General features: G+C 41.4%; 3 protein-coding genes across 3 annotated transcripts; 1 reads left to right on the plus strand and 2 right to left on the minus strand.

The window, feature by feature from the left end:
* Nucleotides 1–1,250: 1,250 nt before the first annotated feature.
* Nucleotides 1,251–80,874, minus strand: Adam9 (ADAM metallopeptidase domain 9). Its single transcript, XM_048330931.1, has 22 exons — nucleotides 80,623–80,874; nucleotides 67,149–67,246; nucleotides 62,225–62,283; nucleotides 59,698–59,776; nucleotides 56,480–56,556; nucleotides 54,776–54,968; nucleotides 52,932–52,997; nucleotides 50,095–50,166; nucleotides 47,876–48,045; nucleotides 45,369–45,450; nucleotides 44,293–44,426; nucleotides 38,072–38,243; nucleotides 32,496–32,588; nucleotides 29,952–30,147; nucleotides 22,284–22,389; nucleotides 17,967–18,150; nucleotides 13,078–13,158; nucleotides 12,567–12,672; nucleotides 10,211–10,352; nucleotides 8,557–8,644; nucleotides 6,278–6,345; nucleotides 1,251–2,600 (listed from the first exon to the last, which is right to left on the minus strand). The coding sequence occupies exons 1-22, from the start codon at nucleotides 80,717–80,719 to the stop codon at nucleotides 2,507–2,509; spliced, it is 2,457 nt and encodes an 818-aa protein (XP_048186888.1). The 5' UTR covers nucleotides 80,720–80,874; the 3' UTR covers nucleotides 1,251–2,506.
* Nucleotides 80,875–81,204: 330 nt separating this feature from the next.
* Nucleotides 81,205–85,791, plus strand: Tm2d2 (TM2 domain containing 2). Its single transcript, XM_048330938.1, has 4 exons — nucleotides 81,205–81,497; nucleotides 82,017–82,104; nucleotides 82,761–82,876; nucleotides 85,066–85,791. The coding sequence occupies exons 1-4, from the start codon at nucleotides 81,277–81,279 to the stop codon at nucleotides 85,277–85,279; spliced, it is 639 nt and encodes a 212-aa protein (XP_048186895.1). The 5' UTR covers nucleotides 81,205–81,276; the 3' UTR covers nucleotides 85,280–85,791.
* A 4,057-nt stretch (nucleotides 85,792–89,848) lies between these two features.
* On the minus strand, nucleotides 89,849–103,236 carry Htra4 (HtrA serine peptidase 4). Its single transcript, XM_048330934.1, is given in 10 exon segments — nucleotides 89,849–90,217; nucleotides 95,214–95,309; nucleotides 95,751–95,808; nucleotides 96,243–96,357; nucleotides 98,152–98,184; nucleotides 99,015–99,209; nucleotides 101,098–101,302; nucleotides 102,132–102,231; nucleotides 102,767–102,920; nucleotides 102,922–103,236. Coding segments are annotated over 10 exon segments (1,440 nt in total). The 3' UTR covers nucleotides 89,849–90,048.
* Between the last annotated feature and the right edge of the window lie 1,711 nt (nucleotides 103,237–104,947).

Here is a 104,947-nt window from a genome sequence, read left to right on the forward strand (position 1 = left end):
CTAAATTGTGCTTAACTTCCTATTTAGAGAACCAGACTACCAAGAAGGGCAAAATATAATCCTCTGAACAATGTTGATGTCAAGCAAGCCAAATTTATATATTAGTTATCCTTGATTATTTGAAAAGTGCAGTTTCTTGCTATGTATGCTAGTAAGTATGGAAATCTTAAATGACTTTGACATCTGGTATATCAAAACTCAGAATAGTTCAAGAACAAACCTAAGTGAAAACATGTACAAAATGTTTTAAAGCAAAATCACCTCAGGTCAAATAGCCTTTCAGAAAACCTTTCTAACTAGTCAAAGATCCCAGGACTCATCTAATTCAAAGAATACTGTTAAGTTCCACAATTGCTACACCTCTAACTGCAAACTGTCAAGTGACACACAGTTCAACTACAAATTGTGAGGCTACACACATAAAAGGCAGAAATGTTTCAGTCATATATGAGTCCATTCAGATACTTAAATCAAAATGAAAAACCATCTTTTGGAATGGCATATTCTCTTAATATTACCTGATTGTTAAAATAATGTGCTCTCTTCAGAGAACTACTGTCGGGAGCCTAGCTAGCAGCTAAGCTCATCCTGACCTCTGGCTGTGCAGATGTCGCCAAGATGACGGGAGCCAGACCTGCAGATAGGGAGCCAGACCTGCAGCTAGGTAAATTATCACCTCTGGCTGTGCTGTTACCGCCAGGATATGCTAAAGGCAAGGACATTTGTTCACAGCTACTGTCCGGAATTGCTTTGCTATGTCCCCACCTTGCTATGTCCGCTGGAGTAGATTCCTATGTTAATCAACCTTGTCCTGTGTTTACTGTAATCAAATGTTGCAAACTTCAAAGACTCTTTATGTTCTGGAATGTTAACAATCCTATGCTATTCCCTGGTTCCAAAACTGCATATAAGCTGGGAGTTGGAATAAACTTGGCTGCAGTCTTGAGGTTCAACCTTACGGCTGTAGACCTCCCGTACCCCATCTTTGTCTCTTGTCTTTTTTCTCTTGCTTTATTTTTCCTTTTCCGTATCCCTGCCGCCCCTCAGTCAGGATTTCTGTTCCCCTGCCGGCTGGCCCGGCAGGAACTACAATTTCCATTTCTTCAAAGATAATCTGTTTTCCTTTCGTCATGAAGCTATTGTGCACAATTTGGCAAAAGTTTGACTAGGACTTTTTTCCCCAAAATGGTAAGTTTTAAGGTTATAAGATTACAAATAGTTACACAAACAAGAATTTCAAGTATTTTTAATGTAAATATTTGTATTTATATACATACACAAACCAAAATATTATTTAAAAACTAATGAATTCAGTTAATAGACCTATTATTAAACTTTATTATGAAAGGTTATGAAAAAATCTTTTAAGTGTTTAAAATTTCATTGCTCATAACATTTCTTCCATAGTAAAAATTCATTTTTAACACAGTTGAGATAATAATTCATAGATACCACATTAAAATTGTACTTAAGAAACCCTTTCCTTTCTTTCACCAGTCTAATTTCTATGAAAATATTATAGTCAAAGAGACATGATCCAGCACACCTTAGTAAATGTAAACATTCTAAATGATTTAATATCAAGCTTTGAAGACTCAGATTTTAGACTTAAAGTGCTCATGAAATTCTCAAGTGGTTTTATAATAGCTCAACTGATTGAAGATATTATAATTGCTCCTGCTTTATTATAGCTGTGACTCAACATCCATCTTGATTAGAACTATTAAAAACTTCGTACCTGAAAGCTTATACTTTAATTAAAATAATGCTATTGTAAAACAATACCATGCCTTAACATGATGCATAAGAGAAATTCTAGTATTAAATTAAAATTTCTAAGTCATTTATCATTGAAAAATCATTAAAATGGAAGCTAACAATCGTGTGTGAATCTACTCAGCATATTTTTCATTTTCAAAACAATATAGGTGACATCCTAATTGTGGTTCTTGTGTGTTCTTCTGAAGACAGAATATTTGCTTATTTGTGTAGCAAACAAGAGACAAGATTTTAGTGTACAATGGTTAGTAATCCGTGCAAGATGAAAAATATTAGCTATTATTGGTAGCTAATTAGTCAGTTTTCATAGGTATCAGATTATCACATGTTCAACCAGAAACTACATAAATAGTTATGGTCAAAAATATAGGATTACATTTAAGCACATGATGACAAACCTTACACTAACAGAACACTTAGTTTGAGAATCATTACAACACCACCTTCAAAATGCTTAATCCATGGTAAAAATGTAACGTCGCAGAAGACAGATTAAGACATTCAGTGATGGAAATGGAAATCATGCTCTCTGAATTCCTGTGGCTCCACCGCATTTCCTTCTGCTTCTCAACTGAATGATTGGTTTCTGCTTTTCGTAGCTAAGTTGTTTTGTAGTGTTTTGTTTTCATTCATAGTTGCAGGAGGAAGAAAAGCTTTTCAAGAAAATATCAGGAAAAAAAAAAAAGTTCAGTTCCCTGAAGACATCTGCAAAGACCAAAGTCCCGGGTCAAGTGAGGGAGCTATACAAAGGAGGGGCGGGGGCGGGACGGGCAGGAACTAAGTTTCCCTGAGATGATATTTTTGGATGTGGTGGAGGGGGCCTGTGAGAAGAAAAAACAAAACAAAACAGTTAATAGTGTGTGGACTGAATACAATAATACTGTACTCATGATAAGCTTACATAATACCATTCTCAACTTGATAACAGATCAAAAAAGACACCATAGACTTTTAGATTATTTTAGATAACAGTTTAAAATCTAAAGGAATTGCTAGCTTGTATTACCATTATTCCATAACTGAGACTGTAGGAAGGTTATTACATGCAATTGTAAAATCAAATTGTAAAAGACAAAGGATACTAAGTGGATGAAGTGCTTTTCTTGTGCTGATGGAATTCACAATCAGCAAATTTCTGTTGAGTGTAAAACTAGCCATACGCACAAAGCCTATGGGCCTCAGATCATATACAATAATCTTTACTGAACTGATCTCCAGCAAATGGAAACAAGAGGTTCTTTTCTTTGTTGTTTTGCTTTGCTTTCCATCTTGTTCATCATACTTGTATGTCTTTGGGAAGGAAAGAAGGGGCACAGAAATGGTGGGACAAAGGGTGAACAAAGGCAGCAGTGGTACTCACTGGGCACTATGTTGAAAATGAACTGTACAACTTGTGAGTGGGGACAGAAGGGAAAAACTGGGAGAGAGCAAGCGAATGGGTAACACTGTCCCAAAAGAAATTGAAATAGTAACCCCTGTGTACAACACCTTTAACAACAACAAACAAAATTATACTAAAAGAAAAAAGTAGCTGACCTTTCAGCTCCCTTCAACAGCATTCTCTCAATTAAACATGCAGCTGTCTCCGCCTGCCTTTCTCAATCTTCACACTTCAACTCCTGGACACCTCTCCTTACCGGTGGATCCATTCCTAGTAGTTCTCCAATACCACACTAGATTACTTCCCACTGGGCACCTGGCTCTCAGCTTATCTACCTTTCATCTTAAATTGAATTTCAGTGTACTCTTAATGGGAGGACCACTTCAATGCTGAAATGCAGCTGGAATTTGAAGGACTCTGCAAGGTAGGTAGGCTCAGATGTATTCTATATGATGTAAAATATAATAAGTGAATTATGCCTTCTTACATCTAAAGTCTGTCTCCTGGGTGTTTAGTTCCTGTGCTTTGAAGCTGTAGAACCTGCATTTATTCTTTCCCTTTTTAAGTTTCTAGTTTTGTGCTGAAATTGTCTATCTTGACTTTTAATCACATGACAATCATCATACTTGTTTATTTAGTTAGTTAGTTTTGGTGCCAGTACTGGTTCTTGGACTCAGAGCTTGTGGCTATCCTTCAGCTTTTTCACTGAAAGCTGCTGTACCACAATGTGAGCCACAGCTCCACTTCTGGCTTTTTGGTGGTTAATGGAAATAAGAGTCTAACAGACTTCTCTGCCTGGGCTGGCTCTGAACTGCAATCCTCAGATCCCAGCCTCCTGAGTAGCTAGGATTACAGGTGTGAGCCACCAGCACCCGGCTATCACACTTGTTTCAAAACCTATGTGGTTTTATTTTGTAATTTATTAAACAAAATTTTTTTGACAAGGTGTTGTGCAAAAAGGGTACAGTTACATAGTAGGGCAGTGTGTACATTTCTTGTGATATCTTACACCCTGTTTTTCTTTCCCTTCCCTAGGTCAGGTAGACATATATACAATACACAATGTACCAAGAACATGTACAGTAGCCACGTGGCCTGCGCCCAAGAAAATTCGCCTAGGGCTTTAAATGTAATGTCGATATTAGATAATATGTCGACAATAGTCTTATATGAACGTACATACATAGCTTTTGAGCTATTGTATTCCACTGAGAGGTCAATTTTTGACCTTTATATGTTGAGTAGTTGTTTGGTTTTAGTTACATAATGTTGGGTCACTGCCCCAATCCTGTGGGAAATACCATTTGACAAGAAGTTTTTGGTTTCATAGACCTGGTCTCTACTGTCTCCCCATCACCCCTTCTTAACAGTCATATATCAGGGAGATCATCCTCCTTTGTTTTCTGTGTTCTAGGCGTGTCTCGCTCAACATTATTTGTTCGAGTTCTGACCATTTCCCTGCGAGTAACAATATTTCACCATTCCTAATCGCTATGTAGTATATTCCACTGTGTATAGGTACCATATTTTTTGGATCCATTCATCTGTGGAGGGGCATCTGGGTTGATTCCATATTTTGGCTATTGTGAATTGTGCAGCGATAAACATGGAAGTGCAGATGTCTTTTTGATATCTTGGGACCTGCTGTTCAGGATAGATGCCTAGGAGTGGTATGGCTGGGTCATAGGGTAGAGAAACCTCCATACTGTTCTCCAAAATGGTTGTACTGGTTTGCACTCCCACCAACAATGGAGAAGGGTTCCTCTTTCCCTGCACCCCCTCCAGCACTTGGTGTTGCCTGAGTTCAGAGTATAGGCCATTCGAACTGGAGTGAGGTGGTATCTCAGGGTGAGGTGGTATCTTTCCTTTACTACTAGGGATGTTGAACATTTCCTCATGTTTCTTTGCCATTTTTATCTCTTCTCTTGTGAAGTCTCTCTTTAGCTCCTTTGCCCATTTCCTAATTGGTTTACTGGGCTTGGAGGGGCTTAGTTCTTTGAGTTCTCTGTAGATGACAGATATTAGGCCTTTGTCTGTTGTTGTGCTGGTAAAGATCCTTTCCCACATGGTTGGCTGTCTTTCTATTTTGGTGGCTATGTCCTTAGCTGTGCAGAAGCTTTTTAATTTGTAGTAGTCCCATTTGTTGAGTCTCTCCCCTATTTGTTGTGCCCCTGGGACTATATTCAGGAAGTTCCTTCCTGTGCCTATAAGTTCTAGCGTCTTTCCTACTCTGTCCTTCCATAGTAAAACCTATGTTTGATGACTGTGAAGTAGATATTCTGAGTATTAAAGATTTTAGTCTCATTTTCTTTTATTCTATGCCTGGCTTTTTTTTTCAGGGTGGGGGGCACTGTCCCTGAGCTTCTTTGGCTCAAGGTTAGCACTCTACCAAGTGAGCCACAGCACCACTTCCAGCTTTATTTTTTGTGAGGGGGGGAGTAATTTATTGGACATAAGAGTCTCATGGACTTTTCCACATGGTCTGGCTTTGAAGCATGATCCTCAGATTTCAGCCTCCTGAATAGCTGGGATTTCTTTTTTTAAATGGGGCAAATTAAACATCAATGGGGGGCATAGTGCTCCCTTGCTCCCTGACCCCCAGGGTCCCACACAGAGCCTAGCTGATGGCTGGCGGCCCTTCTTCTCCTTGAAAGATCTCTGTTTCTTATCCCCTCTGCCCAGCCTCTCACATTCCACCTGCAGAAGGGTAGAAGCACCTGCAACAGCCAAGGGTCTCACAGCTGGTCATCTCTCGAATTCCTCCTGCTCTTGGCCCTTGTCCCCACAATCTGTTGCACTTCCTTAGTCTCCACGTATTTCTCACATCCCTAGATTCTCCAGCTGTGCTCAATGGAAGGCCCTTCTGGTTTCTATCACTGGCGATCGCAAAAGCCCTAGCTCTTTCTCTTCTATACACTAAAGGCTTTGGCAGCAGTTCATTTTGAGTTATCACTTCCTTTTGACACTCCACTAATAGGGCAAAGTTCTTTAAAAAGCATTCTGCAATTCTGTTCTATCTAAACTTCTAAATTAAGTTGCTTTAAAAAATACTTTGCCCCACGTCGAATTAAATACAAAAGAAACTCTAGCCTTTGTTCTGCGCAATTCACTGCTGACCTTGATGGGAACTGTGGCGGCTGCCTGGCTGCGTAGGTGGGCGCTGGAAATCTGTTTGCCTGGGCAGGCTAAAAAGAAAAAAATAATAATAACATCATCAGAAATGTATTTGTGTATGATTTTTTTATTTTATATAACAGCAAGTGATATGCTTATATAGACAGACTACTTGTAATGCTGACATTTAAAAATCTTTTGCTTAAGTGAGATCAGGATACAGCTCATTAGTAGTACTTGGCGAGCATTCATGAGACCCTGGGTTTTTGCTCTCCATCTACCATCAAAACATAAATATTGCTTACTTTAAAAAATCCTTACCACGATCACTTCTATTTACACTTCCCATGATAACTGGGATGACAGGTGCATGCCATTATGTCTCGCTTTTCCTGTTGAGATGAGGACTCTGGAATTTAAGGCTTCCCATTCTCACTTGGCTTTTGCACTCAGGGCTGGTGCTCTATAATTTGAGCCATACCTCTTTCTACTTGTGGCTTTCTGGTAATTAGTTGGTGGTAAGAGTTTCACAAACTTGCCTGCCTGGGCCGGCTCTGAACCTCCATCCTCAGATCTCACTCTCCTGAATAGCTAGGATTCAAGGCCTGAGCCTCCAGCACCTGGCTTTTTGTATATATACTTATACAAATACAAAAACATGATAGAAGGACATCTACCCATTTCAGCTCTATGTAGTAGGGAAGAATTTCAAAGACTGATAACACCAAGTATTGGCATACATAGATATAAACCACCACTGATGCTCATATAATTATTTTACGGTACAAACTCTTAAAAAAAAACATTTGGAATTTCTAGAAAAGATTTAACTATTCAGAGATTTAATTCCTATGTGCCTCGAATCAGTGCTCTCCCATAGCATCTTAGGCAATGATGGAAATGTCTCTGTGTTCACAGACCCCTCACAGACAGCAGCCACCCTCGGGTGATTTACTGAGGGTGGCTGGTGTAAGTGAGGAACGGAGTTCTTAATGGGGTACAACTGAATATGAAATGTGCATTGTGTATTCAAGGCAGGAGGGCTTTCAGATTGGAGCCAACGGTTGCCCACTAGTGCTCCAATAAAGACTCCACATTCAGAGAAGCGGTGGCTTCTCTGTTCTTGCAACTGGATCTATCTACCATACAATAAGTGGATAGTAACCACCCAGCAGAGTCACTGAGCACACAACACGAACGAGAAGCCATCTACAGCATGTCCTTCCCAGCCCGCTTCCCCATATGCAGCACTGGATCTGCTCTCAGAAACTGCGCGCAGGCTGTTCATGGACTAGTTCAGCAGTGAGATGTTGGAGCACAGCTCCATGGAAAAGGGATAGATCACGAAGTAATGTTAAATGCAAAGCACTCAAAACAGGTTTTTTATTTGGGTTGTTGTTTTTGCCAGTCCTGGTGCTTGGAATTCAGGGTCTGAGCACTGTCCCTGGGGCTTCTTTTTGCTCAAGGCTAGCACTCTACCACTTGCGCCACAGCGCCACTTCTAGCTTTTTCTGTTTATGTGGTGCTGAGGAATCAAATCCAGGGCTTCATGCACTCAAGGCAAGCACTCTACCACTAAGCCATATTTCCAGCCCTGTAACAAGTTTTAAAGTATATAAAATAACACTATCGATTGCTCAAACATATTGATATAAGTTTATCAGTACAAAGACACCCTATACCAGTAACTGTAATACACTTGCAGCAAAGGTGACTGTGGTCCTGCGGCCCCATTACAAGGACAATTAGGATTCTCTAGTTGTTCAGCATGGGGTGGAGGTGGGGGTCTTTGGAAAGCCAGACAATGAAAACAGACAGGGGGTGGAAACAGCTTGATAACACACACCAGCTCCTTTCTCAACCTTCCTGTGGAGGGTGACATTCTGAATCCCAGGTATCTCCTCTCACCTCCTCAGCCATGTACTTTGCTACTGTGCCTTTAACTTGTCCCTCCCCCCACAAGACTCTCACAGTCCTATGAAGGTTTTATTTATACCTACATAACCATTTTTAATCTTTTTTTTATGATACTAAAATGGAAGCTAGAGCCTCGTGCAAGCTAGGCAAGCACTTGACCAGTGATATAAATGTAGATATATAGATTAGATGTAGATTTATTAATATATATGTTATAAATATATATGTGTGTGAATGTATCTATATTTCTATATCTAGATACGGATCTTATATGGATATAGACATATATCTAGTTCCTTTCTTAAGTCTTTAAACATGCAATACTTTAACATAGTAAAGAAAAAAATATTTAATTTTAAACTTACAGCTTGTCTGGAAGGAGCCCCTGGAGAAATATGGCGAGGAACATTTGCTGGCTGTCTAGAAACACTGGATGGATTTTTACCATCTGACCTGAAAGACACAATGACTTTGAGGTTAAGGTGAAACCATTTCTACAGAACATATCACACACAGCTTCGTTTTCCCTGCTATGGAATCATAAAGGTAGTGATGGTGATACCAGGAGACATGAAGTCTTCTGGCATTTTTAACAGCTTTCACACATTTTTAACCATATGTTAATAGGAAGAGTTATTAACCACATTTTATAATTCAATAGTCTGAAATGGTAAGAAATGATCAAACTCAGTCCATAAGGCCTATGTTCACTTTTCTCCTCAAATTTTCCTAAAATCAGAGATAGGTAAAAACAAATTCTTACACTACATAGGCAATATTGGAAGCAGTCATGAAAAATGATAAAGTCCAGAGTTAGGAAACAGGTGGGCTGGCCTGTCAGCTGCGGCGGGACGCGCAGGGCGACGGCTGGGGCAGCAGGATGCGTGTGGAATGAAAACTTAAATGCCGACTGGCCGACTCTCTATGGGGACTGGCCAGACAGAGAATGAAAGCATGAGAAAGCACAGGAAGGCAGTTCTACTTTAGAATCCTTTAATGGTTGAATCTAACCTCAGCACACGCTGGGAACATCAGCACTAAGGAAGGCACTAAGGCACAAATGAGTAATCAAGGCTGCGTAGAGGTATTTAGAAGCCATTATTATAACAACTAGCTCCTAGGTAAGGAGAATACGTAGCAATGTGCAGCAAGCTTTGTTAGTATTTCCTCATTTTACCTTTAAAGCAACCCTAAAAAAAAAAACAAAAACGGTAATATTATGATTCCTCCGTTTAGGAAGCAAGCCAAGGCTCCAGAAGTCTTATTTGTGGTCTCAGTTTATAATTTTATAACAAATGACTGATGTGGAATTTGGATTCAAGTGTGATAACGAGGTCCAGGCTATGTACACTACACTCTGTACACACAAATCGGAACTGTTACTTTGCTCTATTACTTCTGAAAATCTGTCTTTGAAACTGAAAAGTGAAAATTCTTCCTCTTTTATAAGAACTGATAGAAGAAATGAAAGTCATGGAAGAAATGAAAGTCATGGAAGAAATACTTTCAACATCTACATGGTTTATTGTTACTCCATTTGTTAATCTCTAAAATTAGAGAAGCTAGTAAGATCCAATGGTATAACCAAAAACTCGGCTCCACTATTAGAAATCAATGCTCAGCCCACATGAGACCTAAGGACACAAACTGGTCACACTGATTCTATCCATTTTTGCTGTAAGAGATGACTTAGCCACCAATACACCTAACATATCCCCTTTTTTCCTTCCTCTCAGATAGATCTCTCTATGCATTCGAGGCTGGCTTCAAACTCACACTCCAGCCTCTACCTCCCATGTTCTAGAAGCAAAGGTATATGCCACAGCACTTGGCTCATTCTACCTTTTAACCCTTATTTTTAATAAGAATGGTGATACCATAAAAGTCTTTATATCCTACAAAGGATATCCTACATATATCTTACATAAAATCCTATAAAGGATTGCTAACCTTCCCAGTAATTACTACCATCATGACGAACATTGTTTAGAACAGATTAAACATAAAATGTCTAAGTACTCATATGTCTGTGATCTCTTCTTTCTGCAGAAGCATTTCCGGAGTTCGTTCCTCTTGATGAAGAGAAAAGCAGCAAAGCCAACGAGGGGCACAATCAGGAAGAAGAACACGAGCAGCCCATCCCTCAGGGCAGTGCTCTTTTCTAGAGAGATTAAATTGACAGAAATGGTCATTCAATCAGGTTACTTCAACCTCCCCACAACACACCAGGTGACTGATGGCTCACCAATCTTACAGTGTTTCTTCACACAAATACAAGCAAGGACTGAATGTTTTTATTATTCTTCACCTACCAATATATAAAAGGTAGCTTATAATAAACTATTTGGTAGGCTGCTTTTTTTTCACTTTCTTTTTTGCTTTTTGTAAACTTCATTTACATTTATTTGTTTGTTTGTTTGTTTGTACTCAAGGCCTGAGCACTGTCCCTGGCTTCTTTTTTGCTCAAGGCTAGCACTCTACCACTTGAGCCACAGAGCCACTTCCAGCTTTTTCTATTTATGTGGTGTTGAGAAATTGAACCCAGAGCTTCGTGCATGCTAGGCAAGCATTCTACCACTAAGCCACATTCCCAGCCCCTATATTTATTTCTTTTTATGCCAGTACCATGGCTTGAACTTTGGGCCTGCACACCTACTCAGCTTGTTTGCTCCCAACTGTCACTTGACCACTTGAATCATGCCTTCAAAATGGCTTTTTGCTGGTTATTTTAGGGCTAAGAATCTTACTTTTCTGTCAAAGATGGCCTCAAACAACCATGACCCTCCAGATCTCAAACTCCTGAGTAGTTAGGATTATAGGCGTGAGATCCTGGTACCCGACTAAGTTATAGTTTTTTGTTTTTTGTGTTTTTTTTTGGCCAGTCCTGGGGCCTTGGACTCAGGGCCTGAGCACTGTCCCTGGCTTCTTCCCGCTCAAGGCTAGCACTCTGCCACTTGAGCCACAGTGCCCCTTCTGGCCATTTTCTATATATGTGGTGCTGGGGAGTTGAACTCAGGGCCTCATGTATATGAGGCAAGCACTCTTGCCACTAGGCCATATACCCAGCCTCCCTAAGTTATAGTTTTTAGTTTCTAAGTTGAAACTTGTTGCTGCTAAAGAAAAAAGACATATTTCTTCTTTATGATCATTACTTTCTATTGATCTTTGGGATTTTTTTTCTCAGTTTCTTAAAGCTTTTTATATTTGAGACAGACATTAACCTTATCTGTGATAAAAGACAGAAATATGCCCATTTTATCATTTGTCAATGACATTACTTCAGATGACCCTGGATTATCGGGCCATGGTAAGTGTTCAGACTTGTGATCACAAGGAACATAAGTGGTTGAAGATGAAACCGCAGACAAGATAGGAGGTATGGTAGCTGTAACCACTTTGGGAAACAGCTTGGCAGACTCTGAGAAAGCTAAACTAACACCTCATACTTGAGTGTGGGCTTGCTCTATCTCAGGTTTACTGAAAGTCCATGTTCTCACTAGAAAGCTACTGCAAACAGGAGCCCATGGTCTTTGAGGAGATGAAAATCAGTACAATAGAGATGAGAGCAAAGGGAAGACAGTTAGGAAAACTTGAAGTCTGAATAGCAATTAGCCACGTTCCAAGAATGTGACCACAACAAGGCCTTCAGGTTCAGAAGTAAGAGTGGCTTAGTAAAGGGAATCAAAGATCTATGGTCTGTCTTGGGCACAGTAATCAGGCTAGAAAGCTCAACTATCATATAGGGCATTTACATTGTATTATGGACTTGTGCCTTTAATTCTTTTTTTTTATTTTTTGGCCAGTCCTGGGCCTCAGACTCAGGGCCTGAGCACTGTCCCTGGCTTCTTCCCGCTCAAGGCTAGCACTCTGCCACTTGAGCCACAGTGCCACTTCTGGCTGTTTTCTGTATATGTGGAGCTGAGGAATCGAACCCAGGGCCTCATGTATACAAGGCAAGCACTCTTGCCACTAGGCCATATCCCCAGCCCCTTGTGCCTTTAATTCTAATATCAATGGAGCAGTACTGAATTAAAAGTAGGGCACAGACAAAACCAAAGCTGAATTCTCAAAGGAAAATACTAATATCCTATAATGTAATGTGAAACATAGGTCATAACAATATGGGAATGGGAACCATGTAAGTGTAGGTAAGAAGAAGAAAGAAGAGGGAAGGCGGAGGAAGGAAGAAGGAGGTGAAAATAGAAACAGTCCCAAAGCACCCAGGAGGGAGAATCCACACATTGAATATTGAGCACGTGCGTGTGCACACGCCCACACACACGCACACCCCGCCATGGGGCAGGAAAAGGCAGAAGATGCCACCCTCAGGGCATGGCCTCTAGGTGGCCACACTGGTTTTCTGAACTTTACTTGCCATTATAGGTAGGTCCACTGTCCACACTTCCTCCATATCCTTTCGCCTCACAATTTGGGGGGGCCCAGTTGCTATCACAGTGACAGTTCTTATTATTATTACACACCTTTGAAATAATCAGAAGAAGAACTTCTATTAATTGTGAATGCTGCTCTGTATCGACTCCAGAATGGAAGCCAAAAGAAAGAACTAAATGCAAACATATGCATATTATCTTTAAGATTAAAAAAGTTCACAAGCATCAACAAATCCTCCAACATCTAGGGATATTGGAGATTCTCATCTCAGCCTCCCTGGCAATCTTGGGGATTCTCATCTCATCCTCCCTGGGAATCTCAGGGATTCTCATCTCAGCCTCCCTGGGAATCTCAGGGATTCTCATCTCAGCCTTCCTGGGAATCTCGGGGATTCTCATCTCAGCCTCCCTGGGAATCTTGGGGATTCTCATCTCAGCCTCCCTGGGAACATCAATCTTCAGTATCACTTTCACGACAGAGAATACAGCACCTACCCCATGTCCATGGCACTTTTCCTGAACATCACAGTCATAATTCAGAACAGAAACATTTACACACTGGAAGTTTCTACAGATCTGTAAGATAAATATAAAGAACTAAGTGAAGCAAAGCCAAACTGAACACATTAATAATACAGAAGTATTCAGAGAGAAAAAAAGAACTCGGTACAGATTATATCCTAGGATAATGCTTCTCAAACATTCAAGGTATGGTTAATTCCAACATTATGTTTTTGAAAATGTAGAAAAATAAATGAATTGACATAGAAATAGTGATGGAAGAAGATAAGGCAAAAACAAAACTACAGTCTATCATTCCATATGAATACATACAGAAAAAATATTCACAGGGAACCTAAAATAACCACATGGTTTATCCCAAGACTACAGGGAGTTTCAATGATACCTACTACAATACCACACAAAAGGGTGTGTGTGTGTGTGTGTGTGTGTGTGTGTATGGGCGCACGCGCACCCATGCCAGTCCTGGGGCTTGTACTCAAGGATTGGGCACTGTCCCAAGTGTTTGCTCAAAGCTAACACCCTGCCACTTGAGCCACAGCTCCATAGACAGCTTCTTAGTGATTACCTGGAGACAAGAATCTCAGACTCTATTGCCCAGGCTGGCTTTGAACTGCGGTCCTCAGATCCCAGATTCTTGGGTAGCTAGGATTGCAGGCATGAGCTACCAGCACCCAGCTTTCATAAGCTGTTAATATTATTAAACAAGCAGCAAAAGGAAAGCTGATAAAACTTGCAGCACTCTGTTGTTTTATTCTTTCAACAATAAAAATAAAAGAATATTTTGTTGACAAAACAAAGCCTCTCTCCCAGTATTGTGGTTACTGATGAATTAATAGAGGTATCAATGTGAAAAGCATTATGGGAAACAAACCATTATCATCTCACAAGGTTCTAGAAATTCTAGTTTATGCAATGAGACATGAAATAGATATATTCCTATTATGAAAGTTGAAATTTAAAAGTATATCAGAAAAATAAGCTAAATACCTAAAGAATCAGCCAAATATTTCCTAAAACCTTTTCTGCTTTCTGGAAAACTATCACCTTTATGAAAAACTATCACCTATGAAACTATCACCTTTATGTTGTTTAGTAGTAAGATAGAGGGGAGAAAATAAAGATCAAACATTTTTGTTGTCATTGTTGCTAAGTAACAAACTCCACAAGACCATAATGTTTAAATGTGTTAATGGAATAAAAGACCATTTGAGAACATATATCATAAGAGAAATAACAAGTTACTATTGCTCATTATCACAGGCTTGAACAGAACTATACCTAGAGGATCTCTAAATATTGTTTTCCCCAACAATTGTCAGTTATTTTTTAAATGAGAAATATATGCATATGAATAAAAACAAAGAAGCATATTTGACTCTACAGTAAAAAGTCATCCCTCCACTGAACACTGTTGAAAATGAATGATAAAACTTCTGAGAAGAAATGGGAGGGTGGGGCTGGGAATATGGCCTAGTGGCAAGAGTGCTTGCCTCCTATACATGAAGCCCTGGGTTCGATTCCTCAGCACCACATTTATAGAAAATGGTCAGAAGTGGCGCTGTGGCTCAAGTGGTAGAATGCTAGCCTTGAGCGGGAAGAAGCCAGGGACAGTGCTCAGGCCCTAACTGTAAGGCCCAGGACTGGCGGAGAAAATACACACACACACACACACACACAACTGTTATCTTAGAATTTCTGCTGTTAGAATTTATTTTGTTTCTTTCATTAAAAATTTTTCTTTCTGCTTAAATTCCACATTCTCTGGTACATTACAATTACCTAAGAAAGTATGAATAATCAATAAATGTACTGAGTATCTAAATATCTCTCTGAGATGTTTGTATAGTGTCCACTCGATAAATAATTGAGTGATGAATGGAATGATTTGGGGGATACCTATAATAACCAATATAAACATATAGATGTTTTTATTTATGTTTATTGTTTGTGTTTATATTATAAAATGCATTCAAAAATATAATGGAACAAATGAGAAATATAAGAGAAAAGGGGCTTATTTGTGACAGGAATAAAAATACAGAATATCTAGAAATAAAGCTAATTAAAAAAACAGCATGAACTTTTGTGCTTAAATCATTAAAAGACCCCAAAATGAAAATACACGGTCTTCTGAGAGACTCAATAATGTAAAGTTATTGGTCCCCATGATGAATGTAGAAAGTTAATTGTTATTCCAACCAAAGTTCCAAAGTGCCTTTTAAAATTTTTTTGCACTTTGACAAAATGATTTCAAGTTCATCTGAAATAAATGGAAATATCCAAGAAAACTATGAAAAAAGAATACATTTTTTATATTATTGGATATTATAAACATACAAATTAAAATGAACAGTCAGCTCAATAGAAATAAAGAGAAAAAATAGAAATTGAACCTAAATATGCAAAAAAATCAATTAGTAATTTGAAATTATCTCTAATGAAAACAGATTATAATTGGGATTAGGTCAACTGATAAACCAGTCCCAAAAAAAACAGCCTCAGAACTCAGTCAACAGCAGTAATGTCTGAATGAGTAAATGCAGCAAGAAAAGAGAATGAATCACAATATCAGATGACATAAACACAGAAGTATTCTGTCGAATTAAGAAATAAGTATTAAAATTAAAATATGAAACAAAACCCCTAGAAAATATTTAACAATAGCTCTTACATAATACTAAAAAAAAGCCTTTATAAACATGTAAATAAAACTAAAACCATAAAGGAAAAGAGTGACCAACATGAGTGCACAAAAATGTACACATGGAAGAAATGACTAAGACAAAAAGGAAGAAGCAAGAAACAAAAGATACACATCACGGGGCTGGGAATATGGCCTAGTGGCAAGAGTGCTTGCCTCGTATACATGAGGCCCTGGGTTCGATTCCTCAGCACCACATATACAGAAAATGGCCAGAAGTGGCGCTGCGGCTCAAGTGGCAGAGTGCTAGCCTTGAGCAAAAAAGAAGCCAGGGACAATGCTCAGGCCCTGAGTTCACCGCCTAGGACTGGCCAAAAAAAAAAAAAAGATACACATCACACACACACACACACACACACACATACACACACACACGACAAAAGCAAAAGTTCCTTAAAATCTTTAAATATACAAGAAATAGCAGGTAATTCAGGAAATAAATTAATTTTTAAGCAAAATATTCAACATTACTACTAATGAAGAAAAAGTATAATGAAAGCTAGGAATGTGGCTCCGTGGTAGAGCACTAGCCAAAGATGTACAAGGTCCTAGGTTTCGTTCTAAGAAAGGAGAGGAGGAAGGAGGAGGAAAAAAGGAGGAGGGGTATAAGGAAGGTGAGGAAGAGAAGCAGAAAGAGAACGGAGGGCAAGGGAAGGGGAGGGAAAGAGAGAAAGGTGAGGAGGAAGTTATCAATGAAAGCTTTAAAATTATAACTAGTAATACTGACTATAGTAAGAGCAACTTAAAACACATACAATTGATAGGAACATAAACTAACAAATGCTTTCCCAAAGAGAAATTTGGTAAAACTATAACCTCTTAAATCTACACACTGTTATCAAAGTCTAACCTTAGAAAAGTATCAGATTTTTTTTTCTGGTTTGTTTTGGGGGTTTTTGTTTGTTTGTTTGTGTTTTTGCCAGTCCTGGGGCTTGAACTCAGGGCCTGAACACTGTCCCTGAGCTCCTTTTTGCTCGAGGCTAGCACTCTACCACAGTGCCACTTCTGGCTTTTTTCTATATATAATGTGCTGAGGAATCGAACTCAGGGCTTCATGTATGCGAGGCAAGCACTCTACCACTAGGCCATATTCCCAGCCCGAAAATTATCAGGTTTATCTTGAATTTTTAATTCAGCCATTGACCTCAGCATTATTTAGAATAGCTACAACAGCCAAACCTATGTATTGTGTTTTTGGAGACATGCATGTTTTTGGAGACATGCATGCTTGCAATCCCAGCTGCAAGGAAGGCCACGGAGGAGAGGATAGCAATCCAAAGTCAGCCTCAGCAAAAGCAAGACACTTGATCTAAAAACCAAACGAAAGCAAGAAGACCTGGGGCGTGACTTGAGTGGAAGACTACCTGCCTAAGAAACTCTAGATCCTGATGCCAAGAAGGGAAGAGAGAAAGGAGGAAAAGGAGGGGAGGGGAGAAGAGGAGGAAGCCAACACCCCCAGGTGACCCTGAGAAGTATTAGTGAGTATCTCACATAACCCCCTGTTCAGATCCTAGATGGTGTGGGCTGCCTGCCTGCCTGTCTCACTCTCTCTTCCCCCTTCCTCCCTTCCTCCCTCCCCTCTTCCTTCCTGCTCTACATGAGTTTGCTTCTTCAACTCACTCATCCTGCTCCCTCTTCTCTCACACACACGGCCCTCGTGGCCCAGCTCCTACTTCACGGCACTGTCCAAAGAATCCTTAGAGAATTGTTAATTACTTTCTTAATCATGTCCTCACACAGAACCACTGGTAGCTAGTCACAGGCTGCATCTGATGCAAACAGCTATGGTCAAGGAACAGGGCACTGCATGCAACACTTCCGGTGGAACAGCACGTAAGACACATGCCAGGTCCTAGAAGTCACCTACATGTCCCAATCCAGCAAACTGGCTAACCATGTACACCACATCAACAGAAGGAAATGCATGCGGTGAATAAACTGCAATGCGGAAAACGCATGCCAGATGACCACAGTGAAGAAACACACATGGTAGATTGATAGTTCTTAAGTTTCTTTTTGATGTCTTTTCAGTGTCTAAAATTTCTAAACTAAACCCAAAATTTATTTTATAACCAGAAGAGAACAGGTACTTATTCTATGTAATGATTGCTGTGATTATTTTCTCTTTACTTTGTAAATAATGAAATACTTCGATTACCTTTCCAGCATCACATTTTGTGCCTTCATTCACCATCCCTGGGTCTGGAACATCTGAGCCCAGGTGGAAGTCCACACCCCAGCAATAGGTGCCTCGACTAGGTGTCTTAATAATAGATGGTACAATTCCAAACACAGGCATGTCGTGTACATTCTCACACTGAAGCTTTCCACACAAGGCATTCCTACAAAGCAAGAGAAACAGGGCCAACATAAACACGCCTATGTATATAGAAAAGAAAAAGCAAACGTTTATATGTAGACACCATTGCCATTATTTGGCTGAAAGGAGGGAAACTCAGAGTGCAAGTGTTTGAGAGCAATAGCATCGCTATTTAAACATGGAAGAGAGAGGAGGAGAGAGGAGAGAGGGAAGAGGAGGGGAGGACACTACGATGCAAATTATTAGGTAGAGTACCAAGGGGCCCTAATGCTCCTATTCCCACTCCACGTCTCTTCTCTAAGGCTCAAAAGACTCCAACTAGTAAAGTTGTCTACTACTATGTGAGTCTATAAATGTGACTACACAAGAAGTAGTATTAGTAATACAAACACAATCATCTTTCAAGCAAAAGGAAGTTTCCTTCTAAATATGCTCCAGAGGCTGGGAAGGGAACTCAGTGGTAGTGCACTGACTAGCATGCACAAGGGTTCCCTCTCACGTGGTGTGCCCCACATTCAATCATGGCTTTTTACAAAGCTACACTCAGGTGATAAATTTTGCAAAATACAAAGGAAGGTCTATACTCTTCTTTGCCTGGCTAACTCACAGTTTATTTAATGATATAATGCATTAATTTCATAAATATTCTAATTCAATATCGGAATTCCACGAGGGCTGCCCTGGCTACAGCTTGTATTACTACAACTCACTTACTCCTAAGCATTTCTAACATCCTATTGAAATGTCCTATTCCATTAACGATCATTGGATCCAAACACCTACCTTAAGCTTGACTCTTCTATGAACCAGTGCCACATCACAAGTGTTTTCCCCCACCACCTCTAACCCATCCCCTCCTCAAACTTCCTATTCCGACTACCACAACACTGTCTGACTCGGTGAGCTAAAATCTACTTCTCCCTAACCCTTCTCCACTGTCCCAAGAGACCACACAAATAAGGCCTTTCCCTTCTTTTGCATGGTAGCTCTTTTAGGACAATGATTATGGTCCCTGTACCAGGGAAAGAGCCTACGGTCATTTTCCAGGTGGCAAGGAGGTTCCTTTAATACTTTGCAGGTTATTCACTGCCTCTTGAGGCATCATCCTCAGCACCTCAGTGATAGCTTGATAAGCAAAGACATGAAAACCTCAGAACGATGTATGTAGAGCATAAAGCAGACTTCAGTTAACATCGTTTAGATTCACCAAAATTAAGAATTAAGGAAAAGTGAGCTTCATTTCTTCTTTTCTTTGCTTATCAAGCTATCTCCGACGTTCTGAGTACGATGCCTCAAGAGGCAAAGTGAAGGAGGATATTTTAGATTTCAAATGACTCTATGACAGGACAACCAGTGCAATGTGTAATCCCTGACTGAATCCTCTGTGAACAGAGGTTAGCTGTGAAAGGTAAGTTGAGGTCAGTGTGGGAAATATGAACAGATTAGGTATTGGTGATATTTAGACCTGATAACTCTGTTAGAAATGACAAAGTCGATTTTTAAATTTCCTATGATGGGATGGGAAGGCAGTGATGATAGCAATTACAAAGATCATAGGACTAAGCAGGTGCTTCTCTCAGTACCAACAGCCACCAACTCACTCCATCTTCAAAACAACACTCAGAAGAAACCAAGATTGTCCCTATTTTAAAAAAGAAAACAATGAGGTGTGTAGGTAAAATAATTTATCCAGCTTCTCAGAGGTTAAGTGGCTAAACCAGGATTCAAACCCAAGGCGCCAAATCTCAAATGTATATTTTCACATAACTACATGAACCTTATGTTACTATTATAAAATGCTTCTCATATGAGTTACAAAGAAGCTGGGCCAGGTGCCAGTGTCTCATGCTTGCAATTCTAACTACTCATGAGGCTGAAAAACGAGGACCATGGTTCAAAGCTAGCCCAGGTAGGTATTCAGGGTCTTATCTCTAAGAGGTGTGGCCAAGTGGTAAAGCATCAGCCATAAGCAATAAAGTTAAAACACAAGGCTCCATCCAGAGTTTAAGCCCCAGTACCAGCACACACAAGAAAAGAGCTATTAGTAACTTATAAGTTAGACAAGTGAAGTTTCTATGTCTTTTTGTAGTTATAAAATTACATGGTTACGGGCTGGGAATGTGGCTTAGAGGTAGAGTGCTTGCCCGGCATACATGAAGCCCTGGGTTGGATTCCTCAGCACCACACGAACAGAAAAAGCTAGAAGTGGTGCTGTGGCTCGAGTGGTAGAATCCTAACCTTGAGCAGAAACAAGCCAGGGACAGTGCTCAGGCCCTGAGTCCAAGCCCCAGGACTGGCTAAATAAATAAAATAATAATAATAGTAATAAATAAAATAAATTGTAAAATAATGAAAGCAAAAAGGGCTGGAAATAAAGAAGTGGGCCAGGCACGATGGTACAAATCTGTAATCAGTGCCCAGGAGGCAGAGGTTAGAGGTTCTCAAGTTTGAGGCCAGCTTGGACCACAGTAAGATCATGCTTCAAAAACAGACAAACAAGCATAGACAAAAGGATGCAGTCTATGTACCTAGGCTTCAAGTGTGTCCTAACCTACTTACCCTTAGTTCTTTGCTCAGTTCCTTCCTCCACTCACTCATTCTAACTCAGACTAGCTGTATCTTCATTCACTCTTTCATAAAACCAACATTTAAGAGGCATTATGCCCCAGGTATTACTCTAAGGTCTCACAGTTCAGTGAGGGAAAGTGGTAAGTAGTCAAATAAAGAAATGACGCTGTGGCGAATACTACAGAATATTCAAGAGATAACTAAGAAAAAAGGATCAATTAATCAAGAAGACTTCTTAAATGTGGCTACACCAAAAATTCAAAACACATGCTGCAAAAATTTGCAGGATTTAAAAGAAAATTCACGAAAATCACTGGAGTTTAACTCACCTCTACAAAATGGAAAGAGCAAACCGGTAACCATTTCCTCCCTAAGAGATATGGCAAACTGAATAACACTATCAATCAAGTTGGCATTTCCAGAACTGCACATCCACTACTGAAGAATACTGTTCTTCAACTGCACATGGAACATTGACCCCAGGCAATAACACACATCTCAGGAGACTCCAAAGAGGGAAAAATATGCAGATTATGTTCTGAATAAAATTAAACTCCAACTCAAAATCAATAGTCAGACTATTACCAACTATTTGGAAGTTAAGCAATATAGCTTTAATAGCTCCAGTCAAACAAGAAATCTTCCTTGAGGAAATCCTATTTGACCTGAGATTTGGACATGAGCAGAATTAACCAATCCAAGAAGGAACCCTGTGTGCAGCGGCCCTGTGGTAGAAGGGAGAAGGCCCAGGGTAGGCAGGTATGGCCTATAGATGGTCTCTAACTGGTAAATGAAACCACAGAAGTAAATAAAACCACCTGTGTGTGGGTATGGCAGGAAGATGATAAAGAAGGGCTTTCTAGACAAAGCCAAGGAAAGAAGTTTCTTCAAAAAAACAAAAAAGAAATAGTCACTGTGTATGGTCAAGCAGCATGAAGACCTAAAATGTCAATGGTTAATGCTCTGTCTCCTCACTGGCGAGCACTGGCTCGCTACAGCGGCTTACTCTGCCTGATGGTTGAGGAGGCAGAGCGGGTAGAAGCAATGTGCAGCCATACAGAATAATTCCCACAGTGCAAAATACTGGTGCAAGTATCCGCAGTGCAGACTCCAAAAGGGAGACAATGCACTCCAGTTACTAAACACACACAGATTCAAATAAGGGATGACTGTGCTCATCTTTCCAATTTTCATATTGCTAAACTTTTTATATGAGTAAATGCTAATTATAAAAATAACAAAGCTTTAAGTCATTTTATAGAGCTGGCATAATGTTATTCTGCATTAATTCTGCTGTACCCTTTTTCTTTTATTGAAAGGAAAATGACAAGTTATTTAGTTGGGAGTCTTATTAGAAATCAGGGATAAACAAAGTAGGATTCTAAAGCTCAGATTTGTGAGAGCCGACAAGTAAAGGGATGAACTATCTTCCTAGTTTTGTCCTCACACAGTCTTGTGTAGAAAAATGTCAAGTTTACAGTTGTGTATCTGGATGAAGAGTGAGCCAGCAGGCCCAAAGAGCACAGAGAAACGGGCCATGGTTGGCACAGCCATCTCTCAGCCCTGCACAACCTCGTCTCCACTTACCCAGTGGCACACTTCTTGTATTCATTGTCAGAGAAACCACAATTGCCAAATCTGTCACCTTTAGAGTTCACGTCAATGAAACAATCTCTTGGAGCAGCCTTGGCTTCTGTAACATTTAAAAGAGGGGGAAAAAAAGGTTATGGCAATTTATAACTAAGAAGTATTCCTTATGACATTCCATACACCTGGACAAACTACTTCTACTCCTCTGAAAATCTCTCTGGCTTGATCCATACAATAGTTCAAAAGAAAAGGAGAGATAAAGGCAGGCAGGGGAGAGGAGGAGAGGCAGGCAGGCAGGCAGGAAAGGGGGAGAAGGGAGGGAAAGGGAAAGAAAAGGAAGGGAAGGGAGGGAAGGAAGGGAAAGAGAAGGAAAAGGAAAGAAAAAGAAAAGAAAAAGCTTTAGATTGCATAAAAAGCCTGGTCTCCCACACATTTCAATAAGCGGTTCCCAGCAGAACCCCCAATGTGGTGTGGTGCTGTTGTTGTCAGCATCACCCCCAATGTTGTTAAGTTCCCCCTGCTGCACAACTGGCTACATCAGGCTGGAGACGCGAATCTTCAGCTCTCTTGCTTTTCACTCACTGTGTGTGGATGCTTGTTTAGACATCCCTACTAAGTCAGTGGACTGATTTAGAAAAACAAACAAACACCTATGACAGGAGACAAACTGTCCATCCACTCCTGGCTTTTTGAAAAGCAACTTCTCCCGAGCAGCAGCCAATCACCTGCAGCTGTGTTGAAGGCAGGCTGTCACCATGGGAACCCAAGGCACCCAGGTGTAATGAAAGCAGAGCTCAGTGCAGGTGCTGCCCAGCCTTCATGTCAACTCTCCACGACTCCTCACCAGAATGACAACACAGCAACTACCCAGCACCCCCCTCGGCTGCTGAAAACTCCTCTCCACATAGAACTGGAGAGATGCCACCTCAGCATGGAATTTCTACACTTAAAATCCATGGTTCTTACTATCCAGGGCAGAAAACACATCTGAAATCCATGACTTTTCTTTGGAACCTTTTCACCCTGTAGTGCAAGGGGCTTACTCCTCCCTTTGAGATCTGAGGGAAATTAACCCCTTACTGCCTCCTGAGGCGCTGCTATGCCATACACATCAAGCTAACTCTACCTCCAAGCCCAGGCAGTACCTTAAAGGTGAGCTACACTCACTATACTCCAAGGACATGACTCACTACCCTCTAAAAGGATTGCCTGAGTTTCTAATTAATACAGACAGAAATCCAAGACACAGGTATGAAAGCAGATCTTAAGAGTCAGGGGAAAACGGTGGAAGAAATAATGGTAGATTAGGCTAAGTTTACTGGCCAAGGCTCACAAAGCAAAGATTCTGCATTTACTACTGCCCCTTGAGGAGTTAGAGAGGATCTACCGCTTTGTCTGAAACAAAGCACAAGGAGATACAAAAAATAGGAGGCCACAGATCGCAGCCTGACTTGAGATAGTTTATAGGAACAGTGCTGTTTAAATAAAGAGAAAACCAATCTCATTAGGAAATACCCAGTGAAGTCCCCAAAATGTATCCAATTAATCATTAGCCCAGCCATACCTAAAGGATCCGTGGCCTTTACTAGATGAATTATGTATTATATACTGAATGGCTGAACAGTCCAAAATCTAGGCTGAATCCTTAAGCCCCAATGGGATGCAATTTTGAATAGGTCTTTTAGGAGTTAGATGAGATCATGAGAGCAGGGTCCTCTTTACAAGATCAGTGGGCTAAAAAGAACAGAAACAAATTTCTCTGTTCCACAAACACACGAGGACAGAGGTGGAAAGGGAGGAACAGAGCTGCACCAGGAACCAAAGGAGCAGGAACCTTGACCTTGGCCTTCATGACCTCCAGGTCTAGGAGAAGTAAATATCTGTGCTGAAGCTGACTGCATTGTTAGCATGTTACAGCACCTGCTTCCATCTGAATGTTTATTCCATCCAAGTCAGGCTAAAATGGAATTGTCTCTGTAACAGTATTTTTCAAAGGGGAGGCATGTACAAGTTGAGTAGGCCCTGAGGGCTCTCCCCATTAATTGTCCCCTAGAATTAATATCATTAGAAAAGGGTACAATTTCCTCCTGTTTATCTTCTGTCCTTCGGCCTCCCACCATGTGATAATGACCCAGAACGGAAACCTAAGCGGATCCTAACACCTCAATCTTGGGTGTCCCTGCCTCCTAACCTGTGAACCAATAATCCTGTCCCCTATAAATTACCCAGGCTGTGGTACGTTGCTGGAGAAACATATTAAGATTTGGACAGAGTCAGTCAGACCAAGATGGTCGGCACTGGGTTAAAAAATAAAAAGATCGCTGGGGATATGGCCTAGTGGCAAGAGTGCTTGCCTAGTATCCATGAGGCCCTGGGTTCAATTCCCCAGCACCACATATACAGAAAATGGCCAGAAGTGGCACTGTGGCTCAAGTGGCAGAGTGCTAGCCTTGAGCAAAAAGAAGCCAGGGACAATGCTCAGGCCCTGAGTCCAAGCCCCAGGACTGGCCAAAAAAAACAAACAAACAAAAAAACAAACACAACTTTAGGGGCTGGGGATATAGCCTAGTGGCAAGAGTGCCTGCCTCGGATACACGAGGCCCTAGGTTCGATTCCCCAGCACCACATATACAGAAAACGGCCAGAAGCGGCGCTGTGGCTCAAGAGGCAGAGTGCTAGCCTTGAGTGGGAAGAAGCCAGGGATAGTGCTCAGGCCCTGAGTCCAAGGCCCAGGACTGGCCAAAAAAATAAAATAAAATAAAATAAATAAAAAAAAATAAAAAGATCAGGGTTGGGAGGGATGGAGGAGAACAATGAAAAGGATGAGTGGCATGGATCCAAATTCACTGTACTCATAAATACTATTTTTGTTGAATGGCAATTCGCTGAACAACTTCTTAATGATAAAAATGAAATTTGTAAAATAAAAAAGTCAATCCTCTTGACAACATGGGAGATTTGCAGCAGATCCAGAATGTCACTGAGGCCCAGAGCTCATGGAGGTCTGATAATAAATAGTTTTAAGTTCCCTTTTTAGGTTCCTCACATAATAGGAACAGTGACTCCCCCAGACCTATCTTGTACATGTGCTTTTCTCATAGCTCCAGAACGTGGAACTGTAACACACTTTTGGAGTGACTGCTAGTACCTTCCTTTGCTTCCCTGATCTGTAAAGATGATCATGTGGGAAGGTCAGGTGGAAGAAGACACTGGAGTTTTGCTACCTGTGAGATAGAGTCCCCAGAGCAATACCACATTTCTGGAGGTGATGGCAGAGACTAGCGTGACTATCAGGGCAGGAAACACTCAGGAGCAGTGACTTGCATCCTATTTCCATTCAATTCACTTATCTGCTGAAGAAGAGAGGTTCTTAGAGAATGGAAATGGATCACCACAAGCCTAACCAAGGTGATGATTACAACTGCAAGAGGCTGCACCAGATGTGGCTCATTACTTGAGCAAAGTCATATGTCCTCTGATACATGGCTGAGCTGTGATCTCCCCACACTTGTCTACATGGCTAACGAGAAGCAAGTGCTTTCGGTCAGTCAAGGTCAGCCATATGCCTTCCTTGTTACTTCACAACTATGTCAACTCCAACCCAAGGTCACAATTTCAGAGCTCTTGACTGCTGATTACTTCCCCAAAATATCCTACCAGTCCACTAAGCTGAAAATATGTTTATTGGATCTAGTGATTTAAGGAGCAAGCACTGTAAGCATTGGAAGACATTTACATGACAGAGGATAATAAATCCAAGAAACACTCAGGGATCTTCTATCTCAGTGATATTCTACAGTGTGAGATACTATAATAAGACATTCAGTCTATGGTGAACAGTAAGGTATTATTTCTAGCCACCCCATAACCAGAAAGTGCCTAACACCTACTGGCCTCATTAAAGGTTAAAGGCAATATAGATTCAGGCCACATAATTGTATTTCAAAATCAGATTTCATGTACAATGATAGTCACAAAAGATTATATCACCTAGTGATGTAGCAGTCATCTTAGTTTGTATTAATACACCTAGTACAATGATGTATTTTTAGGGAGTCCATTTCTCAGAATATATCCCCATCATTAACCAATGTATGACTGTATTCTTTGTTTGGTTGTGTCACTCTGGACCATTTACCTAGTGATCTAAAACAGCTGCTAGTTTGGGGTAGGACCCAACACAGAGGAAGGCTCAGCAACAGGTCCAGAATGCCATGTAAGTAAGATCCTCTGCCACTTAGCCACTTGATTCAAATAGTACTTGAAGTTAGGGTAAAAATGCTATGTGGAGCCTTCAGCAGTTTTTGACAGACAAATCACAGCATAGACCTTTAGTATTTTGGAGCAAAGCACTGTGATTCTCTGTGGATAACTACTCTCCTTTTCAGAAACAGCTCTTGGTCTGCTACTGGCAGTTAGTAGAAATTGAACGTTTAGCCATGGGCCCCCAAGTTACTGTTGAGCATGAGCTGCCCAACATAAGCTGGGGTGTCATCTGACCTACTAAGCCACGAAGTTGGCATAGGCAACACTGTAAAATGGAAATGGTATATACATTATCAGAAACAAGCTGGCCTCAAAGAACCAGGTCAATTATACGAAGAAGGAGCCCAACTGCCCACAATCGCCATCCTACTATACAGAACTTTCTCTTCTAGCCAGCACCTACTAGTGCAACAGGAATTCTCTACCATGAGTTGAGAAAAAGAATGATGATGAGATTATAAAAGGTTCTTCAAACATGCAGGCACTACCCAAAACTGGAATCTATAACACTATAGCTATTCTCTAGGACATCCATAAAGTGTACCTGATTCTTTATTTTGCTTGGAAGAATAGGTAGACAAATATGTAATTGCATAACCATAGACTTACTGTGGCCAATGGCTTTAATAATCAAGCAGATCCATTCTGTAAACTGTAGGCAGCCACCCCTTTCATTACTCATAAGGCTCATAAACAAAGTACCCATAGTGGGAGAGTTAGTGGTTATTCATGAGCTCAGAAATAGCAGCTGACTTGGCTATAGTCACTGCTAAGAGCCAAATCCAGTGGCAGCAGAGAACTTAATTGGTAACATTTCCTAGAGAGATCAGCCCAAAGAACCTGGAGGCAGGGAGATTCTGCCCTTCCCTTTCCAGGAAGGAAGAAACATTGTTAACTCTTACTGAAATAGATACTCTGGATATGTATTTGCGAATGTCCCTACAAACAAGCTTCTGCAAAACTAGCATCTGTGGATCTACCAAATCCCTGATCCACCATCATGACACCCCATACAGCTTTGCTCAGGTTTAAGGAACCCTCTTCAGAACAAGTGATGGGAGGCAACAAAGCTGTGCTGAATGGAATTCACTGTGTTAGCTAGCGTGTTCCAAATGATCTCAAAGTAGCTGTCTTATTAGAATGGTTAGAAATACCATTCAGCAGTGGCAATACTTAGAATGGCTTCAAAAAGATATATATGCCCTGAATATTTATGCTGATTTTTCCCAAAACAGATTCAGCATATAGGAATACAGGGGTAGAAGTAGAACTGGCAAAACTCACTGTTACCTCTCTAGTAACCCACTAGCAAAGCTATGCTTCTTATTGCACGACTTTATGCTCTGCTTGGCTTAGGGGTCTTCATTTCAAAGGAAAACAGTCTTCTGCCAGAAGTTACCAGAAGGATTCCAATGAACTGGGAATTAAGGTAAAGCATCCAACCATGATGAGTTCCTCATATTTCAGGAAACGAAGGAGTTTACTATTCTGGACACCTGGTCCTGACTGCCAGACCACCAAAGGAAAACTTGACTGCTGTCCTACCACGGGGGTGAAGAACAGCAAGTCTGAAATACTAGAGAGCCCACACAATGTATATTAATTGTCCATTCCAACTCTCTACAATCAAAACCCCTAAGTATCTAGACCCTTCAGTAATGAAGGGTGAGCCACTACACCAGGTTAAAAATCACAACCAGCTGAAATACTTGGGGTAGTCAAAGGGAATATGGAGTGGGTAGATTTTTAACCACATGAACCACCACAGAATGAGAGCAGTAATTGTCACTAATATTTCTCTATCTTGGTACAAATATAATTGTGATAAAAATGTACTTATTTGGGGCTGGGAAGGTGGCTTAGTGGTAAAGTGCTTGCCTTGCATGCATGAAACCCTGGGTTCGATTCCTCAGCACCACATAAACAGAAAAGGCCAGAAGTGGTGCCATGGTTCAAGTGGCAGAGTGCTAGCCTTGAGCAAAAAAGAAGCCAGGGACAGTGCTCAGGCCCTGAGTCCAAGCCCCAGGACTGGCAAAAAAAAAAAAAAAAGTCCTTATTTTCTTCCCCTCTTATCTCTTTATTTATAACATATACCTTTCTGTCTGTAGGACAATTTGGGCTGAGGTTAGCTTTAAGTCAGTGGAGTTATTATTAAAGCAGATTATCCTTGTGAGTAAGTCTCATTCAAACTGATACATCAACTTTTTTTTTCTGCCAGTGGAACTGAGCTCTTCCTGGCTCACAAGCTGGAGCCACTTCACTGGCTCCACTGATTGTGAAGCACTTAGACTCAGCCTGGAATGCTGACCACACTGCACTCCGGTACTGACCAGCCTCTGTAACTGGGTGAGTCAATTAAGTGAGAGGTGTTCATCTGTGTGTGTGTTGACATCTGTGAGTGTGGACATGTACATGCCTTCATAGTCAATTCAGTGAGAGGTGTCCACCTGCATGTGTGTTGACATCTGTGAGTATGGACATGTACATGCATTCCTAGTCTATTGCTTCTGCTTGCTGAAGAGCTGACTAGTGCAGGGGACTACCAGACAACACTGAAAAGGAATAGGTCTTCTCTTCAGACTCCTTCACACAAATTGAAATGAGCAGAACACCGATGCCTGCGATCACCTCAAGGCAGGACCAAGATGGAAGCCAAGCTCTTTCAGTGGTAAATACATACAAAAGTAACCAAATGAGAAAGCAGAGGAACCATTAATTCTAGAAAAAACAAATGGCAGAAAAGCAACTGTAACTTACTACACAGGTCAGCTGTGGATAGCATTAACATGTTTACTACACAACAAATAGTCAACACTGAGCTAAAACTACAATGAATCCATACTGAGAAAAAGCAGGATGAAAATGAACACAGACATGGATAAGAGTTCAGGACTGAAAACAGAAAAGGAAGGAAAACTAATTTTCATCCCTCATAAAAATAAAAAAAGCAGCATTACCAAGAGATTATCTAAAGATCTAGAGCAAATAACAACAAAAAAGTCAGATGAAAAAATAACAATAAAACTTGTTACCTCAAAGGATGGGGGAGCTGTGTGGAAATAAGATTTAATTTTCAAAATAAACACTATGCAGTATCCCCTACCATTCCTTATCATATACCTTTGATAAAAATGAAATCTTTATCCCAACACTGCACACACAAAAATCTAGAAAACAATATTACGTATGCATATATATGTATATACTTTAAATGAGAGAAAGTGAAAAAAAAATCAACCAAATTTAGACATGAGAATTCATGACTATGACTCACTGGAAAAAAGAAGGGAGAGATAGTAGGGGAGGGATAAAGTACCATCAGCAACATTTGTTCTCCCCTTTTTTAAACTCTGAAAGAAAAATAGATAAAATCAAAGCGATCAGCTGTGAGTATCTTACTTGAACCGAAGATGACTTGGCACTGTGCATCGTAGTTCTGGCACATGCCATCATAACAGTAGGCTTTGTTATTCTGGCATGGATATCCATTCTGAATAAAGACATCTGGCTGGCAGAACTGAGAAGAGCCATTGCAATACTCTGGAAGATCACACTCACTGGCTTTTCCCCGGCACAAAGAGCCTCCCGGAAGGAACTAGGGTAAGAAGATTCAAATGAAAATTCCTGATCAGAACCATCACCACCAGTTAGTCAAATACTGCAGTATTTTTACATCTTAGAAGGGTTCTAACTATAAAAGACTCCATAACCCAAGAGAAAAATGAACAAAGGCCAAGAATGGGCAATTCATAAACATATCAAATGAAAATAAAAAGCAACTAAAATGCAGAGTAAATAAAAACACAGGAAAACTGTATCCTATTACATCAACTCAGATTATAGTACTTGCTAGTAATCACTGCTACACCTTAGAGAAAACTGATTGCTAACCCTGTTGCCAGAAGCAAAGACTAGCACACTTGTGGAAGACATACAAAACACAGATTAAAACTTTTAAGGCGCATATTCTAGCCCCATTATTCCTCTTATATGAAATAACTGGAAGAAATCTCAATGTCCACTAAGGAATGACAGAGTTGCCATCTTGAGAAAGGTTTTCCGGGGGCACAGGATTAAGAAGCAGTCGCAGCTAAACACCCCACAGGTCACTTTGCCATAGAACTGGAGTTTAAATCAGTTATAAGAGGTGTGGGAGGGGAGGGCAGAGCAGCTGGCAGGGAACAGCAGAGGTTTAAGATTCAACAAGCTAGACAGCCAGGAAGCCAGAGGCTGCAGGAGCCAGTGCACCACCACACAGGAAGACAGAGATACGCCACCAAGCTATGGCAGCTCAAACAAGTGCAGCACAGCCTACGATTACATAAAGGCAGCGTGCCACCTCTGGCCCTAAGCAGCCCTGGGGCTCCCTACTAAGCCAACAATAGAGAATCGGCCATCAGCTTGAACTCTGAAGGCCTTCTGAGGGAGCAAACCCTCACCCCTAGACACAAAATGGCTTTCTGCAATCTACAGAGACATTTGTGTATTAATATATATACAAGGGAAAATATATTTGTTTATTTGTGTATGAATGTTTATACTTTTGTTTATATAAATAAATATACATATACATATAAACGTAGAAAGACAAAGAAAATAAAAACATCATGTGTTGTATATAAGCCTATTTGTCTGATTCAAGTGTTTTGTATCTGATTCAAGTTTTTGTCTGACTCAAGTTCTGTATCTATCTAACTATATGGTTTTTATCTTCTGTAACTCAGACAAACACCACTAACCTTATAATTCCTATATTCTAACACTTAATCTTTTTGTTGTTGTTGTCAGTCATTGGGCTTGAGCTCTGGGCCTGGGTGCTGTCCTTGAGCTCTTCAGCTCAAGACTAGAGCTCTACCACTTGAGCCACAGTGCCACTTCCTGTTTTTTAGTGGTTAATTGGAGATAAGAGTCTCATGGACTTTCCTGCCTGGGCTGTGATCCTCAGACCTCAGCCTACTGAGTAGCTAGGATTACAGGTGTAAGCCACCACACCTGCTCTAGCATTTAATCTTGTATTTTCCTTCTCCCTCTTCCTTTTATTTAAAAGCATCCTATCTGAAGCTTACTATCTGTTTTTTGGTATTCTCTGTGGATCATAACTTCACCTCCTACCCATAACACTCCCTATCTGTACCCTCCTTATATCAAGAAGTAGAACTCTCCTCTTACTCCTACTCTCTCTGACTTCTGCTTCACTAAATCTTCCTTATTACCTACTAACTACATTAGTTGAACATTATTTCTTCTGTTTTTTCATTTTTTGCTTTCTGTTTTTGTTTTATGTTAACTTTTCTTTTCTTCTCCACGATCATTGGTTTTATGTATGTATGCCTATATATCTACTCATCTCTCCTTACATGTCCCCAGATCCCTAATTCATACAACATTAACTAATTTTTTTCTGTTTACCTTACTTTCCATCTATTATCTTCTTTCTTGAAGCTTAGCTCCCACTCTTTCCACTACATATAACCAAATGGCAACATTATTCCGGTGGCTCTGTCCTCTCTCTGTTTCCCACTACCACCTGGTAAAAGAAAGGCTTTCTAGAGCACTAAGACACACCCTGGATCCTCTATTCATCTAAAAGATAAAAGTAGCAGTGATGACGCGTCTTCATTAGAACCTAACAAATGCCCACGGCTTACGACCTGCAATAGCCTATGAAATTAGCTTCCTCAGAACGAGTGGAGATGAGTCCCCACACACCCAGTGTCTTAAATTGGAAGGACAGACCAACCCTTCTGACCCAGACACCACCTCCCAGGCCTTACTCCATCTTAATGAAGCTACAAAGAAACCAGCAAGTGAGAAGGAATAGACAAGAGATCAAAACCTCCCCAAATCCTGAACCCAGATGCATAAATCCCAATGAAAGATTGCCAAAGTCATGGCATTTTTTTTTTTCTATTCTTTTCTTCCTAACAGGAAGGAAGTCCGTACCCGGCAGTCCTTGCAGCAGTCACCGTAGGCACATTCAGCAAATGATTTCAGCTTACACGTGCTTCCTTCACAGCACGGGTCCAGCTCACACTCCTGGGAACAGAAAAGGGAAACGAGTTATTAGATCACTCATAAGTCCTTTTTCTTTTATTAAGATCTGCTTTATTCTAACCATAAACAACTCCCCAACTAGACTTTTAGATTAATCAGCCTCTGTAGCTACAAGTATTTTGGTCTCAACCTATTTTAGAAGACTGAGGTCAGCATGTATTCCTTAGTCTGATCAGAGTGCTATCACAGAGTGCCAAATACTGGGAAGATTCATCAACAGAAATCTATTCTCTCCTATATTAATGTAGCAGAATCAGTCATCTGATTCTCACTATGTGCTACATCCTTATGAGATATCACCACTGGAGAAAAGTGACTTAAAAGAGTATATGAGTCTACTATTGTTCCAACTTCCTGTCTGCTTACAAGTATTTCCTAATAACATGTATTAATAAACTTCATTTTTCTTTTTCATTAACATATAATAATTGTACATATGTATGGGTCAGTGTGGTATTTCAACACAACTATTCAATGTACACTGATCAAATTGGAGTGATTAGCATTTCCGTCTGAGAGTAAAAACAGTAAAACAAATGAACTGTAATGAACTTGCAACACACCAAAAACAAGTCAACATAGAAAATGAACATAAATGGAACATTTAGAGCCACTGTAGTGACACACACCTGTAGTGCCAGAAATCCAAGAGGCAGAGCTCAAAAAGACTAGGGTTTGCAGACAGCCAAGGGAAAACTGTTAGCAAAGACCCAGCCTCAACTAAGAATCCACACATTACGATTCACACCGTGAATCCCAGCTACACAGAAGACACAGGTAGGAAAATCAGGACATGAAGCTACCATGAGCAAAAATTCAACACCCTATCTAAAAAACAACTAAAGCAAAAAAGAAAAAAAAAAAGGCTGGAAGAATAGAATACCTGCCTAGCAAGCATAAGGCTCTGAGTTCAAACCCCAATAACGCAAAAGAATAAAACTATGAAACTGCAGCAAGTTGAGAGCAGGCAAAGAGCTTTTACATCAAAAATCAAAAACACAATCCATACAAGCACGCATAGTAAATCAAAATGTACACATTCTGATCTGTAAGACACCGTTAAAATGAACTGGGGACAGGGGGAAAAAATTGGGAGAGAACAAGGGAAGGAGTGACACTGTCCAAAAAGAAATGTACTCATTGTCCGACTTATGTAACTGTAACCGCTCTTTACATCACCTTTATAATAACAAAAAAATTAAAATTAAAGATACTGTTAACTAAGAATAAGGAACAATTTAGACACAATGTGCACAAATTAAATATATGACGAAGGATATATATCAGAATATTGAAGATATTCTCAAAACTAATAACATTTAGCCAAGTTCCTAAAACGAGGTAAACAAGTTGAACTGACAGAGCACCGTAAGAGACACAGATGTCAAATATAGACATGAAAACACACAATTGGCTTGAGAACTAGGGAAGTACAACTGCAATGAGGCTTCCCCTCCCAGCTGGCAGGCCCCTCAGGCATGAGGTCCTGGTAAGGGGTGGCAGCACAGAACGGTCTGCCCCCCAGTAGGAATGGACACTGCGCACACACACACACACACACACACACACACACACACACACAACACAGCTCCCTAAGACCAAGTCATCCCACGCCTGGTGGGTTGCCCAAGAGAGATAAAAACCTAAAGTCCACATAAAAATTATGAGGTGACTAGCCACAGAGCTTTATTTGTAACACACACACACACACACACACACACACTCACACACACACACACACACACACACACACACACACACTGGAAACCACTCAACTAGTCCCCAACAGATGGATCCACAAAGCTGCAAATAGGAAATGGGGCGGGGGCTAGGGTGGTAGAAGAACTGTTGGCCAAACTACACATTAACCATTCTCAAAAATGATGCTGGGCTGGGGATATAGCCTAGTGGCAAGAGTGCCTGCCTCGGATACATGAGGCCCTAGGTTCGGTTCCCCAGCACCACATATACAGAAAACGGCCAGAAGCGGCGCTGTGGCTCAAGTGGCAGAGTGCTAGCCTTGAGCGGGAAGAAGCCAGGGACAGTGCTCAGGCCCTGAGTCCAAGGCCCAGGACTGGCCAAAAAAAAAAAAAAAAAATGATGCTGACTTTGTAAAGGATTTTTGCCCCTGAACATAATCACATATTAAGTCAATGACGCTGTAACCTGCACTATTTGCATTGTATCAACTTTTTTAGGGAATTAAAACAGGCCCTGCTTGTTTTAAAAGGATATCAAGTACAAACACAGTATTGGATGGATTTATACAATGCATGTTTTCATACGTGGCACTTTTATGTGTTATATTGGATTATTGTTCTAGATTGAACTGTTAAATACTATATTTGAGGCTGGGTTATCATTTTTATAACTGTCTTTGTATTTTCTCGCCATTATTTATTCCTCTTGATATACAGAATGATCTGCATGCATTTATAACAGAGCAATAAGACAAAGTATTTAATGTGCCTTGTTTTTAACTGAATAAGAACTGAACACATGAATCAATAAAACTGATTAAAATGGTCCCCCAAAAAATGATGCTGAGTAGAAAAACCAAGATACAAAAAGCCATTCCACAATACAGAGTGATAAGGATTTAGCTAACAAAACACAAACTATTAAGGCTTAACCTCTAAGTACCATAATAGAAAATTGTGACTACTCTGTACTTAATAGAATTAAAACATAAGGTAGGCCACAAGGCAAAAAGAAAAAAAACCAAAAAGCCATTCCATATCTATAAAATCCTACAAAATGCATGCTACTGTATATACAGTGAGATAAAGTCAGAAACAGACCAGGAAAAATTGGGGGTATAAAGGGACTAGAGTGCTAGCCTTGAGCAAAAAAGCTCAGGGACAGCACCCAGGCCCTGAGTTCAAGCCTCAGGACTGGCCAAAAGCAAGGGGAAGGGGTGGGGGGGATTGTGGAATAGGTGATTACCAAGTGGGCATAAGGAACTTTTGGGTTCTTTTTTTTGTCAGTCACAGGACTTGAACTTAGGGCCTGGGCGCTGTCCTGAGCTCTTATGCTCAAAGCTAGCACTCTACCACTTTGCGCCATAGGGCCACTTCCAGTTTTCTAGTAGTCAATTGGATATAAGAATATCACAAACTTTCCTGACTGGGTTCGCTTTGAACTGCAATCTTCAGATCTTAGCATCCTGAATAGCTAGGACTACAGGCGTGAGCCACCAGCACTCATTGTCCATAAGGAACTTTTTAAAAAAGTGATGCTAGGTTCATTAGCTTGATGATGGTAATGACAGTTTTTAATTAGGTATACATGTGTCAAAATTTACCTACCGTACTCATTAAATATGTACAATTTCTGTAGACTCAGTGCACACAACGATTCATGACCCACATTTAGTCATGTTTTCCTCTTGTCTGTGAGACTTCACACACTGCTTTAACCTCACAACCATCCAAAGGTAACACACACACAGCCCTCTTCCCGCCGGCATCTGGAGCGCTCCCTGGAGGCCCGTCTTAGGCCACTGCGGCTGCAGCATTCAGTAATCATGTGTCCTCTAACCTCATCGATGAACTTTACTGATTGAGAGCTGATTAATGGACTACTCAGAGGAGGGGCACAGTTGACAAAAATAGGACACCAGGGGAATGATTCCGTTCATCCTCACCTCAGGCCAAAAGCAATACAGTCAGATCAGTTTGGAACAAAACCTCTAAATCCTGAGCCAAAATAAACCTTTCCTCTTTTCTGGTAACTTCCCTCGGAACCTCGCACAGTGACAGAATGCTGGCTTCTTCCTGCAAACCAGGTGCCCACGGCTGGCGCTTTCTTATCAGCCCTTCACAGACCCTTTCCCGGACTTCTCCAGCGGCGGCTGCCCATCTGTGCTCTCCCTTCAAGACAAAAACCTATTTCTGATTGATTTTGAGATGCTTGAAAACTGAGATGAGCAATCTCTCCTCGTTCTAACAGTCTTTCTTATACATTCAGGTTTTCTCTACGTAAATCTTAAGTTTTTAGTGACATACCCAATTATACTTTGATAAAAGTAGCAATTTTGTTGTTCAAAAATGCTGGGCACGACAGACTCAGTTTTATAAAAGAATAGAGAATTGGGAAAGAAACAATGTGTACATATAGTTTAGGATAAAAAGACTATTTTAAATGGTTTCCTAACAACTTCTAATAGTGTGTAAATTAAATTCATTAAGTAGTAGGATAAAGAAACAACAAGCAAACAAAAAAAAAACCCAGCTCATTTCTATATACTAACACTGAACTACATGAAAATAAAACTGAGAAAAAAAATCACAGTTACAACAGCATCAAAAATAATAATTTAGTTAATGAAGTGAAAAGACTGTACACTAGAAACTATAAATACTGAAAAGCAATCAGGAACAGCACCCAGGCTCTCAGTTCAACCGCCAGAACCTACTTTTAATTCAGGGATGGAGGGTATACATGTGGACCTCTCTCCTCCTCCTCTCTCTCTCTCTCTCTCTCTCTCTCTCTCTGTCTCTCTCTGTCTCTCTCTCTCTGTCTCTCTGTCTCTCTCTCTCTCTCTCTCTCTCTCTCTCTCTCTGTCACACACACACACTGAAATATAGACCTGAAATAGTAAAACATCTAGGGAGAAGAAAGACATAGAGCAAGGACTTCAGGATACTGGTCTTTACAATGGTTCTGAAATACAGGTCATGGGACTGTAGCAATATGAAGTTTCTATACAGCAAAAGAAGCAGTGATCATGCAAATATCAATTGAAATATCAATCCAAAGCACAACTAATGTTGCTTTTTCACATCTGTTAAGATCACTGTTGTAAAGCAAAGACATAAGGTACTGGCAAGGATGTGGAGAAATGGAAACCCTTGAATTCTGTGGGTGAGTGCAAAATGCCACTAAGGAACAGCATAGCAGCTCCTCAAAAGATTTAAAATCCAACTAACCTATGATCCAAAAATCTCACTTCTGCTATTTATCTAAAACAAGAATCTCAAGCAGACATTTGTATTCTCATTTCACTGAAGTGTTATTCACAGTATCCAAGATGTGCAAACCATCTAAGATGCTCAATGACAGATGAATGAAGAATACAAACACACACACGAAATACTATTCAACCTTTTAAAAGATGTTATCATTTGCAAATAATCTAATCCAGTGTCCCTGAGTACAGTGTGCTGACATAAACTACTCACAGAGGACATATATAAATTACTTCGCTTTTGTCAGGTATGTAAAATAAATAAAATAGAATACTACATTTTTCTTGGGTTTCCAAACAGATGCACCATTATAGCTATATTCTGGAAAGCAGAAGGTAACAAACCCCAGGAACACATCCACTCTGACAAAACAACGATCGCTCCTTGCCACGAAGGTTTCTATGAGCCACTAGGCCACAGCTGGCCAAAACCAACCATTTGATTGTTGCAAATCTCATGATAATTTCCTAAGGCAAAATGAAAATGAAAGCTGACCTTCGGTGAGCCACAGTCACATTCTTCCCCAGGGTCCACCAATCTGTTGCCACAGGATGGGGCACTGTAGGCTTCGTCAGGCTTTGGGATATTAAGAAGGCAGCTTCCTCCTTTATTTAAAGTTAACTTCTCAAAGTCATCAGCACTGCAGCTGCTGAAGTTCCTGGAACCTCTACAATAAATAGAAAAAAAAAGATTTTGTTATGGAGATTGCAAATTTTGAATTGTGTGTGTGTGTGTGTGTGTGTGTGTGTGTGTGTGTGTGTGTGTATGAGAGAGAGAGATTAGATATATTGGCATTTAAGTCAAGGCCTCATACTCGCTCAGCTTTCTTGCTCAGTGGTACTCCACCAACTCCAGCCTCCCGTCTGGCTTTTTGCTGGTTATACTGGAGAATGAATCTCATGGACTTTTCTGCCTGGAGTGGTTCCGAACCATGACCTCCTTGAAGGGCTAGGATTACAGGCATGAGTCACTGATTCCTGGCTCATTTTGAAATTTTTAAGTCATATCTTTAACCAATATTATAATCAATGGGGAAACACAAAACAACCCCACACTTGCTCAGTCATATCTTAACAAGAAAAGAAGAGATAAGACTAAGCAAGGGTTGTGAAGAAAGAGAACACTATATTCTATTGGGAATGCAGGCTGGCACAGCCAGCATGGCAAACAGTGAGACTGAGACTTCTGAAGAAGTTAACAACAGAACGATGTATCACTTAACAATCTCTCCTCTGGACACTGACCCAGGGAAATGAATCACCACCTCACAAAGGCTTCTGTGTTCTCTGTTCAGCATTATTCATAATTATCAAGACATGGAAACAACCTCAGTATCCACCAATGGGAAGATGGAGTGTGTGTGTGTGTGTGTGTGTGTGTGTTCCATTATATTATATATACACACCCACACATATACACACACAGCTATATAAAGGAATTTTATTTAGTCTTATAAAAGGAGGTCCAACCATTGCCACAGGAATGAACTCAGAGGATGTTATGGTAAGTGAAATAAAACAAAAGAAAAACATCTCATAATCTTAAAGATAAAATATTTTTTAAAAGTCACACAGAGACTATAAAAGGCAGTAGTTATGGCTAAGAGGGGAGGAAGTGGGAAAATGCAGGTGGAAGGACACACAATATGCACATAAGTAAGATAAACAAGTCTAAGGATCTAATGTAAAATGAGGACTAGAGTTAATATTATACTAAATTATTTTTGCTAAAAGAGTACATTTTAGATGCTATTGCACAAAAGAAAAAAAAGGGTAAATATGTAGGATGATGGGTATGTTCACCTGCCAGACAACAGTAGCCCTTTTATCATATATAAAAATATCATGCTATGCCAAGCATGGTGGTATACGCCTATAATCACACCATTGGGGAGGTGAAAGCAAAACGATTTCCAGTTTGGGGACAGTTTGTGCTACATAGTGAAACTGCTCAAAAACAAAACCCACATATCATACTGTACATGAGAAGTATAAATAATATCAACACTTTTATGGATACACACACAAATACACACATCCCACCCCCCCCCCCACCCAAAGGAACTTGGTGTCCTGCAAGAATCTTATTTCCAATCAGCTTGAGCCAGCATGGCAGGAGAGCTAGGAGTAAACAGTGTGTCACGTAAGAGTTCCTGAGGAAGGGTCTCTATCTATCATGGGGTGTTCTGAGGATCCCAACAACTATGAAACAGATCCTCTTGGTGAGACTCCTGCCCTGAGTAAACACCCGGCACTCTTGTCTGCTGACAAGTCTCCAGGGAAGTAGACAATCCTGGCTCTAGACTATTAGAATCAGAAAGCAATGTGCCTAGAGTATTTAGTACCGTTTACTACTTTTGACAACAGTCTGGACGTGAGATATTGGCTATTTTTAATGGAATGACTGGCAGAGAATGAAAGGAGAAAAAAAAACATGAGCAATCAACTGTTCTGACAAAAGAATATACAAAGAGAAAATTCTGATTCACGGGAAGAAAATACTCTTACCATAAGTTTTGTAACAACACACTTGGGTTAGTATTTTTTTCTTGATATTCTTTTTTCTTTTTTCTTGGCAGTACTAGGATTTGAACTGAAGACCTTGTTCTTACAAGGCAAGTGCTGTACCATTTGAGCCACACCCTCAACCCTTGTTGGGTTAGCCTGAACAACCATGTTCCTACCTACAGTTTCCTGTATTACTGGAAAAACAGGTGCAAGCCACTGTGTCTATTGGTACAGACGGGGTTTTACTAGCTTCCTAACCAGGCTGGCCTACAGCAACAATCCTCTTGATCTCTGCCTCCCCAGTAGTTGAGATTATAGGCCTGAGCCACCCTGCCTGGCTCTTTCTTACTACTCTTATCTGTCATCCACTGTCTGTTTGTACAAGACACTCTCCTTGATGCACAGGGTAAAGATGTGAGCACAGAAAAAAGAACCTCTGCCCAGAGGTCATCATGTTTCAGTGAGTGAAGTTGATTACAAAGGTAAATAAGTCGATTAGCTGAAGTATTAGAAGGAGTAGTGCTGGAGTGTAAGGGAGGTAAGAGAGTGAGGAGAGAGCTGAGTGATGGTGTGGTGAGTACAATTTCAGAAGGACAGCAAACAGGGACGCAGGCACCAGAAACATGATGACCTTTCTTTCAGTCACATTAGATCAGATTAGATGTCTGCCCTGAAGCAGAAGCAGCTTCAGAAGCAAGTTCAGAGAAGGGGTTCAAGGGAAATAAGAGTGGGGAGAGGGAGGGAAGAAGGGAGGGAGGAAAGGCAGTGAACAAAGTTGGGAATACACTACAATAAAAACATGGCTTTCTTAACTACTGGGGAAATGGGGGCCTTGGGAGTGGTCACTGAGGAGAGAAGAAATTGCTGACAGGAAAAATGACTGGACTTCCACTAGCTGGTTCTCGTTGGAGGCTAAGTTCGCAGGAAGAGGGCATGGGAGCTCTTCCTGAAATCCACTCACGGGGGAAATGAATCACAATGAGCGAGCAGGCAGGAACTAGACTGCCTAGAAACCAAGGCTAACTCCAAGGGTGCAGAGATGGCAGAAGGAAGGAGGAAGCAATGACTACTACAGGGAAGACTGAGAGAGACGAGGGTTTAAGAAGGATAAGAACAGTGTCAGACTATTCAACATCAAGTGAAAATGTTGAGCTCATAGTATGGAATCATTCTGAGATAAATAAAGGAAACATCCTCTTAAACAAAGGTTTGTAATTATTTATTTCCTGTTGTTGATTGTGGTTAGTACAGGGCAGTGTTTTCTCTAAGAATAGTAATTAAACCATAGCCATGGGAGTTGTGCAGTATGGCATCCTACACTTCAGTCCTAAATCACTACCCACAACTCTCTCACCTCTGAAAGGTTATTTTTGAAATAAGCTTAGTATTTAGTAGTTGGAACACATTTTCTCATAAATAATGTTTGAGGGGCTGGGGATATGGCCTAGTGGCAACAGTGCCTGCCTCGGATACACGAGGCCCTGGGTTCGATTCCTCAGCACCACATATACAGAAAACGGCCAGAAGCGGCGCTGTGGCTCAAGTGGCAGAGTGCTAGCCTTGAGCAGGAAGAAGCCAGGGACGGTGCTCAGGCCCTGAGTCCAAGGCCCAGGACTGGCAAAAAAAATAAAAACATAAAATAAATAAATAAATAAATAATGTTTGAATGTCTGAGCCTAGAGCCATTTATCAAAAAAAAAAGTCTGTTTTACTTACCATAAAGTTAACTAGAGTTCTGAAAATCCTAACAAAATCAGAGCAGATGGAAATTAACCAACACGCCCTCATTTGGCCTGCAGTACAGTTTGAGGCAACAGGGATATGACATGCCTTACTAGCAGTCCCTGGCTAGCCCCGAAAGAAATACAAAAAATGATCTTTCTCCATACTTGGCTTGACCAACTGCAGAAATATTTCTACCCTCTACCTATCATCCTTAAACTTTGGTATTTATGATTCAAAACAGTTCCTCTCTTTTTTTCACTTATGGGTAAGTTCCCAAAACTATACTTAAAAAAAAAAAAAAGACAGACAATGAGGGAAAACTTACCTACCAGGATATGATTTTTTTAAAGCAATTATCACTTAGAACTCATTGCTTACATTATTACTCATTATTTCTGTGAGTAATCTGAAAGACAACCAGAACATATTTTCACTATTACGATCCTGATGGCAAGAGCCTGGAATTGAAGAAGAGCCCTGAACCCTGGGCCTGACAAACCCAATTGGTCCCTGTTAAATCTTTCTTGAGTCTCTTTCCCCACAGTCACTCCAGGACTTCAGGAAGGACGCCCCCCATCCCACTCCTACCCTAGCTCCCTCAAACTTTCACGTTCCACTCTATTTTATTCCACAGAGCTTACCTTCTCTTACATTCTATATATTACTGGTATGTTTAGTTACTGTACAGATACTTTGTCTCCCCCTCCCCCCAAAAAAACTAGTCCTTGAAGGACAAGTCTTTAACTAAAGCATTCCAAGTGCCTGAAACAAAGCCTAGCAAATTACAAGGCTCAATAAACACTGCAAAGTGAACAAATCATGTAAAGTATACTCCCAAGATTGCTTCCACCAATGTAAACTCTACTGTGGAACTGTTTCAATCCCTTACTTAACTCCAATGCTCTCTTTCCACGTCAGTCTCACTGTGGTCCATTACAATTTCTCCTTTTCCTGAATCCTTCCTTGCCTTCCTCAACTTCACTGCCCACTAAGAAAAATGCTAAATTTACTTCCCCTTTCAACAGGAACTCTTTTACAAACATAGGATTTTTCTTATGTATGAAGGATGTTTTTCATAAGCACCACTGGAATTCTTTCCTGTCTATTTTGGAGACTAGTATTTACTGGAGAACAGTGTAAATCCTACTTAAGCATTTGCTGGAATTTCCTCTGGACACTTACTTAAAGGACTGAGTAGCAGAATTTCTATTACTCTGCTTCAAGAAGTTAGTGGGGAAGGAAAGGAGTAAACACGTGGGGCCACCGATATTCCCACAGGAATCAACTGATTTTTAACCAAGTTTACTCCACAAACATAGTGCTTACACTAATAAATTAGGAAAGAACCTACAATGAAGCTAAATCAGAAAAGAGCCCAAACACCCTTACACTCTCTATTGTAATTATGTTTAGAAGGAGTTAAAGTCAACTTTGTAGGCTCTGGACCCAGACTTCGGCAATGCAAATCTAGTGAGGAATTTGGAAGTATTTTCTTAACCATAATGGACAAAATCCTAACAACTCCTTAGATTGAACAATGAATTAGTTGATACCATGTAAATGCCAACAATAGTGTCAGGTCATAAAAAGAGCTTCATAAATGTTCCTTTCCTCTTCTCTGTATTGCTTCCTGCATTTAAGTCCATGAGAATTAATAGAAATATGTTAGGTTTTCTATTTGCAGTATGTTCTCAAATTTGTTTGTGAGGAAATCATTTGCTTGTCAACACCTAGCCCAGCCTGCACTAACACAGTTAGTTTTCCACATTCCTATGTTCTTTTGTCCTATCAACTGGTTTTCAGAAGAATATACCTATATACCTGTGTCTATATAAATCTTCTTTCTTAAAGCTTTTTGGGGACTATTTAATTCAAAATAAAACTTCTCATTGGTATCTCACTGGTATATTTCATAGAATCAGGAAAACATGAGTATCCCTTAGAAACACTGCTATTGAATACCATGTTAAGAAGAAAGAACTGGCTGGGTGCTGATGGTTCACACTTGTAATTCTGCTCAGGAGGCTGAGATCTGAGGATCGAGGTTTGAAGCCAGCTCTGGCAGGGAAATGCATGAGACTTATTTCCAATTAACCACCACAGGGCTGGTAATATAGCCTAGTGGCAAGAGTGCTTTCCTCGTATACAGGAAGCCCTAGGTTTGACTCCCCAGTACCACATATATAGAAAACAGCCAGAAGTGGTGCTGTGGCTCAGGTGGCAGAGTGCTAGCTTTGAGCAAAAAGAAGACAGGACAGTACTCAGGCCCTGAGTTCAAGACCCAGGACTGGCAAAAACAACAACAACAAAAAAAAAAAAACCCCACCAAAAAGCTGAACGCGAACCTATGGCTCCAGTGGTAGGGGACTGCCTTGAGAGATAAAGCTAAGGAACAATGCATAGCCCAGGCCCTGAGTTTAAGCTCTAGGACCAGCACACACACACACAGATACACACAGAAGAAGACACAACTTAGTTACTCACGATGCTCCAGAATTCATGATGCAACTCTTTGCTCCACAGAAGCAATCTCTCCCATCATCATGATTCATCCCCAGGTTATGGCCCAGTTCATGAGCAACAATGGACGCAAATGTTTCCACAGTGATCTGTCCAAACTGTCAAAATACAGGAAGGTATTGATAAATTTATGAACAAAGAAAAATTTTTTTTTTACTTTTTTCACAAAAAGAAATGTATCCATGATGAGGATGACCAGCAATGGTCTTTGTACGTTTCAGTTTAAAAAAAGAACAGGTATGAGCCATATACTGATAATGAAGATGGATTCTTTTTGTTTGTTTGTGCCAGTACTAGGCCTTGAACTCATGGCCTTTTTTCTTCACTTAAAGCTGGTACTATAGCACTTGAGCCACATCTGCACTTCTGGCTTTGTGTAGGTTAACTGGAGATAAGAGTTTTAGCCAGACCCCAGTGGCTCATGTTCATAATCCTAGCGACACAGGAGGCTAAGATCTGAGGATCATGGTTCGAAGCCATCCCAGACAGGAAAATCCATGAGGCTCTTATCTCCAATTAACTACCAAAAAGCTGGAAGTAGAACTATGGCTCAAGTAGTAGAGTGCTACCCTTGAGCATAAAACCTCAAGGACAACAGTCAGGCCCTGAGACTAAGTCCTAGGCCCAGCACAAAAAAAGAAGAAGAAGAAAAGAATCCTATGAACTTTTCTGTGCAGGCTGGTTTCGAACAGATCTCAGCCTCCTGAGTGGCTAGAATTACAGGCATGAGGCAGCAGTACCTGGCGTGGACACTTTAGCAACAACAGACTGTTCCTTGTGATTTATGGGAAAAAATAACTGATACCCTTTTAATTATCTGAGATGGACGCCATTTCCTCCTACATAAAAAGATGGAAATAAACACATGATAAATATTGGAAAACTTGATCCAGTCTGTAGGAATCCAATACATCTGCCACTCTTACTGTGTTCCTCCTACTATTCAAAATATTGTTTGCAAAGTAGGTCAAAAGTAGAGTCAACAGATGCTGAGATGTCCTAACGCACACCTCCCAAGCTGAGTGTGAAGAATAACCTACCACATTAATCCCGCCTGCATGGCTCCTGGAACACACAGTCCCCACAAACGCCATTCCTGCAGTCCCACCAAAGCCTTTCTTTCTAAATGAAAAGACAAAAGTTATAGAGTGCACTTGGGAAAAAAAGAAAAGGAGCACTTGCTCCTGTTTCTTATCTAAGGCTAGCATCTTACTTGCTTGAGGAATCTTACTTGCATTGATAAAACCAACAAAAATTAGAAGAAAAGGAGCAAAGAGAAATAGTACTTTAAAACCTTCCTTGTCTCCTTTTTATGATCCCAGAAAATAGGGTTAACATTATGAGTCCATTTTAAAATGTTTTCTCCAAACAGATGATAACCTTTAAATACAAAGTCAAGACTTTGGTTTTTTGTTTGTTTTTGTTGGTTTGTTTGCAGAATTACCTTCCGGATAAAAACTTTTTTGAAAATGAATTCCAATGGCTCACTCAACAAACTTCACTGAGGAGAGATAGTGGATACAATGACACATTCACGGGGCTGGGAATATGGCCTAGTGGTAGAGTGCTTGCCTCATAAACATGAAGCCCTGGGTTCGATTCCTCAGCACCACATATATAGAAAACTGCCAGAAGTGGCACTGTGGCTCACATGGTAGAGTGCTAGCCTTGAGCAAAAAGAAGCCAGGGACAGTGCTCAGGCCCTGAGTCCAAGCCCCAAGTCCAAGCCCCAGGACTGGCAAAAACAAAACAAAACAAAAAACAAACAAACAATGACACATTCACAAGGAAGCTGGAAGGTTCCATCATAACGAAGTCGCTAAAGTTCCCATCCTGCTCCTCACACATGCCCAAGCCACGGCTGTCCCGGACCTCATTACTTTGCCTGGAACTCTCTTCTACAAGAATGTTTCCTGGCCTCCCTCAGGTCTTTACACAGAAGCCATCTCAGTGAGGCATGTCCTGCCAGGTTACATCAAACTTCAATCTCATTCCTCCAGTTCTTTTATATTTACACACAGTTTTATTTTTCTCTCACAATTTATCACCACTTAATGAACTACAAATATTTATGAATATTGTTCATGGCCAAACTCTTCCATTAGAATATGAACTCCACATCTAGTATTCTGATCATTGCTAATTCCCAGTGCCCAGGGATAAATAAATATCTTCTAAATGAGTAGACATATCCTCCTCCAGAGCCTATGAGTAGCCCTGACATAAGGGGATTGCCAAGGAAACATCCCAATCAGAACATCCTAGAGCAAGCCCTACAGTGCTCAAGAGCCAACACATGCTCAAAGCTTTCAGTTCAAATGACTGAGAATCATCAAACATCTGAGAGCTGTCTACAATGAGACTGACAGAGACAAAGGGGGAGAGGAAAGACAGACTAAAAAAGTACCTGCTCCTGCTGGTCTTCTGCAACCTGGGAAATTCTTTTTCGGAATACATGGATGTACAACTTGACTGAAAATCATTTAACCACATCAGAACCAAGCCTCTGTGGTTATGCTCATAGGAAAGCCTATTTAATCATTTTCCAGTACTTTGCTTTATATTAACTCATATTCACAAGAGAAAAACAGCAGAAGAAATCAAATCAATGGGAATAAATTCTAAGGAGAAGTACAAGAAACCCAACAGCTGAAATAAAGTCAGCTATAAATGTACAAGAAAAAAATCCCTAAAACTGAAGGATATTAGTTTCTATAAAGAAATTACCCAGTAAGAACAATAAGTGATGTTAATCTTAAAAGGCTGGAAATGTAGGGTGCCAGTGACTCCCATCTGTAATTCTAGCTGCTCAAAAGGCCGAAATCTGAGGATCATGGTTTGAAGCCAGCACAGGCAGGAAAGGCCATGAAAATCTTATCTCCAATTAACCACCAGAAAGATGGAAGTGTAGCTGTGGCTCAAGTGATAAATGCTAGCCTTAAATGAAAAAGCTAAGAGACAATTCCCAGGCCATAGCAGCAACAACAACAAAAAACCTGAGAACCAAATTTCCACTGATCATGAATGATGAAAAGTAGAGGTTTCATGCAAAGAACCAGGAGTCAGAGTTGCCTCTCAGTGCCTTTAGAATAGAAAGAAACAAGGTTCCATGCCTGGAGTTCTATAATCAGCCAAAAAGTCCAATAAAGATACAGAGAAGATACAGAATCTAGAATTCACACCTCTGAAAGATGGAAAATAATCAGAGTGCAATTTGTGATGGTCTTTAAATTCTGTTCTAAGATTATGAAAACATATTTTCAGGCATGCAAGAGGTCACTTTTAGAACCTTTCAGAAAAGCAACTGGGAAATAGGCTACACCAAAATGAGGAAGTATGCTCAAGAAAGAGGAAGGCTAGAGGCCAAAAGTCAGGGGAAATCCAACTCAGAAGAGAGGGTTCTTTATCACAAAGTCATATTCTACCCGAAGCACAAATTAAGCTTTCCTCACATTGAACAAATGCCCCCAAATCTTAGAGCTTTCCATTCCAATACAAGGAAATCTGGGGAAATAGTTTTCCTGGCCATTTTGTTTGTAGCACTCACAGGACTAACTGGGCACTGTCATGTCTCCGGCGTGTAATGAGAAACTTCTCCCTCCACTGTACAAAGTTCCCCAGCACGTCGCCAGCACCTCCATTAATGCTGATCAGGTTTCTGTTTGTCCAAATCTCCAGTCCAACCAGCACAATTCGAATGTTTAACATAATGTACATCTAAGAAGAAAAGAGAAACACAACATATTAAAGAACATGAAAAATATTTTAATGAATCAAGTAACATAACTACTGAAATTAAAAACAGGGGATTCACGGCCAGTGACACACAGCTCATACCTGTGATCCTAACTACTGAAGAGGCTGAGATCTGAGGATCATGGTTCAAAGCCAGACTGGGTGGAAAAGTATCTCCAATTAACCACCAAAAAGTTAGAGCTGTGGAACTGTGACACATGTGGCAGAGTGCCAACTTTGAGCAAAAAGCCCTAAATTCAAGCCCCAGTACTAGCACACACACACACATACATGCATACACGTAAACACACACACACCTACACACACACAAGAAAAAAAAGGATTTATTCCATTTAAAAATAAAAGTCTTTTAACTCCTCTAAAGTATCCTCACCCACGAAGTGATTCCTTTTGAATTGCCCACTCTAAAATATGACCGTTTCTACAAATTGAAGGTTTGGGGGTAAATTTCATCCCACTTGCCCTAAGTAATGCAAGTAAACAGTATCCCAGTGACACAGTGTGTGCCTAGAATGTGCTCCCAACAACCCTTATTGGCAAAGGTTTGGCCCCAACGCACCACTATGCAGGTGTGGTAGAGCCCTGGAACTGACACTTAGCAGAAGGTCCTCCTGGAACCACTGTCAGGGTGTGGTACCCTGGAGCTGACACTTAGCAGAAGGTCCTCCTGGAACCACTGTCAGGGTGTGGTACCCTGGAGCTGACACTTAGCAGAAGGTCCTCCTGGCACCAATATTAGGGTGTGGTAGGACCTTGGAGCTAACACTTAGTAGGAAGTCCTCACAACACCACTATTAGGGTGGGGTAGAGCCTTGGAGCTGACACTTAGTGGAAGGTCCTCGTGGCACCACTTTTAGGGTTGAGGTAGGACCTGAGAGCTGACACCTAGCATAAAGTCCCCACAACACCACTATTAGGGTGTCTAGAGCCTTGCAGCTGACACTTAGCAGAAAGTCCTCATTGCATGCCCCTGATGGGTTCTCAGGGTCCCTGCCCCTTCCTCCTTTCTTTTACTTCCTTGCCATGGGGTTAGTGGGTTTGTTCCACCATGCTCTCCCTCCATGCCCAAAACAATAGGGCTAATCAAAAATTAAAACCTTGGGCTGGAAATATGGCCTAGAGTGCTCGCCTCGCATACATGAAAACCTGGGTTCGATTCCTCAGCACCATGTATATAGAAAAAGGGCAGAAGTGGTGCTGTGGCTCAAGTGGCAGAGTGCTAGCCTTGAGCAAAAAGAAGCCAGGGACAGTGCTCAGGCCCTGAGTCCAGGCCCCAGAACTGGCAAAAAAATTAAAATAAAATAAAACAAAAATTAAAACCTCCTAAACTATGATCCAAAGTAAACCTTTTCTCTTTATAATTTCATTACCTAGTAAAATAACCACTGTCAGGAAGCTGACCAACACACACACTTAGTGGGAAAATTTGTACATTTCACAGAAGAAATAGGGATGAGTTTGATAATAAAGTGCTACTTCATTATCCTTCTGGAGATTTTATGTAATACACAGTGAGCCATAAACAGTTTTAAACTCTTATACATACTTCTAATCACAGGTACCTTAAAGTTTTCAGCTAAAGGGTGGTAGAACTTATATCCATTTCATATAGATAGAAATTCTTTTATCATATAGATAGAAATTCTTTCATATAGACAGAAATTCTCTCTCTGATACACACACACACACACAATTAATACTGTCTTATTATAGTTTCAGAGTAGGAGGTAACCTTAATCCTACTAAGATTTCGCAACAAAAACTCTAAAACTTTTGCACAGACAATAAAGTGCCTTAGCCTGTATACTCCAAGGTAACTCAGATGCTAATATGAAATCTCCTGTTCTTTTCGAAGTCTATACTTGTACTTTCCTTCCAAGCATTTAAAAAAAAAAAAGTTACCAAACAACCTAAAAACTCATTCTGCAGTCACTTGGGTTCCACAAAAGTCAATTTTTAAATGCTGTTTTGAGACTGAAAGGACACTAAAGAACAAGAAATGTAGCTTACACTATCCAGGTAGTTTGCTAAGCGAATCATCTCTTCTCTCACGGCGGTCTGATTTCTGCCCATCATGTCATACTGGAAAAGCAAAGGAAGAAACAATAAACACGTAATCTCTGACAATGAAGATCAAAGTCAAACACTAACTCTGAACTAAAAATGGAGGTGTTTAGACATTTAACAATATTTCAAATTAATAAATGTAAAAGGACATGTGTTAGGGATAAATAGAAATAAAGGAATAACAGGCACAATAAGAATGATGAAAATAAAATGGAGTCTTTGTTTTCTTCAAATGAGTATAATTTAAATGTATTTCCTTCCTAATGTTCTTTTTTATTTCTGTTAATGCAAAACTGCTTTCAAGCATTTTACAAGATAATGCTTAGATAATGGAAAAAAAGACAATCTGATGTATTTCCCAATCCCTTCACTTTTTAGACTGATATTACCAATAAACCATTTCTAATCCCTGGGCTAAAGTAATAATGAAAGATTAATCAAGAATCACTAAATAAAAATGTTTATGTGACTGAAAACACAGATATGTAAAAGTCTGATCATATCAGCTGGGCATCTTAGCTACTCAGGAGGCTGAGATCTGAGGGTTGAGGTTTAAGGTCAGACTGGGCAAGAAAACTCTCGAGATCATTATCTCCAATTAACCACCAAAAACCCAGAAGTGGAGCTATGGCTCAAGAAGTAGAGTACTAGCCTTAAACAAAAAAGTTTTTAATTTTTAATTGAAATAAAATGAATAGGAGGGACAGCACCCAGGACCTGAATGCAAGTCCCAGAACCATACGTGTGTGTGTGTGTGTGTGTCTGTGTGTGTACATATTTTTGTATATATGATATATATGTATATATATATATGTAGATATATCAAGCCAAATAAATGATATGACCAGTTCTTTTCTCTGAGACCTGGTTAAATCCAAATGTCTACCTTAACTTCATTTTAAAGAAGTAACTTACTAACCAAAAGAAAAATCTTACAGAGAATTTGTAACTCTGTTCCATGATAAAGGCCTAAAGATCTTAATATCACAAAGTATGATTTATCAGGCAGGCATCATACCATTATTCTCCTAAGCTAGGAAAGGAAAAAAAAAAAAGGAATAGACTTGACAAAGCTTAATGGAAATGAAACCCTTTCTAATTATGAATCACTTCCTACACCCTATAACAAATCTACTTGAGAGAACAATAGAGAAAAACAGTTTAAATCTTCCTTTTTGTCACTTGTCCAAAAAATTCTACAGAAACTTTTCAGCTGCTATTAGGGCAGAGTTTAAACTTCCCATATTACCTCTGTGTTTTTCTTTCTACTACTTGGGAATAACAAAACTATAATAAACAAACTTGGGCACATTTCTGTCTCCTAATAACTGGACCTTGTCATTTCCCAGCCTACACAATAAGAGATGTTTTAAAAAATCACCTTCAGCACTTACAAGAAAAGAGGTGCTGATTGTAAGTTTCCACAGTAACTTGGAATACAAATAACAAATTTTGAAGTAAAAATCAACCAAAACATTTTTTAAACCTATATATAACAATCCCATATCGAAGGAAACATTACTTCTCTAGGTTAAGTAAAGCAGTTTCTCTATTTCTTAAGTAAAAAAGAAAGATCTATCATCGTTCTATCTATCCTATGTCTTTGAGATTAACACCACTATTTTCAAAGTATGCCAGGCCCCAAATGTTTTCTAACATCTTAAAGTAAAGCACAGTTTAGCTGAAAGTCTATTAACTCAAGCAATTGTATTAGGCAACAAGACAACACTTGGTTGTCTTGGTTTATGGTCACAGCCCATTAAAGTTACATGAAAAGCTCTCAAGACACCTAACTCAGCATAAAATAATCACTTCAGAGAACAGGACAAACTGAGCATGGTGGCAAACAGCTATAATACCAGTTACCTGGGAGGCAGAAATTGAAAGATGATGGTCCACACAAAAGTTACCAAGACCTACACCAAGCACCAGCTAGTTGCTAATGCCTGTAAACGGATCCCAGACAGGACTGTCCATGAGGCTCTTACCCTCTTGCCTCCGCAATTACTGGAATTAGAGCTGTGGCTTGGGTGATAGTACTAGCCTTGAGCAAAGCAGCTCAGGGACAGCACCCAGGCCGTAGATTCAAGGCCCAGCACCACCACCCCCAAACACACACACCAACACACCAAAGAAAAATGCTATCAGAACTTTATCTCACAAAGAAGCCACAGGGGCTGGGAATGTGTCTTAGTGATAGAATGCTTGCCTAACATGCATGAAGCCCTGGGTTCAAGTCCTCAGCACCACATAAAACAGAAAAAGTTGGAAGTGGCACTGTGGCTCAAGAGGTAGAGTGCTAGCCTTAGGCAAAAAGAAGCTCAGGGACAGTATTCAGGCTCTGAGTTCAAACCCGAAGACTGGCAAAGAAAAAAAAAGGCCACACGCAACAGAACATACTTGTAATCCCAACCACATGAGAGGTTTAGGCAGGGAAATTACAGTTCAAAGCTGACCAAGCCAAAGTATGAAACCCTATCTGAGAAACCAACAAAAAGCAAAAGGCCCAGAGTCATGGCTGGCTCAAGCAGTAAAACAAACAGGAATTCTCAGCAAAGAAGAAAGAAAGAAAGAAGGAAAGAAGGAAAGAAAGAAAGAAAGAAAGAAAGAAAGAAAGAAAGAAAGAAAGAAAGAAAGAAAGAAAGAAAGAAAGAAAGAAAGAGAGAGAGAGAGAACTGGGGGGGCATTCACTTAAAAATCAATACACATTTATCATATTTCACATTTCCTTTATAGGACGCTCACTTTTCATGAAAAAGGAGAACAGTCACATTTCCTACCCTCTCCTTGTCCACGACAATGAACAGCTCCACGTATCGGGTCTGTGGCAGGACAGCTCTTCTTCTCTGTCAAAATGCCCATTTTTAATCAATACACAAATTGCATATATAATGATCAAACCTTAATCTCTAGCCATGTACTTTCATGTCTTCCAAAAATAACATTAAATTATTTTACTTCACATAAAGACAAAAAGTCAGGGGGGCACTGGTGGCTCCTGCCTATAATCTTAGAAACTCCGGAGGCTGAGATCTGGGATCAAGCTTTCAAACCAATTCCAGCACAAAAAGACTCGTATCTCCAGATAAAAAGCTAGAAGCCAAGGTGTGGCTCAAGTGGTAGAGTCCCGGCCTCGAGCAAAAATGCTGTTAGTTTGTGAGGACATGAGTTCACGCAAGCCCCGGGACCCACATCGTGAGATTCCATCTCAGCCTCAATTAAAACAGCCATCAGCAGGAATTCAAGCAGCAGATGATGGCAGATGTGGGGGGAAAGGAACCCTAATACATTGTTGGCGGGAATGTAAGCTTGTTCAACCTCTCTGGAAAGCATTTTGATGATTCAAAAAAAAAACCTAGACATAAAACTACCCCATGATCTAGCAATACCACCACTGGGCATTTATCCAAAAGATTACAGACTAAGAAACAGTAAAGCCACATGCACCGCCATGTGCACTGCTGCACTGTTCAGCATAGCCAAGACATGGAAACAGCCTAGATATCTTTCAAAGGACAAATGGGTCAAGAAATTGTCATATATATGCATCTATATATTTATATGTACATATATATAAATTTTACTCATCCATTAGGAACAATGACATTAAATTTTTGCAAAGAAATGGGCAAACCTTGGAAAAAAACATTTTAAATGAAGTAAATCAGACCTAGAGAGACAAAACTGCATGCTCTAATACATGGGAAAAAATGCAGTCATAATTCAATGCATATCCAATGAAACTAGAAGAAGTGAGGGAAGGGTTTGGGTGGGAGGGATGGGAGAGAATGATGAAAGGGATGACATCCATCAAGATGCTGTTTACTTACAAAGTGATTTGTTAAATGGTAACCCCTATGTACAACTACTTAAAGATAATAAAATTTAATTTTGTTTTAAAAAAGAAAGATTGTTCCTTGCAGCTAAAACTAGTCTAGTCCTGGAACTACTTCAGCCTAAAAGATCCACATCAAGAATAACTCAAGGGGGGCTGGGGATATAGCCTAGTGGCAAGAGTGCCTGCCTCGGATACACGAGGCCCTAGGTTTGATTCCCCAGCACCACATATACAGAAAACGGCCAGAAGCGGCGCTGTGGCTCAAGTGGCAGAGTGCTAGCCTTGAGCGGGAAGAAGCCAGGGACAGTGCTCAGGCCCTGAGTCCAAGGCCCAGGACTGGCCAAAAAAAAAAAAAAAAAAAAAGAATAACTCAAGGAGTGCTCCATGGGAGTAAAAAACAAGGACATATGGGGCCTTGGAAGACATTTGGGGCAATTAGTATCCTAAAGCCAAGTCAATCAGTCTCTCTCTCTTTCGCTCTCTCGAGCTCCATGAATCAGCACTTTCCTTTATGAAATAGGTAACTAAATAAAACCTAATGGAACATTATGTAGCAATGCTAGATGTAATTTCTGTTTAATATTTAAAGATTTAAACCCTAGTTTCCAAAATTTACAGAATTAAACCAGTCCTCAGGTTTGGTCCCTCTTACACTGTCTGATAGATACATAGTCCCCCAAAAAACCACCAAAACAACAACCACCATTTAAGTACTGGTTTAATGAACAAATGAAGGAACGTTACAAGCATTAGTCAGAGCCAGGAAGAACGTTACTGTTCTCTTACTCGCAGTAGTTGGGTCATGCTGGGGTGCTCTTCCTCCCCACGCTTTGTGGTCTCCTGTGCACCCTTGTTAGGAACACCACATTTCAGAGGCTCTTGCCCGACGTCATCCATTCGGTAAACCAAGTGCTCAAAGTGTGAGCTGTTGTGCAAGGGTTCAATGCCATAACTTGAATTCCCAAGGTGAAGCAGTCCTCTGACAGTGACATTAAATATAGACCATTGTTAAGGGAAAGAAAAGCACAGATAGGGAATCAGAAAACTTGAATTCAAGTCTTCATATCACACACATACAAGTAGGCATAGCGGAGTGAAGAAGAAAAAAAAGGAGGCATTAGAGCCAGGTGTATCTGAATTAAAGTCCCAAGCTGCTGTTGATTAGCACCACTGTCTGCCAGTTACTTAACCTCTCTGAGCTATTGCTACTGCTGAGAGTGAAGTCTGGAATTAAAGGACTAGCTGTGTTTTCCACTGGCTGAGGAGCTCCCAAAAGTCTTTTCTTATTTTTTATTTTTAGGTGGGGTAATTGGTACCAGTACTGGGGCTTGAATTCAAGGCCTCCCACTCTTGCTTGACTTTTTTGCACAAGGCTGGTACTCTACCACTTGAACGACACCCCTACTTCCTGCTTCTTTGCTGTTTAGGTAGAGATAAGATTCTCATAGACTTTTTTGTCCACTCTGGCTTTGAACTGTAATCCTGAGATCTCAACCTTCTAATAAGTAGCTAGGATTACAGGTGTGAGCTACCAGCACCTGGCTCCCAAAAAAAATCTTTTTTTTTTTTTTTTGTCAGTCCTGGGACTTGGACTCAGGGCCTGAGCACTGTCCCTGGCTTCTTTTTGCTCAAGGCTAGCACTCTGCCACTTGAGTCATAGCACCACTTCTGGCCATTTTCTATATATGTGGTGCTGGGGAATTGAACCCAGGGCCTCATGTATAAGGGGCAAGCACTCTTGCCACTAGGCCATATCCCCAGCCCTCCCAAAAAAATCTTTTAACCCTTGCCTTAGTATGTATTCTGCAAAACACTGTTCTGACAAATAACTTCTTTAGTGTGCATAAAATACTTAGCACATTGCATGGTACACAGAAGCTATTCAGCCATCTTACATATTTATTTATCTTACATAGTTACATATATCCACATATATATACATATGTATATATTACATAGTTATATATGCATATATTATATATACATATATATATTACAGCCATCATACATAGTTGGTTTGAAAATCAGAGTAATACTTGTAAGTTCAATCAGGTATGCAATCAGCTAACTGGCACAGTGCTAGGTCAGGTCTTCAATATAGGCAACTTTAACACTATTACAACATCATTTGATAAGTGACACAATTTTTCTGAACCATTTTTTGCTCACAGATATGATAATATGCTTTTTTTCAATCATTATGAGACTTAAAATAATAAAAATAAATTTTCAAAAACAAAGTGCTATCAAATGTAAAACATTATTTTATTTTAAATAGCAAAAGTGTTTAATGATCTCAAAAGATGGAATTTCCCCTTTACATACTGAAATTTACTCAGATTTTCCCAAATAAACATACCAAAGAATTTCTGAAGCATAGCTTGTAACATCAAACTCAAATTTTGTTAAATATACAAAGTGACTAGATTTGCAGATTGGTTAAGAAATGTAAAGAAAGAAAACAAACAAGAGATATGGAAAATTCCTTACCTGAGTCCAAAACAGTCACTAAGAGCAACGGATGAGTTATAAACTCCCTCCACATAGCCTCGATAATGACAATGATCCTGAATGAAAAACACTGTATTATCTTCTAACACCAGGGCATTGTTGAAAAATATGCTAACTGCAGATCTAACAAGAACTATAGATACAAGACAGTGTAGCTGTCATGATACCACCTGACACCCTTCAGACTAGCTGCACACAATCCACCATCACCCAGCAAGTCCGTAAGTGCTCCAGATTGCAGAGGATACTCCAAACAAACAGCCCAGCTCCACTGACAGTTCAGCCCAGAGACAGAACAGCATAGCATTATGTCATGACTGACCGTCTATTTTGAATTACTGTCAATCCAAAAGGCTGCAGAAGTCAGCAGAGAGATGATCCAGAGAAGAGGCTAATAAGGCCTGGCCAGAAGGGAGAAGATCCAGCAAGAAGGGAAAGTTACTTTGATCAGAAGATTTTCTTTTCTTCCTATGGTTCTGTTCATTAAACTACTTCATAGAAAAGAAACCTAACAGCCAACTCTTTAACCAAAGGAAGACTAGCTTTGAACCTGTCAACTAGCAATAGGCCTCAGGAAAGACACAAACTTAAGGACAAGTCACTTAGAGAACAACTAAGCTGACTAACAGCCAATGAAGTGATCCCTGAGACTACCAACTTGATGGTATTTCTTCACACTTTATTTTATTCGTTTATTTCCAGCATTCAATTTAGTTCTGTTGCACCGCTACCTTCTCTGCCTGACCAAGTCTGCCAAGAAAAACACAACTGCATTTAGCCTTCCTGAAATTTCATTAACCAGAAAAGACGGAACTCACTGCAGGAGGAAGAAGGATTGAAGTCTGTCAACACACTGGGCAGACTTGTGTCACACACCACTGCATCCTATTCTCCACCCAGAGATAAACATTCACAACCACCATCTGTTATCAGTTCTGTGGACCAAACAGACTTTGCCTCAGGTCACCCTATGTTCCTTCCCTCTAAAGTAATTTACTGTTACCTGACATCTCCCTTCTTTCTATATTAAAAGGGATACCTTCAGTTTTAAATAGTGTTGGGCTCGTGCAATCAATGTCTGTACTTTCCTCAATGTTGTGACTTTTCCCTTTTGCGCATCAGTAAATTTGTATGCCTTTTCTCCTACTTAATCTTTTGTCAGTTTAGCCTAACCTTCAGATTTTCCCTTCATTTGTATGTATAGTTCTCAAAAACACAACAAATCCTATTTTGTAAATTTATACCTAAATTCCAAGATTACAATAAAGATGCACCTAGCACCCACAGTTTTGACCCACACACATTGTAAGTGAAAAGCTTTGGCTAGAGGGAGACAAGGAACGTAGAATTTTTACAGATCAGCCTACTGTAGTGACCACACATCTCCAGGGAGTGTGAACAATCAATATAGCACCAATTTACTGGAGGATACAGCTAAGAGATTTGCCAGCTGTCCCAAAGTCCTAAGACATAGTAAATCTAGAGTTTTAATCATTAAGTGATTTTTCTAAAACTTCTACCTTATAAAAAGTGGTCTTGTGAAAGCCACTCATGATGAAAGTTTAAAAAGCAAGTTTATATAAATACTTTAACTTCAAGAAACTAGACCCTAAGGGAAACCATTTATATGTTCTGTATACTTTGACAATAAAGAAATAAATTAATATAAAATAAATTAATTGTTTTGCGGGGACAGAAGTTCTTATCACTGTGACATCTGGCAGTCTAGTCTTGGTCATGCAAAGGAAATGCAAGGACCAAATCTTTACTCTGTAGTTCAGATCTGTAATCCCACTTGCACCTTACTAGACAATATTAAATAACCAAGAAATAAGTGAAGAACTTCCTGAGACTTAGTTGCTATTTTTCAATTATTTAGGAAACCATAACCATTCTATAAAACTTCAAGGTTAAGTTCCTACATAAATGAAATCTATTTGAGCAATTTTAACAATATAGTCTTCCAATAGCAACAAATAATTACATTTTAATTGAAAATTGTCAGGCTGCCTCTTCTGAGCATCATACAAGTATTAGCTTATTTCAATAACCTCACACAATAGTAATTACTACTCCCACTTTTAATATAGCTTCACCAGCAAATAAATACTACTCAGATAGGGTATGCCAAGAAATCTCTGCAAGGGAGAAAACAATGCTGTGCTAGAACTTTTTCCAGGGACATAAATTATGTTGTCTTTGGCTTTCAGCCATGGGAGTCTAAGAATACATGAAAAAATGGATGGATTGCTTTTATCTGGTTTGTGCTACAAAGTAAATTTAATCTCCTCTACTAATTTCCTACTAAACAATAGATAAACAGTGCACTAAGATAAAGGAATCAAATACCACACAAGAAAACAAGAAGGATTGGTCGACTTTTCCACATTCTTAAAGACCTAATAATTAATCCAACAGAAAGACTTTTATCTTCTATTTATTGGAAGAAAACTACAAACATGCATAGCTAATGTAAACAACTCAACCTAGCAAAAAACACAAAGTCAGAGAGGGGGAAAAATCACACATTTAATATCATTATTTTTCTATTTCTATTGCAAAAGAAAATAAATGCATAACACCTAACAGTCAAAAAGGATTGTATGAAACACTCTTGCTCAACAAAACTAGAAATGTTTAGGCTCCAAGTTGTTTACACAAAGCCAAGCTCAGCATCTGCCAATTATTTCGAGTATTCTGAGCCAGTTCTGTCTCGGGGAGTATTCTGTCACCTGATGGAGGAAGAATAAGGACCATCCCTCTTTAGGGAAGAAGTAACACAGCAAAACATTCCAGCATTAGTATATGTATCACCAAATAAGTGTACGCCTTACCACAATGACAAGTAACAGTTTAATAAAGAAGTATAAAGTACATTCAGAATATTAACTTTCAACCAAAAAATTAAAACTTTCTATTTTCAAACCTATCAACCCAGCACAGACTATCATTAGAATGAAGATTATTTTCCTGGCCTTTTAAAAACAAATCTTAACAACTAAGCAGCTGGAGAGGTCTCTGGTACTGTGGCTTAGTCTGTGTAAATGCACCCATCTTTTCCAATGGCAAGGGCATCTCTGGGCTAATGTAACATAATAGTCTTCAATGCCTAATAGTCTTCAATGCCTAACTAGAATTCACCTTAAAATTATAATTGCTTTAAGTTGTGCTAAGAGATCAAGAGGAAAATATATTACCTGAATATCTGGATGGTCAGAGATGAGAGTACCTTCCTCACTGTAGGTATAAACTACAAAATCTTTAGGCAAAAGGTCTCTGGAAGGGGAGTAAAACAGATCATTTAAATTCATTTTAAATATCAGCAGCTAAGGACATAATTCATAAACATTACTCCCCACAAGAGAGGAGTAGAAATAAATAAACTTTTATTCAAAGAATAAAAACCTTTTTTCTTAAAAGGGAGTAACAAGGCTTGACAAGAAATGTACTCACCACCTTACTTAAATAAGTTATGTAATTGTAACCCCTCTGAACATCACCTTTACAATAAAATAAAATTAAAAAAATAAAACAACCTTTTTTGTGCCTCAGGGTATTATGCTCTGGCTTTTTCTACTCAGTACTTGAGCCACAACTCTACTTCTTGCTTTTTGCTAGTTAACTAGAGGTCAGAGTCACACAGACTTTCAAACCTGGGCTGGCTTTGAGCCTTGAACTTCAGATCACAGCCTCCTGAGTAGCTAGGATTACATGGGAAAACCACAAGCAACTTGCTTAAAAATCAAGTTCATTGGGCTGGGGATTTAGCTCAGTGGAAGAGCAGTTGCCTGATCAGTGCAAGGCCCTGCATTCAATCATCAGCTCTGCGGGGAAAAAATCGACTTTTATTAAAAGAATCTACTACCATAAAACCAAAGGTCACGCTGAAGAGGTCTCAGCAGTCTAAAGTATTCTGCATTACTTACTCATGAGTAATGTTAAGCTAAGATTCGTTGTAAAGGCAGAAAATGCTGGTTGCTCAGATTCTTTTTTCTGATAAACTTACAGGAAAAGATAAATTAGGTTATGGACAGTACATCATATCAATAAAAGAAAAATACAGACCTATACCCTTTCCTAAAAGTGCAATATAAGCAAGAAACATTTGCCTTCTAAGTATAAAGAAGATGTTATGGTCAGTTTTAGAGGAAACAATTATTCTAGATCCTTGTTCAAGGGGTTCAGTGTGTACAGCACATGGGCAGGGATGGGCTGCTCTCCCAACAAGACTGGGCTACTCAGCCGGGCGCTGGTGGTTCATGTCTCTAATCCTAGCTACTCAGGAGGCTGAGTAAGATCTGAGGATCGTGGTTCAAAGCCAGGCTGGGCAGGAAAGTCCGTGAGACTCTTATCTCCAATAAACTACTCAGAAAAAGCTGAAGTGGTGCTGTGACTCAAGTGGTACAGTGCTAGCCTTGTACATAAAGAGGCTGAGGGACAGCACCTAGGCCCTGAGTTCAAGCCCCAGGACTGGAAAAAAAAGAAAAAAAAAAAAAAGACTGCGCTACTCCAAGCTTCCCTTCAGACCTGTGGACAAAGCAAGGATGCAGGCTGGGAGTATGGCCTAGTGGCAAGAGTGCTCGCCTCGTATACATGAAGCCCTGGGTTTGAATCCTCAGCACCACATATATAGAAAAGGCCAGAAGTGGCGCTGTGGCTCAAGTAGCAGAGTGCTAGCCTTGAGCAAAAAGAAGCCAGGGACAGTGCTCAGGCCCTGAGTCCAAGCTCCAGGAATGGCAAAAAAAAAAAAAGCAAGGACGCAAGGTGCTCAGTGGTTTATAATGTGCCACTAAGAGTCCAGAAGTCCCAAAGAAATACCCAGGACCAACCTGTCGTACTGTTTAAAGATGTGTATATACACTGACAGTTTTCATAGGTCCATGAATTGCACAGCCCAACTTTAGCTACATGAGCAGCAGGGCATAAATGACACCAGCAAAACTGTGCTTAGGCACCACTGAAAATATGATGCCACACAAGCATATGAAAGATTGGTGGAACCAGGCACTGGTGGCTCACCTATGTAATCCTAGCTACCCAGGAGGCTGGGATCCGAGAACAGAGGCTCAAAGTCAGCCCAGGCATGAAAGTCTGTGAGACTTTTCTCTCCAATTAACCAACAAAAAGCCAGAAGTGGAGATGGGGCTCAATTGGTAGAGTACCAGCCTTGAGCAAAAATTCCAAGCAAGAGCAGAATATCATGAGTTCAAGCCCCAGTACTGGCACACACACAAAAGCTGGTGGCCTGAAAGCAAAGCAGTGCATGAAACCAGGAAAGGACCCACAAGCTGTGCCTGGCAACTTGCCAACTGTTCAGTGACTTCCACAGCTCTCTGCCCAAAGTACCACATCCTTTACCTTGTGCCCTTTCACTGCAGTCTCCCTCCTCCTTCATACACACACACACACACACACACACACACACACACACACACACACACACACACACACACACACACACACACACACACACACACACACACACACACACACACACACACACACACACACACCCCACTGCTGCTTCTAGCTATAAATCTGAACAGAATACGCCAGGAGATGCTTGCTTTCCCTCCCCTGATTCCTCCTGGAAGTCACTGTCTACCCAAAGCCTGCGCTGTGCACAGATGAGGTCACAATGCACTATTTCTACCTAGAAAATGAAATTCATATACTCCTGAAAAACAACAGTATTGAAAAGCCAAAGTAAGTGAAAGTTCTTACGTGTTCCTTTCCAAGTGAATAATGTGCTCTTTTCCTTGAGCCTGAATGACATAAGATACCTAAATGCACAGAGAAGGGAAAAGAACAATAAAATACCAGCTTATAAAGTACTTTTCAACATGTGATTTATAGGATGCAGAAATAACCTTTAATAACTTGGTGTTGACTGAATTATTTTATATAACACTGGATCTTTTTCTTTTTTTTTTTTTTTTAGTACTTGAGTTTGACCTCAGGGCCCTGAGCCTGCTAGGCCAAAACTCCACTGTACTGGTTATTTTTGAGATACAGTCTTGTCTGTGCCTGAGCACGTGGCTGAGAACATTATCTACCTATCTGATTTCCCATCACCACCATGCCCAGCATCTTCCACCAAGCTTGGCCTGGAAGCACAGTCCTCCCGAACTCAGCCTCCCATGCCAGGGTGACAGGTGGGTGTCACTCTGCCCAGCTACTGATCGAGAAGAAGTCTCACAAACTTTTCTGCCAGGGTGGCCACAAACTTAGGTCCTCCCAGTTTCAGTCTCCTCCTGATTACAAATGGGAGCCACCAGGGCCTGGCATATGCTTTTGTTATTTTTTAACTAATGTTTATCTTTTATGTTATTGTAAAGATGATATACAGAGGAGTTACATGCCTGGCATATTCTTTAAAAATAAAAACCTATTTGAGGTCATTCCTAACTCTCTTTTGCTAACTTATGGAAAACTGCATGTTTAGGTGCATCTTTTAATAATTTTTTTTAAAATTAAAGAACCTCAATTTTGAGACATATATCACACACATAAGGGTAAATAAATAAAAAATGTAAGTGAAACTTTGTTTTCCTTCCTGTGCTCTCTCCTCAGCCCACCCCTCCACACATACTTCACAGACTGTTTCTGACTCAGTTGCTCACTTGTGCTACCACTGCCATTTTGAGTTTTCTCTTTAATACATTAGTTGTACAACGGAAGGTTACGTCGTGACATTTCCACACATGTATATAGTGTATTCCGATCCCACCCCCTTTATGACCCTCTCCTATCCCACTTCCTGCCTTTTAAAACAATCTCACCAGGTTTCACTGTTCTATTTTCATATATGCAAATAAACCATATCCATATTCACCCTCTTTTTGTTCTCCTCTACTCCCCAACAGAACCTGTCTTGTGTGTGTGTGTTAACAGCACCAAAGGATTTTACTCTGATATTTTATATTACTCTAGTATTTATATTATATTTTGCTCATCATAATCCTCTTTCTCTTTCCTTGCCCTCCCCACCCCCAGTCCCCTTTCATTGCAATTCCTTACTCAGTCTTCAAAAATAGTTCCAACTGTATTTTGAAATTATTCACCCTCCATTTTTCTTTTTCCTTCTCCCTTCCTCCCATCCTCTCATAATTAGAATCATGTTTCATGTCTACTTAAATTTTACAAAAAACCTGAACTAAACTCATTCACGGAAAGGGAAATCTCATAGTGTAAGACCCATTTTCCTAAGAATCTTTTAACAACTGGGAAAACATGCCAATGATTGGGACACAAGCAGTGGGGAAAGAAGGATTTCTTTCAAAAGTATCCAAAGGAGATATTAAAATTGTTTGCCCTATGGGCTATTTTGTTATTGCTTTTGTGATAGCTGAATTTGCGGGAAATAAATTCAACCCTTAGCAATAGTCTAGTACAGGAAGAAAAACTTGAAGGGAGCAAGGCAAGCATTTCCTCACATCCTCATCTTTAATGATTTTTAAGTCCATCAGAGAAGCATGGTTCTTCAAGGCCCACCCAGGCAGAAAAAGTCTATAAGCCTCCATTTGTAAAATAACCAGCACAAAGCTGGCTAGAGGTGTGGTTCAACTGTTAGACCATCAGCTATGAGCAGAAATGGTCAAGCAAGTGCACGAGGCCCTGAGTTCAAGACAGCTACCAGAATAAATAAATAAATAAATAAATAATAAGGCAACCTATACTTCACATCTTCAAGTTCACAGGACCTTCTTCTCTCAAACAACTATGAAGTAACTTTCCCAGTACTGCAGTTTGGATCTTGGATATGCCTCAAAGGTCCATGTTTAAGGCTTGGCCCCAAGGTGAACACTACTAGAAGTGTTATGGGCTTTGAGGGGCAGGGTCTAGGGGATAATGACTTGAAGGAGGTCACAGGACTCTGCCCTTTCCTCTCTGCTCCTCAGATCATGAGGTGAGAAGTTTTCTCTATCTTATATTCCCAGCTAGATGTGCTGCCTTGCCCAAAACCACAGCGCCAACTAATGATGTACTAGAATCTCCATCTGTGAGCTAACATACTCCTTTTCTCTTTCTATGTTAATTATCTCAGGCATTTCATCACAGTGATGAAAAGCTACCACCCAGCAGCCCACCATTTCATCAGTAGGAAGTGCATGCTGTGATCTCTAGAACCTGGAGATTCAACTTTGTCTTTACTCTTTAATAGAAAGAAAGTCAAAGAGATATTTAACAAATAATACTCCGAGAAACATCTGCCAGATTTTCCCTAAGATTTTCTAGACTCTAAGTTTAAAATGTCGGATCAGCCTCTCCAACTGCACATGACCAATTCTATTAAAAATAGTACTTCATCTCCACACCCAGCAAGAGAATGAGAACTCTGTTATCTATCTCAGGCTTCACTGACTCACCAAAAATCCCAAGTTCCTTCCAGGATTACAGCTTTAGCATATCTATCTTCCCTAATCCTTCTTATCTCAGCCAGTCATAGGTTGTAAAACACGCAAGGCCATCTCCCCTGAGAAATATGAGAGAACGAGAATTGTTTCATGGTACTATATTCAGCCTACAATTTCCTGACTCTCTTTTCTGTAACTAGCTTTTCATATTGTCACAAAATACCTAGAGAATCTACTTAAAGGAGCAAACATTGCTTTAGCTCAAGATTTCAGAGGCACCAGGCTGTCTCCTAGTGGAGTCTACTTAAGGCATTACCATGGTAGGTTCCAATATCCCTTCAAGCGTAAACCACAAAGACCTAACTTCCTTTTGCTACTAACATCACAGGCATCACAACCAAGCCTTTTACACAGAGGCCTCAAGGAAGTAAACTACAACATCCCCTCAGGACTTTACTGCAGGGTCACCTTCTACAAAAGGCATTACCCAGCCAGTATCTACCCAGTGCAATCCTCATTCACCCTTTCTACCACTTCCTCCTTTAATTTTCTCCATGGCAATTATTAAGTAATATGTATCATTTGTCTACGTCTCTCCCATCACCACACAGAAAATTTCCGTAAAGGCAAGGATTTTTGTCTGTTTGGATCACTACCATAACCTCAATGCCTAAATATACTTACTTTCTTATTTATTTATAAAGAATATGCCTACTACATACAGTAGACCAGACAAAATAATAGTTAATGAATAAATTACACTCATGTAATATTGATGAACAAAGTATACCACTTCTCCATGTATTTATCAAAGCTTAAATAACTTGTTATTATCACAAGAATCTATGTGTACCATACTGATAAAAAAAAAATACTATCAGAGACACAATAAAGTAGAAAATGTAATCCCAGTGCTAAAAAGTTAACCATTTTCTGGAGGGAGAAAACTGATAAAGCAAAGCAGAGCTTAATTATATTCTGAGGCAAAATATAATCAAGTGGTAGCTAATTCAGTTCAAAGCAAGAGCAAGGGAAATTTGCAATCTAATTTTCCTACTTGAGCCAATATTAAAGCCCTTCATTCCTCACTTATAAGACAGTCAATAGTTGACTTACCAACCCAGTCAATGGCTGTACCCAGAGGAAGGACTCAAGCTAGAAGCAACTGGTTCTAACCGCCAGTGTTGCTCTGTCTATGCCCAGTCCCTAAACAACCTGCAAGTTGCTTCAGTGCTGTGGGTTTATCAGCAATGCAGAGGCAATACACTCAATGTTATCTTTTATCTGTTATTGTAAAATTATAATGACATTAAATGACTCTCCAAACAGCTGTAGGTTCTGTAAACTGAAATAAATGTTTTGTTTTGAAACAATACAATAAGAGAAAACAGGAGTGGAGACCATGGCTCAGGTGGTAGAGAACTTGCCTAGCAGACAGAACAAGACTATAGGTCAAATGTTTAGAACTATCAAAAAAGAATGTATAAAGAGAGGAGATAACCAAAAAAGTAATTTTGTGTATTGGTTAATTATGTATTCCTACACAGGAAGCTTCTAATAATATGGAAAGCAAGCTCATTTTGGTTAAATATTCCCGGATAGGAAATAGAGACATTAACACTTTATTGTTCTCCAGTATTCATGAAGACAAATATAAAATACTCATTGTAAACGAGTGAAGCTCATTCTTTCTGGATGGAAGTAGTGTCTTCCTTTCTTTTTTTTTTTTTTTTTGTTTGGCCAGTCCTGGGCCATGAACTCAGGGCCTGAGCACTGTCCCTGGCTTCTTTTTTGCTCAAGGCTAGCACTCTGCCACTTGAGCCACAGCGCCACTTCTGGCCATTTTCTGTATATGTGGTGCTGAGGAATCGAACCCAGGGCCTCATGTATATGAGGCAAGCACTCTTGCCACTAGGCCATATCCCCAGCCCGGGAGTAGTTTCTTGAGATGAGGTTTCAATCAGCAGGTAGCTCAGGCTGGCTACACATTCCTATTCTTACTATAGTAAAATCACTGCGACCCTTGTCAGTCAGCTAAAGATTCAAAATCTGTCCTACTTACTTCACTCTGTTATGTTGTGAGTTAATCATTGTCTCAAAAAAAAAGATACTAAAGCTTAATTTGTCATTTTACTAAAATAATGTACATTGGACCATCAGTACCATATAGACATGTATTAATTACCAATTCATTATTTGATGAACCAATCACAGCTAAAAATATCACTTTGGCTAAGAAAAGAAACAAAGGAAAAATGTAATACCTGCATAGTCCTCAGGAGAGAACATACCTGTTTTGAATAGGGCCTTGGGGCTTCTCTTCTTTCTCTAGTTAATCTCCAAGGAGTTATAATTTCATAAGAAGAGAGATGTGAGGTCTGTTGAAAGCCTATAGCAAAGGGAATAACAAATATGATTAACAAAGTGAACCTGAAAAACACATGGTACCAAAACATAATGGAAATCAGAACCTAAATGCTCAAATCACTGAGATTCATTTGACATCCCATATTAAAATGTATATATGCAACACAAATCGTACTACATTAAAATAACAATGTCCTAGGTACATACACAGAAGAGAACTATTTCCTTTATTTAAAAAAAAAGTCAGCATTTACCTAAACTGTATGTGCTTAGCAATTGTTTTCAAACATTTTTCTGGCTACATGCTCTAGCTCTTTTCCTAAATTTAAAAAAGAAAATAAGACTGGAGTGAAATGGAATCTATGTTGTTCTGACTTAAAATGCCTCTATAGCTAGGAATGTTGAGCATTTCTTCATGTGTTTGTTAGCCATTTTTACTTCTTGTCCTGAGAAATTTAGCTCCTTTGTTAGTAGGATGATTGAATCTTTGGGGGTTTAGTTTTCTGAGATCCTTGTATATTCTAGTTACTGGGCCCTTGTCAGACATATAGCTGGCAAAGATCTTTTCCCATTCTGTAAACTGTCTTTTTACCTTCATGTCCTTTGTGCAGAGAACCTTTTAGCTTAATGCAATCTTGTCAATTTTCTCACCTATTTGCTGAGCTCCTGGAATTCTGCTCAGGAAGTTCCTGCCTATGTCAATAAGTTCTAGTGTTCCCCTTACTTCTTTCTGTAGTGGCCAGCATCAAGAATAAAAACAGCTGAGCACCAGTGGCTCAGGCTTGTAATCCCAGCTGCCCAAGGAGCTAAGATCTGAGGATTGCAAATTGAAGCCAGCCTGGGCAAGAAAGTCCGTGAGATTCTTATCTCCAAGTGACTCAAGTGGTAGAGTGCATGTCTTGAGCAAAAGAAGCTCAGAGACAGAGCCCAGGTGGGGTTCAACCCTCAGGACTGGCAAAAAAAAAAGTAAAAACTAATAAGGCTGCTAGGAATGTAGGAAAGAAGAGACCCATAATATACTATTGGTATGAATATAAATTAATGAAATACTATGGAAGGCAGTTTAGAGATTCCTCAGAAACCTAAACACAGAACTATCCTATGATCGGTGATACTATTCTTGGACATTTATACAACGATTATAAGTCAGAATATAATACAGCACTTGAACACCTATATTCATTGCCACACTATTCTCAGTAGCCCAGATGCCTTGCAACAAATGGATCAAGAAAATGTGACAGGTAGATACATTTTACTCATTTGATAGACAAATACATACATACATATTACCTATTTAGTAGAGAAAATAATATTATGTCATTTGCAGGGAAATAGATGGACTTGGAAAAAAACTATTCTGAATGAAGTCAGGCTCACAGAGATAGAGTACATGTTTTCTCTGTATGTGGAAGTGAGATCTAAAATATAAACATATAAGAGGCCAATGCATATATATATGATCAAAGTGACCTAAGTATAGTATACCCAGGGATAGATTTCCATGGTGTAAGCTCTTCGAACAATTAACAGTTTAACAAAATGAATACCAAGAAGCTGAAACAAGTCTTGGCTGGAGAGCAGTAAGGCTTAAGGAGGGAAAGACTCGTCAAGAGGAACGCTGGGTAAAAATAGTCATAATACTCTATGTACAAGAAAATAAAACCAGGTAACTTGAGGGGATAAATGGGGTTAGGGTAGATTGGGGGGGGGGGGGGGGTGACACTGATCAAGATGACCGTACTCCTAAATTGACATATTGAATTGAAATCTCTTTGCACAATTATTTCTAGATAATACAAATAAATTTAATCTGGGCTCACATCTGTCATCCTAGCTATGCAGGAGGCTGAGATCTGAGGATCCTGGTTTGAAGACAGCCAGGGTCAGAAAATCCCTGAGTCTCTTATCTCCAATTAAGCACCAAAAAGCCAGAAGTGGAGCTGTTATACAGCATCAGTCTTGAATAACAAAGCTGAGGGACAGTGCCCAAGCCCTGAGTTCAAGCCACCATACTGGCACCACTTAATTTTTCAAAAGAAAAAATTCCTAAGATATAAAAACATAAAGAGAGAAAGGAGGAGGAAGAAGAGAAAGAGAAGACAGAAGATGAGGAAGAGAAAAGGGGAGATGAGGAAAGAAGGAAGAAGATGAGAAGAAAGAGGTGAAGGGGGAAAGAGGAAGAAAGGGAGGAAGAAGGAAGAGGGAGGAGGTGAGGACTGTTGGTGAGGTGTAGGGAAGCATGCAAGGTTCATTTCTTATTTCCCATGACAAGCAGCACTCATGACCTCTGCTGAGATGGCACTAGTATATACTAAATGAGCAGACACAATGCAGCAAACGTTTCAAATGAAATTCCTGACATAACCCCATCATAAAACCAAAGCTTCACACAACTTCATCAGCAACTAAACATTCAAAGCAGTCTTACCCCCATTTCCAGCCCTGTGACATCCCAAGCAGGATTTGGATTCCAAAGTCACCACACGAACACCTGATTATACTCAGCTTTTGTCAACACAAATTCCCAGGAAGATAAATGCAAGGTCTTCTCCCAGAGGGCTACATGCAGATGCCCCCACCTGATGTCTCCACCCTTTACGCAGATAACCCCCATACCTGGAGGCGATCGCCTCCCCCTTCCCTGAGGTCACATCCTGGCCACACCTCCCCCTCCCTGCCCTACATAAGGCATCCATATTGGAGTCCAGAGTATGTTCAACTCTCTAAGTCTGACAATCTCTTTCTTCCAATATCATTACCAAAGGCGTAGCAATTCATGTTGCTAGTTTTTGTTGTTTGTTTGTTTGTTTTTGCTTAGACAAGATCTGACTATACAATCCTAACTCACGTCCTCCTGCGTCCACCTCCCAGGTGCTGACATTACAGGAATACACCACCACCCCCGGCAGCCCCTCAAACAATTCTTGCACTGACATAGACAGTCACCTTCTAAGGGCCACTAAACCACATTCAGTATGGGGAAGGTTATGAATGGCAAGGAGGCCCTTAAACCCTCACCCTCTGCCTGTCAGGGTTTGTTCCTCTTTACTGAGACTTGAATTCATATCTGACACTTGCTTTAGCTCACTGGCTGGTGCTCTACCACCTGAGCCATGCCCCCCGACTCCCTCTTCCCCTCTCTTAACTCTCACTACTCTGCCCTGGTTTCCTAAATAAATTTTGCTAAATTAAAAAAATGACAAACGGGCTGGGGATATGGCCTAGTGGCAAGAGTGCCTGCCTCGGATACACGAGGCCCTAGGTTCAATTCCCCAGCACCACATATACAGAAAACCGCCAGAAGCGGTGCTGTGGCTCAAGCGGCAGAGTGCTAGCCTTGAGCGAGAAGAAGCCAGGGACAGTGCTCAGGCCCTGAGTCCAAGGCCCAGGACTGGCAAAACAAAACAAAACAAAACAAAAAAAAATGACAAACATGAACTGAAAGACTGAGAGAAAGGAGAAACTCAGTTTCTATTACAAACTAACACCAGTTATTTAACTCTAACAAATTAAGAGTACCTTACAAGAAAATGAAGGATACAGACCTATTTAGAGACATTAAAATGCCTCAACTAAGGAAAAAATGAAAAAGAAAAATTCTGGGATAATCAAGGAAATTTTGACACTGAGTAGCGATTTGATGATCCTGAACAATTATCATTGATTTTTTCAAAGTGTAATAAGCCCATTGTGGTAAGGTTTTCTGTCCAGTCTATAAGATTCATGTTGAATATTCAATGACAAAATAATATAAAGTCTAGATGCAATAAAATAATCTAGTACACTTAATAATATACATAAAATAAGAAAAATTGAAAGGAGAACATAGAAATTCACTGCTTTTTTCTCTTCTTTTGTATGTTTGACAACTTCTATAATTATTTTAATGGGATGAGGGAAAAACTTACTTTTTACTTTATATAGCCCCACATCACAGTTATGAAATACTGCAATTATGTAATATGAACTGTGACTATAAAATGTATCAAATTAAAAGATACGTAGCACACCTAAATTCACTAAATTGTTAAGAGTAGTTACCAGGATGGAGGGAAGACAGGAAAGAATGAGAAAGACATCTACTTCCTAACTTCTGTACTTTGTACTGCTCAATATAATGAGGTACGTTGTTTGCCATTCTTGAATTACTTTTGAAATGGAGTGATAAGTGTTTTCTAAATAAAAAAGAGCACAATCTTTTTTTTAAAGACTGTTACATATCTTTTTTAGCTTATAAACTACAGATATTAATTTCTCACAGATGGGAGCCTGAAAAGGCCCAGATGACACTCGGTGACTCTCGAGGACATGTTTCTTCACAGACAGCATTTACTTGCTATGTCCTCAATGGTGGAAGGAAGGAGATGTCTTTCTGGGGCTTTTTAAAATTTTAATTTTATTGTCAAGGTGATATACAAGGGGGTTACAGTTACATACATAAGGTAATGAGTACACTTCTTGCTGAACATGGTTACCCTGTCCTCATTTTTCTCCCATTTCCTTTTCCCTTCAATGCTCACCCCCCAAGTTGTACAGTTCATTTCCAATATATGTCTTGAGTATCAATTTTGCACTGGTTCGTCCTTTGTCCTTTGTCTCACCTTTTTGTTGTTCTCCTTCCCTTCCCCAATTCAGATAAATGTATATACAAGACAGGGTATATACAGGGTACCAAAATCAAATACAGTGACAACAGGGGATAAACCAAAGGAAAAACAGGAAGAAAGAATGAACTTCACAACAACAAAGAAAAACTCTTGTTTCTATATCTTGGAGTTCATTTCACTTAGCATCGTCTTATATGGTTATATATACATAACTATTGAGCTACTGTGATCCTCTTCCAGGACTATCCTAGACATGTACTAATTATCACAATGACAGAAAACATAGTATCTATGTTTCTTTGGATCTGGCTTACTTCACTTGGTAACTGATTATCTCTTCCAAAAGATCCTTTCTGTGTTACCTTTTTGTACTCAGGAACTTGTACATACCCAGGAGGCCTTCTGCTACTGAACCACACACCCAGCCCTTGATAACATCACCTCTAGACTATTAGGATACTTTTTCACCTGTTCTTTCCCTCCCACACTTTCCTCCTTCAGCCTAATCTGTATGTCTATTCACTCATTAATTGCCTATGTCTTCTAGTATTTGTCAAACACTGTTTAAGATGAAATATTTACACGGAACTTTTCCAAGATAACTATGTATATTAAAATGTGTACAATCTTATCTAGTTTGCAATTTTAAAGACACAAACAGGCTGGGAACCAGTGGATCACACCCATAATCCTAGGTACTCAGAAGGTTGAAATCAGAGGATCCCAGTTCAAAGCCAGCCCAGGTAGGAAAGTCTGCAAAACTCTTACCTTCAATTAACCATCAAACAGCCAGAAGTGGAACTGTGGCTCAAGTGGTAGAGTACTAGCCTTGAGCAAAAGAAGCTCAGGGACAGTGCCTAGGCCCTGAGTTCAAGCCCCAAGACCAAGATACACACACACACACACACACACACACACACACACACACACACACACACCTCATAGCTGATTCAAGGCAAATTTATGGTATACCATGATCAGGTGTCATTCAGATATTTGTCAATGGGAACCATGTCAAAAGAAATCTTAATAAATGCCAAAGTCACTAGTCAGAAATACTAATCCTAAACTGAGGTATGCGACAATATCCTCACTCAAAATAAACCTTTCAGTGTACTTCAGTCTTCTCAAATTCCTAAAGACACAGGTTTAAATATTACCTTCAAGAATTTCTTTCTGGATCACAGTAACCTGTTCAAGCACTGGGACAGTGAGTCTGGAAGCTGCCGCAGACAGTGTGATGAATGGGATGAAAAGTAAACACTGTGCACTTCTTTGCAACTTCCCATGGCTCTGCAGTTGCATCAAATAAAAAGCTGAAGTCTGACAGAAGCAGGAAGAAGCACATATGGGATGGGCACAGACAACTGTTTCACTAAAGGCTGCCCCCAGGCAGCCAAACTGACACATTTTCATTACAACTCAGAAGAATCATCCCAGGAAAAAAAGAAATGCCTTAGGAAAACAAAGCAACAGCTGTAGTTCTCTGGGGCAGACATAGTAAAGAGTTCTCATTTTGAAACAGGTTGAGTGACTTTATAAGGTCACACATCTACATTCCAGCCAAGACTAGAAATCAAGTCTCTGGTCTCTATCAGATGTTTTTTAATCCAGTGTTAGAAGAATAAAAACCAGATGCATGAATATAAGATACAATTTTCTTTCCTTCTTTAATAGCCTAAACCACAATGCTTATTTTGAAAACCAAAATGCTACCATTAGTCACATATTCTAAAGACTTACAAAACTTAAGCCACACTGAACTAACTTCTTCATGTAGGAGCTGTTACTCTGATACTGACTTCTATCAAAATATCAGAGGATCTACTTTCTGAATTAAAGCCATGCCATAAAAAGTTCTCAAACATCCTAACAAATGTGCAAATTTGGGGAATGCCAATTGAAAATAATATACACTAATGGTATGAGAAATCTCCTTCCTACTTTTTTCCCCAAAATTCCTTTCTTATCTCTAGGTCTAGATTCATTTTTCTTTTCTCTTGTTCTTATCCTGTACAGATTTTCCCACACTGCCCTTGTCTTTTTTATTTTCCACTTTCCCATTAGAACCAAACATTCCCCCGTATTACATGGAAAAGGAAGTCAATGAACATTATTTACACAGAGCTTTCATCTTCATGCTGCTGACACTTGGGGGTGGAAAGTATTAGGGGGTACCCTGTGCGGCCAGACGCAGGTGCCCTCTCGCAGGGGCAACAACTAAAAGTGTCTTCCACATACTTTCTGTGGGCAAAACTGCCCCCAGCTTAAAAACACAGGTGAAAAAAGGTAACTCATAATGAAAGCAACAATCAACTCTACGGAGAATACAAGCTTATATTAGAACTTGGAAGAATAAACATGCTATCAAAAGTTGTCACCTAGTGATCCCAAAGATCACTAGAAAACATGGAGTAAAGAAAAAATAAAAGTTGAAACTGTAAGGTCAACTCCCTGAGGTCTCCATGTAGATGCCCCCACCTCATTAAGTCTCCACTCAGTTACCCGGGTAACCTGCTGACCTGGAGGCAGTTACCTTCCCTTTCCCTGAGGTCACATCTTAACCCACCTGGCCACACCCCCTGCCCCTGCCCTAGATAAAGCAGGGCTGGGTGGGGTTGTTCTCTTCCCTCTCTCTCTTCTCTACTTTCTCTCCCCTCTCTTCTCTACCTTCTCTCCGGCCATGGATCATCTTGGCCACAGGCCAGCAGTTCGGTAATAAACTTTCTCTCCTGACTGAATACCGCGTGGCGTTCTCCTTTACCGGCTAACTACTTTAAAAAACCTAAAAAACCTTAACAGAAACATGAAACAAGGGTCCTGTAGTCAGTAAAGGCAAAGGTGCTAGTTTGACTTCTTTTTTCTTCTAAGGTCTTAGTTCTTTTATTGGCCGTGGAGGAAGTCTGTGCATTTTTTACTAACAGTGACTATAGTAAAAGGAATTAAGTTAAAGGAATTCCACCTAATTGCAAAGCAAACAAATGTGAATGCCAAACCACCAGCATTTGTCCTTTCCTTCCTGCTTATTATCCAAACAAATAGCACCTTCATGTACTTATACTGGCAAGACAGGCCTTCACATTCTGGCTGAATGAGGTCATTCTGTGGTCTAAAGTACTGCATAAAGAGAAATTATTGTAACTAGATTAAAGAGCTGTTATTTAGGACCGCATATTTTTACTCTATTCACACAGTAATAACCTCCTTCAAACAACGATTATAATTTCTACTGCTATGTTTTATAACATTCCATGTTTTGAGTGCTAACCTTTTTTCATGCGCCTGTCTTTACATTTAAAAGGAAAATGCATCTGTTGCTGTTTTGAAGTGTCACATTTAGACAATACTGTGTAGCTATATAAGATTTAATGTTGCCAGGCAACAGTGGCTGGTGTCTGTAAGCCTACTCAGGGAGGTAAGCTATGAGGATTGAAGTTTGAAGCCAACCTGGGTAGGAAAGTCTGTGAGACTCCTATCTCCAATTAACCACCAAATAGCCAAAAGTGGAGCTATAGCTCAAGTGGTAGAGCACCAGCCTTGAGCAAGAAAGCTCAGGGACAGCACTGAGGCCCTGAGTTCAAGCCCCAGGACCAGCGCACATGCACACAATTCATAGACATAAACACACACACACACACACACACACACACACACACACACAGATTGAATGTGCTGCTGGGCACTGGTGGTTCACACATGGAATTCTAACTACTCAGGAGGTTGAGATCTGAGGATTACAGTTCAAAGCTAGCCCAGGCAAAAACATCCATTGGACTCCTGGCTCCAATTAACATCCAAAATGCCAGAAATGGCTGTGGCTCAAGTGGTAGAGCACTAGCCCTGAGCACAGAGAGGCTCAGGAACAGAGCCCAAGCCCTGAGTTTGAGCCCCAAGACCAGCAAAAATAAAAAAAGCTCGGGGACAGCACCAAGGCTTGAATTCAAGCCTCATGACTAGCACAAATAATAATAATTAATGTTTCTAAGGATTGAAGTTTTACCAGTAATGAATTTAAATTGCTGAGACCAACAAGCATGTATTTCCTGAACCGGTATAGTAAGCATTCAGTAAAAAAAAAAAAAAAAAAAAAAAAAAAAAAAAAAAAAATTAAGTATATAATCTCTATATAATCTTTTCTCAACAGCTCACCCATAGTTCTGTTGGTGGTAACTATCACCGACAACCTAACAGTGAGCCTTACTTTTTACAGTAACATCGTGTCAACTTTTCCACCAGGGCGCAGGTCCCACCACACTTATCTCACTAAACAGAGGCACCTGGCCCTCTTCTCGAAGCAGACCTGGGAGCCGAGGCCCGGTGCACTCACAGCAAGATGCTGTGGGCCAGGAGGCTACTAAGCAGGTGCAGGCTCCATGGAAAGCTCCTTGCCTGGGGGCCTTGCACAAGCTACTAAAGGAGTGAGCTAAGCCATGAAAAAAATAAGTTGGATAAGAAATGCACACACTTACGTATGAAACTGTAACCCTTCTGTACATCACTTTGACAATAAAGAAATTTTAAAAATGTGTCAAAGGGGCTGCGACTGTGGCTTAGTAATAGAGTGCTTGCCTTGAATGCATGAAGCCCTAGGTTCGATTCCTCAGCACCACATAAACAGAAAAAGCCGGAAGTGGAGCTGTGGCTCAAGTGGTAGAGCACTAGCCTTGAGGAAACAAAAGCTCAAGGACAGTGCCCAGGCCCTGAGTTCAAGCCCCAGGAAAGGCAAAAAAAACCAAAAACCACCTGTGTCAAAGGTATTCCTCAGGTTTGGCCTACAATATAACATGTTATCCAGGATACCATTTTTGGCCTTATTACTGGCATCAGTAGTAGTACTCCAATTATTGTATTAAGGAATAGGTAAAGAAATTCAAACACAACTGCCTAATGGAAAGCAGACTGAATTAGGTACATATCTCAGGTTCTCTTACTCATAAAAGATGTGCCTCAAACTAGGTACTCCAGGAGGCTGAGGATACCAGTTCAAAGCCAGTCTGGGCAGGAAAGCCAGAAATACATACAGATATATATATTTATGAGAGAGAGAGAGAACAAATAAGCATCTAAAAATGAGATTAGTGTAGACCTAAGTTCTTACAACATACTTCATTTTACAATCATTCACCATGAATTACCTTTCAAACTCATTTTCTCTAGAATGGCAAAGTTTCTAAAGGAAAAATTCCTAAATCTGTTACATCCTATTTATTGACAAGGGGAGGGACAAGAGATTTCATATCTAAGCCTTTTGCAGTGTTTCACAATGATACAGTTACCTTTGTTGTTGTTATTAACTACTTAACTGTTCAGAAACTAGAACACAAGCATTTCCTCATGACACAGTGTTAGACAAGAGTGTAAAACTCCTGCCAAAAAAGGAGCTAAGGGAGAGACTCCTCAGAAGACAAAAAAAAAAAAAAACCACATATGAGGAAATGCTCAACAGCTAGCCATAAAGGAAATGCAAATCAAAACAACTCTGAAATTCCATTTCACTCCAGTTAGATTGGTTAACATCATGAATTGGAACAAATGTTGGTGGAGATGTGGGAGAAAGGAACCGTACTTCATCACTGGTGGGAATGTAAACTAGTACAACTCTGGACAGCAGTCTGGAGGTTCCTCAACAAGACAGAGATCTTTCTTAAGACCAGCCATACCACTCCTGGGCATCTACCCAGAACATCACAAGCTAGAAATGAAAACATTTGTACATCTATGTTCACTGCCGGACTATTCACAAAAACCAACTTATGGAAACACCCCAGATGCCCTCCAAAAGAGTGGATCCAAAAAATGTGGGACCTATGGCACATGGAATTTTACACAGCCATTAGAAAGAAAAGTATGTCATCTGCAGGAAATTGATGGACCTAGAATAGATCATGTTAAGTGAGGTAAGCCAAGCTCAGAGAGAGCTTATGTTTTCTCTCATTTGTGGAAGCTCAATTTAAAATATAATAATAAACTATATAGGACTCTAGCCATTCACACACCATGAAACCAAAGGAGGATACTCTTAGGGGGAACACAAAGACACAATGCCTGTGTGCCTCTGATCATATAAAATAACATTTATCAAAATGAACTCCAAGAAATTGAAACAAAAAGTTTTTGCTTTGTTGCTTTCTTCTCTTTTTGTCTTATTTGTTCTTTGTCTTTGAGAGGGACAAGGAGTGAACAAATGCCGTAGTGGTACTCACTAGACACCATGTTGAAAATGAACCACCATACAACTTATAGGTGGGGATGGGAAGGAAAAACTGGGAGAGAGAGAGAGGAAAGGGGTAACACTGTCCAAAGAGAAATGTACTCATTACTTGACGTACGTAACTATAAGCCCTCTATGCATCATCTTTATAACAATTAGAAATTTTAAAAATACATAAAACAAAGAACCCCATTACCAATCTGCTTCTCCAACAACAATGAAATCTGTGTATATGAAACAAAATATGAGGATTAAAATTGGGAATTTTCTGGGGGAAAAAAATCCCACCAAAATCTACTTAATTTCCAATGTAACTAATTAATGTGTGGCCTTTCAGAGTCCTCCAATTCCTCTTTCATTACTAGAAGAAGTCTCAGTACATGTTTTAAACATCCTGTATTGCAAAACCTTAGCTGATCCTGGAAGAGCATTCCCCATAGAAGGCAGGCCACTGCATGGGTGGCCAACACTTCCTAACTGGTTTCAGTCTCCACTCCCTCCCCTTCTGGGTTCTAATCTCTCCCTCCTAGATTCTATCCTCCTTGTCCAGTCACTATTCTCACTGAAAATCTGATTACCAGTCTCCTGTTTAAAAATTTTCACTGACCAAAGAACTTCCTACAGGGTAAAATCTGAACCCCTTACCTGCGCACTGGTCTTCACTCCCCCTCTCCCCTCGCCCCGCCCCCCACCAATCTACCTCAGTTTTGCCTTTGCCTTCCATGCCTAAAGCCCCACTGGCATTCTGGTCTTTTTTTTTTTTTTTTTTTTTTGCCAGTCCTGGGGCTTGGACTCAGGGCCTGAGCACTGTCCCTGGCTTCTTCCCGCTCAAGGCTAGCACTCTGCCACTTGAGCCACAGTGCCACTTCTGGCCATTTTCTGTATATGTGGTGCTGGGGAATCGAACCCAGGGCCTCATGTATATGAGGTAGGCACTCTTGCCACTAGGCCATATCCCCAGCCCATTCTGGTCATTTTTAACAAATCATTTCTTTCACTTCCCCATACACCATTCTTGAAAAAAAAAAACAAAACTATATTTTTGCTTACAATGCATTCCTAACCTTTTAGTTGAAAATTTAGCTTGGTTCAAATATTACTTTCTCTATAAAATCTGCCCTACATCCCTGAGATACACTTAGCACATTTGATCATCACTCACCTTTTCCCAGCACTAAAGGTTGGGTTTACACGAGTCCCCTAAAAGCTGGCCACATTGTGAAGGAGTATGTGCCCCTTAAGTGCAAGGACATGCCATAACCGATCAAAGCCACCATTAAAGATCACAAAGACATTCCATTTCTCTACACACAGTTATATAATAAAATATTCATGAACTAAAAATACAATCTGATGTTTATTACAAACACTCACCTAGTGTATACAATCTACTTTAAGTATTGGTAGATAGCTAGAACACCACCACAGAAAAAGTAGTCTTAACCAGAAAAGATTTTACAAAGAGAAAGCTATTCACATTTTAAATATTTTAAACTCCCAGCTTTTGACACCAGGTCAAACGGACTTCATTTTTGGAAGTCAAAGATAAGGAAAACAATCTCGTGCAGGTCAGCACCTTTGAACAACTCTCAAAACTATACCCCATCGCTGACAGACAACGCAGCCATACACTGCATAAATCAACAGAAAATTCACAATAAATAACTTATTTCCAGAAGAAAAAAAACCGGGAATGGTGATGATCTGCTTCCATTATGCCTGGGCATCACCAATATCAATGCCATACATATTCATAGGATGTTTCACAATCCAAAAAGAAAACGATTGATTTCCCATGGACAATTTAATCCTTAGGGATAATCCTGAGTCAGAGTAGGGATAAGGACAACACGCACCCAGTGAGAATACTAATAAAAGAATGGTGGCTACACTGTGGCAGCCACGGAAATGTAGCTCTTCCTTTTCATTAAAAAAAAAAAAAAAACTATTCCTACTACAACACCGAGCCCGCTTCCCCTCGCTCCACCAGACTGTGCTCGGCGACTGCGCGGTGCCCCTCACCGACACAGCCGGCGCCAGAAAGCCCAAAACACCACCACCCGAAGCCAAGTGCCGCCCCCTCGGCGCGCCCCGGGTTCCCCGACTCCCAGCCCTCGACGCGCCCCGGGATCCCCGACTCCCAACCCTGGGCCCGCGCCCCGCGCCCTGGGATCCTCGACTCCCAGCCCTCGGCACGCCCCGGGCTCCCCGCCTTCCAGCCCTCGGCGCGCTCCGGGCGTAGCTGGGCAGGTCCGGGAGCCCGGCGAGGGACCCCAGCAGTGCTCGGAGTCCGGGGCCCCCCACCCCGCTTCGCTCCAGATGAGGTTGGGGTGAGGCGCCAACGGCTCCGCCAAGGAGGGGAGGGAGGGCGCGGGACCGGCGCCCGGCATGCCCCAGCGGGGCCGGGGCACCAGCCCCCGATCGCCGGGCCCGCCTCTGCCCGCGCACTCGGACGGCGGCGGAGCCTCGCGCCGCGCCTTCCAGCTCCAGCCTGGGTCCCCGGCAACTCGCAGGCTCCTCCGAGCGTCCCGACCCTGGGAACCAGCCAAGCACGGAACCGGGAAGGCGGACACGCACCTGGGCGCTCCCCGGCGAGCACCGGGCCCGCCAGGCCCCACAGCAGCAGCCAGCGGAGAAGGAGGCTCCCTGGGGGCGAGCCCGCGCCCGACCCCATCTCCAAACAGTCCGCACGCTCCACTCAGCGACCCGCAGCCTCAGCCTCCGCCTCTTCCATCATTTTGCAGCCCCGCCGGGGCCCCAGGGCTGAACCGAGCACGCGCACGGCACTGACGCAACCCGGCCTCAGCTTCCAACATCGCCTTCCCTTTGCTGACGTAGGGGAAAAAAAAAAAAAATCCAGTCCTCGGCGGGAGAATAGGATTTCGGAACCCGCCGCCGAAATCCGCAGCGCGAGGCCCCGCCCACCTCTGCGGGCCACGCCCACCTCTCGCCCTGGACACGCCCACTTGCGGGGGTAGAGGGACGCGATTGGACAAAGCCCTCCGAGCAAAAGGCGGAGTATGAAGCCCAGAAAAGGCGTTGAAAAGCCAAAGCATAGCAAAATCCCGCCCCCCGCCCCTGAGAGGCGTCTTTGGATTGGCTAGAATGGGTAGGCGGAGCGTATCACTGCGCGCCCCATTGGCTGTTCGGCGACCGGGCGCTAGGCTACGCGGAAAGGCCTGAGCTGGCTGGGCTCGGGTCGGTGGTGCCGGCCGGGGTTTGTCCGGGAGGATGGTGCTGGGTGGCTGCCCGGTGAGTTATTTGCTTCTGTGTGGCCAGGCGGCTTTGTTGCTGGGGAATCTGCTGCTGCTGCACTGTGTCTCCCGGAGCCACTCGTACAATGCTACCGCCGAGCTGGAGCTCACCTCCGCTGCCCACCCGGAGGTGTCCGCCGGGGCCCCCAGCTGGGAGTACGTCGATCCCCACTCTCCACTCATCCTCTGCTCCTACCTGTAAGCTCTCCAGCCGTCGAGGGGCCGCGGGGGGGACGGCGCCGGGGATGCGTGGCTGGGGGGGGCAGGGGGGAGGGGAGAGGCTCCCAGAGCTAGGGCCAGGTTGGTGATCACGACCGGACCCTCGCCCTCATGCAGGGGTAACTTCGTGTGTGGGTGTCAGATCCGCACTGTTACAGAACCATCCCATTTTTAACATTTCTTTTTGATCAAGTGAGAAAAGATGTTTAAGAAATACAAAAGGAACTGAGCGGCGATTGGCTTAAATGTCTCCCCATACGCTTGTGTTGTTTGCCTAACTGGTAGAGGAAGCCATGAAATAGATTACAGGGAAACAGGACCAAAACACCTCCAAGAAAAGGGTCATTAGAGTAACTCCTGTGCCTTACTACAACTTCTGGTTTGGAATGGGCCTACAGGGTGGAATCCACCCCCAGGAAACTTAGCAAAAAACTGTCCCTCGCCTATTTTGATTATGTATAAGGATGCTGGTGATCACAATCTTACTGCGATTTACAGCCCTGACGAGTTTATAAAATGTGACGAACCAGTGGACCATGTTGGAAATACAACCGCATCCCAGGAACTTGGTTATGGTTGTCTCAAGGTGAGTGTTTGGTTGCACAAGCAAACTTTTCCATAGAGTGGTAGTACTGGCTGGATGTTGTTTCAAAAAAAGGAGAGTGTACATTCTGGTAGAAATCCATCCAGATAACTGTTACAGACGTCAGTGACTGTATAACACATTTGGTTTCCTCAGGAAGCAGCAGTTTCTGTACCAAAACCACCAGGTTCAAATAGCATTAAACTAAATTATTGTTATTTTTGCTATGTATTGAGAAGCCAGTTAGGGAGAAAAAATTTATTTAAAAACATGTACATTTAGAATGGACTGATCTAAAATCATTTGAAGTCTGTTGTTGAATCCCACTCTTTGGGAGGGAGGGGGGCTGGCCACTGTCCCTTAGCTTTTTCACTCAAGATGGGTGCTGTATCAGCCACAGCTGCACTTCCAGCTTTCCAGTGGTTAATTGGAGATAAAAGTCTCACAGACTTTCCTGGCCAGGCTAACTTTAATTTGGGATCCTCAGATCCCAGCCTCCTGAGTAGACAGGTGAGGGCCACCAGCACCTGGCCAACCCATGCGTCTGAGCATAGCTTTACCCCAGTTATGCCTTAGAATAATTAGAATACTGAGGAAAGATGTACTTCGGTGTTGTATGCTTTGGTGAGTATGTTTTGGTTTTGGTGGTTATTCCACAGTTCGGTGGCCAGGCCTACGGTGATGTGGAACACACCCGTGTCCAGTGCCGGGCACTGGATGGAATTGAATGTGCCGATCCTAGGACCTTCCTCCGGGAAAATAAGCCCTGTATAAAGTAAGTGTTACTTTTCTAGCTGCTGGTGGTGGCAATGGCGTTGAACCAAACCTAGCATCTCAAACATATGAAACATGTGCTCTCCGACTGAGCTACACTGCTGGCCCAAAGTAAATGCTACTTTGGAAGGGATAGCTGGTACTTGAACGGAGATAAATCTGTTTTCTTACCAGTTTTTGGTGTGTTTTTTTCTTTTTAAATGTTAAAGAGGAATGTGGGAATGCGATGAGCAAACCTGCAATCCCAGCATTCAGAAAGATTGCAAGTTTGATGCCAGCCTGGGTTATATAGCAAGAATCTGTCTCAAAAAAAAAAAAAAAAAAAAAGCAAGCCCAGTGCTGGTGGCTCACACCTGTAATCAGGAGGTTGAGATCTGAGGATCACAGTTTGAAGCCAGCCCAGGCAGGAAAGTCCATGAGACTCTTATCTCCAATTAATCGCAGAAGAAGCCAGAATTAGTGCCCAAGTAGTAAAGCACTAGCCTTGAGCAAAAGGAGCTTGGGGACAATACCCAGGCTGGGATGGTGGGGGGGATATATATGTATATATATGGCATATGTATATAATATATATGTGACATAAGAAGATGAGTGTGACTGCTTCCATACATATCCATTGATAGAGGCAGTGTTTGCAATGAAGGACATGGATTTGAGCCAGGGTCCTTAGTGTCTTCCCCTCCCCCACACCTACCCCAAATAGATGATTGTCTCCAAGCACCGTGTCTGTCCTCTCATTCTGAAAGGAGTTGTACCAGAAACTAGCCCCAAGACTCCCAGACATGCATGAAGCCAGTGCAACTTGTCTTAGTATTCCAGCAATGAAGAGTTTCCTATGAAAAGTGCAGACCTCTCACGGTAAATATCCCTTGGTTTGAAGTTAAAGGTTAGGATTCCTTCTGTAAAATCAGCTGGAAGGCACATCGGCTGACTTCTCCCATTGGTAGATGGAAAGAAGCTACGTCTGTGTTTAGAAATGATACGAGCCACTCGTGTTTTCACCGTGTGTAAGTACAGGAAATCCTGGCTTTTAAAAAGCTGCAAGGCAGGCAGGGTACATGGAGATCAGGTGCACTTTAAGGAAAAACAATACTTCCTCAGAAAAGAACTCCAGGTGAGCCTCAGAGGAGCCTGCTTAAGTAAAAGAAGAGGACAGCCCAGATTCCCACTCCCATGACTTCTATTCCGCAGCTGTTTTGTCCAGTCCAACTTTGAAAAAGCCTGTTTATTCTTTGAAGTCCTTCATATCTTCTTAGCAAGTACTCTTTTGAGACTCAAGACCAAGTAGAGATCGGTAGGGAAGGGAGAATATATATACTACTGGAAAAAAAATTATTTTTTTACATCATGATGCTTGACATCTTTAAAAAAACCAATCTAGCCAGGCACCAGTGACTCACATCTGTAATTCTAACTACTCAGGAGGCTGAGATCTGAGGACTGTAGTTTGAAGCTAGCCCAAGCAGGAAAGCCTGTTAGATTCTCATGTCCAACTCACCAGCAAAAAGCCATAAAGCCAGAAGTCAAGCTGTGGCTTAAGTGGTAAAGCCCTCGCCTTGAGCACAAAAGCTCAGGCATAGCATGTAGGCCTTGAGTTCCAACTCAAGGACCTGCACCAAAAAAAAAAAATCTACTTGGGAAGACTGGTTTTCTACTTCCCAAGACTGGTCAGAAAATGAAGGCTTAGCCAAGAGCAAGTCCTTGGCAGAAACATTAGCCAATTTAGAGCCACGCTTGTTTTATCTGGTCTATATTCTCTTCCTAAGCCTTGATTGTCCGAAGGCCAGTCCACTGGGATCTCCCCGATAGCCTAAAAGTTTCTGAAATTATTCAAATTACCCAATCCTAACCTGTTCTCCCTGCCCACCGTAAACATTTCTGCAGAGACTCCAATAAAGGGGATGGTCTAAACCTTTCCCTTGCTTCTATCTTCTGACCATTCTGGTCTTTCCCTCCCATGTGTCCTTTCAGAGTAGCTTACACCTCCTTCCTCTAGGACTCATGACTATAATGAACGTTTTTGGGTTTTTTTGTGAGTCTCTTTTTTGTCTCCCCTAGCAGCCCCACCTGACAAACCCTATCAAGAAGAATACAAAACAGAGGATAAGAGGCCCTAATGTTAAATTCATCCATCTTGAAGTGCTTCATTTATGTAGCCAAACATCTTCCTGTTCTTCCTTGTTTGTTCAGGTATACCGGCCACTACTTCATTACCACTTTACTCTATTCCTTCTTCCTGGGATGTTTCGGAGTAGATCGTTTCTGTTTGGGACACACTGGCACTGCAGTCGGCAAACTGCTGACGCTTGGAGGACTTGGGATCTGGTGGTTTGTGGATCTTATTTTGCTCATCACTGGAGGGCTGATGCCAAGCGATGGCAGCAATTGGTGCACTGTGTACTGAGAATCTCTCCTGTGGCCCAGGAGGGGAGTGAGGGACTGAGGGAGTGCTCTTGGGTCTGATGTCAGTCAGACCTGGAGATTGTCAGCCCTCTTTAGAGGGAATGGGTTTGGTGAAGAAAGATTCTCTGGACCTCAGATTTTCAACCCAGATCCTCCCTTGCAGACCAGAAATGACAAGCGAACAGTGTTGTGGAACTCTGCATACTTCCCTCGTGGGCAAAATGTAAAATCTAGTGCTGACTCATAGGCTGCAGATGGGTTTCCATGCTCTTTGTGTCTGTACAACACTAAATCCTTAGTCCTGTGGAGGAGGTGGACCCCAGAGGAGGCGGATCCACTGGGAGGAGCAAAATGAGTATTGTCATCCATGTGCCTTTTGTCACCTGGAGTCTTCATGCAGAAGAGATCCGGAGCCGAACCAATGAAAATCTTCAGCAGACATAGAAATGGCCATGGATTTTAATATACACCATTTTTGAACTTCAGTTTCAGAATAAATCTTGCCAACCTGGAGTGCTTGCTGTGTGAGTATTTTCAGTAACAGAATGAAACTGCATTTTGGGGGGGGAGGGGGCTTGTTTTTGGCTGAAAGCTAAACATGGGAAATACCCTAGCAATAAACTCATCTTATACCATTATTGTATTCCAGAGGCAGTATATGCAACACAGTAATTGCTTCGCTCCATATATGTTCCAAAGCCAACAATACCAAACATCTGAGTTGAGCTGTCCCTCTTGGTAAAGTTGTCCTATGTAAAAAATTCAGTTAGCTGGACACTGGTGGCTCTTGCCTTTAATACTAGCTACTAATATTGTAAGACACAGAGAAGCCACCACTTAAAAGGCCAAATTATGAGTCTTTACTGGAGACCCAGAGCTGGTGAACTCAAATGCAGCTGGCACAAAGCTTATATAGGCCAAAACCACACACAGTGTGTAGAATCAAACCCAACAAAAGTGTTCTACATGAGCAAAGCAAGCCAGAGGAGGACATTTAAACCTAATAGAAAAGCAAATCATCTAGGGAAATAATCAGGGAAAATCAAGAGCCAATTGTCTAGGGGAAGTGTAGACCCTGTCTCCTTGCTTCACTAAGAGGCTGAGATCTGAGGATTGCTGTTCCAAACCAGCCAAGATAGGAAAGTCTATGAGCCCCTTATCTCCAATTAACCACAAAAAAGCTAGAAACAGAGCTGTGGTTCAAGTAGTAGAGCACTAGCCTTGAGCACCAAAGCTCAATGAAAGTACCCAGGCATTAGTTCAAGCCCCAGGACCAACACACACACACACTTATACATACACACAACCAGTATTTACTACTTTGTGGGGCCCAAGTTCTAGGCTGATTAAAAAAAAAAAAAAGAATTCTTACAGGTAATTATAAGACTCCTCTTCCTAACTAGATGAGACAACAATAGGAACCCACACTCTGGAAAAGAAAAGCATACTCCTGCTTCAAGAATATCAGAGTATAAAATTAGGATGTGATTTTAGGGAGCAACAAGAAACAACACATTCTCCCTAAAAGGTATGATAGTAAAAGGTTACAATTGTACAGCCATTGAAAACAAATACAATTCATCTTTTGCATTCACTGGGAATAAAAAGAACTATCTGGGGCTGGGAATGTGGCTTAGTGGTAGAGTGCTTGCTTAGCATGCATGAAGCCCTGGGTTCAATTCCTCAGCACCACATAAACAGAAAAGGCCACAAGTGGCGCTGTGACTCTAGTGGTGGAGTGCTAGCCTTGAGTAAAAGAGGCTCAGGGTTTTTCCCAGGCCCTGAGTTCAAGACCCAGGTAGCAAATTAAAAAAAAAAAAAAAACTAGTGTTTGTTTTGGTATTATAAGGGTTGGGCTTGGGGCCTTGTACCTGCTAGGAAGGCTCTGTACCATTTGAGCCAGGCCTCCAGCCCCTGGAATTATAACTGATTTTCCAAAATGGGTTTCTATCCTTTGTGATCTAATTTCAGAAAAACTGTTAAGTAAGGAATAAAAACTGGACTTTATGGGCAAGTCTAACCCAGAGTGTTCTTCAGAGTCATTTACCTATTAAAACAAGATAAAATGACTCCAAGCATGCTCTTATATGATCACTGACTTAAAACCAAGACTCACAGGCAAAATAACTCCCTGGAAATGTTCTATTAATTTGTATCAGTTTTCCTAAAAGGTTTTGCTTTGTCATCCTTAATATGATCACTGCTTTTATACTAGTAAATGGAGCAATTTTTCTATAAAAATTTAAAACAATCCAGGCGCCAGTGACTCACACTTGGAACCCTAGATACTCAGAAGTCTGAGATCTGAGGATCACAGTTTAAAGCCAGCCTGGGCAAAAAAGTCCTTGAGACTCCACCTCCAACTAGCAAAAAAGATGGACTGTAGGTGTAGCTCAATGGTAGCACACCAACCATGAAAGAGAGCTTGAGGCCGAGTTCAAAACCCAGTACCAAAAAAAAAAAAAAAAAAAAACCCAGTTTATTTTGTTATGTCTTAAAAGTTCTGAAACAGTCAGGTGCCTGTGGCTCACACTATATTCCTAACTGCTCAGAAGGCTGAGCTCTGAGGATTATGGTTCAAAGCCAGCCTGGGCAGGAAAGTGTGAGACTTATCTACAACTAAGCATGAAAAAAAAAAAAAAGGAGTGAAAGTGTGTGTCCAGTTATTACTTTGAGCAAAAAAGATCAGGACCAGCACACACACACACACACACACACAAAACAGTTCTGAAATATACTGACCTAATTAATGATTAGTACAGCCTTGATTCATACACTACCTTAAAGCAGCATTTCTTTAATTGTTGTGGATTAGGAAGACACTAGACTTTCCTCAGAAAAACACATATAAAATTTAGTACAGGGCTGGGGATATGGCCTAGTGGCAAGAGTGCTTGCCTTATATATATGAAGCCCTGGGTTCAATTCCTCAGCACCACATATATAGAAAAAGGCCAGAAGAGGTGATGTGGCTCAAGTGGCAGAGTGCGAGCCTTGAGCAAAAAGAAGCCAGGGACAGTGCTCAGGCCCTGAGTTCAAGGCCCAGGACTGGCAAAAAAAAAAAAATTAGTACAGAGCTCAAGGGTGTCGAAGATGCCATTTAAAAAAAATCTTATTTGAGGGCTGATTATGTAGCCCAGTGGTACAACAGTTGCCTAGCATGTGATAAACTCTGGGTCATTTCAAGGGTGTTTAGAAATTAAAAATTAAAAATATTACTTTAAACCAGGAGGCCTGTCATTAAAAAAAAAATGTCCCCATGGCTATTTACAAGTCCCAACCATTTTGTTGTTGGCAATACCAGGGTTTGAACACAGGGCCCAGAGCTTGGCTCTACCATTTGAGCCATGCCCCCAGTACTTTTTGCTTTAGTTATTTTTCAGGTAAGAGCTTGTCGGGCTTTTTGTGTAGTGAGGCTTTGACTTCAATCCTCCAACCACAGCTGAGATTACAAGCACATACCACCATGCCTAGCTTGTGCTTTGAGCAGGCTGGCCTTCAGTCCTCTTACTTCTGCTTCCCAAGTAGCAGGTATTACAGGTGTGGGCCCCTTTGACAGCTCCAAGACTTGAAATCATGAATACTGCCAGGAATAGCTTGGGTTAAAAAAAGAAAAGTCTGTAAATTATTCAAGAAACTGTTTTATAGAATAAGCTCATTTCTCAGAAACACTGGGAAACAAAGCTGTTTCTGCTACAGTGATCCTTTGAGAGTCACTAGTAATACTCCTATATGACAATCTGCCCTTGCCAGTTCTAACCTGACTTCTAAATAGGGTCCCTGCTTTGTCCACAAGCCCCAGACAAACATGATACTGCCTAGGGAAGGAGCAGAGTATTATTAAAAATTTTAATACTTGTACACGCTAGGCTCAGGTTGTTTCTTAGAATTTAGTAGATGTGTCTGTACGTGTGAGCAGTCCATGGCTATCAAAGAGGTTTAGAATGAAAGAGGGTCCCCTTGTCAAGATTTAGACAACCAAGCCGGGTGCCAGTGGTGCATTCCTATAACCCTAGCTACTCAAGAGGCTGAGATCTGAGGATTATAGTTCAAAGCCAGCCCAGCAGGAAAGTCCATGAGACTCTAATCTCCAATAAACTGCTCAGGAAAGGCTGGAATTGGCTCGAGAGTGCTAACCTTGACCACAAAGAGGCCCAGGGACAGCCCCCGGGCCCTGAGTTCAAGCCCCAGGACCAGGGAATCATAAATTAGCCAAGCACTCATGATGCACACTTGTAATCCTACCTACTCAGGCAGAGACATGAGCCAGCCCAGGCAAGAAAGTTCCTAAGGCATAGTTCTAATTAACCACCAAAACCCAAGAAGTGGAGATGTGGCTCAAGTGGAAGAGGGCAAGCCTTGAGAGAAAAAGCTATGGGAGAGCACCCAGGTAGGTCCTGAGTTCAAGCTCCAGTATACACACACACACACAGAGAGAGAGAGAGAGAGAGAGAGAGAGAGAGAGAGAGAGAGAGAGAGAGAGAGAGAGAAAATTAGAGATTCCCTGTTCTTTAGTTCTTGTCTTTAAATAAAACCTCATCAGCTACAAACTTTCCTGGGACTTCTTTACCTTGGCTTGGGTTCTTTGTAGCAGAATGGCATTCCCAGCCTAAAGTTCCCTGACTTTGTGTGTGTGTATGTGTTTAAGGTGTTCGTTTTTCTTTATAACAGAAATCCTAAAGCCCTGCTACTATCTCTAGCACATCTTCAATACAAACCAGGTAACAGAACTGTGGTTTTGTTAGATAATTTCTCTTTAAAGTAAGACACTTAATTGATGATTTCAGGTGTGATTCTCAGGAACAAGGTTTGACCGCCCCGACGGCGCACGATGAAAGAGAGCGTATCATTGTCCTTCACAGCCTCGATGACATCAGCTATGGTCCTAACAGGCTGCCCATTTATGCTGATAATTACATCGTGGTCTCTCAGCCCTGAGCTGGAGAAGAGAAACAAAGACCGTGAAACCATAAGGACAGTTTTCATTGTTCCCAGCTAGAATGCAGTGTATCTCTCTCGTGGCACTATTTTAAATAGCCCTAATCCTTCCAAATATGAGGGCTGTTTTCAGACATGCTTCCATATCATCTAGAGGACACCAGTCCTGATCAGCATCATAAAATGAATTTCCCATCAGACTCATATGCGAAGTTTATCCCTTCCGTTTGATGGATTTGATTTGGAATGGAGAGTTTAGGTTCTGGTTTCTGTCCATGTCTGACCTCTACTAACCTCAAGTCTCTAGTCTCACCATCAGAAGGGCAAAGCCAACCCTACATTTTCCACAGGCACTCATCTCCCACTCAGTCTGACTGGGATGGCCCTTAGTTTAAGGATCTGGAGAATAGCTTGAGCAGCCTAATGGACATTCTGCTTCCAGTTCATCAAAAGCTAGTCAGCCCCCCCAGGAGAAAATAGTTAAAGCTCTGGCTTTAGCTTCTCTTCACCAAAACTGTGATTATATTTAGGCTCTTATCATGTTTGCTTCATATAGAATATTTATTCTAAACACAAAAGCTAGCTCTAAAAACAAAATGGCATAAATATAGGGCCGGGTGAATGATTTTGTCTTCAAGTGAAACAATGGACTGAAAAAGGATCATCAAATTTAAATGGCTCCAGGCAAGATTGTTTAAGAGAAATGAGAAGCTGAAGAAAAATGACAGTGTGGTAGGATTAACCAATATACCTTTATTTCCCCTAGTTCTGGGGTTTGACCTCTGGGCCTGGGCACTGTCTATGAGCTCCTTTTGCTCAAGTCTAGCATTCTACCATTTGAACGACAGGTCCATTTCCAGATTTTTCTGTGATTAATTGGAGGTAAGAGAGACTCACAGAATTTCCTTCCCAGGCTGGCTTGGAACCGCAATCCGCAGATCTCAGCCTCCTGGGTAGCTAAGATTATATGTGTAAGCCACTAGTGCCCAGCTGACATATGACAATGTGCCATTTATAAAGAAATAGGACTGGGCACCTGTGACTCGTACCTGTAATCCTAGATACTCAAGAGGCTGAGATATGAAGAACATGATTTGAAGTCAGCCTGGGTAGAAAAGTTCCTGAGATTCTTACCTCCAATTAACCAGCAAAAAGCCAGAAGTGGAGTTGTGGTTCAAGTGGTAAAACACCAGCCTTGAGCAAAAAAAAACCCAAGTAAGAACATGTCCCTGAGCTCAAGGCCCAGTACCAGCACAAAAGCAATAATAAAAAAGAAACAGAAAGGTCCGTGGGTGTGATCTGGGGGGAGAAAATGTGCTTTGCATGTATGAATCCCTGGCTTTGATGTCCAGAACTGAAAAAGAAAGAGGAACTTTAAAGCAAGAACATGTGAGAGAGAGAGCAAAACAGGCCTTTAGAACAAAGGTGGACAGCTTCCGAACATGACTGGCGACTTGGTGAGCAAAGAAAGAACTTAATTCATAGCAAGCATGAGTAGGAAAACAGAACAAAAAAGGAACCTGTGAACTGTTATTGAGTACCTACTATGTGTCAGATCTGAGGATTGGCTTGTGTGGGATAAAGGGCTGGAGACACAACTTGTAAAAGAACAAGTGGACTTGATGTTGGGCCTTTCAGGCCTGAAAACCCATCTTCTTGCTGGCACCCCTAGCTCACAGCTATAGCCCTAGCTACTCAGAAGGCTGAGATCTGAAGATTGTGGTTCAAGACCAGCCTGCACAGGAAAGTCCATGACAACCTTACCTCCAATTAACCACCCCAAATCCAGAAGTAGAGCTATGGATCAACTGGTAGAGTGCCAACCTTGAACAAAAAAGCTAAGGGACAGTGCCCAGACTCTGAATTCAAACTCCAGTACTCTCCTCTGCCCCCCAATCACAACATCTTCTTGCCACGAAACCAACTCTGACTCTCAGAAACTGGAAAACATCCACAAAAGCAGAATCATTACAGAGGGGTCCCTATCCCTGATGTCTGAACTGCCAGGCAAGCTAATTAACCTCTGCTTCCACAGGGCTAATCCCCCTGTAAAATAATACATATAACATAAAACTGTTGGTGGCCCACACAAATATGTAAAACACTTTAAATGTTGTCTGCGATTAGTGAATACTTCCTAAGTGCCAGCTGTTATCACTGTAATTATTATCCTCACTATTCAGTATAAGTGGTGAAAACCAGAAAGGATAAAGTCCTTTATGCAATAACTTCCAGCAGTAACCCTCACGTTCTAGCTACTAACAGTTGACATGTTAAAATGTTAAAAAATACAGACTGGCCAGAGGTGTGCAGTTCAGGAGGAGAGTAAGCACCTCAGATGGAAAGGCCCTGCATTTGATCCCCAGCACTGCAAAATTAATGAATAATAATAAAAAAATATGGGCTGGAAATATGACCTAGTGGTAGAGTGCTCGCCTCGTATACATGAGGCCCTGGGTTCGATTCCTCAGCACCACATATATAGAAAAAGCCAGGAAGCAGCTCTGTGGCTCAAAGTGGTAGAGTCCTAGCCTTGAGCTAAAGAGCTCAGGGATAATTCTCAGGCCCAGAGTTCAAGACCCACAACCAACAAAAAAATAAATAAAAATAAAATGTAGAAAAAGCCAGAAGTGGCGCTGTGGCTCAAGTGCTAGCCTTGAGCAAAAATAAACCAGGGACAGTGCTCAGGCCCAGAGTTCAAGCCCCAGAGCTGGCAAAAAATAATAATATGTGTTATTATTAATGATTATATGTAATTATTAAGTATTGTTGATAATAGCAAATCATGGCAAATTATAATTATATTTGATGTTATATAGAATTATATAACATTGGTATATGGTATATTGCTTTATTATAATTGTCATAAATAATGATCAATAATTAATTGTCAATCATTGTTAATAATTGTAGGTAATTGTTACTACTAATGGTAATAATTTATTTTTAGTAGTTTTGGTATTATTGGTGGTGGTGGTAGTGATGGTACATACTTAAAATCCTAGCACTCAGGAAACTAAGGCAAAAGGATCAAAATTTCAAGACCAACTTGGGCTACATAGTGAAATTATTCCTCAAAAAAAAAAAGAAGAAGAAAAATACACTGAGTTAGTGGAGGTTGGCAGGTGAGCCTGTGACTCGGCTTCTCTGCCTTTCACTCCAGCTGTTTCCAGTGGTTCCACACATTTGAGTAACAACAACTTAAGAAGCTAAATGGAGTCACTTTGGACTGGGACCAGAAGTTAAAAATATAGAGTTGGGGGAGGAGCAAGGCAGGAACCAGGGAAGTCTAGAAAAGTCTATGATAAGCCAAACTTAGTAACATGAGACCTAACACAGCCATGCTGGACTGTTGGTACCTATTTCTTTGCCTCTGTAAAAGAGTTACCACCAGCTAAACAGATGACTGAGCTCTTGAAAAATAAAAACATTTAAAGGTAGGGACGAAGTGTGAGGCCCAATAAAATATTTTCAGGAGATCCACCTCTTCCTAATAATAAATGTTCCCAAACAACATTTAATAACATCTTTGGGGACTGTTCCAGCCTTTGATTTATGATATAGGTCTTAGCTCTGACTTATGCTGTCATCTGAGTTCAAAAAAATGATGTTGTAGAAAATCTATATTCAATATATACTAAGATGTTTAATTCCCTGGATCCTTCCATTCCTATTTATTTACCTATTTCAACTACTTAATATTTGTTATTAATACTTAATAATGATTGATTACTTAATGAGTTATAATTACTAAGCAGTAATTACTAATGAAAAGCAAAATTTAGGGGCTAAGATGTAGCTCAGTGGTAAGGCACTTGCCTAGCATATACAAAGCTCTTAATTCCCTCCACTGAAGAAAAGAAAAAATTAGATTTGGTAATTGTTAGTAAAATAAACTTGGATTGTTTACTCATATCAGTATTGTTCAATACAAACTACAGATGTCACTTGAATTTTTCTAGCAGACATTTATTTTATTGTAAGCAAAGCTAGGCACTGTGGTGACTCATGCCTATAATCCTAGACACTCAGGAGGCTGAGATCTGAGGATCCCAGTTCAAAGCCAGCCTGGGAAGAGAAGTCCCTGAGACTCTTATTTCTAATTAATCACCAAAAACCAGAAGTAGAGCTGTTGCTGAAGTGGTAGAGTGCTAGCCATAAGCAAAACAAAAAAAAGTCCAGGATAGAACCCAGGGCCCGAGTTCAAGCCCTAGGACTGGCACCAAAAAAATGTAAGCAAATGGAATTAATTTTAATAAGGTACCTTATTTAATTCAGTATACCTAAAATATTATTATTTATGTGCAATATTTTATCATTTGAATGTGTACTAGTCCTGGGGATTGAACTCAGAGCTTGAGTGCTGAGGGCTGGTGCTCTACCACTTGAACTACAGCTTCACATCCAAACTTTTTGGTAGTTAATTGTAGATAAGAGTCTCACAGACTTTCCTGACCAAGCTGGCTTTGAACTGTGATCTTCAGATCCCAGCCTCCTAAGTAGCTAGGGTTATAGGCATGAGCCACCAGCAGCCAACAATACTATATAATTTTTGATAACTATTTTACAATGTTTCATGTAAGTCTTTGAAATCTACTCAAAACAACACACATGCCCAGCCTATAATCCTAGCTACTCAGGAGACTGTGATCTGAGGATTCCAGTTCAAAGCCAGCCCAAGCAGACTAAAGACTCAACAAGCAAAAAGCCAGAAGTGAACTATGGCTCAGTGGTATAGTGTCAGTCTTGAGTAAAAAAGCTAAGGGACAGCACCTGGCCTCTAAGTTCAAGTCCCAATACTGGCACCAAAAATCAAAAGACAAAAAAAAAAGCGCCCAATTTTCTGTTATATATGATGATTTCTTATGCAATGCAGTACTTAAAGTGCATAAAATTTTAAATTCTGTTATTGATTCATGCTGACAGAGCAACTATCTATCATGGCACTCATTTAGAAAGAACTGAGGAAGTTGGGCACAGGCCTGATCTCCACTTACCTCTCAGCAGCTGTTCCTGGAATCACTTCATAAACAAAAACCCCAGAGCTCACATCAGGGAAATCCGGATCTTGCCTTTTCATGTCTTGTAGAAGGCTAGAAGGAAGAAGGTTGGCAAAGACAAGCAGGTGAAAGCCTGGAACTCCAAGGAGCATAGCCTATCTGTTCCTCTCAGGAGCACAGCCTCTTCCACTGGAGTCTCACAGGCACCCAAGATCCCATCCAACCAATCACAGTCATTGCCCATCCAACCAATCACAATCATTGCCCATCCAACCAATCACAATCATTGCCCATCCAACCAATCACAATCATTGCCCATCCAACCAATCACAATCATTGCCCCCTACATGCAATTGGATCCTCTAAGCTGAATCCTAGAATCCTTGGACAAGACAGGTAGAGGCAGAGTCAACCCTGTAACAAAATTTCTGATCAGTAGTCTGTTCAGGCTGCAGCATAAATGTTGTAGCTTTGCTGTAAAGACCATCCATCTTGTTATGGCTTTTGTGTCTGACATAGCAAATGCATGCTTACTTCAGCGTGAGGGGCAGCATTCTCAAACCCAGGTACTTCTTCGGCAAAGGAGCCTTTCCTGGAAAGGGAAATTAGAGAGTGTGACTCACAACAAAGCTTCTTTGTTTCTGGCAGAGCTTAAAAGACAACAGACATGAAGAATCTCTGTGATTATAGCCACCCTTATACAGTGTCTACAATGAAATAATGCTTTTAAGAACATTTGTCATCAGCACAGCCACACCCAAGGCCAAAGTGTTCATTTCTACACTGGTTTAATCCAAGCATGTCTGAGTACAGCTCACACTTGATTTGGACCAGTCCCACAACATGGTCACCCAAACCAGTGTTACAGTATCTGAGATCCAGTGATCCAGAAACAGTAGAGAAATCAAACAGGTCAGGCACTAGTGGCTCACGCCTGTAATCCTAGCTCCTCAGGCAGCTGAGATCAGGCAGCTGAGCCCCAGTATTGGAGAGTGTGCACGCACAAACAACTCCCATGCTCTTCACCTTTCAATTGGCGCTCGTGGTATTCTGACAAGAACTGTCTAATCCGATCTGAAGGAATTGCAAAAGAGATTCCTGCAGTCACTTTCAGTGTGTTTATGCCAATCACATCTCCATCCTGACAAGAAAGGAGCCATCATTGAGTCATGAAGCTTTGAAAAATCAGAACAAACAAAGGAAAAGAGGGAAACCAGTCACTTAGGGGCAGAAAACCAAGGTAAGAGGAAATTTGCACTTCTTCCCCAGATGGTCAACTCTAATCAGAGGCCTGTGCTCCTGCAGCCCAGATGTCAGCAACAGATGTTACATTGCAAGGAGCTCCTCGGGCAGCACAGAGACAGGAGGGAGCTTTCTAAGGTACACTTCATTCAGGGCTAAAGGGTCAAGGCCGCTCAGGATTTTCTTTTCAATCTCCAGATCGTTTTTCCTTTATTAAGATACATCAGGTGTTTTTTAATGAGCCACAGTTTATTATATTTTGACACAAATAAGAGGACAAGGAATATTTGCCTTTTTAGTACTGAAATGAAACTAAAACATGAAAGATAAGAAAACTTTTGGATACTCAGCAATGCTGTAGTGAAACTATTCAGAAGAACTAGGAAAAAAAATGACATTTAGAAGCAAAGGTCAGTTGGATTGAAGTTATGAGGTAGAAAAATCTTGTCTTCTTCCTGCCCTTCACTCTTGTTCAGATTTTGTCAGGTACTGGGAAGGCTAGAAAGGGGATTTCTGATCATATTAAAATACAGATTGTAATTCAGTAGACCTGGAATGTGATCAAAATTCTGTGTTTCACTTATACTCTAGTGAACCCATTGTCTAATGGGGAAGGCAGGCATAAATAACTGCATGCAATATTGCAAATAAGAAGCACCCAGTAAGCTGGAGATATAGCTCATCTGTAGAACACTTGCCTAGCATGTGCAAGGGCTTAAGTTTCAGTCTAGCACGGCCCTTCTTCCAAAGAAAGCAAATATAATATTTGAAACAAAATATAATATTTGAAACAAAAGCAGTCACCTCCAAGAATTTCCAAGAGACAACAGTCTCGTATATGTGTGTATGTATATGTATGTATATGCATACATATATAGTATACATATGTATGTGCATCTGTATTGTATATATGTGTATGTGTACACATACACATATATACATATATTTGAACTACTGGCTTTTCAAAAGTGCTGCATAAAACTTAAGAATACAATACAGCCAGACCATGGTGGCTCACACTCCTAATCCTGTTTACTCAGGAAGCTGAGACCTAAGGACCAAGGTTCAAAACCAGCTCGGACCCAGAGTGGTAGAGAACATCAACCTTGAGTGAAAAGGACAAGTGAGAGTGCAAAGCCCTGAGTTCAAGCCCCATAATGGTTGGTGCGTGAGCACATATACAGAGGGAGAGAGAGAGACAGAGACAGAGACAGAGAGACAGAGAGAGAGAAGAGTAAAATGAATGACAGAACAATGGGTTCTGGTTGTGGCTTCTCGATCACCTATCAGCATGTCATGACTAAAAACTTGCACAGACCACATAATTTAATTTTCATTTTCAGCAGAGGGACAGTTGATCATATGCAAAAGTAGGCAGTCTTCATGACATGCACAGTTGATCATTTGGCATGAATTTAGATTTACTAAGGGTTTGGGTAATTATCTAATGAAAGCAGAAAGGAAGAGGAAAACCTGGAAGTAAATCAGAACCCAAACTCCGGTGCTCTTAGTAAGATGACAAATCTATCACAAGTCATGAATGTTTACTAAATCATTTCCTTAAGACCCAAGAATTAAAGGGCATCATTGCATAACTCTACGCAAGAATGACACCCAACCCTGCACCACAGAGTTCAGAAAGTCTTTGAAGGTTAAGAAGAAACATGAAATAGCAAAGAAAATAGCCACTTACCAAGTTTACCAGAGGCCCTCCAGAGTTCCCGTGCTAAAGACAAGAAGTTCACAATGCCATCAGTAAGGTGAGCAAGTGCATTTCCCCGTGTCATGTACATGAGCCTTCCAGGGGGAACTTCCAGACGCAGCCTGCTCTAGAATGCTCCCACCAAGGCAGGGAAGAGCATGCCACCTGCCATCACCGACATTGATGTCCCCAACACTGACTGTCACCAAGGCAGGGAAGAGCATGCCACCTGCCATCACCGACACTGATGTCACTGGAGGCAAAGACAAGCAGCAAAAGGACCCCACTTTCTGCAGCAGTGTGACCTCCCTTAGAGACCATCAGGTGACATGAAGGCCAGGACCACATCAAGCAAGTTCAGTTGTAACAATGTGGTAACCTATTCCTTTCATGGTCAATCAGAGGCTCCTTTTTACTAGATCCTGACAATATCTTTTTTTAAAGATTTTTAAAATTTTATTATAAAGATGATGTACAGAGGGGTTACAGTTACAAAAGTCAGGTAATGATTACATTTCCTTTTGAACAGTATCATTTCCTCCTTTGTTCTTTCCTGGCTTTTCCTCTCCCAACTCTCCTCCCCACACCGACCCCCCCCCAAGTTTTATAGTTCATTTCCAACTTACTGTCTAGTGGGTTTCACTGCTGAATTGGTTCACCTTTGCCCCACCATTTCTGTGCTTTCCCTCCCCTTCCCAAATCACATAAACTTACATACAAAGCAAAGGGTACAGAAATAAAAAAAAAACAACAAAAGAGAAACAAAAAAGGAAAAAGACCCCACAAACAGTACAATAAAAAATCTCGTTGCCAGTATCTTTTGAGCTAGAGGTAGACTTCCTGAAACAACTTACATTAATGATGGCATCTGTTTGAATATAGTCCATGTCGGAATCTTTCAGCCCCAGCTCCTTGCCTCCTCGCTGGGTAGTGCTAACAATCCCCGCAGTCACAGTGTTCTGCAGAGAAAAAGGGCTGCCCAAGGCCACCACGAACTCACCAGCCCGAAGGTCAGATGATCTTCCCAGTAGCAATACTGGAAGGTCAGTCTGCAAAGAGGGAAGAGAATGTCAAAAAAGACAGAATAAATCAAGAGCAGAATCCATCTTGGGGCATTTATCTCAGAAGCACCCTCTTGTACAGGTTTTTGACTGCCTTCTATTTCTTCCTCTCAGTCCAATACCATCAAGAAGTCTTGTTCAGAGGATCAAGATTACTTCTAAAATGGAAAATAATTGTTCTGTAGAAATCACTATTAGTAAACTGCCAGGGAAGTAATTGATGAACATTAGCAATTCACTTAGCAATATTCCAGCTCCAAAGTTTATAGTCAAAGTGAATCAGCCACAAACAGGAAAGGAAGCACCCAGGATAGTACTTCTCAAACTGCAATCTGCACACAAAACAGCTGATTCCAATTCAAATCTACTCACGTAGCTCTTCTCAGGTAGATCTCCATGGAGTCTAAGATCCCCTCCCCTTCTCTTGTGTGCCCATACTGGGACTTGAACTCAGGGCCTGTCTCCCTTAGCTTTGTTTTCCCTACTCAAGCTGGCACTCAACCTGTGAGCCACAGTTCTACTTCTGACTTTTTGATGGTTAATTGGAGATAAAAGTCTTACAGACGTGCCCATCTGAGCTAGTTTTGAATCAGGATCCTCATATGTCAGCCTCCTGGGTAGCTAAGATTAGCGGTGTAAACCACCCATGCCCAGCTAGAGAGACTGCATTTTCTAAAAAGCCTTTGGACTGGCTGCTAATGTCCCTGACACGCAGATCATCCTTTGTACAACGAAGGACCTCAAAGCATTCCTTAACAGCAGTGAGCCCACTACAATAATTCAATAAGTCAAGCAGAGAAATGATTTTCTTAGAAATAGCGTCTGTAGAGGAAGTCACAGAATAAGAAAAAAAATTGTTAGAGATATACAGGCAGTCATAAAAGAAAATTATTAAGTGAATTATTAAGCCAGACCCAAAGAAATATAGGTTGCATGGTTTTCCTCATTTGTTGTAACTAGAAAGTGCCTGTAAATCTACTTGTAAACACAAAAGAGTGCCTATAAATCTACAGGTGAAAGACAAAAAATACACTTGTACATGATAAATTATACAGGACTCTAGATATCCATACACTGAGGCCAATGGAAGATATTCTTAGGAGAGGATCACAAAGGCTCAATAGCTATGTGCGTGTGATCTTATAAAATGATGTTTATCAAAATGAACTCCAAGGGGCTGGGAATATGGCCTAGTGGCAAGAGTGCTTGCCTCGTATACATGAGGCCCTGGGTTTGATTCCCAAGCACCACATATACAGAAAATGGCCAGGGGCGCTGTGGCTCAAGTGGCAGAGTGCTAGCCTTGAGCAAAGAGAAGCCAGGGACAGTGCTCAGGCCCTGAGTTCACAGCCTAGGACTGGCAAAAAAAAAAAAAAAAATGAACTCCAAGAGATGGAAGCAAAAGGTTTTATGTTACTTTGCTTCTTGTTTTCTTTTTCTCCTTTTTGCTGTTTTTTATTTGTGTACCTTTTGTCTTATATGTAAGTTTATCTGTTTGAGGGAGGGTAAGAGAGAGTACAGAAATGGTGGGACAAAGGGTGAACAAATGCAGCAGTGATACTCACTAGACATTATGTGGAAAATGAACTATATAATTTGTGGGTGGAGATGGGAGAGAAAAACTGGGAGACAATGAGGGAAGAGGCGACACTGTTCAATAAGAAATGTGCTCATTACCTGACGTATGTAACTGTAATCCCTCTGTATATCACCTTTACAATAACAAAAAAAGAAAAATAAACAGAAGAAAGCAGAAAAAAAAGCATATATACCAGATGGAAAAGATGTTGTATAATGAGATGAGAAAGAGGCTATTGAGAGTCCTCAAGTACACATTCTGAGTGGGCTCTTTCTCGGTGGGCTCTGCACTACTTACATTGGGCTCGATCTTAATCAGGGCAAGGTCCAACTTATGGTCAATGTCTTTGACAACGGCTTCATACTGGGCCCCACTCTGGAGCTCCACCTGGATCCGCTGCTGGTTGGTGAGGACATGAGCATTGGTAACAATGAGCCCATCCTCAGACACTATGAAGCCAGAACCACTGGAAGAGGGGATCTCCTGGTTGCTCAGAGGGGACCTGTCTCCAGAAAACAATAGTATAAGCAGAGGGAGGGAAAACCAGGGGATCCAGCTTCTGTCTGAGAACCCCGGGGGGCCTTATGTTTGTTAAACAGTTCTCCATCATAGTTTCCCAGACATTTTATTCCCCCCCCCCCTCTGTATTTTCATGGTCTCCATGAACAAATGAACTGCATGCTATGTGCCCTGGTCATCTCTTTAAACATGACTGAGAGTGGGCGGAACTTCGGTCTTCCACTGTCTCCCTGCTTCGGGAAGAGTCCGTGCAGCAACCTGTGTGTGTCCTGCTGCAAAGAGGCCAGACCTCGCAGTAATGCTGCAGGCCACAGTGGGCCTATGCCACAGTATCAAGTACCCACACAGGTTGGACATTCAACCGGGTCTGATTCTGGCTTAGTTTCCACTAGCAACTGGTCTATAACACAGGACTCTGGCTCAAGATCTCCTGGCATGTAAGCAATGAGGGCTGGGGCAGATCACCGCGAGGTGCTGTCCACTGGCCTCCTCCATTTGGCCCGTGAGACACACGGGCAAAAGAAGCTCCAAGCACCTAACCTCACAGGGGTAGCCCAGACTGGGAAGTCAGGATCCTTTTTGTGGCGCCCTTTGGCTAGATAACCTTCTTTGTTACTTTCTTTTGCAGTGCCAAGAATGGAACCTAAGGCCTAGTGCAGGCTAAGCAAGGGCTCTACCCAGGAGCCACGTTCCCATCAGGTTGTTTCAGTCCAGGTCGGGGGAGGGGGGTCTGTTGTAAACCACCATCGGGTTCTGGAGTTGGGGGGGGGGACTCCGAAGCAGGCAATGCGCCCCCCCCCCGCGCGCTTTACCTGCGGAACAGCTGCAAGTGAACCACGGCGGGGGCCACCTTCTCCACCACCGAGGCGATGAAGTTGTACTTGCTGCGGAGTCGGCCTGCGCTCTGGCTCCCTGTGAAGAAATGCTCCTTGCTTGGGGGCAGGGGCGCCTGGCTCCCATGCAAGTCAGAAATCACACTTCAAATCTCTCTCGGAGGCCGCCCCCTCCCCGCTGCTCCCCTTCTCTCCCCACGCTCCTAAGGGGTGACAGGAGCCCCCTCCCCCTCCCTGCACCTGTGCCGTGGGACACCGAGTGAGGACGAAACGTTACACTGGGGAAGGAGGAGGAAGCGTCGGGCAGATAAAGTGAAGGAGCAGGGATCAAAGCCGCCTTGAAGTCCTGGGCAAGTGAAGCCTGATGAGTGCAACTGCCGTGGAGAGGAATGGCGGCGCGTAAGTGTGTGTGTGTGTGTGTGTGTGTGTCCGGGTGTGCCTGTGTCTTGGGGTCTGGCCCCCTGGGTTTCCTGCCCAAGGCTGGCACACTTCCACTCCGTCCGCAGCTCCGCGTTGGGCTCCGTGCCGGTGGAACCGCACATCCTCAGCTCTCCGCCTCCAGAGTAGCTGGTTACAGGGCGGGGATGGGGGGCGCGCGCGGCCCCCACGCTCACCTGGAGCCCCGCAGCCGCCCTTCTGCACGGGCACGGCCGGGAGCGCGCCGCGGAGGCGCGCCGCGCGGTTCTCGGCTCGGAGCGCGCACAGGCTGGGGTAGGTGCGCCCGTCGCTGCCGCACACGGCCGCGCCGCTCTCCGGGCAGCCGCAGGTGCCCAGCCCGCGCGCCGCCCCCCGGCTCCCGGCGGAAGGGCTGGCGGCAGTGCAGCCCCAGGGCGCACGGCCGGCCCCGGGGCCCGCCGCAGGCCTCGCCCTCGGCCGCCGCGCAGACCCGGCAGCAGCGGCAGCGGTCGAGCACCGGCGCCGTCCCCGCCGAGCAGGTGGGCAGAGGCGGGCAGCGCGTGGGGTCGCAGGCCTCCGGACAGGGCCTCCTGGCCTCCACCCGGAGCTCCGGCCGCGGGAGCAGCAGCAGCCACAGCAGGAGGAACCGTCCCAGCCCCGCGGGCTGCAGCAGCGGGCCGCGTGGCATGCTCCCTGCCCTCTAGGCTTCCACGCCCTTCCCGGCCCCGTGCCGCCTCTGCCAGCCTCCAGGGCTTTAAGGGGCAGAGCCTGGCACACACCAGTCCATCCCCAACGCCCGTCCCACCCAGGCCCGGACCACCCCAGGGCAGTGACCCCTCAGCAGGGACCTGCCTCGTGAACCCCATTAAAGCCAGTCACGACGCAGACCACGTGCAGTGCCCCCCTCCCAAGGGCAGAAGGAAAACACACAACCTCATTTCAAGATTTCACATGGTTTATTACAAAACAAGCAACAAAACGAGCTGAGAAAATTATTTGTTGCTACATACCAATTAAAAGATCACATAGAATGAGGAGTCTGCTTCCCTGCACCCGCGTGGGGTGCCTTTCACACGAGAAACATGACTGCCGGGCAAGGAGGGGGCTCGCCCTGTGTGCTTTGCCAGCTGCTCGCTTTATTCAAACTTCATCTGGTATGCGTGACTGTAATTGACGCCTGCGGGCAATAGCAGACAGAGGGTGGAGGGGATGTTGGTTAATATAGATAACCTGTCCAGCTCTGGCAGGCTCCAAGTTAAACAAAGCTAACTCAAGAAACTCCCTTTCAAGGGTGTACCACACTGCCCTGTGCCTGTTTATCCACTTAACATAAAAAAAACAACCTATCAAGTCCTACCGCTCAGCTATTTCACGATGCATCGTACAGTACATATCAGTGTAGATTTATATTCAGAAAACAAAAACTTGCTCTAGGTAAACTAAGAAGCTGGAGCTTAAATCAACTTTCACAGGAGTTTAGCACTGGAGCTAGAACGGACCACCACTATTTTGACCTAAGGTCACTCTCCAAACTACTTTTACCACATGCACTTGACCTTTATGTAAAACAAGTCCATTAAAGCTTTCAAGAATAACTGATGACAGGCAGTTCGCTACAGATAAACTACCTGAAATACTGTTTCACAAACTGATGAAGAAGTAAGAAGCCTTATTGGAAGAGCCAACTGTGAGATAGTTTTCATTCCACAAAGAAAATACTACAACCACAGCAATAGCCCTTCAGATGTATTTCAGAGCCTATGCACTTGACTGCTAACTGCACTCCCTTCCTGTTTTGTTCTTTTGGGTGCCTTTGCATACATTTGAAACTCAATGCTTCAATCATATAGGCACCATCTTCTGTTCACATTAAAACACTGGCAGGCCAGGCATGCTGGCATCCCCTGTAATCCCAGCACTCAGGAGGCTGAAGCAGGAGGATTATGAGTTTAAAAACCAACCTGGGGGGCTGGGGATATGGCCTAGTGGCAAGAGTGCTTGCCTCGTATACAAGAAGCCCTCGGTTCGATTCCCCAGCACCACATATACAGAAAATGGCCAGAAGTGGCGCTGTGGCTCAAGTGGCAGAGTGCTAGCCTTGAGCAAAAAGAAGCCAGGGACAGTGCTCAGGCCCTGAGTCCAAGGCCCAGGACTGGCAAAAAAAACACAAAAAACCAACCTGGGCTACACAGAGAGATCTTGTCTGAACAAACAAATAAACAAAACCAACCAAACAAGCAAAGAGACTATGATAAAATTTTTTTCCCCTGAGAGAAATATGGACAGAAAAGAAACTCTGAGGGCTGGGAATATGGCCTAGTGGCAAGAGTGCGTGCCTTGTGTACATGAAGCCCTGGGTTCGATTCCCCAGTACCACGTATATAGAAAATGGCCAGAAG

Source organism: Perognathus longimembris, chromosome 21 (assembly GCF_023159225.1).
Source record: "Perognathus longimembris pacificus isolate PPM17 chromosome 21, ASM2315922v1, whole genome shotgun sequence".
Classification (NCBI taxonomy): domain Eukaryota; kingdom Metazoa; phylum Chordata; class Mammalia; order Rodentia; family Heteromyidae; genus Perognathus; species Perognathus longimembris.

Coding starts and splice junctions, on each gene's coding strand:
- Adam9 (XM_048330931.1), bottom strand. CDS start 80,719: ATGGGGTCGGGCGCGGGCTCGCCCCCAGGGAGCCTCCTTCTCCGCTGG. Junction 50,167..52,931: donor TTGTCGTGGACAAGGAGAGG/GTAGGAAATGTG, acceptor TTGCTTTTCCAG/TATGACATGATGGGCAGAAA. Junction 2,601..6,277: donor CCGCCACAGTTCCCATCAAG/GTCAGCAGTGAA, acceptor TTCTTCTCACAG/GCCCCCTCCACCACATCCAA.
- Tm2d2 (XM_048330938.1), top strand. CDS start 81,277: ATGGTGCTGGGTGGCTGCCCGGTGAGTTATTTGCTTCTGTGTGGCCAG. Junction 82,105..82,760: donor TTGGTTATGGTTGTCTCAAG/GTGAGTGTTTGG, acceptor GTTATTCCACAG/TTCGGTGGCCAGGCCTACGG. Junction 82,877..85,065: donor GAAAATAAGCCCTGTATAAA/GTAAGTGTTACT, acceptor TTGTTTGTTCAG/GTATACCGGCCACTACTTCA.